This window comes from Zootoca vivipara, chromosome 4 (genome assembly GCF_965207765.1).
Source record: "Zootoca vivipara chromosome 4, rZooViv2.hap1.1, whole genome shotgun sequence".
Taxonomy (NCBI): Eukaryota; Metazoa; Chordata; class Lepidosauria; order Squamata; family Lacertidae; genus Zootoca; species Zootoca vivipara.
In genome coordinates, this window is record NC_142587.1 from 92,666,410 (window position 1) to 92,809,565 (window position 143,156).

The following is a 143,156-nucleotide window of genomic DNA, read 5'->3' on the forward strand; positions in this document are numbered from 1 at the left end:
TCTGGAAGAAGTATTCACCAAACGAAAGGGAACTAGTTTAACATTCACACATTGAGCTCTTTGACATGCATCAATGATGCTCCATTTTTAGCCAACAATTCCCACAGAACAGACCCATATCATAGAATCATAGACTTGGGAGACCAAGAGTCATCTATTTTCTGCAATGCAAGAATATCTTTGGGGCTTGATGGTTAAAGATGCAATTCTGCTAATGCAAAACGAGGATAACCCTTATCGTTAATTTGTCCTTATCCTTTTAGCTACTGCCCTGTTGTGATATCTGTTTTCTACTAGGCTTTTATAATGCTTTGTAAATAAACTTTTTAGCCGTCTGGAATGTTTGTTGTAGAACAAACAGGCAGGATACTAGCATAATAGTATATGTGACAGATTAAAATGGGAACGTTGAACCCTCGCTATCTTAGGACTGTGCAACCACAACCACTTGCAAACTGGCACAATGGAGCTGCATGCTATTGCTCTGAAAATCCAACACAATCTAATCAATTGTAGTTATGATTTGTTACAGGGATTCTACTTCACCCTTCAATTAAGATCCCAGAGATCTTGTCAAGAAGGAGACCATTCTTTTTAAACCTGCAGTCCTATACCCACTTACCTGCAAGTACGCCCCACTGAACTTAGTGGAGTCAAGATGTACAGAGTTGCACTGTTAAGGTATATCTTGAGTAGACCACAAAATGCTTGGAAACAAGGGACACCTGCACTGGGAAGTTGTTGGGGTTTTTTGGGGGGGGGGGTTCCCAAAGTTAAAACTATAATAACTCTGCTGTCTTTCATCAACTTTATCAGGGAATTTGGCTAGATTAGGAACAGAGAAAGCTGCCTTACCTTTAACTGCAATATTAGTCTTTCTAGCTCAGTATTGTCTACATCAGGCATCCCCAAACTGCGGCCCTCCAGATGTTTTGGCCTACAACTCCCATGATCCCTAGCTAACAGGACCAGTGGTTGGGGAAGATGGGAATTGTAGTCCAAAACATCTGGAGGGGCAAAGTTTGGGGATGCCTGGTCTACACTGAGTGGCAGTACATCCCCCCGGGGACTCTCTGCATGTAAGTAAGTGCTCTACTACTTCGCTGTAATATTTACAGCCGCAAGCTGGACAGATTCTCAGTACTACATGCCACTAGGACCAGCTCTCCTAGTTTCATGAAAAGCAGGATTTCCAGGCAGTGTGATGGTTTTGAAAGCGGGAGGGTTTGTAGGCTGCATTAGGGGAGAGGGAGAGGGAAAAAAACACCTGGCCATTCCCTAAACTCAGTGAAACTCTAGTGCACCCACCCCAAACAAAGCCACTCAACTCAACAGTAAAATCCCATTAAATTCAAGGGCTGCAAGCTCAATCCTAGCCTGCTGCTAGCCAGTGCAGACAATACTGAGCTCCAGGTGAAACTCGGAAAATTAGAATATCGTCGAAAAGTGCACTTATTTCAGCAATGCAACTTAAAAGGTGAAACCAATACAGTATATGAGATAGACGCAAGACATGCAAAGATATGCCAAAGCCTTTATTTGATATAATTGTAATTATTTGTTGTTAGGTGGGTTGATTATAAATGGAATGCAATTAATGAAATGTAATAGTGATGTTTATTTTTGTGTATTGTAACCATTTGTTTTATTACTGTGGAATTTCCAAAAGAAAGCATTTGTAAAAATTAAAATTAAAATAAAAAAGTAATTAAGTTGCATTACTGAAATAAATGCACTTTTCGATGATATTCTAATTTTCCTAGTTTCACATGTAGATGGACCTTTCTATCCATGCCCAGGTAAGTAGCAGGCGCCACTAATCACAATGGGATTTCCTGGCTCAGGGTTTGCGCTCTGCACTGGTGCTGCAGCAACGGATTGTTTCGGTGTTTAAACTGCCATTAGGGGAACCCGGCCCGAGAGAGGCGCCCGGGAACCGAACGCGGGGTTCCCGGAGACGCCCGCAACGAGCGCTCTAACCTCTGCGCCACCCGCGGAACACTGCGGTCTGGGGACACCTATGAAGGGGCGGGGTAAGCGCAGCCGCGCTTCCGTCGGGGGTTCCCACGGCAACACGCCGCCCCCGGCCACCCAGCGCGCGCCCCCGCCCGTCACTTATCACGGAGGGGAAGGGAGAGGGAAAGAGAATCGCCAAACGCATCCGAGGACTTTTGACCTCCTCGCGCCCACCGTCGCTTCTCTCTTCCCCCCCCTCAGGTTGAAAAGCTCTCCTCAACCGTTCCGGTTCGCTTTAACCCCCCCTCCCAATCGCTCCCCCACCCTCCCCTTCCCTCCCACCGCACCGCCACTTTAAACCCGGCTTCCTTAGGGCCGCTCCTCCTCTCCGCAGGACGCCCGTCGAGAACCGCACTGCCGCCACCGCCGTCATCAACGCCGCCAATATGGCCGCTCTGAGAGAGCGAGCGGGCTCGGCTCCCGAAGCCTTAAGGCCCTCCCTCAGCTCCTTTCTCCTTTCCGAGGCCGCGCCGCGCGCGGCTTCACGGGAGTTGTAGTGCCGCGGACCACCAGACGCGCCTGTAGTGCCCCGGGGCGGAACCGCGCCCCGGGACTACGTTTCCCAGGGACCCAAGGGACGCCTGACCGGAGGGGCCAATGGGAAGTCTCTGTCTTCCCTTTTCCCCGCCCCCCGCCTCCGCCCCCTCCCGAGCCACAGAAGGATGATGTAATTGCAAAGCGGCTGAAGGGCGGGGCGGTCCTTCTGCGCTGCAATTCATTGTGCCAGACCCAGATCGGTGTGCAGCCTCCTCCTCCCTCCTCTCCTCCCCCTGCTATTGCTGCTTCCAGCAACCAGGGCAGCAGCAGCAGCAGCAGCAGCAGTGACTGAATCCCAAGCAAAAGGGGGCGGGAGTGGGTGGCTTGGTTGGTTGGGGAGGAAGCGGCGCACACACACGACCTTCTACAGTTTGCATCCCAAGGGAACTGCTTCGCAAGCTTTGCCCCGCTCATGTCTAATTAAGTGACTTGGTTTCCAACCTGGCCTCTTGGCTTATGTTCTTTGTAAAGGGCAGGGAGCAGCCGTCCCCAACCAGGTGAGTTGCGCGATGCTTTATTATTTTATTTAAAGCATTATTCCCTCTTCTTCATATATATCAGCTTGCTAGTCTGTCTAAAATCGGAAACGTGTTGTGGATGTATGCATTGGCGGCGGCGTGGGGGGGGGCACGCTTTGTCTCCTGGTTCTCTCCCCTCCCTGCTGTTTGGATGCAACATCGCCCAAAGCAAAGTGATAATGATAATGAGCCGCCTCCTAACTCTGAAGATTATTGATGAGCCCCAGCAACAAAGCCTTGGAGTTGTCTGCAAACCCGGTGTTTCCCCATCTTCCTCCTCCTGTCTTTTTTTTCTTTTTGGGAAAGGAAAGGTTACATGTGCAGAATCCCTACAGAGACGGGCTTGCTTGCTGAATGCTTATAAGACTGTGTTTCTCTGCCTGCCTCTCTCCTCTTTCTTCCCATTTCCAGATGTTGGGGTGTGAGTGTCTGGGACAGTTGAAGCACCTAATTGTGGCATTGACTGAACATAGCCGGGTGTGTTCGTGTTTTGGGGGGCTGCGGTGGAGAGTCTTTGGCACGTTGAACAATTACTGGGTGCGAAAGAGATGATTTAATGCAAGCTTCGAAGACTTGAGTCAGCTCCTTACCCACCACTCTTTCTGCCTCCTTTTTTTGCAAGATCAGTAGAGGATATAAATGTGTGTTTGTGTGTGTGTGGTTAAATGTCAGAAATGTTTACTATGGGAAATGACTCTCGTCTTTTTTTAAAAAAATAAATAGATGTCATAAACAGTAGTCATAGGGGTAGGCGAGTGGTGTTTAAAATAGAGATAAAATAATAGCCCTCCAGGAACCTCACGCCCTGGGTACATTTACTCAGAAGTAAGCTCCAAAGAGTTTGGTGGGGCTTAGGCTGCAGTCCTAAGCACCCTTGGACTTAGTGGAATTTACTTCTGAGCAAAGTACATAGGATCACACTGTAATTTCCTATAGGGGGGGTGCACTCCTACTCTCACTTGGAAGTTTATCCTGTTGAATAAAATGGGACTTGCTTCCACCATGCGTATTTGAAAAGATTGGTCTGTAAGACATGCTTTTGCATGCATGTATGGTAAGGCTGAGATCCTAAGCGTGCTTACTAGGAAGGAAGTTTCATTCAGCTTGGTGGGACTTGTTTCTGAGGAAGTCTGCGTCCTATCCTGCTACATAGCCAATGTACAGTATGTTGCAATGAGTATTCCCACCTCCCTCCAAAAAATCCCACTCCATTCCCCACTCCTGTTTTTCCTTTTCTTTCTGATGGTTGCTAACAGGCTTGGAATCTCTCTCTCTGTGTGTTTTCAACTCTGTAAAAACTTTGGCCACATACTAACGAAAAATTCCAAATGACCATATGCAAGCCATAAATTGTCAGGGAAGCGGCTGTACTGGTCCAGTTTTATTCTCTTGGCAACCAGAATCAGTCACTCACTGTTCTTAATGCTGCCAAGATGCTCAGAGAGATGGAAGGCCCTGGGAATGTTGGGATAAATGCCTGATTGGTGAGGAGAAAAGCAAACATTGACACAGCAAGGACTTGGGCTGTTCTGCTCTTTCTCCTGGGATGACTGGCGTCTTAAAATAGTCTGAAAGATTCTTATTGGTCCTCTTCATTTTTTTCAGGAACCATCCTCAGTTTTTCAAAGGTGGGTCTTTGTAGCCTGAGCCTCTGAATGTCAACTTGGAAGTAAGCATCACTGAGTTCAGCAAGTTTGCATAACTTGCAGCTGTGTTTCAGATGCTTGGGCACCCTGATGAATAAGGTGCAGTCTTGTCAAAAGCCAAACAGTTGCAATACTTGCGTTTCTGATAAGGCTGAATTTTAGATGAAGGGTCATCATTGCTCTCTCCCCCACCCCCATATATTAATTGTGCGGACTGTGTGAGAATCTGCAAAACTAAATGTGACAGCTCTTTCTCTTCTTGTGGATTGAGAATCCAATGTGTGGGGAGGAGATTAGAAGAGGCAAGTCACCTTCCCCCACCCCCACCCCCAACATGAAGTTTTGTGTGGGTAAGGGAGAATGAGTTAGGTCTGCTCAGCCCAGCAGCTTAGCATATGACAAATCAGTGTCTTAGTCTCAGCCCCAATTCATTATAGGGATTGTGAGGGTCTATTATTCTAACTTGCAAGAACTCCTGACTGTATATTCTGTGCTACCACTGGCAGAAATATGCTGCGTTGCAGGCGGATAAATGCTCCATGCACTGGGAAGGAGCTTAAAAAACATTGCGTTCCCTGCACACAGTGTTGTTCCTTAGGGAAGGGCTTTTCTACAGCCTGCATGCAGGGAGAGTAGCAACTCTATCAGCCCCATCAACTGTTGTTCCAGTGCAATCCGAAGGGGTTTACAGTATTTCCAAATAAACTGCTTCGGATTGAGCCATCAGTGCATTTGAGATGTGCTGGCTGCAATGGGTTTATGCAGAACTGGCTCCAGTTTCCAGGGAGTTCTTGGCATAGTGCCCTCTGGTGGAACGCCTCATGTGTTCTCCCTCACCTGGAGTGCTTCTGTTATGTACATACTCGGAGTCGAGAGTGAATTTCAGCTTCCCTGGCAGGGGTGGGCAGCCATGGCAATTTGGGCTGCTGCTTTTGAATTCCCCCCAATGCTCCTGATGCAGCATCACTCCTGGGCAGTGTGGGAAATTAAAACGGCAGCTCCCCACATCCAGCTGCCCAGCTGGGATCAAAGGCATCCTGCTGGGGTGCTGGGGCCCTAGGAGCTGCCCAGTATGCCACATCTTGATACTGGCTCTGGAGCCCTTATCCTAACTTGAGCTCTCGCTACTTATTTGAGAGCAATCCTTTGGTTTATTTGGGATTATATGTTGCCAGAGTTTATGTTTCTTATGCAAACATATACTCTGGTGGCATAAAATCCCAAATAAACCAAAGGATTGCTACCAGATAAGGATAGCTCAGCATGAGACTTTTAATATCAGGGTTGTGGGTTTGAGCCTTACATTGGGTGAAAGATTCCTGCAGTGCAGGGGGTTGGACTAGATGACCCCCAGGGTCCCTTCCAATTCTGCAGTACTGTGGTTCTGTGGTTTAAGGGTATTCTGGACTGTGGTTGGAAGCAAGCTCGTTGACAAGCAGCAGGACTTTCTGTTCAGTGCCCCACCCCAATAGCTACTAGGTTTACAATGCTTTTGGGGAGGGTGTTATGGGATTTGGCTAAAGAGTCAGGCAGTGGGGCTTGTAGCTTTTATTAAGAGACCCCTCCCCCCATCGCCTATAATTAATGCAATTGATGAAAGCACTATGTGGAAGAACAGTGGGATCCCAAGTTAAATTCCACTGGTTTCAGCAGCTTGTCCAAGTAAAAGCATACAGAGGAGAAAAACTGGTGTGTGTGTGTGTGTGTGTGTGTGTGTGTGTGAGAGAGAGAGAGAGAGAGAGAGAGAGAGAGAGAGAGAGAGAGATCTGTCTTAAGTGGTTTGTGGATTATTGGCCTGGCGTCATTGTGTTGGTTCCTGTATAGAGTTCTTTCCCTGGAAGGGAACGGCTCGAATTGAATCCATATGGCCGCCTAGCTGCCTCTCCTCCGCCGCTACTGCATAGATTTGTTCCTGCGCTTCCCTTGTGTAACTGACACTGTTTTGTCCTCTGGCAAACTTTCATTGGAATCGCATTGCCCTGCGTGACATGAGTTCGGGATGAACAATGAACCCCCCTGTTCCTTGAGATCAACGCGTTTGTAAACACTGGCACAATGGCCACAAAAGCCGATATTGCAGCACATCCTATTTGATATCATTTTCTTTAATCTTGCGAGTGCAATTCCCTTCCCGAGGGATCGACATTCCTCAGCTCAACCGCCTTGCATTTATATTTTATCTGATCTCTTTTCCTTCCTTTCTTATTGTTGTCAAAGGAGAGCAACAATGCAGCGACAGCCCAGGTCCCTTCTGCTTGCCATAGATTTCTTTATTTCTTTTGTGCCTGGAATTGCTTCTTTTATTTTACCCTCCCCCACCCCTTTTTCTTGGCAAGTTGGGGGTAAAGAAATATGCAGTTTCCTGCGCTGGCTATAAAAGCAGAGGTTTTTCTAGGAGCCTTGGCCCAGAAGGACGAGCTTTGAAAGTTCAGCCTGATAAGTTTGTCTTGGGGGGCTTCCTTGGTGAACTAGTGATATGTGAGCTATGAGAAAACTATGCAAGGACTTTAGGAAAAAGGGCGTGTTGGAGTCTCCAATCCAAACATAGCACTTTTGGAGCATATGTTGTTCATATAGTTGTTAAAGTCATTTGTGTTACTGTGGGCTTGTTCATTGTTGTTGCTGTTTTTATTATTTTTTAAATGCCTTACTAACCATTGTTCCTAAGGTTTGGGATGGGTGGGTAACAATGCCATTATCCAAAATAAAAATTATAAAACAACAACAACTCTTTATAGTTTCAGTTCTGTGCACACTTAATTGGGGCAAATCACTTTTGGCCCCACCAAGTTCAATGTGATTTACCCCAAGTATAAGCATGCAAACTTAATTTTAATAATGGCGTGGTCACCCACCCACTGTGGCACTTTCCTAAGCTTTGCAGTCTAGTCCAATGCCTGTTTGTTCCAAACAGCCATCGGACTGGACTGCAAAGTTAAGGAAAGTGCTGTGTTGCTGTAGGTAGTGCTTTATTCCAAGTGGAAAATCCACCCACTTAGATTCTGTAGAAAAGAAGAGCCTGTGCAGAAATAAGCTTTTGCAAGTGCAGCTGCCGTGGAGATACTTCTGGATGCTCATTTGGGCCCCATTGAATGGCACTTTGGAGTGTAGATGTGCTTCTCCATCTGGGCCTGCTGTTTATTGCAAGCTCATAGCGCTTGGTCAGAGACATGGGATTGCTGGTGAGCTCCTTTATCTTAGGGCCATCTCAGTGATTTCAACTGGACAGCAGATTTGCAGAATGGGACCCTTTCCAAGCTGCTTCAGAAGTCAGTTGAGCTGACCCACTGGGATTCAAACTAGCATGCCCACCCTGACATCTCACGGACCAGACTCAGATAGTCTGATTCAGTTATTTGTGGATCGGCCTATTAGTCTTTTATTTCCTACCACTAAATAATTAGCATGGCAGTAATTCTTCTTTTTGGAGAGCCTTTAAAGCATTTGAGCAAAATGCAAAATATGTTATGAAGGACCGTGTGTGTGTGTGTGTGTGTGTGTGTGTGTGTGTGTGAGGGAGAGAGCCTTTGCATTTCCTAAAGCTAGAGAGAGCTATAACTACAGACCCTCCAAGTGTCCCTATTTTCCCGACAGTCCCGGATTTACAGAAGCTGTCTCAGTTTCTGGTTTGATTCCAAAAGGTCCCGCTTTTCCTTAGAACGTTCCTATTTTCATCAAAGAAATGTTGGAGAGTATGGTGTTAGACTAAGCTAAGGAGATAAGTAATTGTACATACAACCTTTAGAAGACATCTATATACAGTAGGAAAGTTTTTTTTTTAATGTTTAGTGCTTTATTTTGTTTTTATACGTGCTGGAAACTGCCCAGATTGGCTGGGGCAACCCAGTCAGATGGACGGGGTATGAATATTATTATTATTATGAAACAGGATGGCCCTATGTTCATCAAAGAAATGTTGGAGGGTGTGTAACTATAGCCAGCAAAAAATACATGCAAATCTTAGAGGAAGTACTGTATGTTTATAGTTTGCGTTTAAAAGATATCCCAGACACTGAGTTGCCTAGGCATCTAAACTTGTTATTTTTCTTCTTCCCTGCACAGCACTAGCATATTGATTTTTGGTCTTAAGACTGGGGAATAAAAGTGTGTTGTTGTTGTTGTTGTTGTTGTTTTAAAAAAATCTGTTCTTACCATCTTATGTGCAAAATAAGATGGCTAGCCCTGATTAAAAAGCAGCCAGGAGATCCAGGACTGAATTCACTTTCAGTGAAACTAGAATGTTTGTGACATAGAAGCTGTTTGGCCAGCCAGGTCTAGACCGGGGAGGCCCTTTTCCATACAGCTGCCTGCTGGATTGGTGAAACATAGGTAGCGATCAGACCATTAGTCCATCTAGATTGGTCCATCTAGATTAGTATTGTCTACAAACAGCCGGGTTATCTATTCTTAAATCCAAATATTCCAGCAGATTTGTAATGTTTCTAATGTTACTCTGAATCTGTCTGCCGGGGAGAAAGCCTGCTTGATCACTGTGGATAATCTTCTGGAGGATTTTTTTTTTTTTGTTCTTTCGGCTAAAATATACACGTATAATTTATAATCATTGTTCAAGAGCGATATAGGCCTAAAATTAGTTACTGCTTTCTGGTCTATTTCTTGTTTTGGGATCAGCGTAATAAAGCTTTCTTTCCATGACTCAGGCATTACACCTTCTTTGAAAATATTATTCATAATATTTTTAAGAGGTTTGGACAGGACATCCTCTAATTTTTTATAGTAAACTAGCTGGCCCTGCCACGCGTTGCTATGGCTCATCCGTGTGATTCCCCCCACCCTGTGCCGATCCATGATGTATCCCGCCCCCTCTTCCCCCCCCACCCACCGGCTTATCCCAGTGATTCCCCCCACCTTGTCCCGACCCATGACGTATCAAGCCCCCTCTTCCCGCCACCCCCCCGGCTCATCCCTGTGACTGGTCCCACTGTGTCCTGACCTATCCCGTCCCCTCCTGTTGAGTGCTGTTGAGAGGGAAGGTTTTATAGGTGCAGTACCAGTGTATCCGCCACTAGAGGGCACTGTTTTGCAACCTGGTTCTTTTCCCAGCATGCATTTTCGTCTGAGTGGTGTGTTTTGAAACACAGGGTTTTGGGGTTTTTACCTGGCACAAGTCTTAGTAAACTTTTCTATAGCCTTCGGACATTCGCATATGATGTTGTGTCAAAATTTCACCTCAATCGGCCAAGCGGTTTTGTTAAACATTGGAGATGAAGGAACCTACCCAGTTTACATTTTTATATATAGATAGCCGGGAGGCCGTCCGGTCCTGGTGTCTTTTCTGGCTTAGCTTCTTTAATTGCTTTTTGGATTTAAAAAGCTGTAATGGGTGCATTCAAGATTTCTCTTTGTTCATTAGAGAGTTTTAGTAAATTATTTTGATCTAAATATTCTTTTACTTCTTCAGTTGTTTCTCTTCCCTCTTTGTAGAGTTCTCTATAAAATTCTGCAAATCTGTTTTCGATTTCCTTGGGGTTACTTATTATTTTATCATCAATTTTAATTTTATTGATTATCCCAGGCATCCCCAAACTGCGGCACTCCAGATGTTTTGGCCTACAACTCCCATGATCCCTAACTAACAGGACCAGTGGTTGGGGAAGATGGGAATTGTAGTCCAAAACATCTGGAGGGCCGAAGTTTGGGGATGCCTGGATTATCCTTTAACACTCTTTTTTCTTTAACTGCCACGCCCCTGGCTTGTTAGCAGACTCGAAAGTTTCTAAGGCTTGCTTCATAATCTGAGATGATTGTTGGGTGGGATGGAAGCTGTATGTTGATCTATATCATAGAATCATAGAGTTGGGACAGATCTAGTCCAGCCCCCTGCAATGCAGGAATATGCAGTTGTCCCATACAGGGATTGAACTTGCAACCTTGGCATTATCAGCATCATGCTCTTACCAACTGATCTATTCAGGCTGATATAACCCCCAGCATGTGAAGCCAGAGATTCTAGCCCTGTAGGTTTCTGTACCTGACTAACACATCAACTACTCACACTGCAAGCAAATTAACAGACAAGCAGTTTGGAAATAAATGTGGGAATTAGCAGCACCCTGGAGGATTCGGCGGTGGCCTTTTCTTGATGAATAAGGAGTCTTCTTTGTTGTGCTGCCTCCTTTTAGTGCAATGATTTAAATGGTGAAACGATCCCTTTGCAGTAACTGTACCTTGTTGACAATCCTATGTAATTTTAACTGAAACGGGTTGCCGACTGCCTGTTTTGTTCAAGTGGCGTAACGGGAAAGTTAAGCTATATGTAAGGTCTAATTTTGTCACTCACTGCCAGCACTGGGTTGTAGGCTGCAGCAGCAGGAACTAACACGAGCACCTGCTGGATTTTGGGGGTAAGGGGGGCTGGCATAGGAGCTGTTGGCCTGAGGTTCATGCAGAACATTCATGGTTTGGGGTCTAAGCTGCAGTGTCCTGAAGTGAGCAGGAGGCAGCTGCATGGAAATGGTCAGCCAGACAGGCATGGCTTAAAATAGGCCATTGGCGCAGGCAACCCTGCAGCCGTGACCTGGGAGTATTTATGGCTCAGCTAGGTTAGGGAAGGCCGTAGGCTGTCTGGTGAGGACCTGAGCAGGATAGTTCCACTTAATAAGAGGAAGGGAAAGACTTGAGGGCATCCTGAGCAAGTTTGCAGATGACACCAAATTGGGAGGGGTGGCTAATACCCCAGAGGACAGGATCACACTTCAAAATGACCTTAACAGATTAGACAACTGGGCCAAAGCAAACAAGATGAATTTTAACAAGGAGAAATGTAAGGTACTACACTTGGGCAAAAAAAATGAAAGGCACAAATACAGGATGGGTGACACCTGGCTTGAGAGCAGTACATGTGAAAAGGATCTAGGAGTCTTGGTAGACCACAAACTTGACATGAGTCAGCAGTGTGATGCAGCAGCTAAAAAAGCCAATGCAATTCTGGGCTGCATCAATAGGAGTATAGCATCTAGATCAAGGGAAGTAATAGTACCACTGTATTCTGCTCTGGTCAGACCTCACCTGGAGTACTGTGTCCAGTTCTGGGCACCACAGTTCAAGAAGGATACTGACAAGCTGGAACGTGTCCAGAAGAGGGCAACCAAAATGGTCAAAGGCCTGGAAACGATGCCTTATGAGGAACGGCTTAGGGAGCTGGGTATGTTTAGCCTGGAGAAGAGAAGGTTAAGGGGTGATATGATAGCCATGTTCAAATATATCAAAGGATGTCATATAGAGGAGGGAGAAAGGTTGTTTTCTGCTGCTCCAGAGAAGCGGACACAGAGCAATGGATTCAAACTGCAAGAAAGAAGATTCCACCTAAACATTAGAAAGAACTTCCTGACAGTAAGAGCTGTTCGGCAGTGGAATTTGCTACCAAGGAGTGTGGTGGAGTCTCCTTCTTTGGAGGTCTTTAAGCAGAGGCTTGACAGGCATATGTCAAGAATGCTTTGATGGTGTTTCCTGCTTGGCAGGGGGTTGGACTGGATGGCCCTTGTGGTCTCTTCCAACTCTACGATTCTATGATTCTAAGCAGTGTACAGTGGTACCTCGGGTTACAGACGCCTCAAGTTACAGACCCTTCAGGTTACAGACTCCACTAACCCAGAAATAGTACCTTGGGTTAAGAACTTTGCTTCAGGATGAGAACAGAAATCATGCAGCAGTGGGAGGCCCCATTAGCTAAGGTGGTATCTCAGGTTAAGAACAGTTTCAGGTTAAGAACGGACCTCCAGAATGAATTAAGGTTACCAGTGTACATATAAACTGTAGAAATAGCATAAAATCATTAAAAACGCCAGGAGAATATTGGCCAATTTTCCGAAAAATTGGAAATGCAGAGGTACAGAATCCAGGGGATCAGGGAAGTCCGAGCACAGTCCTGTTTTCAAGAGGAGATAAGTAGTCTTCAAGAACTTGCTGTAAGGAATGCCAAAATGCAGTCTATACACAACCTGTTTCAAATCCTATTGCTAGTTGTAAGGGTCGTATTGATCTCCAGGCTCGAGTAGTTTAAAGTGTGTGCAATCTGTCCTTGATATACCCGCCTAAACATTTCACCCTCCAGAGGTTGTCGAGCATGGCCGATGGCTTGGGATGATGGGAGTCCAGCAACATCTGGAGGACCAAAGCTTCCCCACACATGTCCTAAAAGGACCTGGGGCTTTAGAGGTCAGCACCAGCTTTGGCTGCCAGTTTGTTTCTGAAGATGGCAATCTGAAGATTGCTTCTACGCGGCAGACACCGTTTGAGCTGATTGCACTTGGTGAACTGTGTTTAAAGGCACTTCCAAGTGAAGCACCATAATTGGATGTAGCAAGTTTGTGAGTCACTGATGGAATTTGCCTCAGATGGGAGAGAAATGGTGTGTGTGTGTGAGGAAGTGGGTGATGTGTATGGTGGGGTATTGGTTGGGCAAAGGCGTAGGTGGGGCCAGCGAGCGGAGCCCTTAGTGTGGGGCATGCGTGTAAAATCTTGGTGCAGTGGTTAACCACTGCTTCTTTCAAGGGGCCTTTAAATATGATGCACTTTTATGATTAGTTGTGTTCAGTGCTTTAGGATATCATCTGAAGCAGAGAACAAAGGACAAAATACTTGCAGATCGCCATATTTTTTGCATTAGCTTAGGAAAGGGTGGCCTGAGTTCATTTTCCCCCTCTCATCCTTCTCAACTGTTCATGAAATTTCATCCTGAAGTAAATAAGCTGTTCAGTTAGTGGCGCAACTGCGTTGACACGAACTGAACACTTTAGTTTTATTTGTAGCAACGCTTCCAGTTCTAATAGCTGATCTTTTTGCCTTAACACTTTCTTTAGACATAATTTCTCCCTAACAAGCTTGGGGTTATTAACCAACTGAGCTATCCCTGGTCATTCAAAACAGGAAGAGTCTTTCTGGTAGTTCTCCCATCCTGTGGGTTAGGGGTAGGGAACCTGCAACCCATGGGCAATAATGGAGCAACCCATGGAGCAACAATGCAAAAATGCCTCATCGTCTATGCGGAATCATTTTAGGTATTTGGAGGTAGCGATCTCGCATCTCCTTAATCTTCTCTTCTCCATGCTAAATACACTATTTCAGCTGTGTTTTGTAGGTCTTGGTTGGCAGATCCCTTACCATTCTGGTATCCCTCCTTTGAACACACTCCAGTTTGTCAATCTCCTTCTTAAAATGTGGCACCTAGAACTAGACACAGTACCCAGAGTGTCTCAGGAACTGTAGTTTGTGAAATGGCCTGTGGCGTGCTGTTTGGTGTCCTAGGGCTCACTGACGCCAGTGTTTGAAATTAGCCAGTGTTTGAAATTAGCCATGCGCCAGGTGCATTTTGCACCCTGGCTATCGCCCACTTGCAGCCAAGTGAAGATGCCCGGGCACCAGGGTGGTGCCTGACATCTCCACCATCTGGAGATGCATGCCTGGGGATCACTGGATCTTGACTGGTTTCACAGACTAACACCACATCCTGTAGAATTCTATCAGTTATATTTTACCTGCACAATCGGAATGAATTTCAGGAACCAGAAAGCTTTTTCTGTACATTCTGAGCAGGAGCGGTCACCATTAAGAAAAAGAGGCTGGAATAGGCCAATATATATGTGGACTGTCCCTGTATCAAGTGCCATTTCTTTTTAAAGTTCCCTAAGTTCTTAACCTGGCTCATGGTTGTCATCTGAACTAGCCAACTGTTTTTAATTGAAGCAAAATAGAAAAAAATTCCTTCAGTAGCACCTTAAAGACCAACTAAGTTTTTATTTTGGTATGAGCTTTCGTGTGCATGCACAGTTCAGAAATGTGCATGCACACAAAAGCTCATACCAAAATAAAAAAACTTAGTTGGTCTTTAAGGTGCTACTGAAGGAATTTTTTTCTATTTTGCTTCGACTCAGACCAACACGGCTACCTACCTGTAACTGTTTTTAATTGGTAATTACAGTCGGTCCATCACTGCAGTTAAGTCTGCAACAAGGAAATGCATGTATTGGGTCCTCCTGATGGCATTTGAGATTGAATCCTTTTTCCTCTCCTTCCGCCATGCTGTTCCTGTGGCCTCCCTGCTGCTTCTTCTTTTTAAATAATCTTTTAAAAGAACCCAAACTTTTTGTGCTGCTTGCAGTCAGCAATTGCGACCATGCTTCAGCAGAGCAAATCTGTTGAGTAAGGCTGTGCCGTTTATACATGGTTACCCCCGCTGTGCTTTTTCAAACAGAACAGGTGAGGGAGGTCACACTTTTAACAGTTGTGGTTCCTTGTCATGAATTGCTTGAGTGCCCTGTGAAACCTTTTTTTTTTGACAGCAGAACCAGGAGGCTTATGTGGTCGGCCTAACTGCACCTCTGTTACATACAGCAGAGCTGCAGCTGGGCACTTTTATCAAGTGGAAGACCTGCTTTTGTTTACTTTTTGTTTTTGGCACATCCACTATCTGTCAGTGAAAACTGGCTCCAAGTTATGGTACATGAGCTTGCCTATTACTTACAGGCCAGGAAATAGCAGACATGCCCCCAGGGAGCCGTCTCGCACCCATCAGACCCAATCCATTTCCTAATGAACCAGCCATCTGATAAGTGTCCATCTAAATGGATGTCATTAAGAAACTTCCCTCTCCTGATGGAACCATTTGCCTTGAATCATTAACAACTCTTACCATCCCCATTGGCTGGGTCCAGATCAGCTGGTGATGTGGAAACCCCAGTTAAGAAGCAAAGGAAGCCAGATTGACCCAAAAGAAAAATGACACCCACCCACCCATATTATTGCAATACTTTTCTTTGATCAGCTGAATTGTCACAAAATTATGTGCAAGCTTTTGAGTTCTCCAGAACTCTTCGTCAGGCTAGGCCAGTGGTTCCCAACAGGTGGTCCAGGGACCCCCAGGGGTCCGCAAGCTATGCCAGAGGGGTCCGCAAGATGCTATTAGAATAATATATATATTAAATATATTTCGTATGATAACAGATTTTTTGTTTTGGCCGCTTCCTGCATGAGCAGAGTCTAGCGCAAAACTAGAATTAGATACAGGCAGTAGTTCTGCTGTATGCCGTTAGGTGGCGCTTTACAAACACTACTGTTTTGCAAAGAGGCAGCGCGCGCATTCTACTAACGCTCACCTCCCCAAGATGCTTTGCGCGCGTCGGCTTCATTTGTGCGCTACTGCGCAGGTACCCTGTCTTCTCCATTCCCCTCCCTCCTCCATGGCGCGTGCTGCCTCTTTGCAAAACAGTAGTGTTTGTAAACAAAGCGTTGTTTTTCGCAGAAGCTACAGTTCGCGTAGTTAAAAATGGACCGTTGGTTAAAAAGTGGTTCATCTCATTAAGAACTGAAAATTAAAAGTAACTGTATACTGATGGAGTACTCTGTTGTAACTGTAAAAAACGTATGCATATAAAAAATAAAAAGACTCTTAATTTGGCTCTCACTTTTTAATTTTAGGATTAGGAATTAATGGGGGTCCTTGTCACAATAGCGGCTCGATGAGGGGTCCTCGAGAAAATTTTGTTGGGAACCCCTGGGCTAGGCAGTAAACAAAAGGGGAAAGGCAAGGGAAGAGAAGTTTGTTAGTGCTTGTATGCCTATCATATTTACGCGATGGCACAAGTGACTACCTGCCAGACTAGCTGGTATGTACTGTATCATATTTGCATGGCGCAATAGATATCTATCCTCTCCCCTCTTTTCTTGTTGAAGAGTTCTGGAGAACTCAAAAGCTTGTGCATGATTTAGTGACCTTTTAATTAGCCAAACAACAGTATTGCGCTGATATACCGGTAAATGCTTAAACCCCAGTTAGTAATGCCTGAGGGCAGAGTCAGAAATCGGTTAGCCTAAGAAGATGTTGTCCACCATGATCCAGGTTTAAATAAGTGCATGATGATATAAAGATTTTTAATATAAAAAAAATCTAGTCACTTCTATAGAGCGTGTACAGCTACAATCAATGCAGAGCCAGTATAGAGCTAGATGGACCAGCGGTTTGAGACAGCTTTGTATTCTCAAAATCCGAAGACGTCTGGCTACAATTAGCTGGCAGGCTAAGTTTAGGGTGCTGGTTTTGGCATATAAAGCCCTATGTTTGGGACCAGGATACCTGAAAAACCATCTTGTACATCCCATTGATCACTGCACCCTGCAGGTGAGGGCTTCCTTCAGGTATGCCATCTTACCAAGAGGACCTTTAGTGTTGTGATACCCTCCCTTTGAAATTCTGCTCCCCTTGAATATTAGCCAGGTGCCGTCTCTGTTGCCTTCCTCTTTACCACAAGCCTTTTTGGCCGAGATCTATCCCAGTCTGCAGCTGCCTTGGAATTGTTTTTGGAAGTTTTATTTAAACGGTCTTTAATAATTGAATTTATACCGTGCCCTTCCCCCCAGAGGAGTCCAGGGCAGCGTTTGTGTGTTTGCCTTCCTGGACCCCTTTTTGGGAGGGAAGGTGGGATATAAAATACAGTGAGTAAGTTAAGTACAGTAGGTAGTTTCGCCAGGCAACCGGTGTGTGTGTGTGTGTGTGTGTGTGTGTGTGTGTGTGTGTGTGTGTGTGTCAGAAATAATTGGGATTCCACATGTGTCTCATCCTGCTGGGGAGACTCAGCCAGATGGGTGGGGTACAAATAATAAATTATTATCATTATTATTATTTCTTCTCTCCCCCTAAATCCATCCTGCCAATGGAAATTGACAGCTCTCAGTTTTGATGCGCGAAGCAGCCATCTGGGAAAGGCCGGGCGTGCGCAGGGCTGCCTGGTTCTGGCGGGGGCCGGAGAAGCAGCTCTCCGGCCGGATCTTTGATTCTCTGTTCTCCGGGGTTGCAATTTAGCTGCTGCAGGAGCCGTCACGTGGTCCCAGCTCCGTGGAATGTATCGGTGGGCCGGTCTCCTGCCCCTTGAGCGGCAGGCGAAAGATGGGGAGCGGAGAGTAATTGTGTTTGCAGCACAAAGAGGGAAATCAAGAAATGGGCCGAGGAGCAGAGAGGACGTGGGAGAAAAGCTAACTAACAGCAAGCTGCACCCAGCTCCAGGGCTTTGTTTTGTGGGGTGGGGGTGGCGGGCTGTATTTATTTAAGAAATTTATATGCTACTCATTGTTCAAGAGGCCGCAAAAGGCAGTTTGCAGCATGGTGATCTAGTAAAACATGAGCTGCTTTGGGAGGAGAGGCAGGATATAAATTCAGTTAATAATGGGAATGATAAACACTGCACGCGTTCATAGGGTTGCGTTAAACGTAAATTCAACTCAAAAGTAGACCCGCTGAAATAAAAGGATGTGAGTTAGTCCTGCGGATTCATTTCGACAGCTATCCTGTGAGTGGAGCTGACGTTGGAGACCGCTCTCCATAGCTCAAATACAACCCAAACGTTTAAAACACTTTTCATAAATACAGTTTGTAACAATGTGCAACACATAATAAGCACTTTTGGCAAGAGGTTGGGAAACGTTTGCCCCCTGATTTTCTACTGTCAAGATTGTTACTAGTATATTTATATCCTGCTTTTTCCCCAGACGGAGGGGGCTTTAGCTGGGGCGGGGCAGGTTCTGTGGGACGTGTCTTTTATTTGTATAGATATAGGTTCTTAGGTTTTATTTTTTGTCTTTATTGCAGTTGGCATTAGTGTTGACAGTTGTGTTTGCAAAGTCACTTTAGGTCACTTTATTGTGAGCGGTACCTCCGAAGGGGAGGCCAACAAATTCTAAAAAGAAATATTCTCCCTCATGTGCTGCGTACCTTGGGAAGCGTAACTCTGGTTTCTAGTAGAAGGGATAGGATCTTGCAGCCTGGTGTGGGGGTTTATTTTTATTTTATCTTTTTTTTTAAAAAAAAGAAAAATTGGTTTTCCATTCACATGCTTCCAGCACTGTGGGTTTCTTGTCAGCCTCTTCTGATTATTCAGCAATATTGTCCCATTACGGCTTTGAAACCTCATTTCAGCACAATCTTTTCAGCCTCGGGGTTTTCACATGCCATGAAAGCACAAGACAGTTTATTACATGTTTCTCTGCATCTGGGGAAGGTGCCCCCCCCCTCCAACGCCTTTTCTTTCCAGGACAGGCTGTAGCTATTGAATTTCAAGCAGTCCTGCATGAAGTCAAACTGATCCAGGAGGAAGAAGAGAAGTGTGTGTGTGTGTGTGAGTGACTATTTAGGAAGGAAAGGTTTTAGAGCCTTGAGGATCACCCTTCAGCATGAAGCCAGATTTTATTCGTTTATTGATGTCTTATCCCTCTCTGCCAGGCATTTATGGGGTGTTAGTGGAGGGGCAGTACATTGGCTCCCAGTACGTTTCCGAGCACAGTTCAAAGTGTTGGTGCTGACCTTTAAAGCCCTAAACGGCCTCGGTCCAGTATACCTAAAGGAGCGTCTCCACCCCCATCGTTCTGCCCGGACACTGAGGTCCAGCACCGAGGGCCTTCTGGCGGTTCCCTCATTGCGAGAAGCCAAGTTGCAGGGAACTAGGCAGAGGGCCTTCTCGGTGGTGGCGCCTGCCCTGTGGAACGCCCTCCCATCAGATGTCAAAGAGAAAAACAGCTACCAGATTTTTAGAAGACATCTGAAGGCAGCCCTGTTTAGGGAGGCTTTTAATGTTTAAGAAATTAGTGTATTTTAATGTTTCTGTTGGAAGCCGCCCAGAGTGGCTGGGGAAACCCGGCCAGATGGGTGGGGTATAAATAATAAATTATTATTATTATTATTAGGGACACATCGTGCTCCTTCTGCGGTAGTTTGCTAGGTGCCCGCTCTGCACACAGCTCTCTCTTGTGGCTCCTGGAAGCTGTCAGCATGTGACAGCGGCCGTACCCCAGGAACAGCTTCTAAAAAAGGTAAAGGACCCCTGAGCGTAAGGTCCAGTCGCGAACGACTCTGGGGTTGCGCCGCTCATCTTGCTTTACTGGCCGAGGGAGCCGACGTTTGTCCACAGTTTTTCCGGGTCATGTGGCCAGCATGTCTAAGCCACTTCTGGTGAAACCAGAGCAGCGCACGGAAATGCCGTTTACCTTCCTGCCGGAGTGGTACCTGTTTATCTACTTGCACTTTGACGTGCTTTCAAACTGCTAGGTTGGCAGGAGCTGGGACCAAGCAACGGGAGCTCACCCTGTCGCGGGGATTCGAACCGCCGACCTTCTGATTGGCAAGCCCTAGGCTCAACGGTTTAGACCACAGCTAAACCAGGTGTGGGTAGCCGAAGGGTCTCAAAGCCTCAGTGAGTTAGGGGCTTCCCTTGCTTGTGAAGACAGGCTCCGGTGGATTGAGCAGATGAGATCAGTAGTGGGTCCAGTTGGTCAATAAGACAGTTTCTGCACATGCTGTAGAAGGAAGTGGGGGGGGGCAGATGCAGCTCGTCCACCTGGCAAGGGAGCCCATCTAAGAGAAGGGAAACTCTGACCTCCGCTGCCTTGCACCGCATTTGTGGGGTAGAAGTAAAGGCCAAAGGGGTAGAAGTAAAGGCCAAAGAGTAAACCCTACACAAATGCGGTGCAGTCCCTAAGATGGTTGGATGGTGTCTTGTACGCCTCCTTCCAGCAACTCCTGCAGCCAAGCTGGTGGCAAACGTCTTGCTCTGCTTTCCTTTGGACCAAGGTCGAGAGGGAGGTCTTGTCGTCTGGGCAGCCCAGGACCTGCCTAGACTTGCACCATACACACTGCCCAGGCTTGTGCAGCACGGAGGTCACTTCGATGCTGCTAATACAGTACAGCATTCACCCCCAGGCATACTCTGTTGTCTCTTGAGACAGATACCAAGAGTCCCTCTCTGCCTCCTCTCAGGGCAGTGCTCCTGGGTCTCTTGAGGTCTAGCTCCAGGTTTGCAGAACCCCCTTGCTAAAGTGTCCGCTAGTGGGCTGCTTGACCTTTGCCTCACCTGGCAGCAGCAGGCCTCTGTTTAAATTTCCCATTGTGCCCTAAGCTCAGCTGATTTCAAACCGTGTGCCGTTGTGAAGTCAGGCCATTGACAGGTTGGTTGGCAGCCCTGCCTGCCTCTCAGATTTTGCCAGCTGAGGTGATGGGCGTGAGGAGGGGGAAGGTAAGCATCTGGCCAGCAGGCAGGATTCAAATTCCCACAATGCCCCAGAGCAACGCTATGCCCGTGGCATTGTGGGAAATCAAAATGGCCGTGTGCTGCTGCTGCTGCCATCGGTTAAGCTGAAGGCAGGCATCGGTGCCAGTGCACCCTACAGGTTGCAGGAGGGTGCAAGGGACTGATATCAAGCACAGCTGGTTGGCTGGAGTGCTGCACAGGAGCGCTGCAACATTTTGTTGTAGGCCCTACTTGTCACTACAGCTGTCGGGAACAGTGACCAGCAGCTTGGCTGAAAACAAAATGCTGGTTTAGGTGGACTGTGTATCTGAACCAGCAAAGCAGGCTCTCTCACCCAGATCCTTAAACCCACAAAACCATTTTTTCCCCCATAACCGAAGAGAGATTGTGGTATGTATCTCCAAGGCGGTGCCTGTTTTTTTTTCTTTCTTTTTATCAGAAGGACTGCTTCCAAGTCCCTTAAAACTTATGGTCTGTAGCAGAACTGGGAATAGACGTTGATGCCAGCCTTGATTTCCGCTTCCTAGAGCAGCGTGTGAGCCATGAAATACTGCACGTTCCCTGTGTGCCAGAATGCAGTTGCATCAACACCTGTGCCTTTAATAGAGCTCTGCGGAGAAAAATTCCCCACGGGGGTTGTCCTGCTTGAGAAGGCTTGCTTGCTCTGCGCTGGGCAGAGGCATAAATTAAGCTCCGCCATGCATCCTAATTAAAGGGCCCAAGTCGGCTCCTTTTGAAGCCAGCGACATTATCAGACCAAGGACACCCTGCTAACACCTGCCACCCCCACCCCCCCAATTGCTGCCTATAAAATGCAACTCTCACCTACAGGATTGGTAATGTGCTGGGTTTTGTCATCAATGTTCTCATTCTTTCTTCCTCGTTTTTGTATCTGTTTACATTGCAAGTCTGCATGAAGGAAGTTCGGCTTTAAAATGAAAATACTGTACAGCCATTTATTTCAATTCAAAGGAAGTGACCACAAATCCCTTCCTTCACTCATTCACCCCAGGCAAGCCTCACTCCCTTCTCATTTGTCTGCTGTCTGGGGATAAAACTGACCTTCCTCGCAGGGCTGTTGTGAAAGATTGATGGGCGCGTTAAAAAGTAGGTAGTGGGGTTATCTAGGGGGCGTGGGGGGCACACATGCAATCATCACTTCTAACATCCCTGCCCTGCATGCAAACTCCCAACCTTCTTGGCCCGAAAGGGTCTTCTAAGAATGTTCATCTGAGTGCACTTAGAAGCCCCTTTCTGACCTTCGTGATTCCATATGCCGATATCTTCTGTGAGAGTAATGTGTGCCTGACTCCACTGCTGTCTTCACACATTCATTTTGAGCATGTATGTGCATGTAGAGGGCTTTGCTTTTCTGCATATCTGCTCCCAATTAAGCCTCCTTTCCAGCTCTTGGCTGGGAGGTCCTGTTGAGCAAGAATGCCTGGAGGGAAATTCTAAGCACTTTGGGCTGGATGCACTTATAAGCCTCTCCGTACCCGAGCACCCCTGTCATGCTGGGTTCCCGATGGTGGGGAACGTCCAGACTTTTCTGCTCAATCTGGGGAGGTTGGTAGTGCAGGGGGCAGGCTGGCATGTGTGTGGGGACATGTGGGGTAGAGCTGATGTGTGGGGTCCTACAACACATGATTTGGCATACCACCATAGCTCTGTTCCTGAGCAGAGCCTTGCCACAGTACCACCTGTTATCTTGAAGCCGATGCTGGAGAACATGGATTCGGCATTTAAGTTGAAACATGACTGCATTTGCTCGCACGCTTCCATAGCTACTCTTGCCTCTCCCGTTCCTCTCTGCTCTTTGTTGTTTTCCCCTAAGTGCTGATTGTAAACTCCTTGAGGGCAGACAGCTTTTTGTATGCACGCAAAACTTTGCCAACAACCCAGAATGCTTTGCACATTGACTGCGAGTGAGATTTGTATGTCAGTAGTTCTTGTCCACAAAGATGCAGATGTTTTCCTGCTTTGGCCTTGCTCGCTAACAAGGAACATCTGCACAGCTTGTGGCCCACCAAGCGAGACAAGGCCACCACCCACAAATGGTGACCCAGAGGCTGTTTTTCCTGCCTGCTTTGGATTTCCAAAATCAGGATTGCAGAGGAGGAGGTGTCTTCGGAAAATAATGTAATTGGTTACCACTTGTGACATCTCTTTGTGTGCTTATGTGGAAGCAAGTCCATTGAGATCATTGCGTCTTCCTTCCAGGTATAGCACTGCAGGCTTGATCATGGTTTTTTGGCTGGTGGGTGGTGACCCATAACAGGGTCCAGCAGCCCCCAACCCAAGGTGGGTCAGGCCACTAGCGCCAGGACCATTTTCATTCTCGCTTTCTTCAAATTGTTCCAAGGAGGAGGGTGGTAGCAGAAGGAAAGGGACGCAGAGGATGAGTTAAAAAGGTCTGGGAGTGGATTGGAAGAGATGGGAGAAAGACAAACATACAGCTTAAAATTTTAAATGGGTCCCTTTTTGAACGTTAGGGGTAAAGATGAGGTCTTTGCCTGAAAAGGTTGAAGATGGCTATTCCTGCATTCCTCCGTCTTTTACAGTGCAATCTTTGGTTTACTTTTCAGTAAGTCTTTCATCTCTCTCTCCTTTGAGAGCTAAAGACAGCCGCAGAGCCAGACTACATTTAGGATCCAAGTCAGGAGATATGGCGACTATAGAGAGAGAAGCTATCTAAATGTTTTAAGTTAATGGCTAGACCTTGTAATGGGTGGTTGCAGACATCTCATCTCTGATGTCCTTGGCTTTGAGAGAACACATCTAGGCAGCATCTGTATCTGCTTGGCTGCCTTCTTGCCTCTGGCAAGGCTCCTGAGCTCAGGTAGAACAGCATCTACATTTTGAGAAAGGGACTATATTGCTCTTTGAGGAGGTGAGGGGGGAGGACAGCTAGATGATGAACAAATAGTAAGAGAGAAGAGCCACAGAGTCCTTGCAGGTTTGGAATCTGCAAATGCTAGGATGGTTGGCTGTGCAAGCTGGCTGGGACTTGTATGTTGGGGGCGTTATGTTGGGAGGGAGGTGCCCAAACTCAAAGCCTGACAGTGAAGCTCACAAGGTGACTTTGGACTGTCCCAGTCTTACCTCCCAGGATTGCTGTGAGGATAAAATGGCAGGGGGTGGGGCAGATGGAAAGGACATAAACTCTTGGGTATAAATCATGCAAACTGGGCAACTTTGCATCATTTCTCTTATTTTTGCATAAATTATGCTTTAATTTTTAACTAGTTTACATGATTTATTCTGCATAACTTTGAACGCTCCTTCCCCTGCCTGTTGGAAAACGCCACCAGTTACTTTAGACATCTTTGAAGATGCAGCTTCTCCATGGGTTTCCCTGATAATTAAGCTGTGCCCTGTCTTTTTATATAACAATGCTTTATTGCATTTTTGTATTTTTTCCTACTGTCTCCATAGTTTGCACAGATGGTTTATATATATCTCCAAGGCTGTGGCTATGGGTGAAGCAAGACCCTCTTGGGGTGCTAATGCTGTGAACCTCTCCATTGTAAGCTCAGGTTGTATATATGTGTAAATAAACCATTTATCGTAAAGACACCGCAGTCTCTGCTGTCCCTTATTCTGAAGGAAATCCGAACCCTGGGTAAAAGCACCTGGAACCCCTGGAACTTTGCACCGCTTGAAGATTGGGGTGGCATGCAGTAATATAAATCTCAAAGGCCACAATAAAGATAAAGTGTATTCAGCTGAAAGCCGCATAGTGAAGAAACCAGAATTCCACAACTTTGGGGCTACCACAGAGAATGCCCTCTCTTGGGCGACATGCCCGCAAGCATCTGCCAATGTTAACATCTAAGAGGGTCCATAGGGAAGGAGATGCTTTTTTCAGATACTTGGGGGGTCTTAGTTGCTTAAGGCTTTAAACACTAATGTGAACATACTGAATTGGACTCGGGAACAAGCTGGGTTTCGCCGCTGCTGTTTCAAAACCGGGGTTATGCGAATTCTAAACAGAACCCCAGCCAGGAATCTGGCTGCTCCATTTTGGACCAGTTGAAGTTTCTCATTCTTAGGCTTCTCCCGATACAAACTCAGCCCGGCCATCCCTTCCAACAGACGACAGTCCTCTCTAAAGTTGGACATGTGGCCTCTCCTTGGCCCATGCCCAACTCTAACCACTGCACTGTGTTGGCTCTGTAAATAATCACTACCGTATGGGAGGAGATGTGGGTCAGTGGTGACCGTGTACTCCCCCCCCTCCTTTCCCGGACATGTGTAGTTGGCCTTTAGCCTTGTGTTGGAACCAGGCCTGAGCTGATGATGCTCAGAAGCCAAGTTTGAGGCTTGCAGTTTTCATTTTTCTGGCTGTTCAGACCGTGGAAGTGCCTCATGTCACAGTATTTTTTATTTTACTTTAAGAAATCAGTACACTCTTGGCTTCTCTTTCTGTGTGAAAAGGGCAAGATGGTTTTAGCCTTCACCTGGCTCTCTCTTCCCCTCTGTGCTGAGGCTTAAATTGTCCTTCTGGGATTTAAAAGATGTTTCCTCCTGTGGTTTTCTGCTGCTTCAGGAAATGGCTCCCCTGAGGCGTCTGTGGGTTGTCTCAAGCCACCCAGAGGAGGGGGTCTGGCAACACTTCTCTCCTTTCAAGAAGTGAGTAGCAACTTTGCAAGTGATGCTTGTGAAGATGCAGGTGAGAATCAGGAATCCTTGAGACTTGCAGCATCATTTTGCAGTCCAGATGTTATCTGTCATTCAGTCTTCGCATCAGCAAAACAATACTTTATTAGCATAACTTGGGGTGTTTCAGAGCATTCACAGTGCTTCATCCTAGAGGTGTGGAGAAGATTTGGAGGGGTCCCAAATAAAGAACGGAAGCAGACAATCTTTGGACGCAGATTCAGCGCTTGTCCAGGGCAAAGCACCGTCTCTCCACAGAGCTTTGAACTGAAACGGAGACCTCCAAAGCGCTTGGGACGCTTGGAAATTCAGGTGCTGAAGAAAACCACACGCAGAACCTGTCTGCAAAACCCGGAACATTTCTCCCCAAGCTTGCTTCACAGGCAACTCCCCATTTATGTGCATCCAATTGACGCACAACCCATGCGTGAGTGCATCACGTCGAACCCAGATGTGAATTTAAAAATGGTAGAAACAGCCCTAAAAGAGCCCAGAAAGGGGGGGGGTATCAAAAAATCATGTGTGTGTTGGGGAGAACCCTGTGTGCTGAGCTGAGCTCTTTGGAGTAAGTGTAGGGAGAGATGTAATAAATGTTAAAGCCTGGCTAGTGTGCAGCCATAAAAACAACAACAACACAATTCTGCAAGAGACATGCTCCCTCAACAAAAAGAGCCACATGCCCATAGTGCTGCCAGCTCCCTTCCCTCTCTCTCTCACACACATAGTGAGTTAGCATTGCGGGCTCTATTACATCTGAGAACTTTATTTTCTACACTTCCCCCTCTTCTCCCTTTTCTGCAGCCAGCCACCTCAGAGCGCATAATGGGGAACACTCTGATGCTGGCTTTTCTCCACAAGCAGCATGCATGCTCTGGCTGACCGACAGGCTGGCTGCTCCCTCTGACTCCTCCTCTTTGCGTTCCTGTTCCTGGGCAGATATTCTGCACGCCGGCATGTAGCCTGGTGAGGGGACTGAGCCCAGGTTCCTTCCTTCCCTGTACACGCCTGGGGTGCAAAGAGAGAGAGGGGAGGCATTCAGTTCCTTTGTCTAGACAACATCCTGGAGTAAGTCTGCCCAAACCGGGGAAATGTTTTGAGACGTGCTTTTTCTGACACCCTTGAGCCTTGGAGCTGCGGTGGTGGTTTGGAAGAGGCATGGAGCAGGACTGCTCTGTTGTGTCCCGTTAGCAGCTGTTCATAGCCAAGTGTCCGGCCTCCTGACAGCAGTAGCATTCCAGGTGAACGCTAGAAGAGATGGGGTTAGTCACTGCAGAGATCTCTGCAGCATAAGATCCCAGGGTGTGGTCTAAAGGGAGAGGAGCCGAACACCTTGCAGATGCTAAGAAGGTCCGGGTTGGGTCAGTGCCTGGATGGGGGACTGCATGGGAGAAACATGTATGTTGCCCTTGGGTTCTTTGCTGGGAGAAAACACGGGTTGCAAATGCAAGAAAACGTACGCAATCACAAATATAGAGTGATGCTTACACTTTTCTGCAAGCACAGAATTTGACAGAGAGAGAGAGAGAGCGGGCACAAGTTCCTGGTCCTTACGACTGAAAACAAACTACTAATGAAAATCGAATGCTGAATCTGAACCACAACAATCAACAGGTGGGATTCTAGTGCTCTGCATGGCCAAACAGGTAGCAATGGCAGAATAATGGATTTCTGGAACCACACATAATTTGGCTCTTATTGCAGAATTTTATGGCCTGGTGGTAGGGTTTATATTTATACAGCTTGAATTCATCTAGTCCCTGAACTTACTCAGACGTTGCTTTGTGGGGGAGAAGAAATCTAAACCTGGCGGAGCCTTGGTCTTTCTTGCACTCCCACCCCCCTTTTCTGAAGCAGTCCTTTGTCTGTTTTTATAGTATTCCCAAAAGCCAGTCTTTTCATCAGTATGCTTTGTAGCAATTGTGCACCTGGGTCAAAGGGTCTGTTGGTTTTCTGTTTGCCCTGGACCTTTGGCAATCTTCTCCAAGGGAGCTGATTGTTCTGGCCAGCTGTGAGCGTTTGTAACAACCCTGACACCACATTCCAGAGGCCAGAAATGCATCTGCAGCAGCCAGAAAGATTTCCAAGAAATATTTAGACTTTGCAGATGGGTGTTTCCATCTTACTCTCCCCTTCCCTTTCAGAATGTGTTTTGGCTTCTCTTTGCCTTCTGCTTCCAATAAAACCAGCTTAGTCCTCCCCACCCCCCCTAGTATTTTTCCTCTGGGTGTCCTTTCCCCCTGTGTCTGCACAGACAGGGACAAAGGATCAACCTTATCTGTGTGGCCCTGACACATGCGATTGCTGAAGAGAAGTCAGTCACGCACATTCAAGGGCAAGGGTGGGGAAAAGCGCAGAGAGGCTCACAGGGGCAGCTGATGTAAAGTGTTGCCTGCATGCAATTCCTGTTCACCTTTGGCTACCAGGCTAGTGCTTAAGTGCAAGGCAGATTCACAGAGGATAAGGCATGGATGGCTGTGCTCTGCCCGTGCGGTTGCTTCTGAATGCCAGTTGCTGGAAACCACAGGAGAGGAGAGGGTATCTGGTTGGCCACCATGAGAACAGGATGCTGAAGTGGGTGGGCCATTGGCCTGATCCAGCAGGCTCCTTTTACCTTCTTAAGGCTTCAGCAAGCTACAATGATCTCTAATGTGATGCCTTGCAAATCCAGCTTTAGGCTTCAAAGGGTTGGGATTTTGCTGTACCCCAAGGACTTCTCCACCCTTGCTAATTTAATCTTGTTTACTGCAGTTGATTAACTCACGCATAGCGCTGCTGCTAGCAGTATGCTTCTATAAGCTTTTCCTCGCATGTGATTGAATCTTCTTCACCTATAGTTGATGGACTCACGAATGTTACCTGTGTTTATTTTTTGAAATCCCAGACCACGCTAAATTAGATACAGTACTGGTAATTTCCCAAGTGCGCAAGACCCTATTGTTTTTATTTGTTAAAGCGGACTGGAAGTGGAGTCAGGAAAGAGCAGTGAGGTCTTTTTGGTTTGTGGATAGCCCCAAATTATGTTGGCTTCTGGTTGAGGCCGTTATGAGTGCAATACCAATAAAATCAAGCAAGTAGACATAATAAAACAGAACATTCAAGATAATGGGCAGAGTGGATAGGATAGGATAGGATAGGATAGGATAGGATAGGATAGAATAGAATAGAATAGAATAGAATAATAATTTATTGGCCCAGTACTAATACACAGTACTTGGAATTTTGTTTCGGCTACAATTGCAATATAAAAGTACTTTATACAAAGTGTGCAGAGCACTATTTCAAGATCACCAGCGGAGTGATTTCAGAACAGGTTGAGGTGGTTGTTGGTGCCTCTGGCGCCGACTGAATGGCACTAGTTGATAGTTGATAATGCTTGACTTTCGAACCTGCTATAAAACTGATTCAGGTCGTTTGCCAATTTTTTGACTCTCTGGAGCAGAAGAAGATGTTCTCTTATATGAAGTGAACAGAGAGATTTCTTTTACAATATTAGAGCCCAGGGTCATTCAGTGCCGCTGAACATTGGCGGGAGTTCGGGATAGACAAACGAGGAGGTGATCTTCACGCAGCCCATATGGAATTTGCTACCACAAGGTATGCATGAACATCTCTGGGCTGCTTTGAACAGGGATTTAAGACATATTTGTGGAGGATAAGGTTAGCTCCAAGGAGCTCTAGGTGGTGTATGTGGTTCTCACAACAACCCTGCAAGGTAGTTTAGGCTGAGAGACAGTGGATGCCCCAAGGTCACCCAGGGAGCTTCATGGTTGAGTAGGGATTCGAACCCTGATCTCCCAGGTCATAGCCAAACACTCTAACTATGATACCGTGCTGACTCTGTGCAGTATACTACTTCCAGAATCGGAGGCACCATGCCTCTGAGTACCAGATGCTGGAGAAGAATTGTGAGAGGGGGCTCTTGCGCCACTTCCTTGCACCACCTTCCTGGAAGCATCTGGTTGGAGGCTGCGGTGGGAAGCAGACTAGATAGACCTTCAGTCTGAGCCACCAGGGCTCTTCTTACCGCTTTAAACACTGAATTAACTTCCTGTGTTTAGCAGAGGGAAACCGAAGGCCTTCTTCCAAAACCACCCCGTGGCTTCGGTGCAATTATGGACAAAAAGTTGAACGGCATCCAGGAGCTGCCGTCTGAGGTTTTATACCTCGAGCTGCCCAAGGGTCACTGAGCACTGAGGGTGACGCAAGGCTGCATCTGTAATGAAGGATAGAAACAGCAACAGGCGAGAAGCGAGTTGGCTGAAGCCAAAGTCCAGTTGCAGTCATGTTCGTATGACGAGGTTGAGATGACAAAGTTGGCTCCAAACCACGTGCTTTCCACATCCACCCCAGGGTTCGAAATTAGCAGGGCGCCAGGTGCATTTCACACCCAAAGATTCTCCATTTGCGAGCACCTCAAAAAGTCTGGGTGCCATTTTTTGCGCCAGGCTGACACTCAAGGATTACTGAAACGTATGTGCTTTAAAGCCTCAAAGTGTAGGTTAAGGAGTTTAACAATAGAGAGAAGAGTGTTTTGAAAACTGAAGCATGGTACCAATATTTTTTTGTTGTAAACACATTAAACAAGTACAGTATTAACAATTTCTGTAAAAAATGTGATATTAACAATGTGTCACTTATGTGAATTGCGTATTAGTATGTGAATAAATGTGCGATCACTTGTTACTGTTTTGATTTTTAAAAATTGTGTTATTATCTTCCTTAGCGGGTTCTTCAGACTGCTATTCTGAATAATGCTTTTTGTAGGCTAGGGGGAACTGGGGAGAAGTTTATGAAACTAAAGGGTTGGTGGCCCAAAGGAGTTTGGGAACTGTTGCTCTGAATGCTGTATGTTGTTGTTGTTTAGTCGTGTCCGAATCTTCGTGACCCCATGGACCATAGCACGCCAGGCACTTCTGTCTTGCACTGCCTCCCGCAGTTTGGTCAAACTCATGTTCGTAGCTTCGAGAACACTGTCCAACCATCTTGTCCTCTGTCGTCCCCTTCTCCTAGTGCCCTCCATCTTTCCCAACATCAGGGTCTTTTCCAAGGATTTTTCTCTTCTCATGAGATGGCCAAAGTATTGGAGCCTCAGCTTCACGATCTGTCCTTCCAGTGAGCACTCAGGGCTGATTTCCTTCAGAATGGATAGGTTTGATCTTCTTGCAGTCCATGGGACTCTCAAGAGTCTCCTCCAGCACCATAATTCAAAAGCATCAATTCTTTGGCGATCAGCCTTCTTTATGGTCCAGCTCTCACTTCCATACATCACTACTGGGAAAACCATAGCTTTAACTATATGGACCTTTGTAGGCAAGGTGATGTCTCTGCTTTTTAAGATGCTGTCTAGGTTTGTAATTCCTTTTCTCCCAAGAAGCAGGCGTCTTTTAATTTCGTGACTGCTGTCACCATCTGCAGTGATCAAGGAGCCCAAGAAAGTAAAATCTCTCACTGCCTCCATTTCTTCCCCTTCTATGTGCCAGGAGGTGATGGGACCAGTGGCCATGATCTTGGTTTTTTTGATGTTGAGCTTCAGACCATATTTTGCGTTCTCCTCTTTCACCCTCATTAAAAGGTTCTTTAATTCCTCCTCGCTTTCTGCCATCAAGGTTGTGTCATCTGCATATCTGAGGTTGTTGATATTTCTTCCGGCAATCTTAATTCCAGTTTGGGATTCATCTAGTCCAGCCTTTCGCATGATGAATTCTGCATATAAGTTAAATAAGCAGGGAGACAATATACAACCTTGTCGTACTCCTTTCCCAATTTTGAACCAATCAGTTGTTCCATATCCAGTTCTAACTGTAGCTTCTTGTCCCACATAGAGATTTCTCAGGAGACAGATGAGGTGATCAGGCACTCCCATTTCTTTAAGAACCTGCCATAGTTTGCTGTGGTCGACACAGTCAAAGGCTTTTGCATAGTCAATGAAGCAGAAGTAGACGTTTTTCTGGAACTCTCTAGCTTTCTCCATAATCCAGCGCATGTTTGCTATTTGGTCTCTGGTTCCTCTGCCCCTTCGAAATCCAGCTTGCACTTCTGGGATTTCTCGGTCCACATACTGCCTAAGCCTGCCTTGTAGAATTTTAAGCATAACCTTGCTAGCGTGTGAAATGAGTGCAATTGTGCGGTAGTTGGAGCATTCTTTGGCACTGCCCTTCTTTGGAATTGGGATGTAGACTGATCAGTCAGTCTGAATGCTGCATAAGGGAACTATATTATTATTTATTAAATTTGCGTACTATCCTTCATCCACAGATCTCAGGGCAATTCAAAATATAAAATTAGAACAACAACAAACCAACAATCCCTGTTCCCACAACACATTTAAAAGGGCATTGAATGTCATTTAGTCAAGGCCTGGTTGAAGAGGAATGTTTTCACCTGGAGCCTAAAGGTGTATAATGAAGGCCGCAGACAAACCTCCCTGGGGAGCCACCACAGAAAAGGCCCCGTCCTCGTGTTGCCACCCTCTGGCCCTCATGTGGAGGAAACACACAAATAAGGGTCTCCGAAGATGATAACAGAGTCTGCGTCTGTTTATATGGGGAGAGGCAATCCTTGAGGTATTGCAGTCCTGAGCCCTTTAAGGCTTTATAGGTCAAAACCAGCACTTTGAATTGGGCCCGGAAGCTAACTGGCAGCCAGTGCAGTCGGGCCAAGATTGGTGTGATATGCTCAAACCCTTTTGGTTGCCAAATTCAGGTGCAGTCCTACGTACAAGACGTTGCAGTAATCTAACCTAGAGGAGGGACAACAGTAGTTCCTGGGTTCATGTGCTGCCATGACTTCTGTGTGCTGGCGAGAAACTGCCAATACTGCAGTGACCTTTGCCTTGAATACCTGGAGGATCAAAGTCCGTCAATCATGAAATAAGTCACTGGGTCTTCTAACGTCTCTCCTTTATGTATTTTGCTTCTGATTCTGTATCGCCGGTGGATTCCAGGGAGCTTAACTGGAAACCTGGTGCTCCTTTAACCAGCGGGAGTTAAAGCCCTTTGGAGAAGACCGACTGCAACGCAAGCCCTTTGGGGATTTCTTTTTTTTTTTTAATTCTTTGTTTTCCTTTCCCTTGCAGCTGTGTAAATGAGTATGGAAGATTATGACTTTCTCTTCAAAATAGTTTTAATTGGGAACGCTGGCGTGGGGAAGACCTGCTTAGTGCGGCGGTTTACTCAGGTAAGGTGGCATTTCAGTGATGTTGATGCTTCGGGCATTCGAGAAGGACAGGGCAGATGTGTACGCAGCACATTCATATATGTGTTAGTGCGCAGGTGGAAGGAGCTAGGACCCAGGGGAGCCTCGGCCATCTTCTCCTGGTACGAGGCAGGACTGTACCATTATATAGTAAGGGAGGGCACCAGCCGAAGCAGGAGTGGCTTGCCTGTGACCTTCCAGGTGTTCCCATATTCTTGTATCAGGGTGGCCAGTATGGCGATCTCCATATGTTTTTGGACTCCAACTCCCATCATCCCTGGCCTCTGGTCAGGGATGATGGGAGTTGGAGTCCAACAGCATTTGAAGGGCCGCAGGCTCTCCATCTTTGAACGGCAGGCTCTGCTGCTGCTAGGTTTTGGGGCAGGGTGAACCTCGTGGGTGAAGACAGGCCAGGGAAATCCTGTTGGACCATGCACATCATTTGAGGATTGCAGCATCAAACAGGAACTTGGAGGTTTTTAAACAGAGGATCCACTGGAGATTCTTTAGCTGTGGTTCCTGCATCACTGGGGGGTTGGACTGGATGACCCAGGTGCAGGGGAGCGTGCTGTTGTACTGCAGACTTCCCATAGGCACCTGGTCAGCCCCTGGATACAGACCTAGATGGGCTCTTGTTATATTTCTATGAGTAGGTGATGCCCACTTTGGTGGAAAATGGGCTTCCCCCTTCCCTTTCTGTGCAACAACAACAACTTATTATATATACCCCACCCATCTGGCTGGGTTTCCCCAGCCACTCTGGACGGCTTCCAACAAAATATTAAAATACAATAGTGTGTCAAACATTAAAAGCTTCCCTAAACAGACATTGAAAGGGTCAACGGCGACGTTGCATTTGCCTGGTAGAAAGGAAGTTGTTGCCGAGTGATTGCGTAACGCACGGAATGTTTCTTGGCAGTTCTGCATCTTAAGCAGTCAGCACTTCTTCCCCGTGGAGACCTTTCAAAGAATGTGCCTGGAAATATTCTCTTTTCTATGGGCAGCCTGCCATGGGGGCTGGAGCAAAGTTGACCCCCACCCCCGGGGAAGTGGGGGGGGGTGGAATCAAAACACCAGCTTATCCACTCCACAGCCCATCCCTGTAGGTGTTCTGAGGGATGGATGTGTCCAACAAAACAAGAGGAACAAGTTGTGGCGTAGAGCTAACAAAAGAGGCAGCTGGTGCTTGCTCGCTCGCTTGCTTGCTCTGTTCCAACAGCGGCGACTTAAAATTCTGCTGGGAGCACTGCAGACTGACCGAACCCGCTGTGATCCGGTGGTTTCTGGGAGACATCTCCAGGTGATTTGTGTTCCTTTGCAAGGAACATAAATCTCGCTTGCTGTGCACAGGGGAGGACGGGGACAAAACCACCCAAACATCTCTTCTGTATAAAAAGTTGGGGGGGGGTGAGAGAGAACCTGCACATATTTAACTTAATGAGAAAAACTTGGGCTTTTTCAGCTACCTCTGATAGCCTCCAGACAATTTTTTTTTTTTTACTCCGGTGGGCTGGTCCTCCATGTCAAATGGGATTTGCACAACTTGGGCCTCCATCTTCTGAAAAACCGGCTGCAGAACAGTAGCTTGTGGTGGGGGTTCGTGAAGTGGTTTCTCCGAGCTGGTCGAGGGAGAACAGTGTATGAGAAATCCAAATTAAAGTGTGCAGCTCAGGAGAGTATCGTCCAAGCGCTTTACGAAGGGAGGACAATGTCCCCGAGGGACTCTGGAGACCATCTGTGCACAGAGCTGCAGATGTCAACTCCTTGGCCACATTCCCCAGCTACTGAATGTTGCCTCCTTGCCTGCAAAAAACTAGAATTGGACCTGTTGGTGGTGCCTGGAATTTGCTCATTGATTGCCATTATGCTGCAGGCCTGTTGCCTTGAGCAAAATCCTACTGATGCAGGAAATCTGAAAATTTCCCTCCAGCCTTCTGTAAAGAAGAGAGTCAGAAGAGGCATGTAATGACACAGAGCCTCAAGTCAGAACATTGATCGGTGTTCACAAGATTCTTCCACGTGGACAGTGGCAGTGTGAAATGTCCAACATTCCTTATGCTGAAAATGTTTTATGAACAATGTTTGTTTTCCCTTCTCAAGGGTCTTTTTCCACCAGGGCAAGGAGCCACAATCGGCGTTGACTTTATGATTAAGACAGTGGAGATAAATGGTGAAAAAATAAAGGTAAGGGTTTGTTTGATTTTTTTTCCTGACTCCACCTTGAGTTGATTTGTGTGTTAGATGACATAAGGAAAACACTTTTCTCTGTTAAACTATATGACCACTCAGGGAAATACCTGGGATCGGAACTCTCATATTGGCGCCATGTTGTGTGATGTATGAAAACTCTGCATCCTATGAGTTGCCCCTTCATATGTGACTTCATCGTGGCAGCAGTGGGGATCCCCATAGAAGTATCTCATTTCCCCGGTCTTTCACTCTGCCTCTGCCCCCCTACCCCCCCATATGAACCAAAGATCAGGTTTCCCAATCAATTGGGAGAAAGCAACTAAGAAAGAGATTGTAGAGGAAAGTGGCTGGGAGGCTAGGGGTTAAGCACCTCACTCTCCCACCTGTGGCTTCTCTCTTCTGAAAACCCCTCCTGGCGCTTGCTTTGCATGTTGGAGGTGAACATTGGCGACCCAGAGTCTAACAAATGGCCTCTACTACTGGGCTTAGCTGGCAACCGATAAGTATGTTGTTGTTGTTTAGTCGTTTAGTCGTGTCCGACTCTTCGTGACCCCATGGACCATAGCACGCCAGGCACTCCTGTCTTGCACTGCCTCCCGCAGTTTGGTCAAACTCATGTTCGTAGCTTCGAGAACACTGTCCAACCATCTTGTCCTCTGACTTCCCCTTCTCCTAGTGCCCTCAATCTTTCCCAACATCAGGGTCTTTTCCAAGGATTCTTCTCTTCTCATGAGGTGGCCAAAGTATTGGAGCCTCAGCTTCACGATCTGTCCTTCCAGGGAGCACTCAGGGCTGATTTCCTTAAGAATGGATAGGTTTGATCTTCTTGCAGTCCATGGGACTCTCAAGAGTCTCCTCCAGCACCAGAATTCAAAAGCATCAATTCTTCGGCGATCAGCCTTCTTTATGGTCCAGCTCTCACTTCACTTCACCTATAAGTATACTGGCTGCTTTGGAAGGGGTATTGCGAATGGTTGCTATAGCATGGCAAGTGCAGATTGCCTAAGGGCCCCGCAGACACCCTTTCTATTATGCATTCACGATTATTTGTGCCTATTATGCTATTAGGTTGGTTATACATGCTCCCGCTTTCAACATTATTTGCACCTGCAGAGGTTTTCCGGAAGGACATCCTGCTTTGCTTCAGATTGGTGCATGTCCCTTAACTTCCTGCTGAAATATCTTATATTCTAGGGTTGCCATATTTAAAACAGTGTAACTATGGACAGAAAAGTCGTTGAGCTTTTTGGGCAAAATTGCTTAATGGGCTGCCATACGTCTAAGATTTTCCCGATTTCCATAGATGTATAGAAAATTTTCTGGGGAAGCATTGTAGAGCAACTAATAAAGCAGAGTGGTGTGTGGACTGTGCAGTATAAATCCAGGACTAATGCAATATTTGATTCAATGCCATGTTGCAGAATACACGGGGGGGGCACCAGTCTGGAGGGACCCCAAGTTGTTGTAGGGCAAGGGTAGGGAACCTTTTATGGTGGGCAGCCCATTCCTTATCCCACCCCCGGAAGGGCTGCCCACCTGCCCAGTCACCTTCCCCCATCACTTTGTATGCATATATCCACATGAGGCTGTTTCCAAGGAGAATCACCGGGGATGCCATGCATACATACATAATTTTATTTGTATGTTGCTTTTCCATAGTTGAAACCATGCTGAAGGTGGCTTTAAAAGAATTACAAACATAACAAAAGTAGTAATAAACAATAAATAAAGTATCAAAAACACACAACCAAAATTTTCACATAAAATTCAGAAGATCTAAAATAAAGATACAAAAATTATTATTAACAGCAACAGCTCCCCTCTCAACAACCCTCCTGACCCCCCAAAATACCCAAGCCCAAGAGTCATCTCAGCTTCATGCCTCCTCTTGTAAATCTCAAAATGTAGAAAGGGTTGTCTCTGTTCTGTGTCATAAAGTAGACCAGGCACGATAGAAGTTTATATCAGCACGAATCATGGAAGGAGCTAAGAGAGAGCGATCCATCCCTTCCGTTTCTCCTAATAATATTCGGGGTGAAGCCGTGGGCCTCTTGACATGTAATACAACCTTGTTTTAAACAGATCCAGCAAGGCACTTTTCGACATTCTTAAAACAGGGTTGAGTTTATTGGGTGGCATACGGAAGAAATATTGCCTACGCTGAGACATTCTCAGGAAGGTAATTAGGGTCATTGAGACATTATAAATGAGGATTTTGTACTAATGCAGTCACTTTCTCTTTCCCACCCACCCACCTCAATCATTTTTCCTCTCCTGTCCTGGAAAAAAAAAAGCTGCAGATCTGGGACACGGCAGGACAAGAGCGATTTCGGTCCATTACTCAAAGTTACTATCGCAGTGCCAATGCATTAATACTGACCTATGACATCACCTGTGAAGAGTCCTTCCGATGCCTCCCAGAGTGGCTGCGGGAGATAGAGCAGTACGCCAGCAATAAGGTCATCACCGTCCTAGTGGGTAAGAGGCATTGATGCAAAGGGAGCCTTAATAGCAAATCCATGGGTGGCAGAGTTGGGGGGGGGGAGTCGGAGCACAGGGCCATTGGAAGCATTTGCAGAAGGGAGGTATGTGTGGCCTGCCGCCTTTGAACACAGCTATGCACTGCGCTATGTTTAATGCCAGCGATTTTTAGCAAGGATATGGAGGCCCAAGGTCTCAAACGGCTCCCGGAGCAATTTTATAGAGCTGTTGATTGCCTTTGGCAGATATTATTGTAGTAGTAAAGAGGCTGTATGCAGACAGAGCTGGTCACTTCCAAGGAGAGCAGGGAAGGGAAGGAGAAAGAGAGTCTAGGCTTCCAGGCTTCACCTCTCTTACGAGTTTTGTATGTCTTGTTGGCAAGCCCACAAATTGCAGCGTTTTCTTAACCAAACAGCCTGCTCCCCATGCCCATTTTTTTGGACGCAAGTCCCTCATTTAAGGGGACTCCCTCCCCAGTCTCAGGATTGCAGCTGAGCTGCATTTCATCTTTTATCAATCAATTGGAAATACCGCACGAGACCACGCCTTCCGTCTCCAGTGTTCAGAGGTGACTGACGTTGCTTACGCAGGCAAAACACCAGTATCTGTGCACAGGAAGGAAGCATCTGCAGGCTCGGGGAAACCCCAAGATTTGCCCGTACCACCCCCCCCCCCAAAAAAAACCACACCATCCTTTAGGGAAACAGTGCAAAAGGGGAAGGGAGAAACAGCTTCCCCAAAAACATAGCTGAATGAGAAATGTATTAGCTCAGTGGCCATGGAATGCTTTTCTTTGTGAGGACTGGGGGAGCAAATGGGGAGGGAGAATCAAATGGAGTCTTCAGAACTGGAGTATCCTGCACAGCAATATTTTGTTGCAGCCTCCATTTGTAGCTCAGAAACCCCTGGTTGCATCTACCTGCTCTTTCGGCACTGAAATGTTATTCTGATCACCCAGAAAAGTAATGTGGTTCTCTCTCTCACACACACCATTCCCAGGAGGGCTCACTGGCTTGACAATTCCCCATCCTCGGCCGCATCTTCTCCATTTGAAAAGGAACCTCTTCCAGTCGTTTAAGGGTGTTGGGACAGGGGTACAAAATAGGCATCAGGGATTGTATATAAATATATTGACCACTTTTTAAATATATATATAAAACTACAACAGGCTTTCTTTCCTGTTTGAAATAATTGGACTTGATGACAGAAGGCAGATGCTTTAGTTGAGATTCCTGCATTGCAGGGGATTGGGCTAACTGACCCTCAGGGTCCCTTCCAACTCTACAGTTCCACCATTCCAAGATGAGCTAGTTATCAACTTTTTGGGAGGTTTAGTTAGGGCAGCTGGCCAGCTGCAATGGCTGCTTCTCATTGGCTTTGTGCCTGCAGCCTAACAGTATGAAACACATTTACCCCTTGAATACGGACAAGGGACAGGGAGAGAAAATGGGAGGCGTGCAGAGCTGCTGCCCACCCCCTTTAGGTTGCGGTAGTGCCCATACCTGGGAAGGTGGGGTGTGGATGACAAATCTGGAAGTGGGAGATATTTAATTCTGGTTTTGTGCCCCTCCTCCCTGCTGAGTTTTACAAAGGCAACGCTGAGAGGGGTCAGCAAACTTTTTCAGCAGGGGGTCCGGTCCACTATCCCTCAGACCTTGTGGGGGGCCGAACTATATTTTTTTTTTGGGGGGGAAATGAACGCATTCCTATGCCCCACAAATAACCCAGAGATGCATTTTAAATAAAAGCACATTCTACTCATGTAAAGGCATGTTTCTTCCCAGACCATCTGCGGGCCGGATTTAGAAGGTGATTGGGCCAGATCCGGCCCCCAGGACTTAGTTTGCCCACCCATGGCTGAGACTAAGGAGGAAGCCAGCAGCCCGGGCTGGTTTATAAGGCAGGCAAGGTGGGGAGAAGCTGAGGGTTGGTGGGTCAGTGGCCCATTCATCCTAATGGACCAAACTCCACTGCTCTGTAGGGTGGGGTTTTGTTTTTAGTTTTCATTGGTTTCTGCTACCTGCAGCCAAGCTAATCTCCTCCGTTTGCTTTGTTTACGCAGGGAACAAGATTGATTTAGCGGATAAAAGAGAAGTCTCCCAACAAAGAGCAGAGGAATTTTCCGAAGCCCAAGACATGTACTATCTGGAGACTTCGGCTAAAGAATCGGATAACGTGGAAAAACTCTTTCTCGACTTGGCTTGCCGGCTGATCGGCGAAGCGCGGCAAAACACGCTTGTGAACAATGTGGAATCCCCATTGCCCGGGGAAGGGAAAAGTATCAGCTATTTGACTTGCTGCAATTTCAACTGATAACCAGTCGAGCCTCCGAGGGTTATGACTCTTCCTTCTCGCGAAGGCCTGTCTTGACAAAGGCCGCTCCTGCCACCTCAACTCAATCTGACTGGCGGATGTCATCAGGTTCACAACCTTGAAGCATGGCAGGCTGGCCACTTCGCCTGCGGGGTCAGCGTAGCAGAAATATAACCTGGTTTAATTTTTTAAAGATATATACACACACAAACACATAAATATATATATAAATGTGAATTCCCCTGTAATCTGGAGGTGGTGAGGATTCACAAGGGTGCTCTAGGTATCCGATGGCAAGCGGAAGCCAGGTCTTCATTTCACTTCCAGGAAGCAACTAGGAAAACTTCCTTGGAATTGCCGAGTAATGCAAGATCTCTCTTGCACCATTCCCCCCCCCCCCCCGGACCTTTTAATAAGTGTAATGCACATTAGCCATCATGCAGCTGTCATGACCTGCCAGCTAAGCAATGACCTGTGTATATAGATTATAGATTATGGCCCAAATCATTTGGTTTTTAGGGCACAGCTCTTGAAAACATGTTTCTTTTTTGGGGGGGTGGGAAATAAGTGTTAATGCCTCTCATGTCCATACACTTTCATCGACATGGAAGTTAAAAATAGAAATGCCAATATTTTGAAACCAACAAGAGTGGAGATTGGCTCTCTCACTTCTTTGGGTACTAATAGTTTTGCTAACTTTCCCCCCAGGCGAAATTTTAGATGTGATCCCATTACTGCACGCTCCGTTTTTTACAGAAGCCAGGAACTGTTCACTAGGAAGCACCAATTGGGGAAAAAACATTTTTGCTGGTAGAAACAAATATACCATGGGCCTCATTTTGCCTGGATGCCGTTTCTGTGGGTTGAAAGAGTTTGTTTTAGCTTATTAAAGAGGAGTATTGAAAATCCTCTGCGAACTTGACCTTAACAAATAAGTGTTCTGAAGTTTGCAATTAAAATCAGCGTTCTTGCACCATCCTGGCATATAGTGGAGCTTTCTGTTCCCACTTTCCCTCTTACGGAAGTGAGCCGATAAAGGCGTTTTGAATATAGTCAATTATTTCAGGAGTTAGCAGAAATAGCTCCAGGAATGGCTCATTGGGATGCTGGGTAACTTGGGAAATTGGACAGCAATATAGAGTTGTCTGTTTAAAGGCATATTACAACACTTAAGGATTCTGAGATTTTTTTGCCGGGGGGGGGGGCTGGCCAAATGTATCCATGTGTCCACTTTAAGCACAGATGCCACATGTGGTGTGCACTGCTAAATGTAAAAAAGAGTGAGGAAGACCTTACCAAAGGAGTAAAACCCCAGGATCAGTCCTAATAATAGCTATCCAAAACAGCAGTACAGTCTGCAAAAGGATCGATACTGAGCGTGCTTTTAATTAAAGCAGAAGCAGCCGCCGCCACCACGGTACTGGACTCAAATCCATTTGTGGAAATGTATTTCTCATCGGGAAGTGAGCGCACAATTTCATAGGGTTTTTATATGCTTTAGGAATAAAAAAGTGGCAGCGCATGTTCTGATCTTTACCGAGGCTGCGACCATCTTGCAAAGCTGTAGCTCCCGAGAAGCGAATTCAAATTGCAATGTGAAAAAGACTTCCTTTATAATGTAGTCGCTTGCAGGCTCACGATTGTAGTTCATCTAATTTGTCCGCTGCACTCTCCTGGGCTCAACTGTATGTGTGCGTGTGTATCTGTATGTGAAACCGTTGGCTTGGGCATTTCCCCTCAGTCCCAAACCACGAAAGTTGGAAGCAGTGTGAAATGTGTCCTGCCCTCGTCTCCATTGTTACTGCACCTCTTGTGCCATGCTCAAAGAACGCACCAGATTCTGCAAATTGGATGCTGGAAGAAGAATCACAGGGGCAGAGATGGCCAGCTTTCCCCCCTCAGATCTTGGTGTTGACTCGCTTACCCTGCAAGGAAGGGCGAACTGTCTGGTTCATGATGGACCTGCAATGGATTGTAATTTTAGTATTAATTCGCTGGTTATTCTGTATTTAGTATTAATTAGTTCAATTATGTGCAGAAGAAGAATGGCCGCTGTTTGCTGGGGACTGGACAGGTGCATATCCCCTGGTGAAAGGGGAACATGTGAAAGGCATGGATACATGATGCGCTTTGCGTATTAACCCTTTGTTTAAAGAGGGCTTGCTTTTACTCGAGGTGCTTCTAGGAGGCTGTGCCCGATCACCAACAAGGCGATCTCTTCTGCATTGAAAAAGAAGCTGCTAAAGTTTTAGCCTTTTTTTGAGAATAAAGTCGACATTTTAAAAAAGTGTGTGTCTTTCCTCTGCCCCCTACAAGGTTTTATCAAAATAAATGGAGTGGACTGCAGTTTACTGATAAATCACTGGTAAAAGGTTCATTCTGTGGTATCTCCTGTGAAAAAGAGCAGGTAGCAAGTGATGGAAAAGACCTGTGTTGAGATCCTGGATGGCTGCTGCCAGCCAGAAACTAGATGGAGTCTGACTTGGTGTAAGGCAATTTCCTATTTTCCTTTATCACTACAGCAGAAACACACAAGAGATGAGATTTTAAATGAATGTTACAGGGTCAAACTACATGTGGCAAGATCAAATATATCCCTAGGGGTTTTTTATTTTTATGTGGAGAGTTGCATAATACAGACAAAGGGAGTTGCCATGAAATGAAGAATGCATAGGGTGGTATTCAACTCAGAGTAGACCTATTTATATTAACGAACATGACCAGACTGGAAAGACAAGTTGCTGAATTGGAAATCATTACCAAGCTTAAAACCATGGAAGCACCTGGGATGAATAGAGACATCGGATTCTTATCTCATTATGCATGATCAAGCTTTCTTTAGCACCTCAGCCCTTGCTCCCCCCCCCAGGACTAATTGCAGCCATCAGCAGCCATTAACAGCCATCTACAGGTTTACCACTCCCATCACCCATTCCCACCCACCCCCACCACCCTCTGTATATATATATAGGGTCTGACACTTCTGTTTCTAGTGTATCTGAAGAAGTGTGCATGCGCACGAAAGCTCATACCAAAATATAAACTTAGTTGGTCTTTAAGGTGCTACTGAAGGATTTTTTTTATTTTGCTTCGACTCAGACCAACACGGCTACCTACCTGTAACTAGAACATGACCAAGTTAAACTGGACTGGGTAAAACTTTAGTTTGGCCCTTAACTCAGCTTTCTAAACTTTTCATGTCTGTGACGCACTTTTTAAAAGTAAATGTATCCCTGACCATTAGGTCCAGTCGCAAACGACTCTGGGGTTGTGGCGCTCATCTCGCTCTATAGGCTGAGGGAGCCAACGTTTGTCCGCAGACAGCTTCCGGGTCATGTGACCAGCATGACAGCCGCTTCTGGTGAACCAGAGCAGCGCATGGAAACACCGTTTACCTTCCTGCTGGAGCAGTACCTATTTATCTACTTGCACTTTGACATGCTTTCAAATTGCTAGGTTGGCAGGTGCAGGGACCAAACAACGGGAGCTCACCCCGTCGCGGGGATTCAAACGGCTGACCTTCTGATCAGCAAACCCTAGGCTCTATGGTTTAGACCACAGCGCCACCTGCGTCCCGAGACACTTTTTAGACATGCATTATTTCATGTCGCAGTAATTCAGTTTTACTACCATGAGGTTAAACTAACCCCTTTCCAGCCCTGGGAGGATCGTGGAGATTGCTCGTACAACAGACCTACACACTAATGTGTCACGACACACTGCTAGGACACACCGTTAATTCTTCCTCTACTGCCCCTCTTGAGCTGTACACATGCAGAACTCCTGGTAAAAAGTATTTGCAAATGGTCAGAGTAGTTGCAGGAATACTAAAAAAGCTTTCTGGACACATTTGGATACCCAAAAGATGTGCTTTTGGAACGCCACAAGGCAAACTGGAAGCAAGTAGCGCATTGTGTCAAGGCATCCATTTTTAACCATATGCATTGGATGGATCAATCAGCGGTGTATTGTTCCATATTCCTGGGTTTTTGTAAGAGTTGCATTCCAGATGTTGCTTTCATTTCCCACAGCTGCACACCAAGGCCCAAAAAACTCCTTTCTGGTAGAGCAGAGCAGCCGCAATTATTTCCATTTTAGTAGTTTCCCCTCGATTGTTCAAAGCAGCTTTTCTCTCCCCCCTCCCCCAATTTTGTACTGAAAATCCTGTACAAGTTAGTGGCGTGCTACAGAAACCTGTGCATACTGTAAATGGTCATCCTGAAACCATTGTATACTATAAATGGGCATCCTAGATTTCATCACCAATAAACAATCTGTATATTCATGACTGTAGGTACACAAAACCCAGCAGTGCTTTTCCTCCTAATGCACATAGGAAGCAGTGCTGATGAGAGATACAGCTCAGTTCACAAGGATTTTGCGAACCCTCTTCCTTTGGACAGAAATGAAGGGAATGCCTCTGCCTTCTCTCAAACCAGGTTGAAAAATCTGGGCCTCCAGGTCTTGTTGGACTATCAACTCCCATCAGCCCCCAAAAGCATAGCCAGAGATGGAGAATGTATCCCGAGAACATCAGGAAGTGGCACAGGTTCCCTACCACTCATTTACACGATCAGGCTGCATAGAGAAAAAACGTGGAATTGATTTCACGTGTCTGTTCAGATGTACATCTGAGTTCAATGGCACAGGACCTATTTCCATGTAAGTGGGTGCAGAAGGGCAGCCTTATTCACCAGTCCTCTAGAACAGATACACTTCCAAACAGGGCAAAGCCTATCTTCTGCCATATTCGCTGCAAACAGCATTTAGAGCATGAGATTCTTAATCTCGTGATCGTGGGTTCGAGCCTCACATTGGGCAAAAGATTGGGGTTGGACTAGATGACCCTATGGACCCTTCCAGCCCTACAATTCTATGATTCTATCATGGGGGTATAAATAAAGGTTCTGGTGGAATAGCCACTGAAGGTGGGCCCCAGAGTGAACACAGCTTAGCATAAGCTTGCCTGTAAGCACTGGAGGGGCTACCCAAATCACCTCTCGTGTGCCACATGGGCCTTATGGCTCTGTACCCTTATGCTGCCCTCTATATTACACATCAGTAGAACAGTCACCAGTTCAAAGCTATTGATAAAAAAATACCCAGAGACATTTTATTTTGTCTTCTAGCAAATAGTCACTTAATGCTCAGTCCAATAGACATTCCTCTTGGCACTTTTAAACAATGATTCATAACAGTGTTTTCCCCCTTCAAAATAGCCCTTTCCCATTGCACAATCACTTCAGAAAACTACTTACAATTGAGAACATGTCAAAAGGCACAACGCTGACCAAAAAGGATGTTTTGGAAGGAAACTTACGTACAAGCAGATGAATTTGACAAAGTGGCCTCCAAGCAGGAGAGCTGGCAGTTTTATTACATGAACAGTTCAGAAGACCAATCTGCAGTGTTATGCACGCTACCAGGCGTGGAAGAAGGGCCTGGCTCGTTGACGTCTGCAGAAGCAGAGGAGCTGGGGGATTCATTCATGAGCTGTCTGAGATGAACACCATCTTCAGGAACAGGTCCATCCTCAAATCTAGTCTCTGTCGCCTGTTGCCTTTTATGAATGAATTCCACCTTCCTTAAGCTAACATTAGACTTTGAAATCACAAACCTTACTTTGTTTTCAGAAAGAGGAGACTCCTCTGCAACTTGGCAACTGGCATCGCTCCTCAAAGTTTTTTCATTCTGGAAAGCAAGTGGATGCATCCATTTTTTATCTGACGGAGGAATCCATTCCTCATCATCGTTTTCAGACAGCCCCTGGGCTGGACTTCCTTTGATAGATAGCTGCTGAGGACCAGATGCATTGATGCTAACAGAATTTGCATCGCTCGACCTTCTAGATTGTGGGAACTTGCTGACAAGCTGTTTCGCTACATAATTTTTCAAGGAAGGCCTGGGTCTTTTGCATCTGGCATTGATCCAAGACAATTTATTCCGTGGCAATTTGGCAAGAATGGATTCTCTCCCTCTAGGGAGGCTTACTTGTCGACAAGGTCTGGAAAGGGGAGTCGACTGGGAATCAGGTACAAAGCCTGGAGTACCTGCAAGGCTGTGCTCAAACTCAGATATGGAACCAGCAACTGGGGTGCTTGTTTTCCGAGGAGGCGTAGTGAACATTTTATGTAAGGACAGTCCATGCCAAGAAGTATTCCAGCTAGCATCTTGCTCACTCAGCATGGCTTCAGATCTTATACACTTCTTGTTCAGTGTGCCCTCCTGCGGAGAGAAAGCCTGTGACAAGTTGAACATTCGTACAGTGGCTTCTGCCTGTCTGGCACTAGCATCAAAGAGATCAGCTGAAGCATTGTAACTACCCTCAGGGCAATCGGAACCGCTAACCTCAGCCTCTCTAAAATGATAATTTTGCACTTCTAAGGGCAACTCTCTCTCTTTTTCACAAACTTTGTCTGTTTTTTCACAAGTTGCCGGGGTGAAACCCTGTTCCTGGGTGTTTGTGAGATCAGCCATTTGGTTTAGCTGATCGCCAACACTTCCTTTATTTTCCCATTTGTCTAAATTACCATCACCTTTACAGTTTAAGTGGGTAGTCTTCCTGGTTTGTAAACAAGGGCTTTTGAGACAGTTGCTGGTAGATGAGCAGGAATTGAGACTCTTACAACTACTGACATCTTGGCCAACTCCTTCCTTGGATGACAGGCAGCTTCCCTTTGAATGAGAACGTTTAATTCCAGTTAGGGTGGACCAAGGTGAAATATCTGGGTGCTGGTTGGACCAACACCCCAAATTTTCCTTTTCTTCAGTGGGTGAAGAGGTATAAGAGGCTTCTTTGTCATATCTGTTGCTTCTGAAGCATGGAAGATTCAGCTGGTGGCAAGGGAAATTATCTTTTTTGCTCATTTCCATCTTCCCAGCTAGCTTCTTCAGTTTCTCACCTGACTCTTCGGTAATGAAATTGGCACTGCAAATGCCCGGTTTGGGAGACGACTGCTTAAAGGGTCCATGGAATTCATCAGCACCCTGACTGGGGAAATGCTCCAAAACATCAGCTTTTGTTGGCAACACCACGGCTTTGTCGTTTTCAATTTTGGCAATGAATTCATTGAAACTTTCAGATGATGGCAGCTCATCCCAAAGCCATGTGGCTTCTTGAGAGTTTCCACCTGCTCTAACGCAACTGGAAGATGGAGCAAGGGGGGAAAGAGATCCATCGTATGCCTGGGGTGGGAATGAGGTCCATGATGTTTCATGTCCATTGCTCCACTGGGTGCTAATTTTTCTCAGAGGAGAGTCTCTCTCCTCTAATTCTAATGGGCTCAGCAATGATCTGCAGTCTTTTCTTCTTAATGAGGAATAGCCTTCTGCTTCACTCTTTTCAGTGACATCGTGCAAATGACATTTCTTATCTTTCCGTTCTTTTTTCGTATTCACAGTCAGGTTACGGTCCTGGGGCTTGAAAACTGACAGGCTATGCAAAGAAACTGAACTATCATCCAAGTTTGGCTCATCCTGTGCAGCCTTGCTTGTACTTAGAGCTACAAGATCAGCGCTTGTTCCTGAAGAAACACAGGAGGAAGTCAGTCCAAATGATTGAGGCCAGAGACTTGAAAGAATATTTATGCAACTTGATGGAACTGCACCCAAGGTGTCAGAGCCATGCAGGCCACTGAGTTCTCTGCTTGGTTGATCAACTGCTGCAAAGCGGTCAAGAGGCCAGAAGCCCCCATGGCTATGCTTGGAGTAAGAACATTGCAGCTCCTTGAGGTACTGTATAACAGTGCAGCCCACAAGACCAGAGTTTGGTACAACCATCTGACAGGCAGTGAGAGCTCTGGAGTTCTTGTCAATTCGGCAGGCATTTTGCATGGAGCCGGTGCCATCCTGCTTACCAGAATCCTGCAAGATAATAGAAGGTGCTCTATCAGCTAGCATACTTTACAAGAAGGTGCTTCTATTTCATAGCTCAAAACCTTAAGAGGTTTACCTGGACCAATCACTTTCATGAAGCTGATTACTTTAGATCAGGAACCTATGGGCCTCTAGATGTTGTTGGATTACAACTCCCATCAGCCCCAGCCAATATTTCCAATAGCCAAGGATGATGAGGGTTGTAGTCCAGCAGAAATGCACCAAGACAAAATGCTTCAGTTCTGAAGCAAACATTCCCAATTTCATCATCACCTATGGCAGTTGTACACCTGGGTTCTGCATATGCATGTCTATCAGCAAGGTACACCTGGGTTTTCTTTAAAGTTATGTTATTGGGAAACAACATTATAGTTTTATTTGGTATCCACACGTCAATAAGGAGGATATTTATTGTTTTAGACAGACTGCACTGGAAACTGAGTTGCAGGACTGTGACTGAATAAGGATTTGGGCTAGATCTGTGGGGTTGCAATCACAGTCAAGAAGAGGTGAAACCTATTAGGATTTCAGGTAAGGAGGACAAAGAGGAAGGCCCGAAAGCTACTCTTGCATATTAGCAAGCAGAGTTGAGGAAACTGTCAGGAACAGCAGAAGGGGTGTCTAAACTGAGACAAGACCACAATCTGTGCAGAAAGACACTGCTGTTCTCCCTTGAGAACCTACAGCTACTCTTTGATATTGGACCTTTGCTTCTTATGACAGACAAGGTTCTCATTAACTTCAATTTCTATCACAAATTTTGCCCAGATTGTTGCACCCATGGGGCCATGGGAAACAATCCCTTGCTCCAAAACTCCAGATACACAAGATTGAAATTTCAAGTTCCTTCAACTCCATACTTTAAGTTACCTAGTAAGCATCTGCTAAGTACTCAAGGGCCAAGAGGTAGTTTATACAGAAACACTTTCTCCACCTAACTACAACCAGTGGAGGGTTCTTTTCAACCACAAAATAGCAGGAGAGGCTAGCTGGCTGGATTCACGTGCTGTCTTGTGCCCAATATTAGGGGGACCTGGCTTGTGGCATGTGTCTGACATCATGTGTGTGATGTCATGTGCACAATAATGTTGCGGAGCACAGTGCGGAGTGGCTTCCTCTCTTGTGCTCAGGAGGAGTCAGCCACGAAAGCACTCTGCACTAGGCCTCAGCTGCCCCTTAACATGGAGGGGGCCTGGCCCCATCAGGAGATTTTGAGGGGGCTGAAGAAGATACCTCTGTCCTTAGGACTTGGTGTGCCTGCTGTAAGGGGATTCCATGTTTTGAACCCAAATGCTTCAGTTTACAAGGCAGGACTCTTTCTCCTGTCTATAGTACAAGGAGGGTCAATCCAAACCACAAACTGATGAGGGCACTAAAGCAAGCCCAGCACCAAATCTCTTCCAACGACAACAAGTGTAAGGGGCAAATTCAGTTCAAAATGACTCATCCCTGATATTAAAAAGTCTCTGCATATAGGAAACTAGCATGTTAGGAAAACAATTATGTAGACCCACCCACCCCAGTCACATGAGCACACATCTGCACCCTCAGGTGGTGTACCCCAGACACAGATTTACTTCGGCGAGAAGGACGCCTTGGTTTTTGCTCTTCCTAGAATCTAACAGTCACAAAATAGATATTCTGAGGAAGAGACCCTTCCTCATAAGCAGCTTTATTCTCATCAATACTGCTCATTACAATTCCTCACATGTAAGGCATCTGGAGGCAGATGCCCAAACTCAGAGGATATCTGTGCAAATTGACAGTAATCTCTCTCTCTCTCTCTCTGATCACAAACAGTCTACCTATTTCCAACTCTAGGTTGTTAAACAGAGAGATTGAAAATGAAAAAATAAAAAAAAATCAGCAAGCCTAAAGTAGGATTATTGTTGCAGTGATTTGATTTTGTACCTCTCCTGGGAGCTGTGCCCTTGATTGAAGGGGGAGCGGGAAAATATCTGAACACGCTTCAAGGAGCTGTTGATAGTACGTATTTACTTTTAGCAGTTGGAACTGGATGGTCTCATAGCCATCACTTGGGAAAGTCAGAACGCTGGAGGCATATATATTATTTGTTCGCACCTTATGGATCGAGAAATTCAAGCCTCATTTTTGGTAACTGCCTCTATGTTCCTGCTTGGAGGCAAAGTGATCTGTACACAAATTCCCATTCCTCTTCTAATTTTGAAATACAGCCATACTGATTTCCTGGTGCAGATGTTAATGTTTTACTGTAGGAAATACTAATCTCATGTTTGGTGCCTTAATTAAAATACCAATTGTGAAGTAACTAGCGCAGAACAAAAAAAATGTTCTCCAATTCTTCACCCCATTCACATGTAGACATTTTTTGGGGTGTGTGTGTGGATTTGGGTGACGAGTGATTTTTTCTGGGCAGGGGATGGGGTAGGGCTTGCCATTGATATAATGAAGAAGCAAGTTATTTCTCTTTCTACATTTCAAACAATTCAGCTTCTTGGGGCAGCTATTCCACACCCTCTAGAATGCCCCAGATGCTAAAAATGTTCCAAGACATCTGGGGGGTGGGGGTGAACTATAGAAATAAGGCAGTCATGCACAAAATTTGGCAGCTTTCACCCCCCAAATGATTCTCATCTCCCCCAAGAATGAGTTGTGCATTCTTTGAGCAAAACATGCTGGCGGGGTGGGGGTGAATTACCTTAACTCCAAAGACAAATTTCTTCCCAAGGAAGCATGTTTCAACTGCTTGAAATAACACACCCGGAACTGCATCCCTGTCTGGTTCTCTTGCTTCTTGTTTCAGTTCTTCAATGTACCTTGAATAAAAGTGTTACAAAAAATTACTGACAGGATACTGCTTGGCTTCTGAGACCTATAAAGAATTTAAGGTCCAAGTGTCAAAATAATATTGCTGTGTTACACGTTACAGGAGAATTTAGCAAAATGCACTTCCATTCAAATAGCCAGGACATCACTAACTGTACTATGGGGTGCAACCTTACCTGGGAGTAAGCCTTAATGAACACACCCAGGATTGTTTGTGCACATGTATTATCAGGTTGAAAATGTGACGTGGAAATTTCTGCCTGTGTATCAGAAAAGGACAGCATCCATTGTATTCAAATTTTAATGCCTCCCTCAATCATTGTACAATAGAAGATGCTGAACTCAGGTTTTTCAGGCCTGCCGTGAAAAAGGAAACCCATTCCCTCCTTTCTTCCATCTCCTTTGTATGAATCAGGTTTCTTGGGACAATGGGACAGTCTCCCAGGTTTATCAAAGATCTTTACCTGGGGCCTTTGAGAGCTGTTCTCAGTTACAGCAGATACTTGTAAATACTGGACAAGATGAACCAAAAGCCTGAATACACTGAAACCTGAAAAAGGCTTGAAAATTATGAATTAGGGAGCTGTTGTTGTTGGCATCCGTCTGTCTCGGGAGACGATGGAGGATTGTGCCTCTGGGGGATGAACTCAAGCTTTTGGAAGGTTGCAGCGCCTGCTGTGCTGTAGAGACCAATGTGGGAGAGATGTGTTTTGTTGCAGCTGGGGCAGATGAGTACCAAAGTCCACATAGGAATTTGAGCAACTCAGTCAACTCAGATAATTCTTTGGTTATCATTTATTTCACTTGCACCCTGCTCTTCCCCAAAAGAGCTCAGAGGAGCTTTAAATGGCTCCCAGGTAGCTAAAAAGGCTGGCTTAGTATCAGAAATACTGTAGAAGTCAGTCATATGATGAGACTGCTATCTGGGCCTAGTTAGCAGCAATCAGGGCTCCTGAGAATCTTTACTTTGCTTCTTTTTTAAAAAAATACAGTTTTTGGCCCCACCACTGTTTCAAACCTTGGTCCAAATCAGCATTCTCTTATAAAGCATAAAAGTTTGAGAACACAAAAGCATTTTCTCATGGCCTCTGACTGTTATCAGAGCCTTTCATTTTTGTCCATTAGTGGCTCATCTCCTTCTGCAAATCCTGCAAGACAGTTTAACTCAAGTATGCTACATTATGCTGTACCTGCTTCGCTCCAACTTACCTCGGTGTAACACACTGGTACACATGCACTGCAGAGCTTGAATTCTCTGGACAAAGACTGATTATTGCCATTTTTTAAAATGCAGGGCATGCTCCCTTTTTCTTAGAAACTGAAATCAGGGTTAGGTGGCAAGATGTAGTCATTGTTTGCTCTTCTTTCATCTTACAGATGGATGTTTATATACACAAACATCAATTTTAAAAATGTTTTTAGGAAAGCTGAGAGGGGATTTGACTCCAGATTTGTCCAGGGATCCACCCCACTAGAATATGCTAGGTTTGCTGAATGTCCACAAATTTCATAGCTGCATAGATTTAATTGCCCCTATTAATAAATACCAGCTTGGTATCCAAGCAGCAAAATGCACTGCAACTGTTTTTAGAGACATAATTACATCACATGCAGTCTGGGACGTACTGGGGGGGGGGGAGTGGGACACACTCATTTTCAGCAGAGAAATGATGTTGCATTCCTTACCTCTGCAGTCCTTTTGCTGTCACTCCAAAAAAAGTATCCAAACAGCTTCCAAATACTGTCACCTCAAATACATCACGAGTGTCAGCTACCTCTAGTGAGAGTCGATACCTGTAGTTCGCTTCCCTAGGGTCACCTGAGCAGCCACACTTCAGGCAACTGTACCTGTTAAAAGACAAGATGAAAAGCAACTGGAAGCTGACAAATATTGCAGGTGCATACCAGCTTCCCAACCTAAGTCTTTAATCACCTGTCATCTTAATAATCTAACAGCACAATCCTTTGCATATTTGCTTGGAAGCAAGTTCCACTGAGTTCCATTAGATTTACTCCCTAGTAAGTGTACTTGGGATTGTTGCCTTAGGAAAAATAATAATAAAAATGGCAAAAGCGACCTGCTTTCACAGGTTCTGAGCGGAGGAAACCTGGATTCAAACCTCAGCTCAAATTCGAACTCACAGAAGTGGTTAGGAAAAGGCAGTCCCCATCTGCAACAGACAAATTAATTTCATAAGTGAGAAGCGGTGGGAAACAATCCTGTATGGGAGACTCACTCTGTGAGTTGCAGTTATATACTCTGTGTGCACTCTTTGTCATTTGGTATGTTCTAAAAAACGAGAGCTGACCCTTTAGAAGCCAGAGCTATGCCCTGCTTCAGATCAAGCCCTAAAGGGGGAATTAAACCTGGCAATGCACCACAATGAAAGGTGGGCTACTCGGTGAACAATTGAAGATGAGAATTAATCTATTTTGTGTTAGAAGAATTACAGATTACTGGAAACGACGTTGGCATACTTTAGAGTGTAAATGTTAACAGATTTATTAAAAGCAGAAGCTTTTCTGGACTAGGCTTCACTTATCACATACCGCTGAACCATGCAGCTCCCCCGTGTGGCAAATCGATCAACTGCAGTTCCAAATACTCAGTTTTTCACCTGGCATTTGCCTTCTGCTGCCCCATGTGACAAACTTCCAAGTCTGAGGATCGAATGAAGCCCCGCTATCTGGCCTTTAGGACTTTCTCTAGTCTACTGTCTCAAGGCCACACTCCTCCACTGACCCTGCTCCATGACCTTGGATGCTATGCCTGTCTGGAAGGTGTCCTTGAACTGTGACAAGTCCTCTTACTTGCCTGCTTGAAGGTTGTGCGTGTGGCCATTTAAAGGAAAATCTCTGGCTTTTGTATGGCTGGAATGTAGCCTACCGTACAAAGGTCTAAATCCCATCCCATTGCTCCAGCCACTTTTGCCTCCACTGGTATGCTGCATTTGGAAGCTTGCCCAGCAAGAGATTGTAGCCCCCCGGCTGAGAATGCCCATCCACCTTTAGAGAATGCCCACAAACTGCCATTTACTTTATATGGCCAGATAAGTTTATCTCAGTTAAATCAGTGTCTCAAAATGATTAACTATCACTACATGGTGTTAGCCTCATAGCGCATAATGGCTGATGAAAGTCTTGTACGTACTTCTATAGTGCCATGGCCTAGTCTCCACTATAGCAAAGCAAGCCTCAGTCGCATGACAAGCAGACTGAGACCTCCGGGTATAGGAGTAAATTCAATCAATCAATAATAAAAGTTCATGTGAATTTTGTATGCAAATTACCCATTGCCACATAGCTCCAAATGTTATGTAAGTGGGGAAGCAATGTCGTTTCACACTGACCCCAGGCCTAGAGAATTCATTGCACACTTTTTGAACTGTGACTCCCCAGGTGTTATTAGACTACAACTCCCATAATCTGTGATCACTAGCTATGCTGGCTGGATTTTATGGGAGTTGAAGCCCAACATTCGGAGGGCCACAGCTGTGCTAGACGGTAGTTCAAATTTATCAGTGCTCTGGAGTGGACTTACCTCTTCAAATCTAGGAGTAGCCTGGAAAAGCAGTTTTGACATGAAGGATACACAAAGTTGGAGTTCTGGACAGAAATTACAGAAGCAGCCAGGAGATGTCTGCCATTCATGTGCTCCCAGGGTTAGCTACCAAGAGACAACATAGTTTATTGTTAGTCATACCAAGTCTGCTCACATTCCTACAGTGTGAATGTTTCTAAACCTAAACATGCACCACTCAATGTGATTTGTAGTATAGCAGCCACCAATTCTGACTCTGTTATTTTAACTGACAAAAAACTTTATTGTTTGCACTTTACCCTGGCCTTTGACACTTGATACACACATATATGTACATATATTAGGACCCAATTCTCTTGAATATAATTTATTTCAAATTGATTTTAATATTGTATTATTTTTATTGTTGTAATCCACCCTAGGATCTCACGGTGGAAGGCTGGTAGGAAATAAAATAAAAAATAAAAACTACTTAGACTGTTAAGAGTCCTTGATATGTAGTAATTCAGGTTGTAGATTTGTAGTTACATATACAAATCATCCTATAGTGTGGCCCATGGAGTGCAACAGGTAATTAGCTCCACTGCCAAAGCCAGGGGTTGGCAACTTCCAGCTCATAGGCCTAATTAGGTCCAGCACTGGTTCAAATTTGGCCCCTCACCTGACATAAGATGTGAGGTGAGGTGCGAAACAGGTAAGGACATGGCTACAAAGGGGTAATCAAAGTAAGCTCTATATTGTTCCTTTGCAAACAAGAGCTTGCTGACATCAATGGCCGGCTGATCAACACTGACAGCAAACATGGATGGGACTGGCTACACTAGAGCCATCGAAGCTCTCTAGTGAACTGTGGCAGCTCATTCACCAATAACATGGATTTACTCGTCTACAGGACTGGCTAATGCCTTAGTAGTGACTCATTTGCTAGAGTAGAATGCAAGATCAGCACCTGCAGTGCAGAAATGCAAAAGAAAAGCAGTTTTGGTTAGAAAGGGCCTCTGTACAGCAATAACCTAAGGAAGATGTAACAGTTAGCCTTAATATCTACTTTCTGACTACTTTCATTGCTCTTCAGGGTAACCTAAATTTTCAGCAATTGTGCTGTACATTTACATTTACCAGGAAAGTTTTCCCCACTCTGTTTTGTTAATCTCATCTCTCTTCCTCACTCTTGCTTCTATATATTTTGTATTCCCTGCCTTCTTTTCCTTTTTCCTGTTTTTTTTAAAAGTCTTAAGTCACTACTTCATGCATCCTGATGGACATTGTTGGCATCCTTCTGTATCGAGGGACAATGGAATGTGCTTCTGGGGGTGAAGTCAAACCGTTGTGTTAGCAGCACTGAAGTGACCTCTCCAGGCACAAGCCTGGCCAGTGTGTATGCAGGTCCTGGGCTGCTGTGACAAATTGAAGCACTTTTAAAATGTTTATTCCTGCCCGGCTGGCAAAGAGTTAACCCACCTCCAGCCTGACTGACATAGAACTCTGATGGGGGCGGGACTGTGCCCGGTTTGAAAGGAGGGAGTGTCGGTTTGGTGAGTTAGGAGGGAGAGGGAGGAAGGTGTGGTGTGATGTTATGTGGTGGCTTGTATGAAGACAGTTAAGAGGCTAGGAAAACTTAAAGTTAAATGTTTGACTGAGTTTATTTTGTACAACTGGAACAAAGCTAATTAATAAATGACACGTTAAAGAATCACTTATGTTTTTAACACAATAAAACTTCATCTCTGTTTTTGCCAACAAGAGGTCCGTCTGTATTTTTCCAGCGAGGTACCAGGACTCACAGCCGTGGTGACTCAAGAGAGGGCCAAACTCACCTCAGGCAGGGAGGTGGTGGTTTGTGTCCTGAAGTTACACGGAGGAGGCTTAGAAGGGTAACCTGAGGTGCCAAGAAGTTGCCAGAGTGCCTAGGGCAAACTTCTACAGTGGGGGAATCCAACTGAGGGAGACCCTTTACTGGAGGCAAAGGGGTTATTCCGTGGGACAGCCTAGAGTTTCTTAAGGTACCAGGTCACGCAAGCTGGAAGGCTCTCCTTACTAAGAAACCCATCAGTAAAAGGGGTTTATCTTTGAGGCGGCAGGAGCAGAGGGTGGGTGTTTTCCCCTCTGGATTCCTGTGTCGCAGTGATAGTAGGAGAGAGTGGGACACGGGTCGTCACAGCTGCCCAGACAAGACCCCCCCCTCTTGGCCTTGCTGATATGGTCCAAAGGAAAGTAGAGCAATACATTTGGCATCAGCTTGGCTGCAGGAATTGCTGGAAGGAGACGTACAAGATGCCATCCATCTTAGGGACTCCACTCTGGATTTGTGTAGAGTTTACTCCTTGGCTTTTTCTTCTGAAGATATCCCAAAAGGCAGGTTTAGGATCAGAGGAGGAGGAGGAGGTTTAGGACCAGAGATTTAATGCTATGATAAAAGTGTTAGTTCTTACAATGGTACAAGAATCTTCCTTGGTTTTGTCATGTTGGTTTCTGCATTTACATGTTCCCAAAACAAATCTTGGTGAAGTATGAAGTTTTCAGCTGCTGGAGCTGTAGACAGATTTCAGCCCTCTAGTTTTGAAGCAGACTTACATCACAAGGATTTCCTCCTCAAAACATTCCACGGAAGTACGTATAGAACTCCAGCTTTTGCAGAATTCAGCGGCCAGGTTACTCACCGGAGCGAGACTGTTTGAGCATATTATACCGATCCTGGTCCAACTGTATTGGCTACCAATTAGTTTCCTAGCCCAATTCAAAGTGCTGGCTTTGACCTATAAAGTCTTAAACGGCTCAGGACCACAATACCTCAAGGACCACCTCTTCCCATATGAACCTACCCGGTCCTCCTCGAGAGGTCCGGAGGGTGGTAACATGAGAACGGGGGCCTTCTCTGTAGTGGCTCCCTGTCCATGGAATGCTCTCCCTAAGGAAGTTCGCCTGGCACCTTCATTATATACCTTTAGACACAGGGCAAAAACATTCCTTTTTAACCAGGCTTTGGTTGAGCTTATTGACATCCAACACCCTTTAAGAATGTGGCTTTTGTTATTGGGTTACTGCTTTTGGTTTGATTTTATATGTTGTGGTCTTGTTGTGAACCGCCCTGAGACCTCCGGTTATAGGGTGGTGTATAGGTTGAATAAATAATAAAATAATAAAAATAACAACATATGGACATGAGAAGAACCCTGCAAGTGGATCAATGGCAGTGTTCTCCCTTCACTGTCAGAGACTGTAAGCTTCTGAATACCAGTTGCTGGAAACCACAGAGGTAAAGAGTGCCGTTGCGTTTAGAAATCTGGATACTGCACTGCATGGGCCTTTAGGCTGATTCAGGAGGTTCTTTTTATGTTCTTACCAGGCCAAATTTCCATCAAGCCCAGCATCCTGTTCTCACAGTGGTGAAACTGGTCCACAAGCAGGACATTAGCGCAACATTCTTCCCACTTCTGTTCCCCAGAAACTGGTCTTCAAAGATATATTGTGCTGCCATCGTGGCTAGTAGCCTTATTCTCCTTAAATGTATTCATTTATTTTATTTAGAAAAATGTACAGACTGCTTAATAATAATAATAAACCACCTAAGTATACAAAATTAAATAAAACAATTATCAAGGATTTGCAGATAGACTGAACTAATATATATGGCTAAATTATTTGTCTCGGCAGGCTGGCTGGAAGCTTTTTCTTTTTCCCCCCAACCCTATTTCTAACTGGCGCCCTGGGGATTATACAGTACTAGCATTCTAGCACCTGGTTCGTTATGAAAGGCAACATATCAATACTAGAGGAAACACAATAAAAATGAGGATTGCAACTCAAGCACTTAAACCCTGGACTGCACAGCAGCAAAGATTAACAAAGGACTAATACCACTTTAGCTCGGGTAAAGAGCAAAATTAAACTTGATTTTAATGTTGCAAGAATAAAGCTAATGAGAGTCATGGGCGCAAGCAGCTGCTAAGATGTAGCTTGCAGGTGCAGCAACTTAAATCTAGTACTTCTGGAGCAATCATATTTCTGCCTAATTTACCTCAGGGTATTAATACACCTTATTGCTTGTGACTGCACAACCAGCTGTGTTTGAGTAATTCTGGATTAATTAACACTCAATAAACTGGTAGGGTGACTTGTAAGAAATATGTGGATTGGGAGATGTTATGAGGGAAGTGCACACAAGAACAGCAGAGAAGCAAAATGTTAGGTAAGAAATTACACTTTTCTTTTTTTCCTGACATGGCTTCTACGTTTTTATAAACCACTCAATACTATGTGTTTTAAAGAGACAGTATGGTGGAGTGGGGGGACCCAGGTGGCGCTGTAGTTAAACCACTGAGCCTAGGGCTTGCTGATCAGAAGGTCGGCGGTTCGAATCCCTGTGACGGGGTGAGCTCCCGTTGCTTGGTCCCAGCTCCTGCCAACCTAGAGGTTCAAAAGCATGTCAAAATGCAAGTAGATAAATAGGAACCGCTACAGCGGGAAGGTAAACGGCGTTTCCATGTGCTGCTCTGGTTTGCCAGAAGCAGCTTTGTCATGCTGGCCACATGACCTGGAAGCTATACGCCGGCTCCCTCGGCCAATAATGCGAGATGAGCGTGCAACCCCAGAGTCGGTCACGACTGGACCTAATGGTCAGGGGTCCCTTTACCTTTTTTATGGTGGAGTGGACAGAATAGTGCACAACTTGGAATCCTTATTCAGTCATAAAGCTCTCTGGGCATTTTTTGACAAGTTGCTATCCCTCAACTTATGGGAAGGGGGAAGAGATGATGTATGCCAGTCATTCTGAGCTCCTTGGAAGGAAGGTGCGATATAAATATAAAAATAAGCTTTGCAACAACCATCAAGTCAGTGTGGGATAAAAAAGCATTCATACTAAACAGACATTTTGGCCCCTAAGCTACAAAATCCATTTCAAAATAAAAATACAGTAATATGTTGATTGTTGTATACATTCCAATAAACCTTAGTTTGTCAGAGGTTCCCTGAAAGAAAGCTTGTACACTTCCCCTGCAGTGTACAACCACAAGATGGTGTTGTGTATGCTTTAATGAGCATGTAGTGAAGTCCAACAGGCAGAGGGAATAGTGAGCATGTAGTGAGGTCCAACAGGCAGATTTGGATGCACTGGTGGATTGCTACATGATTTTCAGCTGAGGTACAATGGTTTCAAATTTGCAGTTATTTCACAGCAGCAGCAACAAAAATGTTGCCATCCCCACTTTATCATACCCTCCAACATTTCTCTGACAAAAATCGAGATGTCCTACCGTACCCGCCAACACTTCTCTGATTAAAAATAGGGACATTCTAAGGAATAGAGGGACATTCTGGGATCAAATCAGAAACTGGGATGGTTTCTGTAAATCTGGAACTGTCCCTGGAAAATACAGACACTTGGAGGATCTGCCTTAAGCTATTGGAATCCTTGGTCTGTAGTAATGCAGGTGCCAATTGTAGTTATACTGTACTGCAAATTTCCTAGTGTATAAAACCCATGAGGGAGGAAACTAGCTCAATGCCAAGCCATTATTTTGTACCTGGGTTTGGTTGGAAGGACTTTAAGGCATGCCTTAAAACATGTCACAGAATCCTTTGCAATGAGCCAGGGGATCCATAGCAGAATGTGCACATTAGAATGTCTTTTGCCAGAGGAGTCAATCTGGAAAAGGGTGCCTGGAGGACAACACATTAAAGAAAGGGGAAAGTTCTGTGCTTTATACGTTTTTAACTAGTACAACTTAATCTTTGCCCTTTTAAATAGCAAGCAAGTACCGGTGATTGTAAAATTGTTTTGATGCACAGTAAGCCCACAGCCTACACACATTTAACTTGTGTACATTCTGCTTTGCCTGCTTGACAATTAAAAAAAAATTTTAGGGGTGAAAAAAGGGCAGGCACCCAGGAAAAAATCCCAACGGCCATGATGCCTGGAATGTAACCTCACATATATTGCAGGCTTACTGTATTTAGCTACTGGTTTTGTTACTTTACATTTTACATATTTTGAAAAATAATAATAATGAATGCCATCATGGGAGAATGACAGAATACAAATACATTAAAGAAACAAAATGAAACCATATGGCTAAAGGAAGAGCAAAGCCCCTTTTCTTTTTTTACATGGTACGGTGACCATTTGTATCTTACATGAGCCAGGAAGAGCAAACAAGGACTCCTGCCATTCCCAGCCTCTTGGTGGACCATTGGAGAGTTCTCCTTGAGTAGAGTATATACTCTTTCTTTGTATGCCATTTGTGTGGTGTGATAATGTATTTTCCTCTTCATTCACAATAATCTGAAAGCTCTTATGGGTGAATAATGCAATGGCAGTCAAGATTTTTGCAACAGTCCTCCTTTCCTTCATGTTGCAAAATGAAATAAAAACTTTTAAAAAGAAATAAATAGAATAAAATGGTAAAGCGGGGGGTTGGGAGCTGCCTAGTGACAAGGGTGGGTGGCAACAAGAGTGGTGGCTCCCCCATTGTGGAATGCTCTCCACAGACACTTGCCCAGCGCCTTCATTAAATGTCTTTAGGTACCAGGCAAAAGCATTCCTCTTTACCCATGCCTATAGCTATTAAATAATCTATGGCTTGTGAAAGTGTAGGGGAGAGGACTGTTATTATGATGACTATTTTATTATCTGTCTATGCTTTTTATGTTTTTATCATTGATGTTCTGCAAAAAAAAATAATGTTGTATACCACCCTGGGGTCTTTTGATAAAGGGTGGTATATAAATTGAATTAATAGTACTATAGTAATAATGGCAGTAGCAGTCCAACCACTGGCACTGGTTTTGATCTCTAAAGCCTTAAACAGCTCAGGACCACAATACTGTACCTCAAGGATCGCCTCTCTCCATATGAACTGACCTGGAGCCTAAAATCATCCTGTGGGGCCCTTCTTTGCATGCCTCCTCCACCTGAGGTCCGGAGGGAGGCATCATGAGAACAGGGTCTTTTCTGCAGTGGCTCCCTATTTGGGAAATGCTCTCTCCAGAGAGGTTCACCTGGCGGCTTCGTATATTTAGGAGGAAACATTCCTCTTCTCTCAGGCATTTGGCTGATTAAACCAGGGTTTCCCAAACTTGGGTCTCCAGCTGTTTTTTTGGACTACAACTCCCACCATCCCTAGCTAGCAGGATCAGAGGTCGGGGATGATGGGAAGTGTAGTCCCCAAACAGGAAGAGACCCAATTTTGGGAAACTGGATTAAGCAAACTACTGTATGGATTTTTAAACTGTTTTTGTCTGTTATTACGGTATATATGTCTAGGTTTTTATATTGTAAACCGCCCTGTGAACCTCAGATTAAGGGCGGCATAGAAATTTAATAATATTTTTCGGGGGTGGGTGTTGGGAGGGGAGGGAGACCCACGAGACCCACCCGTGTTTCACCAAAAATTTCGAACGGAGTACTAAGGAGCCGGGGGGGACGGGACCAAGAAAGATTACAAAGAGGGGGAAAAGATACATTGGTTAGAAATATGGGACGAGAAACGAAGAGGAAGCGCCGCACTCACCACAGACTTCCAAGCTCCCTCACGCCCCCTACCACACATCCTACTCACGCTCCAGAGGAAGTGACGACACCAGAGTCGCGCACCAATCAGAGGGGGGGGAGAGAGCCCAGCGCCAGACCCGAGCCACCGCCGGCAATGCCAAGAAGGTCTGTTTTTCCCGCCTCGGCCGAAGGCAGCCAATCTCCGCTCAAGCCCCGCCCGGCCTCCCTTCCCGACCGCTCCCACCGACCAATCGACGCGCTTTCTCTGCTTCCAACGGTCAGGCCTGCGCGCTCGAGCTAGCCAATCGCGGAAAGCCTCGGCAGCCGACCTCCCGCCCTTCAATGAGGGGGGGCCCCTCCGCCAGCCAATCGCCTTGGGGAAGGGCGGGGTTTAGAGCGAGCTGGGACCGGCCTCCCGCCCCTCCCTCCCTCACCGCTCAACGGATTTGGTTTTGGTTCCCCTCCCGGCTATGGGTGGAGCCAGGAGCACCCTCGCGCCCGGCTCCCTCCCTTTCCCCGGCCCCGCCCTCACGATGCTCAGCTATAAAAAGGGAGGTGTGCGTTTGCGGCTGAGGTAGTCTTATCATGAGGCTTCCACTGTTGTTGTTTGTGGCTGTGTGCCTCTTCTCGGGGGGCGTCGTCGTCGTCGTCTCCGGACCAACTTCTCTCCACACGGCGTCCCGCCCCGACTCCGGCCTCCGCTATGACTCCCGCACTTACCGCACCTGCTATGTCACCCAGAAGGTAAGGCGGGGAATAAGAAGCTGATAGGCATATATCTAAAAGTAGTCATTGGCAAAGGTATTCTCGCTTCAGGTGGGGCAAAGATCCCTATCCCGCAGTGCAACGGAGCCACGTTTCAAAAGAATAAAAAGTTTCCCCCCAATTTGGACAGTGACAGGAAATCAGGACAAAAGTTTACATGCATATATTTAAAAGCAACAATAATACTAGTACTGTAATAATTTTCTTATTGATATTCATTAATAATAATTAATAACATTGATAGTTTGCCATTCGTAATAAATGAATCAATATTATTAAATCAATGACAATAGTTTCTGAATAAATTAATAAATTTCAATATTTTTATTTTAATCAATAAATCAATAGTATTAAATTTATTATTAAACTATTAAATTTATTATTGATAATTTATTAGTATTAATAGGAATTTACAATATAACTGCAGTTCAGGTGGGTCGGTGTTCCCTGTCTCCCTAGTGCAGGCATCCCCAAACTTCGGTCCTCCAGATGTTTTGGACCACAATTCCCATCAGCCCTGACCACTGGTCCTGTTAGCTAGGTATCATGGGAGTTGTAGGCCAAAACATCTGGAGGGCCACAGTTTGGGGATGCCTGCCCTAGTGTAACGGAGCCACATTTAAAAATAAGCCTTTTAAAAAAAATCAGTTTGAAAAGTGACAGGCATTGAAAAGTGTGGGGCAAATAAGTGAGCCATGGAAAAACATAAATCAGGATGGAGATGGGTTGAATACTCAGTATTGTCTAACTGCCCCATAAACAAATTGGAATATATGCTCAGCAAATATGGAAGACTCAGTAAAAATGGGATATAATCTAACCTCTGCAACAATTTTTGTGCAAGGAGGTCAGGATGAGTGTGACTGGAGGGGCCCAGTGTCAACTTAAGTATTCTTACATACTTAAAAAGTACTTGCCTTTTTACCGGTAAGAAGACTCCCAGAGTGACTCTCAAGCTCACAGTCCTAAAAAAAGAGAGATGTGTAAGAGGAAAAAGAGATTTGGAGGGAGGAGGAAAAATGCATACATACTTCTTCACATTAGTGTTTCAGTTGGAAGGTGCTTAATAAATGTCATTTCTGGCAGGGAGTGAAACAAGCTTCTTGCAGCTGGTTTTCTTTGGGTGGCCAATGGATCCACGTCGGCTTCACCCTTGTCCATAATGTTCTTCCAGGAAAGCAGGTGGTGTAATCTCCCAGTGGTGCTTGGTCCCTGTTTGAATGACAGTGTGTGCTTTTTCACAGCTATGTAGCCCCAGGCTGCTCCTTTCGTACATTAAACTTAGATGAACTCATTGTTATTCTGTTTTTCAGCAGTGACTAGACAACTAGGGCACGAAAGCAAAAGCCAGCAACTGGGTTTCAACTAACTACTGTATGGTGTTTCTATTTAAGCTAGGAGGTGTCTTCAGTTAGCCCAGCTAATCTTCCTTGACACAATTGCCACCCTCTGCTAATGGAACCTTATGCCCTTCTGCTCTTGTACAAACTCTGGTCTCTCCCTTCTACTTAGTCAGTTGTCTTTGTAAGTATATAAGAAGGAGCTCTGCTGGATCACACCACAGGCTTACCTGATCCGGCATTCTGTTTTCACTGTGTTCAGCTTGATACACATGGCGTATTGTAAGCACAATAGCACTCACTCTCCTTGATTTTCCCAGCAACTGGTGTTTAGAGACAGAACCATTGTGCCTTTTAAAACTTTTTGGTATAAGTTCGTCTAATTTTAATCTATCCTGTCAATATTAGTTTGCAGGTTTCTTGGGCTTTTCCTATTAACTAATACCCTCTGGTTTAGCTCTTATATACACTTGCCTGAGAGTAAGCCCAGTTGAACATGTTGCATGCTTACATAGAAGAAAGTCCCAGAGAATTGTGCTGTAAACTGTTAGTTGATTCATAGGAGGGGGAGATTAAAAATTCAGTGCCAAAACCACTAAAATTTCATGAGCTTCATCAATAGTAGCCTTGTAAAGATTGATGAGATTATAATGTATGTGAAGTACTTTTGAACATAAAACCTGGCTATTGGCTGTGACTATTAAGTGAACTTTGGGTGCCAGGTAAAAGCTGTTCTTTTCTGCCAGGTCTTTGGTATTTAATTATCTGTGGGTGAGAAGTGCCTTTTTAGAAATAGGAATGTGTTTTTAGCTTGTACTCTCTTTTAGTTCTGTGGTCGTGGTTTTAATGTGCATGCTATTTTTTGTAAGTCACTTTCAGATGCATTTTGTAAAACAAAACTAGTAAGTTCATGGAAAAAATGAAGTTGAAGGGAATGACAGGTGGGTTAACCTGCTCATTTGTCAAAAATTTCCTGTAGAATGGGATGAGATGCTGCCCCAGAAAGATTGAGCTCCCTGTGCATCACTTCAACATTGTTTTTTTTTGGGGGGGTGTCACTTTTTCTCTCTTCCCCATGTGTCTGGTCTTGGGCAGGTGGGTGTGGCTTGGGGAAAATGTTCTCATGAGCTGAATGAGGAGGGCTGGTGGGCCACATTTGGCCTGTGGGGCAGAGGTTCCCTTCCCCTGGCTAAAACTCAATAATTTATGTCGGGAGATCATGGAGAATCTGTTTCATGTTTATATTCATGAAAATCACATGCCACTGGAAAATGAGGACGTGATTTGGAGAAGTCATGAGGACAGCACATAACTTGAAACTTGGTATTTAAATGCATTCTGCTTGCCTCGAGGAAATCAGTGTAGTGACCTCTCCCAGTGTGGTGTAGTGGTTAAGAGCGGCAGACTCGTAATCTGGGGAACCGGGTTCGCGTCTCCGCTCCTCCACATGCAGCTGCTGGGTGACCTTGGGCTAGTCACACTTCTTTGAAGTCTCTTAGCTCCACTCACTTAACAGAGTGGTTGTTGTGGGGGAGGAAGGGAAAGGAAAATGTTAGCCGCTTTGAGACTCCTTCGGGTAGTGATAAAGTGGGATATCAAATCCAAACTCCTTCTCTTCTTCCCATGACTGATAATTAAGGTGTGTTTCTTGTCAGTATGGAAGTCTGAGGTTAACTAGTCTGAGGTGCTGAGATTGGAGTGATCAAACTGATCAGAGGGTCAGGACAAAGCTTGAGTTACAACTTGTACTTTTGTCTTAGAATGAAGCAGCACAAAGGCCCAAGCTATTGTAGCTGTGCCACAGGGGAGGCAGTTGCATGGCAGAATACCAGATGATCACCTGACTGAAGAGAGTTAATGTGTAAATCACATATAGATATGCCAAGGTTGAGAGCCAGTGTGGCATAATGCTTAGAGTGTTGGACTTTGACCTGGGAGACCAGTGATCTTGGGCTAGTCACCATCTCTCAGCCTAACCTACCTCACAGGGTTGTTGTGAATATTAAATGGAGAGGAGGGGAACCATGTACACCACTTTGAGCTCCTTGGCAGAAAAGGTGGTATAGAAATGTAACAAATAAATAAATAAGGCTGCACATGTAGGCTTGGAACAGACACACTCAGATGGTGTATGCATATACAGTATTGGGAACCTCTGATTGTATTATGACATAACTATATTGGCCTTGCAAATGAACACTGAAGGTATGTGTAGACTCCTAACTCCAAAATCCATTTGTGTGCAATTCCTCTTCCTCATAGCTCCGAGAAGGGCTTGCATTGTAGCTGGAACTTATGGTGGCTGCCTGTTATGCACTAAGAGAATGTGACCAGCTTGTGTGCAGTGGGTGGGATAGACGAGTTTGCTGTCTTGAGACAGTTGCTCCTTACTTCAAAAGTGCAGGAAGTTGGTGTGGCTCTTCCATTAACAACATCTGAAGCAGACAGTGATCCTGGGTTGGTCTACCTTTTAGAGCTGCTATTTATTAGTAGATTGCGACCTGCAAACATTTTTTCCTTTGTTTTTTAAGGGGTGTTCTGGGGTGGGGGTGGGGGATGGATTTTGCATTTTAACAGTTCAGATTATCCTTGCCTGACAATTTGCACTTGGCCAACATTTTCTCCCCTAGAGGTCCAGTAACATGCCCTCCTTTGTGTCCGGTTGCTTAGGAGAAAGCTTTACTATTTTAATAAGGCTAAAAGCAAGTTACAGGTTTTACGTAGAAGGGACAACTGTTTGGATCATGTGGAATTAGCCTTATAATAATAAATTTATTATTTGTACTCTGCCGATTTGACTGGGTGCCCCAGCCACTCTGGGTGGCTTCCAACAGATATAAAAACATAATAAAACCCTAACCCTTCTTGTAATATAGCCCAACAAACTAAGAAAGCCTTTCAAGTAGAAGCATGGATCTTTGCGTTTCTGTAGGTGTAGTAATGCCTTGTCCCTGGGTGGCTCAGTAAAAATAACTCTAGGGCGGAAGGAAAGATGTTGCAAGCCAAACTGCTTATTGATTTAATAGGTGTCTTGGACTGCCTGCAGAAGGGAGGGAAGCACATGCAGTTTCGCTTGCTATCAATTTGTTTTGATAGATGTGTAATTAGTGTTTTTCCTGGTTTCATACATGAAAGTAATTATGCACAGGTGCAAATGCAGTCTTCCATTCTCCCAGGCAGTTAAAACATGGCGCAGATCACATTCATCAGAATGTTGTAGACTCAACTGTTCAGTGCAATGTCTTAAAAACCACACCCATGAACCATGAAGAACCTTGAAATTTCATTGTGGATTTTTCAAAAGAAGAATAGTACAGTACAGTAATGGCAAGCATGCTGCCGCATTAGAGTGTTGCCAGCTTTCCCTTGCAATGTTTGGCTGCAAAAGTTTCTAAGGTACTGCTCTTAATCCTTGAGTCCTTGGATGTTATTGGACCACAACTCCCAAAATCCCCTGCTACCTTAGCCAAGCTTGAAGAATACTGTTCTAGGGCATGCATAAATGGCTAGGTCTGAATGGAGTAGATCCTGGAGTATTACTTTTTAAAATTTCTGTATTGTATTTCACAACTCTCCTCTTACTTTTCAGAGTCAATGCCTCCATCATACACCAGTTGAAAGAGGTGTCCGATTCTCTCTATCTTGTTCTTAAAATAAGTGATTGTCTCTTAGAGGTTGCTAGCCAGCATTGCTCATTTGAGTCCTTTTTGGCAGATGTTTACATAGTGAGGATGCAGTGAGGGGTAAAAGAAACTGTGAGTGAAACAATAGGCCTTTGAACAATAGTCCTCGGAAATAGTGGAAGTAGTTTCTTGTGTTTTCTCAGTGAAACTTTATTTTTATGCACTTAATCTATAGGTCAGACTGCAGACATGACTCTTTAAGGATGTCTGTAAATGAAGAGTTTCCTTTTCATAATTTCCAGCTTTTTCCTTTACTGCAGTGCTTAATGCAGTAACAAAGGCTTAGATATGTGCACTCCCCCACTTCATCAACCCCCCCCCCAATGCTCACACAAAAAGCTTGGCATGGCAGGATCCCTTATACCCAGTGGAGGAAAACCTGTGGCTCCTCAGATGTAGGTGATCCTTGACCATTGGCCATGCTGACTGGGACTGATGGGCGTTGTAGTCCGAAACATCTGGAAGGTCACAGCTTTCCCATCATCTTTCTCTTTGTCAGACGTTTCTGAGTTCTTGCTAGTTGTCAACTGTACTATGATACTTGCACCTCACTTTTCTCCCTCTAAACCAGGCTTCTTCAACCTCGGCCCTCCAGATGTTTTTTGGCCTACAACTCCCATGCTCCCTAGCTAGCAGGGCCAGTGGTCACAGGGATGATGGGAATTGTAGTCTCAAAACATCTGGAAGGCCGAAGTTGAGGAAGTGTGCTCTAAACAATTGGTTAACATAAGATCACCCCAACTTTATTCTTGCAGCTGAGTAAGTGACATACACAAGCATACCCAATGAGCTACATGGATGGACATGCGTTCAAACTCCCCATTCTTCCATGTCCAATATCTTATTTTTATTAGAATGGTGTTCTCTTTCCTTTTCCATTCCAAAGCACTTTGAAGGTGGTTACAGCATCAATATGCCTGTTGTCTTTGTCCATGGAGTTTGACAAAGACATTGTCAAACAAAGATATTGCCGACAAAGGTCCGTATATTGCCGACAAAGGTCCATATAGTTAAAGCTATGGTTTTCCCAGTAGTGATGTATGGAAGTGAGAGCTGGACCATAAAGAAGGCTGATCGCCGAAGAATTGATGCTTTTGAATTATGGTGCTGGAGGAGACTCTTGAGAGTCCCATGGACTGCTAGAAGATCAAACCTATCCATTCTGAAGGAAATCAGCCCTGAGTGCTCCCTGGAAGGACAGATCGTGAAGCTGAGGCTCCAATACTTTGGCCACCTCATGAGAAGAGAAGAATCCTTGGAAAAGACCCTGATGTTGGGAAAGATTGAGGGCACTAGGAGAAGGGGACGACAGAGGACAAGATGGTTGGACAGTGTTCTCGAAGCTACAAACATGAGTTTGACCAAACTGCGGGAGGCAGTGCAAGACAGGAGTGCCTGGCGTGCTATGGTCCATGGGGTCACGAAGAGTCAGACACGACTAAACGACTAAACAACAACAACAGCATCAATAAAGCAATACAGTAAACATCCAAAATTACACATGACTACGTAGCAAACCATTTAATTATCTAAGCTAGAGGCCCAGATAAATAAATTTGTCTATTGGTTGATGAAGCACTATCAAAGAAAGTTCAATTGCGTTAGGGCGTTCTCAGATCCAGGTGCCTTTCCTGCATATCCATCAGCTGCACTTCTGCTAGTGGTGAGATAGAGCAAACTGTGCTCTTTTCATTTCCCTCCCATCTGAGTAGACAAGTAGAATCCTGCAGCTGAAGATAATGTATTCCCTAGTTAAGAACCCATGAAGCTGGTGCATCAGCAGACAATTGCAGGATCATAATTTTTTTTTATTATAACCAAATTTTCATTACTTCTAATGATCCTCAGCATCACTGGCAAGCAAGATGATAACAATATATTTCTAGTGGGAGGTTGACACCCCCCCTTGCAAAAACATATTTTCCCTGGTATTTCCCTGTGGCTTGATCTACTCAGCTGACTTGTGAATTTGTAACTGCCCTGTGAGTCCTCTTCGATTGCTTTTCTTTCAAGCATTTCATGGTGTCCCATTTTGGCTTGCCTAGGATAGACCTGTGGAGAAAGGAGCTGTCTTCTTACCCCTGGGTTTTACCTACATAGCCTTCATAATCTTAGTATAAGTGCCTCACAGGGCAAAGAATGCAAGCCTTCATTTAAAATAACTGTAGCTTCAAGCAAGCTATACTGTGTAAGATTACAAGTCTTGGGCAATCACTCTACGTTGCTTTCTAGTTGAGGTTCGGTCATAATTGCTTTTCCAAAAGCCACAAGGGCTAGAATCTGTTAACTTTTGAGGAGCCATGCAAACTTTTGAGGGATCAAGATTGTGAAATACAGTCGTACCTTGGTTATCGAATGCTTTGGTACTTGGACGTTTTGGCTCCCGAAGCCGCAAAGCCGGCAGCTTCTGATTGAGTACAAGAAGCTCCTGCAGCCAATTGGAAGTCATGCCTTGGTTTTCGAACTGTTTCGGCAGTCGAACGGACTCCCAGAATGGATTAAGTTTGACAATCGAGGTAAACTCGACTGTAAACTCTGTAGGGCAAAAGCATGTTTCTGGGCACTCAACACATAAGTGTGTCACTAATGTGACTGACAAGCTAGTGCTTTGAAAACACATGTCCTTTAAGTGCATCTCTTAAAAGAGCAAAGGTTGACTGGAACTTCCTGCTGAATGTATGCTTGGAAGCAAGCCCATGCTGGTTATTTTATAACTTGTGGAATGGCCCCCCCCCCAATAGTGAAGAAGTCACAATATGGGCAAGTTAACCAGTGGTATTTTATTTTTATTCTTTTTAATTTTTTGGGAAAAAAAGTTTATTGAAGTTTTCACAATACAATAAAAGAAACAAACTAATCTACAGGAAATATAGAAAAGAAACAAAAGAAAGAAGGAACAGATAAAGAAACTACAAGATCCTCCCTCATCATTGTATCTTAACTTTCATCTACAGAGGAAGGTGTGCCCTCCCAGCTCTCACCTGGGCTCATTCCACTCTTAAGCAATACTATTTTAGTAAAATAAAAAAAATCCTTCAGTAGCACCTTAAAGACCAACTAAGTTTTAATTTTGGTATGAGCTTTCGTGTGCATGCACACTTCTTCAGATATACTATTTTAGTAAGTAAAGGGCCAAAACAGCAAGTAGCATTTTAGGATAATTAATATGGTAAGAGCAGCAATGGAGGGAGAGCTTTACTGTTCTTTCCTCTACTGTAGTTCCGAGGGAGGCCCTCCTCTGAAGCTGGAATGGGGAGGAAATCCTGCCACCCATTGGTGCCAATACAGGGGTGCATTGTTAAGAAGGTATTGCTTAGTCAATGTGATATGACAGCCTTCTCTTGGAATGTCAGGTGCTAAATAAGGATAGGATAATAAGGATAGATAATCCTACATTATATAAGCCAGACAGAAACAATCCTAATTTGGTATATGGATATGAAAGCTGACTGAAGTGATTCCAGTAAGGAGTTCATCTCATGTTGAATTAGGGTCAAAGTAGACATGATTAGGGCTCTAATTCAACATGAGCTGAATTCCTTACTGGAATCACTTCAGTCAGCTTTCATATCCATATACCAAATTAGGATTGTTTCTGTCTGGCTTATATAATGTAGGATTATCTATCCTTATTATCCTATCCTTATTTAGCACCTGACATTCCAAGAGAAGGCTGTCATATCACATTGACTAAGCAATACCTTCTTAACAAGTATCATGGTTGCTTAAATGTGTGGAGCCCTAAAACTCATTAGAATGGAAAGGTGTGACTGGTAGTTTTGTATGGTATGATGGCATTCCACCACACCCAAGCATGGAACTCCCGAAGACACCCATTTTCAGTTTGGTTGGAACTGCCCTATGAATCTGACTCTAGAAGAGCTGCCCTTGTAGATATATCCTACTAGATAATAGCTTCCTTGGATGGCAGAGCTAAAAACAACATTAAAGGATAGTAAACTTTTTGAATGTACATTATCAAATGTTGAAACCAAACTGCACAAAAGCAAAATTTAGCCAGTGTTTGAAACTCCCATTGTCCCAGGCACATTTTGTGACGGAATTTCATTAGCGTGAGCAGAGCTCAGAAACAGCTCACATTAGTGAAATTCCCTGTTGCAAAATACGCCTAGAACAATGGGATTTTTGAACGCGGATTGTGTGTACCAGTCTGTCACAGGAAGCGGTGTAGGAGTTCAGGCACCCATTTTGAGGAGAGGAAGGCAAACATATCGTCTCTGAAGAAATTAATGACGTGGGGTCGCATCTTTTGACACTGCTGTGTAAAGAAGCTGTAACCTGAATAAAGTGAAAGCTTGTTGTTTGTAGAACATCGGTGTGATTGGTATGGAAGTGTACATTGTGTTCCTCTGTGAGAATATCTACTTGGACTTCTTGTTCAGAACAACAGTATGTATTTACTAGCAAGCTCCTGGCCTATTGTTTATCTTTGAATGCACCCCTGTATTTTTCTATGAAAAATTATGCTTGCGTTAGGTTTGGGGGGGGGGCCTCCCACTTTGGATGAAATGAGTGCCTCTATAGACTCAGGCAGGCTTGAACATGTTTTGTGTTGTTTAGTCGTTTAGTCGTGTCCGACTCTTCGTGACCCCATGGACCATAGCACGCCAGGCACTCCTGTCTTGCACTGCCTCCCGCAGTTTGGTCAGATTCATGTTCGTAGCTTCGAGAACACTGTCCAACCATCTCGTCCTCTGTCGTCCCCTTCTCCTAGTGCCCTCAATCTTTCCCAACATCAGGGTCTTTTCCAAGGATTCTTCTCTTCTCATGAGGTGGCCAAAGTATTGGAGCCTCAGCTTCACGATCTGTCCTTCCAGGGAGCACTCAGGGCTGATTTCCTGAAGAATGGATAGGTTTGATCTTCTTGCAGTCCATGGGACTCTCAAGAGTCTCCTCCAGCACCATAATTCAAAAGCATCAATTCTTCGGCGATCAGCCTTCTTTATGGTCCAGCTCTCACTTCCATACATCACTACTGGGAAAACCATAGCTTTAACTATACGGACCTTTGTCGGCAAGGTGATGTCTCTGCTTTTTAAGATGCTGTCTAGGTTTGTCATTGCTTTTCTCCCAAGAAGCAGGCGTCTTTTAATTTCGTGACTGCTGTCACCATCTGCAGTGATCAAGGAGCCCAAGAAGGTGAAATCTCTCACTGCCTCCATTTCTTCCCCTTCTATTTGCCAGGAGGTGATGGGACCAGTGGCCATGATCTTGGTTTTTTTGATGTTGAGCTTCAGACCATATTTTGCGCTCTCCTCTTTCACCCTCATTAAAAGGTTCTTTAATTCCTCCTCGCTTTCTGCCATCAAGGTTGTGTCATCTGCATATCTGAGGTTGTTTATATTTCTTCCGGCAATCTTAATTCCGGCTTGGGATTCATCTAGTCCAGCCTTTCGCATGATGAATTCTGCATATAAGTTAAATAAGCAGGGAGACAATATACAACCTTGTCGTACTCCTTTCCCAATTTTGAACCACTCAGTTGTTCCATATCCAGTTCTGACTGTAGCTTCTTGTCCCACATAGAGATTTCTCAGGAGACAGATGAGGTGATCAGGCACTCCCATTTCTTTAAGAACTTGCCATAGTTTGCTGTGGTCGACACAGTCAAAGGCTTTTGCATAGTCAATGAAGCAGAAGTAGACGTTTTTCTGGAACTCTCTAGCTTTCTCCATAATCCAGCGCATGTTTGCTATTTGGTCTCTGGTTCCTCTGCCTTTTCGAAATCCAGCTTGCACTTCTGGGAGTTCTCGGTCCACATACTGCTTAAGCCTGCCTTGTAGAATTTTAAGCATAACCTTGCTAGCGTGTGAAATGAGCGCAATTGTGCGGTAGTTGGAGCATTCTTTGGCACTGCCCTTCTTTGGAATTGGGATGTAGACTGATCTTCTCCAATCCTCTGGCCATTGCTGAGTTTTCCAAACTTGCTGGCATATTGGGTGTAGCACCTTAACAGTATCATCTTTTAAAATTTTAAATAGTTCAGCTGGAATATCATCACTTCCACTGGCCTTGTTATTAGCAGTGCTTTCTAAGGCCCATTTGACTTCACTCTCCAAGATGTCTGGCTCAAGGTCAGCAACCACACTATCTGGGGTGTACGAGACCTCCATATCTTTCTGGTATAATTCCTCTGTGTATTCTTGCCACCTCTTCTTGATGTCTTCTGCTTCTGTTAGGTCCTTACCACTTTTGTCCTTGATTATGGTAATCTTTGTACGAAATGTTCCTTTCATGTCTCCAATTTTCTTGAACAGATCTCTGGTTTTCCCCATTCTATTGTTTTCCTCTATTTCTTTGCATTGCTCATTTAAGAAGACCCTCTTGTCTCTCCTTGCTGTTTTTTGGAAATCTGCATTCAGTTTCCTGTATCTTTCCCTATCTCCCTTGCATTTTGCTTGCCTCCTCTCCTCCGCTATTTGTAAGGCCTCGTTGGACAGCCATTTTGCTTTCTTGCATTTCCTTTTCCTTGGGATGGTTTTCGTTGCTGCCTCCTGTATAATGTTACGAGCCTCCATCCATAGTTCTTCAGGCACTCTGTCCACCAAATCTAAATCCTTAAACCTGTTCCTCACTTCCACTGTGTATTCATAAGGGATTTGATTCAGATTGTATCTTACTGGCCCAGTGGTTTTTCCTACTTTCTTCAGTTTAAGCTGGAATTTTGCTATAAGAAGCTGATGATCTGAGTTACAGTCAGCTCCAGGTCTTGTTTTTGCTGACTGTATAGAGCTTCTCCATCTTTGGCTGCAGAGAATATAATCAATCTGATTTCGATGCTGCCCATTTGGTGATATCCATGTGTAGAGTCGTCTCTTGTGTTGTTGGAAGAGAGTGTTTGTGATGACCAGCTTGTTCTCTTGACAGAACTCTATTAGCCTTTGCCCTGCTTCATTTTGAACTCCAAGGCCAAACTTGCCAGTTGTTCCTTTTATCTCTTGATTCCCTACTTTAGCATTCCAATCCCCTGTAATGAGAAGAACATCCTTCTTTGGTGTCATTTCTAGAAGGTGTTGTAGGTCTTCATGGAATTGGTCAATTTCACTTTCTTCAGCTCCGGTAGTTGGTGCATAAACTTGGATTACTGTGATGTTAAAAGGTCTGCCTTGGATTCGTATCGAGATCATTCTGTCATTTTTGAGATTGCATCCCATTACAGCTTTTGCCACTCTTTTGTTGACTATGAGGGCCACTCCATTTCTACTACGGGATTCTTGCCCACAGTAGTAGATATGATAGTCACCCGAACTGAATTCGCCCATTCCCTTCCATTTTAGTTCACTGATGCCCAGGATGTCGATATTTATTCTTGTCATCTCATTTTTGACCACATCCAGCTTACCTCCACTCATGGTTCTTACATTCCAGGTTCCTATGCAATATTTTTCTTTACAGCATCGGACTTTCCTTTCGCTTCCAGGCATATCCGCAACTGAGCGTCCTTTCGGCTTTGGCCCAGCCGCTTCATCAGCTCTGAATCTACTTGTACTTGTCCTCCGCTCTTCCTCAGTAGCATGAGGAAGATGAGCCGACCTGAGGGGCTCATCTTCCAGCGTCATAACTTTTATATGCCTGTTGTCTTTGTCCATGGAGTTTTCTTGGCAGGGATACTGGAGTGGCTTGCCAGTTCCTTCTCCAGGTGGATCACGTTTAGTCAAAACTCTCCACTATGACCTGTCCATCTTGGGTGGCCCTGCATGGCATAGCTCATAGCTTCTCTGAGTTATTCAAGCCCCTTCGCCACGACAAGGCATTGATCCATGAAGGGGTGAACATGTTTACAGCAACCTAATATAGGTCTTTGTATCTGGTCTTAGGTTATAATAGCCTTTAAAGTCAAGATCTTGATGCCAGTGCTACAAGCAATATGTACCAGGACTGTGCAATAATTGACCTTTGAAGTATCAAGTGATGTGCTTCATGAAATATTGGACCATATACAGTGGAACCTCAGTTGTTGGAACACTTCAGAAGCCAAACAATTCGGAACCCAAATGCTGACAACCCGGAAGTGAATGCTTCCATTTTTGAACACACCTCGGAAGCCAAACAGCTTCCAAGGCACATTTCTCCATTTTTAAAAAGGAATTTGTCTATCGGCAATTGCGCTTTGGTCGTTGAACATTTTGGAAGTCAAACGGTCTTCTGGAACGGATTACGTTTGACAACCGAGGTTCCACTGTAGTAGAAAAAACCAGGCAAGGGTACGGATGTGTAGGGATGTCTGCACTTGTAATTAAAATACAAGTGATCCCAAGCAAACGGAAAACAGTATCAAACTCTCATTGAAAAACATCCTTCGTTAATCAAAATTTTAGGATGGAAAGAGTTGGTATATCATAAGAGTTGTTTAAAAATAGTCATGTATTGTGAACAAATCACTGGGGGATTTCTTTGACAATAGGAGTCTTTATTATTGTCCTGTAGGGTCGAAGAAGTTCCTATTGGACTTCCCTCTTCCCACTGCCATCTGGGTATCTTTATCAGTGGATTGTGTGCCAAGAGCTCTGCATGACTTCATCAAAGCATTGGGACTGACAAAGCAGCAAAATTATACCATAAAACTAGCAAAAGTAATTTTCCTGTCTTCTAATTCACTCTTTTCTCTCGCATCACCTTTTCTCACTAAAATTAAATTATGTAGGGAAGTGACATCAGTGGCAGACTCCTATAAAAGAAAAAGAAAGCTGTTTCAGTTTTGCTTAATTATTTTGGGGAAGTGACATATTCTCAAGCCTTATCAGGGCACAAAGAGTTTCGTGAAGGTCACTCAGCTGTTAACGAGTCTTGCATCTTCTTCACCTGGCACAAGATCTCAGTTCAGCTGAAGCCTTGCCAAGCCTTTTGTTCATCATTCAGCAAGGGGTCACAGACATGGAATTTTCTGCCCTTGAAGCTTATAGCAGGCATAGGCAAACTCAGCCCTCCAGATGTTTTGGGACTACAACTCCCATGATCCTTAGCTAACAGGACCAGTGGTCAGGGGTGATGGGAATTGTGGAGGGATGAGTTTGCCTATGCCTGGCTTATAGCATCCAAGCCTGCTTAAACCATGAGCCAGAGTCTTAATGACCAAAGTCTGCTTCTGTTCCACAGTTTCTGGCATGATCACTTTAGTCATGCACACAGATTCACTCCCTTAAATGAGCTGAGTAACATACTCTGAGTGGCGGTAGCTGTCCAGGATTTGGGGCAAAGGTTTTCTCATCCCTTGCTACCGGATACATTCAATTCTTGTGTTGAGTGTCTGGAGCACACGCTTGCTGATGAAAATAAATCAAGCCATAAAATCTAATTACTCAGCTATCTCTATAAAAGTGCTCACATTTTATGGCCAGTTTTAAGGTTATATATATTCTGGGAATAAGTTTCAAGCAAATGTTAAGCGTGCAGTGTGTATTAAAGGGAAGTTATGATTAGGAAGATGCAGAGGGAAGCAAGAGTCATTTTGCATTTTGAATGCAATATAAACAGCATGATGCAATATCTCCTTTAAAAAAAACATAAATTGAAGATAATCTTTTGAAAAGCAGAAGTAGAGCAAGATTTCCAAAGGTGAAGAGGCTTACCAAAGGCTTACCAGTTTTAGACAAGGATTATCAGAAGATTGAATCATAGAATTGTAGAGTTGGAAGGGACCCTGAGGGTCATCTAATCCTGAGGGGGCTGATTGAGGCAGAGGCTTGACAAATCATGGTTTACAAAATGGGAAGGGCCCTGAAGAATCTATATTCCTCACCCCATGCTACCTATCCTTCGGACCAGATTTCCCCCCCCCCTTACCCCAGTAGCTGTGACTTCACATAAATCTGAAATTGATGGGTTGGCAAACCAGGTTTTGTCCTAAAATATGACAAATATGGTTTAAGCCAGGATTGGAGTAGAAAATCCCTTTGGAGGATGGAGGGCACACAGTCTCAAGGCTTGCTTCCACCTTTCAAATTATGGATTGTAGGGAGCTGTTGCCATATCTTCATCCAGCACTGGGTGTCAGAGACGCAGTTGAAATGGCATCTCTCAGACAGCTGAGAATATGTGGTGCCATCATGAAGCATCTCCGTTTATCGCAATAAAACATGGTGATTGACTTTGCATCAGGGCCTGGCAACATTTTTTATGGCCAGTGGGCACACTTGGCATTTTGGTATATTGCTGTGGGTGCCAGTCACAAAACAACTGCTGAGGGGCATGACATAATACATGCATACCTTGAATTAAAACAATTAACAATTAAATCTTTGGAAACACTGATTCCCCACAACATTATAGATTCTTTTTACATTGTGCTTTGAAGCCTCTTGCTGACTCCTTTCTCTGTCAGCTTTAACTATGAAGGTTGGTTCTGCCACGTGGTTATTCTGCATTCCTTAGTCACTGAAACAAGGGTGGACTGACTCCAAGTTCCTTCTTTATTGCACTGCTAGGGAGGGGTAGTAAGTTGTTCCTTATCTTATTTAGGGGAGGTAGGGGCTTTCCTGTCTGTAGGTGGTTCTTCTATAGTAGAGAGGGGTGGTTGTATGTGTTTGTAGTTTATGTAGATACCTGAACACTGATCTTTTCCCTTCCTTCAGGGATAGGAAGCAAGTCTGGCCCATGTGTTGAGCACCCTCTTCATTGCATGCCTGGGCTGGGGAGTTCCTGCAGTTCTTTAAGTAAACCACTGTCCTCACCTGGGTGTGTGAGCTAAGATTTGGAGTAGTAGCTTGGATAATCCTCTGCATGAGTTTCATGTTCCTCCTCGTGATGCCCAGTACATCACCAATAAAGCAGAAGTTCTCCTGGGGCGAGGGGAATGCCTGTACAAAATAAGATTCCGAATAAAAACTTTTGGAACAACCACCAGAATGGAATAAGTCCTCCATTCAATTAGTCGTCATCTTTGTCTCTTCCATCCTTCCTTCCTGCCCCCCACTTCTGCTTTTTGAAACTTCCTGCTTTTTTACTTTAATGTGACTACAGTGACAAAGGTGTTGATCTTTCTTAAGTATCTGGGCCAGGAACTAAAGATGCTTTGTGAAACTGCTTCCAGGCTGGCTTCCTTTTTTGTATGTGTTTTCACAATTTCATCTGTAGGCCTTTCATTAACAGATAAAGTTGCATCTATATGTATTGCATTTTATGTAGGTAACTTAGCTTAGGACCAATGAGTGAAAGACAGTGAACAAGCTTTCTTGGTAGATCCACATTTGACGAGTCTTGTGTATTAGGACCTTTGGACCTTTGTAATAGTACGTCTTGACCGACTTGCCCTGTAACTCTCGCTCACGTATGTTTTCCCCCAAAGTATTGTTAGGGGTTTGTGGGTGCCCTGACCCCCTCTAGGTTCCTGGGAGCTAGGGTTCGATCAGTGCTTTGAGAATTAAGATGAGCTGACAGACATTTGATTCAGCAGTGTAAAAATGCTGAATCAACTCTAAACGTGCTTCCTAGGGAGTAGACCTAGTAAACACAGTGGGACTTCTGAATTAATATGCCTAGGATTGCTATGTTTAGCCTTGCCACTGTACCTACTCCTGCCCTTCTTGATGTTGCAAAACTTTGATTACATATTTTAAAAAAATACTGTAATACTTCGTTTAAAACTGAGATTTAAGAAGGCTTGGCTTGTTGACGGGCTTGTAAGCTGCAGGAGGATATCCTGTGACTTCCCTGAATCTTTTTACAAGGACACTAATATAGACAGGATGTGCCCTGTTGCGCTCTACTACCATGTCTTATTTGGGACTAGTGTGAATTCTTAAAGCCTTTCTCCATGGTCAGAAAACTTTACTACAGTACAATAGTTACATTTTATCCATAGAGTGATATTCCTTTATGCTCGGATCCAGCACCAGCACTTAAATTGCAGAGTGTGAGAGTAATATCCTATTTTGCTCTGGCTTTTGAAAAAAGCAAGGGATGAAAGTTCCAACATTAGCTTTGCTCCACAGGGGGATAACATGGCCACCAAGGGAATGAAATTAATAGATGAACAAAATGGAGTGTTGGGATTCCTTAAAGACTGTCTTATCTCCAGCATACCCAACCTATCACCGCAATCTGCAGGGGAAGACAGCCTGCAGATATCATATTGTGAAGGCCTCTCCTTCCTTGGAGGTTTATACGGTAAGCAGAGGTTGGATGGCCATCTATCATGGATGCTTTAGCTGAGATTACTGCATTGCAGGGGTTGGACTAGATGACCCTTGGGGTCCCTTCCAGCCCTACAATTCTATGATTCTATAGTGCAAATAGATTCCATTCACACAATGAACGTGTTTGTTGACAGGGAGAAAACTGTGGCCACTCTGTTGAGCAGGGCTCTGGACTCCTGCCTCAGAAGTCCTGCCATTGCAGCACCACTGCTATTCTGCACAGTAAGCCCGCAATTACACACAGTTAACTTGTGTGTATTCAGCTTTACATGCCTGGCAAATAAATAAATAGGCGGAAAGGGGGTGGGCATCCACGAAAAAAGACTGCCATTGAACCCAATGTGTTTTAACTATACAGGATTTTGGCTTTAGGTGTAACCACTGCGTTAAGGGGCCGGCTTACTGTATTGAATAACTTCTCTGAGTATCTAGTACAGTTTAGTTTTGCTCATGTGAACATAGCCTAGAACTAAAAACAGTAGGATGCTCAAAGGTGAGCCACTTCTTCAGCACTGTTACTGTTCGTAGCCTTTCTTGAAACATAGATGGGCTCCCACCTGAGTAGTCCAAATGCACAAAGCTTCAGATCGGGTCTTTTGCTTTAACTGGAAGAAGGTTTTAGTTTATGCAACAGCTCCACCTACTGTCTTTCTCCCATCCCAGTCTTCTTTGCTGAGTATGTTTACTTGAGTCTGTTTCTACTGTGATAGGTTCTGCATGTCTGAATAGCACATGAGCCAGTTGGTGTAGTGGTTACAGTGTCAGACTAGGACCAGGGAGGCCAGGATTCAAATCCAAACTCAGCCATGAAGTTCACTGGGTAACCTAGGGGCCAGTCACACTCTGCCTAACCTACCTCACAGGGTTATTTTTGGGATAAAATGAGAATGAGAGCTATGTATGCCACCTTGAGCTCCTTGTGGGGGAAAGGTGGGATATGAAATGTAATAAATAAATTGCTTGTGAATCTCATTACTCGAAGAGTTGCAGATAGAATGGTCTAAAATTAGGAAATTCCCTATTGATGAGTTTTACCTGCTTTCCATATCATGAGCTCCCTTCTGTCTGTTGCTGCAGATTGACCACTTTGGTTTTTCCGAAGATGGCACATTCAAGCAACGCTACCTCATTGCAGACCAGCACTGGAAGAGAAATATTGGGTCGATGCTCTTCTATACTGGCAATGAAGGCGATATCACCTGGTTTGCCAATAATACGGTAAGGGAGATTCTGGGACTCTAGGTAGGAACTCTCTTGCCATTTATTATCTGTACAGCTCTTAGAAGACCATTGGCGTTCTGATTTCCTACATATATTTTGGGATTGGAGTGTAATAATGGAAATGACTGGATAATCCCAGGAGCCAAAAATATCACATTTGTATCATTTAAAGAACTTTGTTCTAGATGACTTGGAAGTGGTGACAAATCTTGCTGCTGCAAAAACGTATAAAGCAAAAAACTGGAAGAAGAATACTGCTCCATCAGTTTCAGAATGGTGGAACAGAATATGTCTAACAGAACAATCCTAACTATAGGAAGCTGACCAAGTTGCTTGAAATATGCCAGGGTAAATTTTGCTTATATCACCCTTTTTGCAAGCATATGCTCACACTGGTTGCCAGGTCATGTGACTGATCTGAATAGAGTTAGTTTCCAATTAAAGGCACCCTGCCCAGTTCTGCTCACCCCCCTGGAATGTCCATTTTTTTTCAGGGCTTATGCCAACATAATATCCACTGTTCTTAGCTCAGGCAGAGCTAACACTGGCTGATCTGGGACAAGGGAGCTAGGCTGGTATATTTCCAGCTGAGCTGGGATGTGGTACTTTTGCCGGCATAGTCTTGGTGTGCTGGGAGTTAACTAATTGAGCCAGAAATCCACCAGATCCAAACTTGCTTGTCCTGATTGCTCTTGAGTTTTCTTTGCTCCCTAAATTAACATATTAAGGTAAAGGTAAAGGGACCCCTGACCATTAGGTCCAGTCGTGACCGACTCTGGGGTTGTGGCGCTCATCTCGCATTATTGGCCAAGGGAGCCGGCGTACAGCTTCCAGGTCATGTGGCCAGCATGACAAAGCCGCTTCTGGCGAACCAGAGCAGCACACAGAAACACTGTTTACCTTCCCGCTGTAAGTATTTATCTACTTGCACTTTGAGGTGCTTTTGAACTGCTAGGTTGGCAGGAGCTGGGACCGAGCAACAGGAGCTCACCCCGTCGCGGGGATTCGAACCACCGACCTTCTGATCGGCAAGCCCTGGGCTCAGTGGTTTAACTCACAGCACCACCCGTGTCCTACAAATTAACATATTACAGAAAAGTAATCATTAATATGAACTTTATTTGAGACTAACAACCTACTACCTGGTATTTCTCATGAATTCTAAGAACATGCCCCCCCCCCAAAAAAAACCCAGTGCTTAAATTCAGGACAGTTTTTCAAAGACTCAGTTTTCATGTTGATTCAAAAAGGCATCTAAGTGTATCCACAAAATGTATTTGAAAGTTGTTTGTTCACTATGCATTTGGAAATCTCTTAAGATATTGTAAGGGGAAGGGCTTATAGAGAACAGCCCCCTCTCATCAGAAGCAGCCCATCTCCAAGCAGTCAGGAAAGCGAAGGGACGGATGAGGAAAGTCAGGAGACGGAAAGGAAGTGGCAGACCTCTGGCAACATCCAGGAGCTCCTGCTCCACAGGCAGGAAGAGAGGGAGAGGGAAAGAGAGGAGAGGACGCAGGCAGAACATAGACCCTTCCCCCCGACTCTGGAATTGAGGAGGAGGAGAAAGGGGAGGAGATTCGCTGTCCCGAGGCTTTTATGCTGGTCTGAATCGCGTAAAGGGGCAGTGCCTGATTCTGATACGGAATGAGAAGACATGAAACCGACAGCTCACTACACTGTAAATAATGTGCACTAATAAAGACTTTTGAAAGACAAGTATGTGGAAGGTCGTTACTCAAGAGTACTGTAGTCGCAATAATCCCTGACAGATATGATACCCAAATGGATAAAATTTGGGTATCATATCTTAAGAGATTTCCAAATGCATAGTGAACAAACAACTTTACAAAATATATAGTAGATGAATTGGAGTGATAAATTTCAGAATATACAACCTTACAACTCTTTTGCTTTATATTAATTATATATGCATAGGATGTTCTCTAACTTAAAGTTATAGTTAAATGGTTTAGTGGTTGGCAGTTTGTAAATCGACAACATTGAATGTCCTTGGTTTTTCTCTTTACTTCCTTCCAGGGTCTTATGTGGAACATAGCGGAAGAGCTTGATGCCATATTGGTATTTGCAGAACACCGATACTATGGAGAGTCTCTGCCCTTTGGAAACAAATCATTCAGTGTAAGTAGCCCCTTGCATTCAGGTTAGTCATTGGTTCAACAGAGACTTTAGAATTTTAGAGGACAACTAGAATGGGAGATACGGGTGCAGTAATAGAAAAAACATAAGCAATTTATATGCAAATAGAAAGCTATGGAGCAATTGCAAAATGGAAATTTGAGGTATAGGGATGAGTTGTTTCAGCAAGGGTAGCCATTTAAATACAGCTAAAACTCGGTGTCTTCCCTCATAGTCCTGCTACATTGGAGGTGACACAGTCTTGCCATGTGGCATTTACAAGGGTTCCTTTGGTAAAAGTAGACAGGGTTTCACCCACTGTCATAGCTTTACCCAACTATGGCATAATCCCTCCCACAACACACGATTTCAGGGTGCAGTTGTATCACATGGTTATATAGGTGGAGCTTGTGCTGCCCAAAGTGGTTGGGAACATCCCAGACACAGTCCTGTTCCTTTGCAGTAGAAACCATGTGAGCTGCTGTGCAGCGAGTGGTCAAGTGTGTGGATTCTTCTGTACCTTTTTGCTGAACTCCCACATCATTGTTTCCGGTGCTCTTTCCATTGAGCCATGTGAGAAATGAATAGCATTTTCACCTCCCATTGGGGTAGCAAAGACTAAGAGTCAATTTTCTGTTGTTACGTAAATGCAAATGTAATGGAATCTTGTTTCAGGATGCCAAGCATCTGAATTACCTGTCTTCAGAGCAAGCTCTGGCTGATTTTGCAGTGCTCATTCAACACCTGAAGCATACTATCCCTGGGACCCAGGACACTCCTGTCATTGCCATAGGGGGATCTTACGGAGGGATGCTTGCTGCATGGTTTCGAATGAAATATCCTCATATAGTAATTGGGTGAGTGCAGTACCAAAAGAGTATCAGAAAATGATCTTGTCTGATAGGAAATTCTGCATATTTCAGAGAACCAGCTATCACTAATTGGATTTAAATATCCAATATTCAAATACACACACACACAGCGCGCACACAGAGAGAGAGAGCAGATTTGTGTGTGTGTGTGTCTGTAGATGTGTTCATCTCATAGGTAAGGGGTGTGTGTGTGTGTGTGTGTGTGTGTGTGTGTGTATGCTTCGCCGCTGGACTCCTCATCACTTATAAGGCACCGTGGCTGCTTTTGAGAAGGCAGGGCAAAACTGAATTAACAAAAGCTGCAACCTCCCGCCTTTTTCCCACCTGGAAATTCACCACACATTTATCTAATATCTTTATTTTTAACTCTATCCTGCAACTTAAGACACATTTTAATTTTGTCTCGTGACCTTTCTTCACTACCCTTTCTCCTATTTTAAAAACAGTGCTGTTGTCACTGTCAATTCCTCACTTTTAAGATTGGCACAAGCAAGTCTTGGGTTGCAACCCCCATGCTAAAGAACTGCAAAGCAACAGCTCTGCGAGGAAGGCTATTAATTGGAGGGGGAAAGCTTACGGAAAAACAGGCCAGGACTAATGGCTTTGGGGGATGATTCCAGTTGGCTCACTGCTAGGTTTGTATCCGTGGCAAAAGCTCTTGTTGCCACAAGTGCTCAGTTAGATCTCCATATTCATTGATCTTCTCTCTTTTTTTTCCTTGGCTCACAGAGCTCTTGCAGCTTCAGCCCCCATCTGGCAGTTCGATAACCTGGTTCCCTGTGGCAACTTTTATCGTATCGTAACCGAAGATTTCAAAAAGAGTGGGAACTGTTGCTCAGAAAGTATCAGGAACTCCTGGGCAGCCATTGACCGTCTTGCTTCCACAGGTAGGCAGCTCATAAAAAGACTCGCCTAGAGGCTTCTCTAGGCCTCCGATCTCTGCTGTGATGTGCTCCTAGCAGTTCTATAAAGCCTGCCTGCCTTGGGGGTGGGGCTGCCCCGGTGGGGCAACAACAAAGGGGGTCATCCCTTTGGAGACAGCGCTTTGGTGGTGGAATGAGGGGATGGACCAGCCTCCTGGTTGTAAGATTAATGGTTTTAAGGGATTTTAATCATTAAGTGTGTTTTTTATTAGTTTGGAGAAATTAGTACTGTTTTATGTTTTATGTATTTTGTGGTTTTTTTTAATATTGCAACTTCAGGTTGGGAACCACCCTGAGACCTATGGGTGTGGGGTGGTATACAGATTTAATAAACAACATCCAGGCTACCACTTCATTCACTCTCCAGAGATTGCACTTTCCTTTATTCCCTTCCTTCGCACATACCTCACACATTATAATGACCAGGTACTTTCTCCCCAGCTTGGCTTTAAGAAGCACAAATGCTGGGGGTGGTGGGAGTTGTCATCCGTAGCCTATTGGGGCACAGGCAGTATCCAGTAGTAGATGCTCATGATGCTGCCCAAATACATTTCACACACATATTTTTTGCCTGTGTAATCCCTGTTGGAAGTGGCCATAGGATCTCTCTCAAGGCTCTCCTGAGATGTTAAGAGCCTCCTTTCTGCACTCTTTGTACTGACATATCTAGGTGTTCAGAGGCTGCTCTATCTAGCACTCAGAGCTCACCTCACTAGCCCCTACTCAATGCCCTCCTTCAGCTCTTCTGTCTGGGTGAAATGTACCCTTGAACCTGGGTAATGCCTCTTGCTTCCCTGAAGAGGGTTGTGTTGTGTGACTTTTGCATGGCTTGAATGTAACCTCCTGGAAAAAGAGTTGCATTTGTTCCCCTGCCCACTTTTTGTCTCTGGCCGTACCCACCAATATTAGTGCAGCGCCCAGGAAGTTGGCAGTGAGGAAATTTGCCCCTTGAGCGAAAAAAAGATTTCCCACTCAGTATAGAAGTTCAGTTGTCAACATCTCCAGTTTTTTTTTTTTTTTTAGACTCCTGGATAGGAGGACTTGGAAAAGACCCCAAGAAGAGGCACTGCCCAGAGAGGAGAAAAAACTGAACTAGAGAGAGCAATGGTCTGACTTGGCATAAGGCAGCTTAATATGTGTTAACTTGAATCTCTGTATTTTCTCCTTTCTAGAGGAAGGCTTGCATTGGCTTTCGTCTACATTTCGCCTGTGCAGCCCGCTGAAAACTGTGGTAGATGCTGCTGTTTTCAAAGGATGGCTAAGTGAGACTTGGGTTAATTTGGCAATGGTTGACTACCCATATAAGGCTGACTTCTTGCAACCTCTCCCTGCCTGGCCTATTAAGGTAACTGAACAAAGGCATCTTTTCATTTATTCCCCATCCCCTCTTTTAGTCAACACTTTTTAAAGACTCTAGGAGGTTGAACATGAATAAATAGCAATGACACAGGATGCCCAAGGATTCCATAATAAGAGAATTCTAAGCATAATTTGGTCAATCGCACAACCTCCAGATGATTTTCCTTTGAGGAGGTTGTAGTTCAATAATAACTGAACATTAAATTAAATTTTTATTCTGCCTCTTGGCTCCACAGTGGTGCTCCCAAGGTAGCAAATAATTTCAGTTAAAAACATCAGTGTACAAAAGCAGCCAGCACATTAGGCACCACAGCCACAGACATAAATTGTGCCTTTCAGCATTGTGAGTTGTTTCTAAACAATTGCTTTTAATTGATGCCTGAAGATAGAGGAGATGCATACTTTTTAATTAAGGGGATTAGCAGAATTTCTAGTGCCAAGATGTGATGTAACCTAAGCAGGGAGAGGGGAGCAGCCCTGCCCAAACACACACACACACCGCAGAAGACCAAAAGGAGTGAGCTACAAGCTAGTAGTTGAAAGTAGTAGCTTTATTGTAGGGGACGTGTATTCTTAAGTGAGCTGTGTTTCCTATGCTAGGATATGGCACATAGAGGCAAAAGGCTTCCAGAAGGACCTACAGTCATAGTTTAGGTACCACTACCGAGAAGGCCCTGCCCTTTGTACCTGCCAAGTCTACCTCCAGTGGAGCAGTGACACAATAACCTCCCCTAAAGATCCAAGTGCATGAACACATTTTTATGGGAAGAGGTGACTCTTCAGGTACTGTACCTAAAAGTCCAGGGAGGACACAGATTGGTGGGAAGATGCTGCATTGCTCACAGCCCAGAGATTCTTCAAGACCAGTCTAGGACTTTGGGACTGTTTAACGGCCTTTTGTGGGGGGGGGGGAGGAGAGAGAGGTGAGGGAAGATACCAGTACGTGGAAATCCAGGTTTGGTAAAACTTTGAAACCAAATTTGTTTTGTTCATTACTGCTTGCTTTAGAGGGTTTTTTTTAATGGCTAGAAACCATTTAGGGAGGGGGTGGCTTTCCTTGAGAGCCTTTTGACAAGGCACTTCAGTTCCCCAACACCTAAAACCAAGAGATTTCCTTCTCTTTTGTTGCAAAACATTTTTTTAAAAGAGAAAAATGTATGCAGCCTCTCTGGGTGGCATAAGCTGTTCCAGTTTCCTCCCTTCCTTTCTTTTCAAACGGTGGACTTCAGTGACAAAACTAATGTGATTATCCTGAGTGAGATTTAGAGGTGTATTGAGAGCTTATGGGAAAGAATCCATTCGAACAGTTGAATATATCTGCTTAATCCTCCTCTGTAATGGGGCCCATGGTCCCCTGGGGAAGTGCAGGCTTTCCCTCTTTCCCCCAATCCTACCCCCTTTCACCGCTGCCCTTCATAAAAGGTTGCCGCCTCTTAAAGCCGCTCTTTAACTTCCGTATGGCACATCTGTGCTAGTAAAGGAGTTTTCAGGAATCCTTGGTCTTCCAGCCGAGAAGCTGCTCAGTAGGCTGGAAAAGGCTACAAGGCGTCTTAATAAGTGATTAACTCCCCACCCCCCTTCACTCTTCGCTCAGTGAACCAGCTCCTGCCAAGAACTGAATACCGAAGCTGTTGGAACTCTCCCCTCCCCCTCCCCCACCCGCACCTTACTAAGGCACCAGATCATCAATGTCTCAAAGTAATGTAAAACAGATTGTTACCTCATCCTCAGCCTGTTTGCAGTAGCATCCACAATTGCACTGCAAAGGAGCCATCTTAAACTAAAGATCCCTCCTCTTCAGAGAGGGGGGAATTTGCGGGTGGGACCCGCTCTACGCTGCGAGCAGGAGGGCGTGGCGTGTCCGGCTCCCTGCTCCACCTTTACCTGCCGCGCTCAGGGCTGGCCAATAGGGCCAGCTGAGGGCGGGGCTACCGGTTTTTAAAAGAGCGCGGCAGACTCCAGATCGCCCCTTTTCGCTCCTGCACCTCATCGGATCTCCCGCCCACCCCCCTTTAGGTTTCCCCTTAGGGTGTTCGCTTTGACCTTGCTATGGTTGGTCGCCTTGGTTGCCCAAGGGGCCTAGTAGGAGTTTTTTATCCAATTGGCTAATTGGCACCGGCCTCTTGGTTTTTTCGCCTACCTCGTAGCAATTCGTCACAACTTCTTCGGTATTTGGCGGTAGGCATTGGAATATGGAGTTGTCTGGTGTGTTCGAGGACTGGTTGTGGCCACCATCCAACCCTCCTCTTATAGGGGTATCCCCTTAAGGGATCCGGCGGTCGTGGATCCCGTCCTACGCCCTGCTGGTGGCTAGGGCCATGGCACGACCCCCAGTGGCACTAGGGGGAGCTTTCAGTTGTATTTGCATCAACAGGCTCCTCCCTTGGGGTGTTAACCTGATATGACCCCCCCGCCGAGCGGGGTGGAGTCACGCTTGCAAGCGAGTCCAATGCCTAAGCCAATACCTCTCACTTGCTTTAACCAATAAAGTTGTGTCCTTATTCTACCCATTAACTCTAATACCATGTGTCACTGTGTCTTTATTTATCGCGGGGGGCAGGTCCTCGAACCGCAAATGAATCTTCTTGGAGAGACCAAACAGCTCAGCAGGAGCTGCACCTAAGAACATAAGAGGCTGCTTGATCTGGTCTGGGACCCTGCCCTCAAAGTGGCTAACCACACACCTATGGGAAGCTTGCAAGCAGGATCTGAGCATAACTGTTCTCTCCCCATTTAGAATTCCCAGTAACCTGTATTCAGTAAGGTACTGCCTTCAACAGTAGATGATTTCCCTCTGTGAAAATCATTTGGGGGTTAGTAAGCTTAAACTCTCAAAAGTTCTTTAAAGCAAGGGTGGCTAACCTGTGACACTCCAGATGTTGCTGGACTTTCAACTCCCATCAGCCCTGGCCCAAGGGATAATGGGAAATGAAGTCCAGCAACATTTTGAGGACCACAGGTTCCTCACCCCTGTTTTTATTAAAGGATAATGAAGGAAATCCTCTTGCTGCAGATCTGTGGTGATGATTTTGTTTATTGGTAGAATAACAAATGTTTTGGCTATGCCAAGATTCAAAGTTTAGAGGTTGCTTATCTGCTGTCACTAACCAGAGCCGACAAACTGAGTCTACAGAAAACGCAGCATCTCCTGTCTGCAGGTTTAGTCTATTGCTGATTTATTTGTGCTCTCTCTCTCTCTTTAAAAAGCTCTTCTTCTTTTCTGTCTTTAGGCAGTTTGTAGCTACTTGAGGAATCCCAAACTACCAGACAAATTGCTGCTGCAAAACATCTTGCAGGCAGTAGACGTCTACTATAACTACACAGGACGTGCTTCATGCCTTAATTTAACTCAGACTGCCACAAAAAGCCTTGGGATTAAGGGCTGGTATTACCAGGTATGTATGCAGCATCATTTGCTCTGTGAAACTGTGGCACAAAGTGGGGCTCTTTACTGGAGACCCATATGTGAATGCAGAATGTCCTATGTTTGATTTCCGACAGCTACAATAAAAAATAAAAAGGATCAGGAGGTCACAGGTAATAGGAAAGACTGTGAGATAAGGTTACAGGCACAACTGGTCTAACCTGGTATGAAACACAATAAAGACCCAGTTATAGATCCATCTCAACGTTTAAGTCCTTTTACAATATGTTCCATTTAATCCTGAGTCATTGGGGAAGGTTTTTCTACTCATTTGTGATATAATTCATCCCATTTAAATGTCTAAATTGTAATATCTTTTAAGTAAACATCAATTCTTTTTGCATTTCCTCTAACCATTCTGCTTTATCTTGTCATATGTGATTAAATTCCAGCTCGGTTTCACTGTCCCGAGTATCCTTAGCTATCGTCTCCATTTTCACATTTGAGAGTTCAATTAACCATTGTGCTTCTATACAAATGGGCACCTAGTCTGAACATACGTTCTACGGATTTAATGTTCTTCCTAACTGAATGTTCAAATGTGGAAAAGGAAGACGGATGAAAACTACTCAGGATTCTGAAACCAAGCTGGAATTCGATAGTATATCACAAGATAAAGCACAATGGTTAGAGGAAATGCAAAACATTTTGGATGTTTCTTAAAGGATTTAAAAGCTGTTAAAATTAAGAAATATCAACATGATTACAGGATTACAGAAATGAGAAAGTAAACCTTTGGTTGAGTTCCTTTTAAAAGAACCATGTAGTTTCCATTCAGATCCTTAGAGTAGCAATAGTTACTGGGAGACCTCAAATGGGGAGGAATATAACAGATCGAGAATGCTTTTTGAGTCATCGCCCCAAATTAAGACAGTTGAGGTGGTTCAACATACTCCCCAGTATTCCTGAAGGAGACTGGTCTAGTAGGCAAAATATCCTTTGAACTGAACATTGATGAGAACTCTGTTCTGAATAAAGGTTTGCCATTTGTGCCCACTCCTAAACACAAATTTTTCACACACCATGATTGATATTTATGCATTGTTCTGCCTTAGGAAATTAAAAGACACTTCCATTAAGACTCAAAAGTGGGGATGGCTAGTCTTAAAATTAAATTACAATATATTCCAGTTACTCAACGTTCTAATAGTCACACTTTTTTATATAAAAAAGATAGAGTTAAGAGACTTCTGAAAAGGGTTTTGTTATTGCACTTTGAAAGATTAGCAGTTGAACAATTGGGTAATGCTATTGCTTTAAAACCTGATGATGATGGTGGAGTTGTAGTACTTTTGAATAAGGAGCACTACCTTAATGAAAATTTCTCATCTAAAAAATTCTTATCAGCTGGACATGCACGAGAGGAATTATTTGGACACAATCCCCAAACAAGATTGTTTAAAAAAACCTTTCCTAAGGCTCAGGACTGATTGGGACATTTTTGAAAAAGACCTAATGGTCAAAATGGATCTATAACCAGTTGTTCCACAAAAATAATATTGTTCATTGTCCTTTTCCATAGGTTTTTTTTTAGTACATTAAAAGTATATTTTCATATTTCTGGGTCTTTTTGCTGATTGCGTTTCATACATACATGTATACCTGAAGGAGCGTCTCCACCTCCATCATTCAGCCCAGAAACTGAGATCCAGCGCCGAGGGCCTTCTGGCGGTTCCCTCATTGCGAGAAGCGAGGTTACAGGGAACCAGACAGAGGGCCTTCTCAGTAGTGGCACCTGCCCTGTGGAACGCCCTTCCAACAGATGTCAAGGAAATAAGCAGCTATCCCATTTTTAAAAGACATCTGAAGGCAGCCCTATTTAGGGAAGTTTTTAATATTTAATGCTGTTTTGTTTTAGTATTCGATTGGAAGCCGCCCAGTGTGGCTGGGGAGACTCAGCTGGATGGGTGGGGTGGGGTACAAATAATAAATTATTATTATATTATTATTATACATAGAGACCATGACTGCATATTGTACTATGTCCTTGATGTGGTATAAGGTAGCTTCTTCCTATGTCCCTAAATAATATAAATAATAATATAATATAACAAAATTTAACTAGACCGAATAAAGCCAACAATGTATGCACAGCTTTTAAAAACGCAGCTATGACCAGTAAAACTTGATTGCATGGTGGTAATTTTACAGCCTTGTGCCGTCATGAACAATAAGGAGTTACATGCAGATGAGTGACAGAATTGATGAAGGAGAGAAGGTGCAATCCATCTTTTCTCTATATCTAGCGTAGAAATGGGAGGGGCAATGTTTTCCACCCCTCCTCTGCCAGCCCAAGTAGTCTAGTGAAAAACAAATCCTAATCTGGTAGCTTTTTGGGTGGTGGATATATTTACAGTGCCAATAAAGTACAGAACATGGTTGGGAAACTAGCACAGCCTTTGGTCCTAGCCTGTGGCCTTCCCTACCCAAGCGTGGCAATTAGGATAAAGAAGGGGCTCTTACTTCAGGGGCAGGCGGCAGGTCTGGGGGGGGGACTAAGCACATTTTTGCTTTGCCCCCACCCATCTCTGGCATGCATTTCCCAGAAGATTCTCCATGGAGAAATGCAGCTTTTGGGTGGAAAGGGGTTTTTCAACCATGATGTGATGCTCTCAGTCTGCCTAGTGCTTAACAGAGCACAGGAGGCCAGGCAGGTCCCTGCTCTGAAGAGTGTGCCATCTGAGCTACTGGAGGAAGCAGGGGTAAAACAAGAGACACAATATGGAAGTTGTTTTAGTTATACACAACTGAGGCTTAGTGAAAAGCCGCCAAGTTGCAACAGAATGTCTAGACGTTGAGGTCAAACTGGTTGAACTGGACCTTCTGTAGCCTTGTGATGTCCAGGGAAGACAACAGTGAAGTTGGGCAACTTGGAAGAAAAAAGTTTAAAATACCACCCTGGGGGCAGGGGTGGGTGAGAGTGCCCGTTCCAGATATACTCTGAGCCTCAGGAGTTTAGAACAATGAAGCAATAAAAGCTGAACAGTCACACTTTTATATTGTCCTCATGCTATGGTGAACTTGTACCGTAGAAAACTCGATTGTTTTAGAAGTGCTGCCTTATTTATACAGCAATCTTGATGTACCTGCCTGTTGCTTTACAGAGGATCATAAGTTGGTCCCCCCACCCCTTAAAAAGGTGGTCTACTTCTCTAAACTAATTGTTTTTCTCTTCACCCTTCTGCTCTAGGCTTGCACTGAAATGGTGATGCCCATGTGTTCAGATGGCGTCAACGACATGTTTGAGCCCGAAAAGTGGGACTTGAAAACCTACTCGGATGACTGCTTCAAAACCTGGGGGGTGAGACCTCGTCCTGACTGGATCCCCACTCTCTATGGGGGGAAGAACATCAGTGCTCACAGCAATATCATCTTCAGGTGAGGTGTTGGTTCGTCTGTCAATCATAAGTGTTGGACATGGCTGGAATGTGAGTTTTGTCACTAGCTGATGGCATTTGGTGCTGTTCTGGAGCAGCATAGAATTCCTCCTGTGACTGTATTGTGACTCTCTGTCCGTCAACAGAGAGTGTTGCTTCTCTTGTCTACATTTTCCATTTTATGCAAGGTAGTAGTACTTGAATAGTCAGCAAATGATGGAAAACTGATGCCACGCCAGCAGAGGGGATGATAACATAATTGCATATTGGAATTGCATGAGTAAGAGATTTATGTGGTCAGCCTTGCACTCACTTTGCATAGCTTGCTAAACGTTGTTGTTGTTGTTGTTGTTTAGTCGTTTAGTCGTGTCCGACTCTTCGTGACCCCATGGACCAGAGCACGCCAGGCACTCCTGTCTTGCACTGCCTCCCGCAGTTTGGTCAAACTCATGTTCGTAGCTTCGAGAACACTGTCCAACCATCTTGTCCTCTGTCGTCCCCTTCTCCTAGTGCCCTCAATCTTTCCCAACATCAGGGTCTTTTCCAAGGATTCTTCTCTTCTCATGAGGTGGCCAAAGTATTGGAGCCTCAGCTTCACGATCTGTCCTTCCAGGGAGCACTCAGGGCTGATTTCCTTAAGAATGGATAGGTTTGATCTTCTTGCAGTCCATGGGACTCTCAAGAGTCTCCTCCAGCACCATAATTCAAAAGCATCAATTCTTCGGCGATCAGCCTTCTTTATGGTCCAACTCTCACTTCCATACATCACTACTGGGAAAACCATAGCTTTAACTATACGGACCTTTGTCGGCAAGGTGATGTCTCTGCTTTTTAAGATGCTGTCTAGGTTTGTCATTGCTTTTCTCCCAAGAAGCAGGCGTCTTTTAATTTCGTGACTGCTGTCACCATCTGCAGTGATCAAGGAGCCCAAGAAAGTAAAATCTCTCACTGCCTCCATTTCTTCCCCTTCTATTTGCCAGGAGGTGATGGGACCAGTGGCCATGATCTTGGTTTTTTTGATGTTGAGCTTCAGACCATATTTTGCGCTCTCCTCTTTCACCCTCATTAAAAGGTTCTTTAATTCCTCCTCGCTTTCTGCCATCAAGGTTGTGTCATCTGCATATCTGAGGTTGTTGATATTTCTTCCAGCAATCTTAATTCCGGCTTGGGATTCATCTAGTCCAGCCTTTCGCATGATGAATTCTGCATATAAGTTAAATAAGCAGGGAGACAATATACAACCTTGTCGTACTCCTTTCCCAATTTTGAACCACTCAGTTGTTCCATATCCAGTTCTAACTGTAGCTTCTTGTCCCACATAGAGATTTCTCAGGAGACAGATGAGGTGATCAGGCACTCCCATTTCTTTAAGAACTTGCCATAGTTTGCTGTGGTCGACACAGTCAAAGGCTTTTGCATAGTCAATGAAGCAGAAGTAGACGTTTTTCTGGAACTCTCTAGCTTTCTCCATAATCCAGCGCATGTTTGCTATTTGGTCTCTGGTTCCTCTGCCCTTTCGAAATCCAGCTTGCACTTCTGGGAGTTCTCGGTCCACATACTGCCTAAGCCTGCCTTGTAGAATTTTAAGCATAACCTTGCTAGCGTGTGAAATGAGCGCAATTGTGCGGTAGTTGGAGCATTCTTTGGCACTGCCCTTCTTTGGAATTGGGATGTAGACTGATCTTCTCCAATCCTCTGGCCATTGCTGAGTTTTCCAAACTTGCTGGCATATTGGGTGTAGCACCTTAACAGCATCATCTTTTAAAATTTTAAACAGTTCAGCTGGAATATCATCACTTCCACTGGCCTTGTTATTAGCAATGCTTTCTAAGGCCCATTTGACTTCACTCTCCAAGATGTCTGGCTCAAGGTCAGCAACCACACTACCTGAGGTGTACGAGACCTCCATATCTTTCTGGTATAATTCCTCTGTGTATTCTTGCCACCTCTTCTTGATGTCTTCTGCTTCTGTTAGGTCCTTACCACTTTTGTCCTTGATTATGGTAATCTTTGTACGAAATGTTCCTTTCATATCTCCAATTTTCTTGAACAGATCTCTGGTTTTCCCCATTCTATTGTTTTCCTCTATTTCTTTGCATTGCTCATTTAAGAAGACCCTCTTGTCTCTCCTTGCTGTTTTTTGGAAATCTGCATTCAGTTTCCTGTATCTTTCCCTATCTCCCTTGCATTTTGCTTGCCTCCTCTCCTCCGCTATTTGTAAGGCCTCGTTGGACAGCCATTTTGCTTTCTTGCATTTCCTTTTCCTTGGGATGGTTTTCATTGCTGCCTCCTGTATAATGTTACGAGCCTCCATCCATAGTTCTTCAGGCACTCTGTCCACCAAATCTAAATCCTTAAACCTGTTCCTCACTTCCACTGTGTATTCATAAGGGATTTGATTCAGATTGTATCTTACTGGCCCAGTGGTTTTTCCTACTTTCTTCAGTTTAAGCTGGAATTTTGCTATAAGAAGCTGATGATCTGAGTTACAGTCAGCTCCAGGTCTTGTTTTTGCTGACTGTATAGAGCTTCTCCATCTTTGGCTGCAGAGAATATAATCAATCTGATTTCGATGCTGTCCATTTGGTGATATCCATGTGTAGAGTCGTCTCTTGTGTTGTTGGAATAGAGTGTTTGTGATGACCAGCTTGTTCTCTTGACAGAACTCTATTAGCCTTTGCCCTGCTTCATTTTGAACTCCAAGGCCAAACTTGCCAGTTGTTCCTTTTATCTCTTGATTCCCTACTTTAGCATTCCAGTCCCCTGTAATGAGAAGAACATCCTTCTTTGGTGTCATTTCTAGAAGGTGTTGTAGGTCTTCATAGAATTGGTCAATTTCACTTTCTTCAGCACCGGTAGTTGGTGCATAAACTTGGATTACTGTGATGTTAAAAGGTCTGCCTTGGATTCGTATCGAGATCATTCTGTCATTTTTGAGATTGCATCCCATTACAGCTTTTGCCACTCTTTTGTTGACTATGAGGGCCACTCCATTTCTACTACGGGATTCTTGCCCACAGTAGTAGATATGATAGTCACCCGAACTGAATTCGCCCATTCCCTTCCATTTTAGTTCACTGATGCCCAGGATGTCGATATTTATTCTTGTCATCTCATTTTTGACCACATCCAGCTTACCTCCACTCATGGTTCTTACATTCCAGGTTCCTATGCAATATTTTTCTTTACAGCATCGGACTTTTCTTTCGCTTCCAGGCATATCCGCAACTGAGCGTCCTTTCGGCTTTGGCCCAGCCGCTTCATCAGCTCTGAATCTACTTGTACTTGTCCTCCGCTCTTCCTCAGTAGCATGTTGGACGCCTTCCGACCTGAGGGGCTCATCTTCCAGCGTCATAACTTTTATATGCCTGTTGTCTTTGTCCATGGAGTTTTCTTGGCAGGGATACTGGAGTGGCTTGCCAGTTCCTTCTCCAGGTGGATCACGTTTAGTCAAAACTCTCCACTATGACCTGTCCATCTTGGGTGGCCCTGCATGGCATAGCTCATAGCTTCTCTGAGTTATTCAAGCCCCTTCGCCACGACAAGGCATTGATCCATGAAGGGGTTGCTAAACGTAGGAATGACTTTTGTGGGAACAGGTGTCTTAGACGTGCATGCACAGAAGTAAATAGCAGGAGTCAGCTTGAATTTTTGCTGGAATCTTACATTCATGGCCCACTTTTCAGCCAAGATTACTTTCCACAAAAGAGAGTCACACACATGACCTTCAGGGCCCCTGACAATTGCTTTACAGTTGACACTCTGATCCAGTTTCCAGGGTGATAATACAAAACGAGCCTTTCCATTGACCTGCAGAGATTGCTGGGATGGGATGCAAACCTTTTGTTAATTGGGATGTTCCTAACATGCAGGTGTTCATTTCTCCCCCTCCCCTTTTTCCCTTCCAGCAATGGTGGGCTCGACCCCTGGTCTGGGGGCGGAGTAACACGGAATATCACAGACACTCTAGTTGCCATAGTGATCCCAGAAGGTGCTCATCACTTGGACCTGCGCTCCAACAGCCCTTATGATCCGGAATCCGTGCTGCAAGCCCGTCTTTTGGAAGTTCACTACATGAGACTCTGGTTGCAGAACTATCGTCGTAATGGTTCGAAGTAACTGAAAGAGCTGGTTTTTGTGGTTTCCACTTTCTCCTGTCAACGCCGAGGGAGGACCTGCTGGCTTGATGGCTGACTTCACACAAGTGTTTTCCCCCTCGTTGTTTCATGCCTACTTTCCTCTTTCTCTCCTAACCAAAGCATCTTATTTGTATAGCAGATATCTGGCTGTACAAAGGATCTTTTGAGGTGGCAAACCTAAACCTTGCAGTGTGTGGCTCCAGACTGGTGGCTCTTCCTTGATGTTCTTCTGGCACTTCACAATTTTGCCACAGTTCAAATGGCATTGCCGGCGTTTAGGGCCCTGCCCACTCCACCATGTCTTATGGAAGAAAGCTGCTTAGAGGAATTTCCCACTGCTCCTGGTTGAGCACTGGAACCCGAATTTGGGAGTGTAGGGTATCTTTGTGGGGGGTTGGGGGAAAAGGCTTTCCTTTCTTGCTCCACAAGCATCCCTCATGTGGGGGAAGCTGGCACTTAAGTAACTTATAATATCCACTGGGTTTAAAGCTGTATTGTGTAAATTCACAGGTGACAAATCAGTGGCTATAAGGCATTATGGCTCAAACTTCTTGATCATGGAATTTCTATCTGAATTCCTGTTGCTGGGAATCACAAGAATGGCGGAAGGTTGTTGCTGGGCATGACAGCAGCTCACTGGCCGTGGTTAGAAAACAGGATGCTGAACTAGATGGATCCTTGGCCTGATGCAGCAATGCACTTGTGTTAAGCTACACAGTTTATGACATAGGTGTAAATTTTTTCGGGGGGCGCTGTTGGGCTCAAGGTCCTCCCCCCGCCCCAAATTCCCCCAGCAGATAGTGCCAGGCATATTGAATGGCTCACCTGATAGACTCAGTTACAATCAATTGCCATGATTCTTTGGGGCTTTGTTCCTATTTGCCAGTAATTTTGTTTGTGTGTTTGTTTGCTAAGAATTTATACCCTGCCTTAAACAGGGTGGCTTAGACTGGCTTCACCTTTTCATTGGAGCATGAACTGCAAGGCCTCAGTTGGGCCCAACAGATTGCAAAGCTGTTAAGAAAAAAAAAAGGCCAGATAAGCTAAGAGCGTCCATAATATTAAACAAAAATAAAACCTTCAACATATTTTACGGGGACAATAACTGTTCTGTTGCAGTTGAGCGTGAGTGTGTGTCTTAGTCACCATGAAAAACAACAGGAAAGAGTCTGTGGGATGTGAATGACTGTTTTTATTATGGTATCAGTTTTTATAGGCTAAAGCTTGTTTGGGTGTGCGTGTGTGTGTGTTACTGAGTTTTAAATCATAGCAAATTTTACAACAAACAAAACTAAAAACAATCATGGTTACTTATTTTAGTCTAACGGGAGTCATATGCCATCTTGAGGTTGTTTTGAAGTTAAGATCTTGTGTTCCTGAGCTTAATGACCCTGTAATTGGATAGGTAAGAAGTTGAGTCGACTGTCTATCCACCCATCTATCTATCCATATGAGGAAGTAGGTGCTGGCCTATGAAAGCTTATGCCCTTTTAAAATAATTGCATGAAAAAATTCCTTCAGTAGCACCTTAAAGACCAACTAAGTTTTTATTTTGGTATGAGCTTTCGTGTGCATGCACACTTCTTCAGATACAGTGAAATAGGAGTCCCCAGGCACTTAAGTAGAGAAGGGGTGGGGATGGGGAGGGGAGGGGGGATCACTCAGAATGGTGGTGGAAGTGGGTGATTGACTGACTGATAGCTGTTGATGACTGCAAATGGTTTTGCATGAAAAAGCAAGGGTTGAGATGGCTGAAGATCGCTTATCATGTATAATGAGATAAGAATCCGATATCTCTGTTCAAACCAGGTCCCTCCATGGTTTTGAGCTCCCCACCCCCTCCCCACCCCTTCTCTACATAAGTGCCTGGGGACTCCTATTTCACTGTATCTGAAGAAGTGTGCATGCACACGAAAGCTCATACCAAAATAAAAACTTAGTTGGTCTTTAAGGTGCTACTGAAGGAATTTTTTCATTTTACTTCGACCCAGACCAACACGGCTACATACCTGTAACCAAAATAATTGCAGTTAGTCCATGGTATCAGGGGTGAAAAACCCAGTCTGTGGCACTTTGAAGACTAACACAACTACTCTCCTATTTCTTTACCGGTATATGCCATTTAGACCAAAAGAAACAATGCCAAACTGTTTAAAAGAGTAGGTACCGTATGAGAGAGGCTTTTTGTATGCTAATGTGAACCTGCCGGCTTGAGCCAATATGACAAAGCCTTATCCCTGATCTTAAACTGGCAGATGTTTTAAATTAATGGATATTCTGGGGTCTAGAGTGCTTGCAACACTGATGTTTTTCTTTGAATTGCGTTCCATTCACCATTCTCACCAATTTGCCATGGGTAGATTTGTTATTAGAAGCATAACGCCCATTCTGATGCTCCCACTATGGACAAGCACACCTGCAACATTCTTCAGTGGAGACCTGAATGTGGTGGCATGGGGGGGGGCAAATCTACTACTTATTCCTTAAAATAAAAAACCATCAATTTTTGTATTGGTTTTCAGTGTAGCAAGTAACAATAAAAAAATAAGGAAAAAATAATTATGGAATAAATAATAAAGAGAAGTTGTTACCTATACACAGAGAGGGTTCTAAACACATGCATATGCACAAAACATTAAAAAGGATATAGGGAATCTAGGTACAATGAGAAAAGAAAATATATTGGCCCACACAACAGAAGGAGGTACAGCAGCTTAGGTTTGAGATAAACAGTAGGTTTGAGATAAACATGCATTTATCCTATGCATACATTCTGGTTGCATAGGATAAATAAAAAAGGGCCAACACATAATTCATATTTGTTGGATATTATCACTTTTCTGCCAAGCCTCCTTCATTGAGTGAGTCTCTGGTTACACCAAATTCCAGACTTCACTGCACCATCCTCCCAGAGGTAATGTGAAATTATGTTTCCAGTGGTGAGCTTTTTCCATCTTGGCAGCTGCAGAAGGGATCGAACCAAGTTTGGGTGGCTGCTGCGAGACCTGGACAAGATGGGCCTGATACACCAGGCTCTTCCCATTTATTTTATCATTAGAAGGGTATTGTAAATAAATGAATGAATGGAGGAAGCTCTTGCCAACAGCGCTAGTTTGTGCAGATCCAGAAATGTGACCCCCTAGAAACTTGTTATTCGAGGTGTTAACTGAAGAGGGTGCCATTGTTTTTCAGATGCCATCCCATCTTCTGCATAACCGTCTCCCTCTGGTTTCTGTTGCTTCCTCTCTGCCACCCCAGCAGCCCCCAGTTTCCATTTGCAAAGGGGGAAAAATATTTTAGTTCCATCTCCTGGCTGTGAAAAAAAAATAAAGGGCTGTCCTGAAACATTGAGCTGCAGGATGGCAAATCCCTTCCGTTTGTCTTGTTTCCCTAATCTATGCAACCCCTTTGGGTGGTGGGTAAGCAGTTTAGGTATTTGCCATAGAAGGGGAGTTGATGTGCCCTCCTTTCTTAACGACAAAACTAATGTGATTATCTAAGTGAATGTGAGAGTGGGGTATTGAAGGCGTAAAGGAAATCTGTTAGAATAGCTGAATGTATCGGCTTAATCCTTTTCTCTAATGTGCTGGACAATGCTATTGGGAGGCGGTCGCTCTTTCTATACAGGAGCAAATGCTTAGTCTGGAGAGGTTATGAGTAGCTGGCAGCTTTTTAAAATACTTTTTCTAATGCCTCTCTTTTTTTAAAAGAAAAAGAAAGAAAAACACAACCACCAAAGCTGCTGAAAGTAGCTAAGGAGCACTGTTAAAAGCATTAAAAAAAAACCTCACAAAAGCTAAATAGTGGAACTTGGAGCAAGATGAGGATTTGTTTTGCCTGCAGCTGCCCAAAATGTTTTGGAACTAGATAAAATTCATCATTATTATATTTCCGCTTTTCACTCACGCGAGTCACAAGGCAGCTTACATACCATAAATAATAACATAGTAGAACACCACAACATAACATTAACAAATCATCAGTAAAACAGCCATCTTCAAAACACCAGTAACAAAACAACTTTAAAAATAGGCTAAACAGCACAAATACGAGAAAAGTCATATTGCAAAATTCACAAAGCATTACAGCTCTCATAACCCACAAAGCAATATTAGCAACATTAGCAAACTAACGACCGAAAACAAACTAAGCATTGCTGAATTTTCTTTCGTCGTAGAAACATCCTTACCAGCCAATTCAATGCATAATACTGAATGGGCAAGAGGGTTTGTCTTCAAGAACGTGTCATGTATGGCAGCAGCAAATTACCTAAAATATTCTGAGTGCTGTACATACCTGCATATATCAAAGCCCAGATGTTTTAGGGCCATTTTCCCCATAGTTCCATAAATTCATCTGCTGTGCCCCCTGCCAAAAGCAGTATTCGGAGTAGTTGTCTGCAAGACCCACTAAGGGAGATAATAACACAATAACATCCAAAGTGGGAACAATTAGTTGCATGTTTACTCAAAATCCAGTTAAAACCATTTAGCTGAATTAATGCGACAAAACTGCTGAACTTGATCCAGTGGTACCAGTTTTTCAAAGCCATTTGTGCCCCCAGTGTCCCCTGCTTGCTGCATTTCCCTCTAAGCACCCCAAGGTAATCCCACCCACCCCCAGGGGGCAGTACCACCCACTTCAGGATCCACCGATTTATGCCATCATCATTCTTTGGCGATCACTCATATCCAAGTAAGATTGTCTTCCATAAACACGGTTTTAACAATGGGTCCGTAAGTGACTGTGGAGGCCAATTCTGGATCCACACGTCCTTCCACAGTGGGGACATTGGTTTCCGGGTGGGAGTTGATCACGGTGTGGATTTGCCAAGCGTGCCTTCCTCTTAGCACGTTTCTCCCTTGCATCCTGTGTTCGAGCGTCTTCAAAGTCCATGACACCTTTGGTAAAGGCTGTTCTCCAACTGGAGCGCTCGCAGGCCAGTGTTTCTCCGTTGTCAGTGTGGTGAGGGCAGCCAATGGGTCTCAAACCCTCTGTGAGTTAGGAACTTCCCTGCATGTGAAGACAGGCTCCGGTGTATTGGGCAGACGCGACCAAGGGTGGGTTCATTGGTCAAGGCAGTTTCTGCACCTGCTGTAGAGAGAAGTGAGGGGCAGATGGGGCTTGTGAACCTGGGAAGGTAGCCCATCTAGAAGGAAAACACTGGTCCCAAACCTCTGTTGCCTTGTGGGATATCTTCTAGAGAAGAAAAGGCCAGGGAGTAAACCCTACACAAATCCAGATTGATGTCCCTAAAATGGTTAGATTTTGTCTTGTACGCCTCCTTCCAGCAACAACTGCAGCCAAGCTGGTGCCAAATGTCTTGCTCTGCTTTCTGTTGGACCCCCCTCAGTGAGGCTTGTGCCCAAGCTTGTGTCCTGGGGAGGTCATTTTGGTTTGATGTCACCCCCAGAGGCACACTCCATTGTCTCTCGAGGCAGACGGATGCCAACAGCAGCCACATTTATTTTATTTTTGTTCAAATATATTTATTGATTTTATAAAACTGAGGGGAAAAAACATATAAAATACAAAAAATCACATAAAACACAAAATACAAAAAGAACAACAACCATATTTATCATTCATGTATCCTAACATTGTTGACTTCCTCAAGTCCCTCCTTTCTGCTTTTCATTGTATATCATCCTTAGTAATTTCTATATCATATTTCAATCTTATTTTTACCTTAACTAACAAAAATTCACCTCATATTAATTCTTTAACAACATCAAATTCTTATCTTACCCTTATATCTAAATCTTAATATACTACAATACCTCTACAAACCCTCCTCTACAACCTCCCTGTACTTCCAAATCTTATCTTAAACCTTTCCAATATTACAATTATTTCTTAAATAAACTTTAAATTTATTCCAATCTTCTTCTACTGACTCTTCCCTCTGGTCACGGAGTCTCCCGGTCAGTTCGGCCAGTTCCATAAATTCAATCATCTTCATCTGCCATTCATCCACTGTATGGTAGGTAGATCTTCACTCTTCTAATTCTTAGCTAATAAAATCCTTGCTGCTGTTGTGGCATACAGAAAAAACGAATCTTTTTTTTGGTAGTTCCTGTCTAACTATCCCAAGTAAAAAAGCTTCTGGTTTCTTGATAAAGGTGTTTGTCAACACTCATTTCATTATAAATCTTTTCCCAGAAGCTCTTAACTTGGGGGCAAGTCCACCACATATGGTAAAAGGTTCCTTCTACACTCTTACATTTCCAACATTTGCTGAATTGGAACTCATTACCAAGCTTAAAACCATGGAGCAACCTGGGATGAACAAAGACATTGGATTCTTATCTCATGCATGATCAAGCTTTCTTTAGTGCCTCAGCCCTTGCTCCCCCCCCCCGCAGGACCAATTGCAGTCATCAGCAGTCGTTAACAGCCATCTACAGGTTTACCACTCCCATGAGCCCATCCCCCCATCCCCCCACACCTTCTGTATATACGTAAGGGTCTGACTCTTCTGTTTCAAGTGTATCTGAAGAAGTGTGCATGCACACGAAAGCTCATACCAAAATAAAAACTTAGTTGGTCTTTAAGGTGCTACTGAAGGATTTTTTTTTTATTTTGCTTCGACTCAGACCAACACGGCTACCTACCTGTAACTATTTCCAACATTTGTTATCATTCTTATGATAGATCTTTGCTAATTTTACCGGTGTAAGGTACCATCTATACATCATTTTTATCATATTTTCTCTTAAAGCATTACACGCAGTAAACTTTATATTCTTCCTCCACAACCAGCAGCCACATTTATTAAAGGAGAAATCCCTGCCTGCATGTTCAGATTCTCAGGCATGACACAAAAGGAAAATCAAACAGGAAAGGGAAAGGAAAGTGAGTCTTCATCTACAGATGGATGGTGCCATATTGGTTGGCTGGCCCCTGTCCATGGGAAGCAGGGGCTGCAGTTCTCATTCTAGATATCCTAGACTCTTCCTCCCTGCAGCTCTGCAATTGCGGGTACATGGCAGTTTGAGCAGAGTATTCAGAATTTACTCCCTATTGCAGAGAGAGGGCTCTTAAGTGGTAGGAGACGGCCTTGTCTCAAGGACTCCCAGTGATTTCCTGTCTGCGGCAAGACTGGAACACAAGCCTGGAACATTTTAGCCAATAGCTGCAGCCCAGTCGTTGGGCAACCTTTTCTGGAATGAGGGCCATTCCCTCGGCCAAATGTCCTGACAGGACTCTTCTGCATTCACACACATCTCTCAATCTGCCACCCAAGAAAGTAAGATGAATATTCACAATGCAAGGATGCATTACAGCCAGGTGGAGCCGGCCTGCCCATGAGGCAGAATGAGGTGGCTGCCTTAGGTGGCACTCTCTAAGGGGCATCGCCTGCGTTCTGCTGCCCAACTTTGCCACTGGTCTCCCCAGCCTCTGGGGCAGAGAGGAACTGGCAGCAAAGCTCTGCGGAACGCCTCCCCTTCCACCAAGTTGGCATGAGGGGAGGTCTTCCACCCCCCAACTTTGCTGCTGGGCAGGGGGCAGGGAGATTCCCCACCCTGGCAGTGTGGCAAGGCTTTGCTCCAGCTTTTCCTGAAGGGAGGAGCCACTGCAAAGCCATGTTGTCAGGCGGGGAAGGGGTTCCAGAAAGTATGCTTCTCCCTGTCCGGCGCAGTGGTGAGGTCAGGTAAGCAACATGCTATGTCACCTCAGGCAGCAAAAGTTCTTGGGCCAGCACAATGGTCCAATTCTGAAGATACCCAGAATTCCCAGCTCTGCAGCTATCGAGGGCTACTAGCCATAATAGCTTTGTTCTGCCACCACAGTTGCAGGCAGCAATGCTTCTGAATGCCAATTAATAGAATCAGAGAATCAGAGTTGGAAGAGACCACAAGGGCCATCCAGTCCAACCCCCTGCCAAGCAGGAAACACCATCAAAGCATTCTTGACAGATGGCTGTCAAGCCTCCGCTTAAAGACCTCCAAAGAAGGAGACTCCACCACACTCCTTGGTAGCAAATTCCACTGCCAAACAGCTCTTACTGTCAGGAAGTTCTTCCTAATGTTTAGGTGGAATCTTCTTTCTTGTAGTTTGAATCCATTGCTCCGTGTCCACTTCTCTGGAGCAGCAGAAAACAATCTTTCTCCCTCCTCCATATGACATCCTTTCATATATTTGAACATGGCTATCATATCACCCCTTAACCTTCTCTTCTCCAGGCTAAACATACCCAGCTCCCTAAGCAGTTCCTCATAAGGAATCACTTCCAGGCCTTTCATAGAATAGAATCATAGAGTTGGAAGAGACCACGAGGGCCATCCAGTCCAACCCCCTGCCAAGCAGGAAACACCATCAAAGCATTCTTGACATATGGCTGTCAAGCCTCTGCTTAAAGACCTCCAAAGAAGGAGACTCCACCACACTCCTTGGTAGCAAATTCCACTGCCAAACAGCTCTTACTGTCAGGAAGTTCTTCCTAATGTTTAGGTGGAATCTTCTTTCTTGAAGTTTGAATCCATTGCTCCGTGCCCGCTTCTCTGGAGCAGCAGAAAACAATCCTTCTCCTTCCTCCATATGACATCTGCCCATATGACCTCCTTTGACCATTTTGGTTGCCCTCTTCTGGACACGTTCCAGCTTGTCAGTATCCTTCTTGAACTGTGGTGCCCAGAACTGGACACAGTACTCCAGGTGAGGTCTGACCAGAGCAGAATACAGTGGTACTATTACTTCCCTAGATCTAGATGTTATACTCCTATTGATGCAGCCCAGAATTGCATTGGCTTTTTTAGCTGCTGCATCACACTGTTGACTCATGTCAAGTTTGTGGTCTACCAAGACTCCTAGATCCTTTTCACATGTACTGCTCTCAAGCCAGGTGTCACCCATCCTGTATTTGTGCCTTTCAATTTTTTTTTTTGCCCAAGTGTAGTACTTTACATTTCTCCCTGTTAAAATTCATCTTGTTTGCTTTGGCCCAGTTGTCTAATCTGTTAAGGCCATTTTGAAGTGTGATCCTGTCCTCTGGGGTATTAGCCACCCCTCCCAATTTGGTGTCGTCTGCAAACTTGCTCAGGATGCCCACAAGCCCATCATCCAAGTCAATGATAAAGATGTTGAATAATACTGCGCCCAAGACAGTACCCTGTGGCACCCCACTAGTCACTACTCTCCAGGATGAGAAGGAGCCATTGATGAGCACCCTTTGGGTTCGGGTGCTCATCAATTGCTGGAAGCCACAGAAGGGGAAAGCCCCCTTGTGCTTGAATCCTGCTTTCTTGCTTCCCACAGGCACCTGGTCGGCCGCCGTGAGAATGGGATACTGGCCTAGATGGCTTCTCTTGCGTTCTAATGCAGACACACCTCTTCCAAAAATGAACGGGCATGACTGGACTCCTTCGCCTTTGAGTCGGGCAAAACCATTTTCACGAGAAGCGGCAGCTCTCGGTCTCATGCCCTCCCTTTAATTTCCTGAGCTCCATGCTTGAGGCTTTTGTAGCAACAATGGCACAAGACCTTTGTGAGACACTGTTTCCAAGGTCTCTTCCCAAAGTGACAGGACCTGCCACCTCTTCATGTCGAGAAGAGGCCAATAAGCGGGAAGGCAGCAGGAGGGAAACGCAATAACCGCAGGCCCTTGAGTTATAGTGGTAACCTGCCGAAATCCCAGGTCGCGGAGTAATTTACAGAGGCGGCCCGATGTCATCTGAGAACAATTCCCAAAGCCTAGGCCCCAAACGTCTACGGACTCCTGCTGCTCATATTATTAATACTATCAACAAACAGCAGGGCGTTTATACTGCAGAGAAAAGAAACTCGACTCAGGCAACTGAGCTAAAGGATCACCAGTGGTCCGGATTCAGTGGGAGTCTTGAATTAGGGTTTAATAAGGGCGTGATGGGAAAATAGAGGTTTTTCTAACATTTTCTCCAATAGGGCTTTTTTGTGTGAGCTGCATCAATGTTTGTTTGTTTGCTTGCTTGCTTGCTTGCTTGCTTGCTTGCTTGCAGGGTGGGGGGCTGACTATGGAGGAACAGGTGCTCAGCAGTGGGGGGATTATAGGCAGGGGCGCAGAAGGGGCAAAGTACATTTCTAGGTGGGTGAGTTGCTTCTCACATGTGAAGATCTCTGAAAGAAAAATAACAGTAAACATTAATGAGGGGAGTCCAGCAAATGGGGGGGCAAGCTTCTTGTTCTTAGTGGGGGTTGACTGTCCATCCTGCCCCCGCCCATGTGCTCCAGACTGGTCTCTTAGCATTCCAAAAAGTCTCAGGTCACTTGGCTTAGATTTGCAGAGGGGTGTCACATTTTGGCCTGGTGCATGCAGGAAAGAAGTTGTGAAACTAATGAAATCTCTCCCCTCCCCTGCAAAAAAATGAGCCAGTGTCTAAATCTGATGGCCCCTTTTGAGCTGAAGGCCAAAATAGGCCCCCTCTTCTCATTGGCCCTGGTCTTGTCCATGTATCATCTCAGCGATCTCCTCAATACCCACCTGTGGAGTTGAGATGAGGTGGGAGCAAAGAGTTTCCTGGCACCCCAGAATCATTTTAAATTAATAACCAGCAAGAAATGTAAACCTTTTCTGCTTTTTTTTTTTTTTACACTTACCACACACAGCATGGGAATAAGCCGTCATGGCAATGTAACCGGGTCACTTGAAATAGAAAGGTGAAACCAAGTCCCTCTTGGATGAGATGGTCTTTTTAAAAACAAAAACAAAACAAGCCAATCTCTTCTCTGTTTCTTTCTCTGATGTCCCCTCCTTCCTTGCACTTTTTCTGCTTTTGTGCCATTTTCTAATCCTTGGAATTTCTGTAGTTTTACCTCTCTTTCCCCAACTACCAGGACACTTCTTTCTTGTGGTGGGCCCTGCTGAGATCTGGTACTTCCTTGTAGTTATTTTCTGCAAATGCTACTGCACATGACAAGTATTGAAGAATCCCCACTCCCAAATGGCAAATGCAAAATATGAAAACTTTGGATATGCCACCAACTGTGCAAGAGCTAAAGACCTAGCATTAATTAAAAACTCACTCTGTAAAGTTATGGTATAATAGTATACATCAGTGTTTCTCAACCTTTTTTGGGCCACGGCACACTTGTTCCGTGAAAAAAATCACGAGGCACACCACCATTAAAAAAGTTAAAAAATTTAACTCTGTGCCGCCCTATATTATAATTATGACTGTTCTCACTTGCCAAATATTGCTTTCTGGTGGGTAAGTGTTGCTTATTGGCGGCCGCCAGGCACGTGACAATGCAAATCGCCCTTCTCGTCGCCGCATGTCGCGGCACACCAGCCAGCGTCTCGCGGCACACTAGTGTGCCACGGAACAGTGGTTGAGAAACGCTGGTATACATGTCCGCTCAGAAGTCAGTCTCTTTGCTGCAGACTCGGACTGCAGTTTAGACTTTGCTTTTAGGGTTGGCATTAGAGAAAAGCCAGGGCTCTTGTGCCATTAGCAGCTGGGTTGCAAGCAGAAATCCAGCAGGTCAAGCCTTTATTCTTACAGAAATACCATTACAGGAAACGCTTCGCCTGTTGACTGTCTGCCAGGCATTATATCAAGTGTGATAAGGGACTATCGCTTTATTTTGGGGGGCTCTCTGCTTGCAAAAGAGGACACAGATTTGCATGTGACAAGAAGCACATGCAAATTTTATGCATCCTCTTTTGCCAGTGGGTTGGAGGGCGCTATTCACTGGGCCCCAAAAAGCCTATTGGCGCCCCTGGGGAAAGGCAGGATTAAAACAAATATTAACAATGCTGCATCTGGTGTCTCTCTCTCTCTCCCCCCCCCCCAGCACAAAAGAAATGAAAGGATAACTGGGAGCTTATCTTTTCCCTTTGCCTTCAGCTCCCAGCCAGATCGGCAGCAATGGAGCAACTGGGACTTGGCAAATGCTTCTGGGCTCCTCTCCCCCATCACCAGGATAAATGTCCCAGTCATCTAAATGTTTTGACACTTCTCCTACTGCTCCCCGCACTCCACAACCAGTGCTTTAACTGTGGCCCGAGTTATCTTCTAGAGCCACGTTTCCCCAGAAACCGGCGCTTTTGTTGTGTATCCTTCCAGCCCCTATCTCCGCTTCTCCTTTTTGCAGTGATCACAGCAGAAAGCTGGCAAATTGGCTTGGAAGAAAGAAAAAGCTCTCCGTTGCCATGCCTGCCTCTTGTTCTGCTTTAATTTTCCCTTGCCTTCTTCAAAATAGGGGCAAGGCTTAAATCCTGCTGACAGTCACCTGATCCAAAAAGCATGTTTAGTCAAAAGCAAGTCCTGCTGATTTCGGTTGGGCTTACTTCTAAGTAAGGAGTAAAATAAAAAAATTCCTTCAGTAGCACCTTAAAGACCAACTAAGTTTTTATTTTGGTATGAGCTTTCGTGTGCATGCACACTTCTTCAGATACAGTTTTTTTTTGTTTTTTTTTACTTCGATCCAGACCAACACGGCTACCTACCTGTAACCAGTTCTAAGTAAGGAGACTGCATGCACACACTTACCTGGGAGTACGAATGGGCAGTTTCTCATTTTTCCTATAGTTCACAACATTCCCACATCAAGTTGTTGTTGTGATTGTGGTTGTGGTTGTGGTGGTTGTTATCCTCACTGAAATTCTTAGTGCAAATTTCTTGTAATTTTGGTATGTGATTTTGCCCAATAGATACAGGTTGGGTTTTTTTTGGGGGGGGGGGAAAGCAATTTCCCTGTAATGAATTTTGTATGTCAATTTCACAAACATATGCGTTTCTCTGCATGCTTTATCCTAGAATGTGCATTTTTGTGCACGTTTCTTGGTTGGAGAACTACATTGCAATATTTGGAAATGTGAAAATTTCTAAGAAAGGATGTGTTTAGGTTTGCACATTGTTTTGTAAACTATAGCTCGCGTAGGTTTACCTTTCAATGTGGACAGAATTTAATTTCTCACCCCACCCAGCCCTACTAGGGACTAAGCCGCACTGAATGCAGTAGTACTTGTTCCTGAGTAGTCACACATTTAGATACACTGTACACTCCACAATTTTGTATCGTAGAGCACTCATTGTGCAATCATGACAGCACAACTTGGCCTTCCCCACAAGCCATCCACAGACAGTATTTTTCTCAGTTTGATCATCTTGCAGATAATAAGATAATCCAAAATCAAATTAGTGCCTAACTGCTAGATATTAAAGAGATTTTTTTAAGGAGTTAGTTTTCATTTTATGGCGCATTTGTGCCAAACTTAAAGACAACTGGGGGTGGGAGGGGTTGGGTAGGGTAAAGAGATAAATAAAGACCATATCCTGTAATGAATCCTATTCTGCAGTATCATCAAATCCATTGTGAGGATACATTTAAAATGCTGTTAGCAGAAATACAGATTTAATTTTATTTGGGTAATTATCATTTCCAGACACTCAGCAAAACCATCCAATCAGAATAATGTCATGTCATGCAAACCATAATCAAGTTCAATTAAATATGGCTGCTTACTTAGTAAAAAAACAAATTTTCATCATCATAACCCAAGATTTTGGCCTGGATCTCGCTGAGATAATCGAAACCCTGATTCTGGACCCTTCTACACCAGAGCGGTTAGGGTTGTTTCTTGCAAAAATAAATGCATTCCCTGCATGTAGAGAATAAGCATGTCAAAAGGAAAGGCTTTCTAGCTTAGCCTTTTCCCTGAGATGCTTTCTTCTTATATGCATGGGAGATTCTTTTGTATGGAGAGTGCTGGATTTACGTATAAGCTAAACAAGTTATAGCTTCGGGCCCCACTCTGTTGGGGGGGGGGCACAAAAAAAGTAAAGGGAAAAAAAACTCGGATGTACATTTCCAAAATATAAGATTTTTAAAAATACAATAAAGCCTACATACAGCAACAGTGTTTTGTGTTGTGTAGGCTCCTATGATGTAGGTAATGAGCCCCGCCTGCTAGGCTGCTCCCTAAAATATCACTGGTTTGCTCATTTCTGTATACAGGGTGCCTACATTCTGCATGGAGTGGTTGCATGGCAAATGGCTTGAGATACCTAGTAGGTCCATAAATGACCATATAGCATATATTCAACACAAAAAAAGCGACGGTTTGTTGTTGACAAAGGGCAGCTGGACATGTAAAGGGCGCCATTACCTTCAGTTGCTTAGGGCCGCATCAAACCTAAATCTGGCCCTGTGTAAGGAGGCACATTCCATCAGGTGAACCCACAGTCACCGGAAGAACACAAGATCCCTGCTGGATCAGACCAAAGGCTCACCTCGTCTAGCATCCTCTTCTCACGGTGGCCAGACAGATGCCCACAAGCAGGACCTAAGCCCAAGAACACTGTGGCTAGCAGCCATTGATTATACGATTGACTATCGCAGGCATGTCCAACAGGTAGATTGTGATCTACCGGTAGATCACTGGACATCTGTGGTAGATCACCGGTAGATCAGTGGTTCCCCCAAAGAAGCTAAAAAACTTTGACTGCCCTGAAAAAAGCTCAACATCTTTGCCCTGCACCCCTAAAATGACCTGAACCACAAAAAACAGGGCTTTCCTTCCTGTTCAACATCGCTTTCTTCCCTAAAGAAGCTCAACTTTTATGTGAACCCCCCAAAACAGGGCTTTCCTTCTTAAAAAAAAGCTCAACAACTTTGACCTGAACCCCAAAAAGATCACTGCCAGTTTTTAACTTTGTGAGTAGATCACTGTCTCTTGGAAGTTGGCCACCCCTGGACTATCGCATCAAGTGATATAGTCCAAATAGGTAGGTATACCACCTCAGTGGGACCAAGTCTCTCTCTCTCTCTCTTTTTTTTTTTTTAAAGAAAACTATAGAATGATGCTGACAAAACGGAATGGGGCAGAGGAAGGCAACCACATCTACTGCATGCTTATTAGACCACTCCCAGAAAACTGATCAGGTTTTCCTGCCCTGACTCTGTTGTGGGCTTCCTCTACTCACCCGTCCCACGGGTCCGAGACAGTCTCCTTCCTTCAGCCGGCTACGTTCCTTGTCACTCCGCTCATCCGCCGTGCGGCTGTGATCGCGGCGACTTGCTTTCGGTTTCCCAGCCAAAAGCGGCTGGTGCGCGCTGAAACGTCAAGCAGCGGCTCCGCAGCCCCCAACCGGAGCGGGGAGGTCAGACCTGGCTTTGTGAGGGTCCAAATGTCCTGTAGGATCCTGGACGAGCCCCCAGAAGTGTAGGACCTAAAGTCCCACCTGGGAATGGGGAGCAATGGAGCCAACACAAAGAGGCAAAACGTCAGGCAGGATACAACAAGGTTTATTTGTTTAGCATATGCCAAGCAAAGGTGCAGCGCAATAAGCTTGCAATCTGCACACCCACTGGTGGATGCACAATACTTTTATACAGTCACAAACAGGCAACACCTGATTTCCCCGAAAACACCTGATTTCCTGGAAAACGAAACATAGCTTACATAGGAATTCGAAACTTAACTACAAAAAGCACATTGTTGTTGTTTAGTCGTGTCCGACTCTTCGTGACTCCATGGACCATAGCATGCCAGGCACTCCTGTCTTCCACTGCCTCCCGCAGTTTGGTCAAACTCATGTTCGTAGCTTCGAGAACACTGTCCAACCATCTCGTCCTCTGTCGTCCCCTTCTCCTAGTGCCCTCAATCTTTCCCAACATCAGGGTCTTTTCCAGGGAGTCTTCTCTTCTCATGAGGTGGCCAGAGTATTGGAGCCTCAGCTTCACGATCTGTCCTTCCAGTGAGCACTCAGGGCTGATTTCCTTCAGAATGGATAGGTTTGATCTTCTTGCAGTCCATGGGACTCTCAAGAGTCTCCTCCAGCACCATAATTCAAAAGCATCAATTCTTCGGCGATCAGCCTTCTTTATGGTCCAGCTCTCACTTTCATACATCACTACTGGGAAAACAAAAAGCACATAAATTCCAGAAATCCAAACTGCCATACTCCCTTCTCCCTTCTTATCTGGTCCTGTGAGCCTAGCTTGTACTCCCCTCCTTCCTTTTTATCTGGGGACTGAATGTCTAACTGTCTTCCCTCTTTGTTCTCAAGTAGAAGTTACAGCAACAGTTAAAATGCTTAGATACATACATAGGTGAAATAACTGCAGGAACTTGAAATACCCATGTCAAATAATAATAATAATAATAATAATAATAATAATAATAATAATTTATTTATTTATACCCTGCCCATCTGGCTGGGTTTCCCCAGCCACTCTGGGTGGCTTACAACAGAAAAATGAAATAAAACAATTAAAGATTAAAAGCCTCCCTAAACAGGGCTGCCTTCAGATGTCTTCTAAAAATCTGGTAGCTGTTTTTCTCTTTGACATCTGATGGGAGGGCGTTCCACAGGACAGGCGCCACCACCGAGAAGGCCCTCTGCCTGGTTCCCTGCAACTTGGCTTCTCGCAACGAGGGAACCGTCAGAAGGCCCTCGGTATTGGACCTCAGTGTTCGGGCAGAACGATGGGGGTGGAGACACTCCTTCAGGTATATGGTAAATGGCACAGACTGTTTGATACATTATAAAAGAATACTGTAATTGAATTGTGCTTTGTAAGACAGATGTATGATATGAATAAAGCTTCAGTGTGGCATCCTGGAGGTGTCTGTTTGAACAAACAATAAACAATGAGATTATTGAGCTTCTAATACAAGACTATATAATAGCAAGGCTTTCATCTGCACAAAGATGGAAAGACTTATACTTAAATTATTGGACAGGAAATCATTATATTGTACAGAATTCTTGAATAATAACCGCTCTCTGTCATGGTCCTTCAAGATGACCAAGGGTCTAGAAAACAAGGCTGAGGGAATTGGGTATGTTTTGCCTGGAGAAGATTTGAGAGGTGATATGAAAGCCGCCACCACCTCCTTCCTCCTCTTCTTCTTCTTCTTCTTCTTCTTCTTCTTCTTCTTCGATTTTAAAATAAACTTTATTTAAATTTGGATTAAAATACATTCGTCACACACTTAAGAAAACACAAGCATACCAAACAAACACTAACATTCAAATAATAATATACAAAATCATATAACAAAATAATAATAAAATAAGCTGATCATATAAATAGTCTTCTTGTAAGTAATTCTAAGCAAAACCACAATTATTTTCAAAAAATGCATAAACAATACAAAAAGGAAAAAAGAAGAAAAGAAAAAAAAGAGGAAAGGAAAAAGAAAGGAAAGAAAAGAAAAGCATAGAGAATATACATTCATACCATCATTCATAACAAGAAATCCAATATCAATATCTTATTAATTAATCAGTAATCCCAGTCCTATAACTATATTCCTTCCACCAAAGACTTCCACTTTTTTCTCCCTCAGATTTCTTTAGATATTGTTCTCTCATACTGCATTCCCAGTTCTATACAATTAATTATACATCTCCAATAGTTACCCGATGAGGTAAAACTCATATGCTATCCATATTACAAAATAAAATATCCTAAAATAATATTATAAATCACCATTTTCCGTTGTCGTCATATATCTTAATTCATTGTGGCTCGATACGAAGTATCAGAAATAAACCCAAGACTTTACCATGGGGCATTGTCCTGTCATGTACTCCCTGATTTTTCCCCAGTTATGAAAGCCACCTTCAAATATCTGAAGGGCTACCACGTGGAAGGTGGAGCAAGCTTGTTTTCTCCTGCTCTGGAGGGCAGGACCCGAATCAATGGATTCAAGTTACAGGAAAGGAGATTCCAACTACCGTAAACATCAGGGAAAACTTTCTGATGGTAAGAGCTGTTCAACAGTGGAACGGACTCCCTCAGAAGGTGGAGGACTCTCCTTCCTTGGAGGTCTTTAAGCAGATGTTGGATGGTTATGTGTCCGGGGTTCTATAGCTGTGATTCCTACATGGCAGAGAGTTGGACAAGGTGACCCTGGGAGTCCCTTCCAACTCTACAATTCTCTGATTCCCTGCTTTGGTTTGTAGTTATCTTTATATAGATATCCATCGATTATTAAAATTAAGGTGGCCGTTTCAGCCATTGGAAGTATTTACCAAAATAAAGGTGGCCATTTCGGACGAGGGGAAGTGTGGGAGAGCGAAGCTTCAGGCGCGTTCCCAGCTCTGTGGCTTAGAAATAATTCGTTGGCAATGTGTTTTGGCCCTCCAGCCTTCCAGGAAAGGGAATAGGAGCAACCGCCATGCCCCCATTTTCACTGTTGGCAGGATCGAGAGATAAGAGCTGCACAGAACTACACGCACACATGATTCTGACACTGTTACTCGTGCGATGGTCTCAGAGCTGAAACGCTGCAACAACACCGATGTTCCCTTTTGTGTCTAGGCACAGATGCTGTGGGTGAGATTTCCTGAATTCTGCTGAAAAATAAAGCCAGTTTTATCAGCATTTCCCAAGTGCCCAATAGACATGCAAATGTGTTGTTAACGTCAGTTCTGCCCCCCTTTATTAGCTGCCCTGCATTAACTAGCTGGTCTTTTCTCAGTCGTCTTTCCCCCCCCTCCCCGTTTCCTTTAAGCGCTCTATGTTTGATGTGAGATTTTCTCCTTCGCTCTTTCTCGGTTCCCATACTTTCGTTCCTCGTTCTCCCCCTCCCCTCCCTTTTTTTTGGTCAATGCATTTGTTTAAAGTTGTTTGTTTATTAACCCTTCCAAAGGTCTCCCGTGCCTTCAGTATGGTGGGAGCTTGGGGGGGGGGGGAGAGACCACAGTTATTGGCGACAGTGGAGACCAAATCAGGTTCTTTTAAAAGAAAAAGAAAGAGACATTCAACAAATAGTGATTGAGCGCACAGCCCAATCAACAAAATACAAGCTGACAAGCCGAAAAGAGCCTCCTTCTGCAATGAAAGAACCCCATCAATATGCTTTTGTTTCTTAAAAGAGACTACAGGAGAGCCTGTGTGGTGCAGTGGTTAGAGTGTTGGGCTCAGACCCGGGGGATACCAGGGTTCGAATCCCTACTTGGCCATGAAGCTCACGGGGTGTGATCTTGGGCCGTTCACTACCTCTGAGCCTAACCCAGTGTTTCTCAACCTTTTTTGGGCCACGGCACACTTGTTCCGTGAAAAAAATCACGAGGCACACCACAATTTAAAAAGTTTAAAAATTTAACTCTGTGCCGCCCTATATTATAATTATGACTGTAAGAAACACTTGCCAAATATTGCTTTCCGGCGGGTTAGTGGTTTGTATTGGCGGCCGCCAGGCTTGTTTGCACTGAGCTTTGGGAAAGAGGAGGAGAAATATTGCTTTCCGGTGGGTCAGCGTTTATTTATTGGTGGCCTCCAGGCACGTGACAATGCAAATCGCCCTTCTCGTCGCCGCACGTCGCGGCACACCAGCCAGCGTCTCGCGGCACACAAGTGTGCCGCGGAACAGCGGTTGAGAAATGCTGGCCTAACCTACCTCACATGGTGGTTGTGGGGATTGAATGAGGAGAGGGAAGAACCATGTTGGCAGAGTAGCAAAACTGCAGTTAGGAAGTCAAAACATGTGCAATACTTTCCTTGAAGTTAAAACAATGTCCAAACTCTTATTAAAATATTCGAAAGCTAAAGAAGTCTATATGCAAAGTATTTGCATTCACATTCCTTATCCAAGCATGGGCTTGTCTTTTTTCTTAGTTGAAGATTACAGCCTCTTCCTTAAACGTTCAAGCAAACTGTGTCTTTCACTCTTTCCTGTATTTGCATCATAGGTGCCAACTCCCAGATTGAAATATCCAGGATTGGTGCGGCGCGACACCGGAAGTCGCGCTGCGGCCATTTTGGAACTGGGCAGAGTGGCACCGGAAGTCGCTTCTACACATGCTCTGCCCATTTCCAGAATGGCCGCAGTGCCAGAAATCGCTTCTGTGCATGTCCAGAGACTCCAGACATGCGCAGAAGGAGCCTCCCCGGGCCGCTAAGAATCCGGGGGTTTTGCGGTTTTTTTAAAAAATCCGGGCTACCAGCGGGAAATGGCTGGAAAACGGGGGTTTCCCGGGGAATACGGGAGACTTGGCAGCTATGATTTGCATTCAGCCTTTTGCACATGAGCAAGGCCATGCAGCTGCTTCTGAGAAGTTTCCACTTTCTCCTTCCAGTAGACTTCTCCTTCATGCTTCTTTAGAAGAACATCAACTTCTGTACTTCTTTCTGTCACATACGTTGACACAGGAACATTAGCAATCCTCTCCTCTATTATGTTGAGAGAGAGAGAGGGAGAGTTATCTAACATGATCGCTTCTTCAGTGTTCATGGAGATGCAGCCATTACAGTCAAGTCACTTGCGCACAAAACAAAATGGAGAATGTAATAAGATACTTCCCATGTGGCCAAAGTTAACCAATCACACGAGAGTTACTGGGGAACATTCCAGAATTAAATACACAGCAATGCATTTAAGCACCCCCAAATTCAGTAAATTAAATCACTATACTTAACAAACTGTGCAAGACACCTTGAGTTCCTGGAAGAAAAATGTAATAAATACCCAAACATAATATTTATTTATCAGGGAGCCCCATTTATGAAGTGGCACACAGAAAGTCAATATGGTGCCCTCCACCTGTTGCTGGGACTACAAGTCCCATCTTGGCCACGATGGCTGGGATGATGGGAGTTGTAGTCCGCAACGTCTGGAAGGCACCACGTCATCTAAAATCCTTAGTTGCCAACTGCTCTCTGGTGAGCCACTTTGAATGGAAAGTGAAAGTCCAAGCTCCTCCTCTCCCCCACGAAAGTGGAAAATATGTAAATTCAATTGCTCGCGATTCCCGCCTTTCGTTCTCTGCCTTCCAAAGGCACTGGCTGCTAAAGCACCTCACTTCAGAGGGGGAAACAGTAAGCTTTTTGCTGCATGCATCCTCTATAAATCCAGAACTTAAGTAGTTAATTGCCCTACTGTGGAGAGGATTTTTTTAAAAAACTATCCCAGTTCTCATTGAACAAGATGTCCTTTTATTTTTTGGCTTTGGATGTGGGCCTGACTGCTCTTCTAAACAAAGAGAGAACCAACAAACCAACCAAAAGTGTTTTTTTTTTAAAACCAGCCATGTCTGTCTTTGAAGTTCTCTCTGTGTTGTTTGGAAAACTTTGGGATGGGTGGGGTTTTTTGGGTGGGTGGGTGGGTAAAAAACAGAGCAGCGGGGAAAGAACAGGAATTAAGGGGAACTCGCTTTCCCAAAGAGCAGGAGACATTAATTAAATATCCTATTCATTTCTTTGGCACAGAGTCGTCAAATTAAATATCCCATTCACTTCTTTGGCACATGATCATCAATCAGATTTCTTATTAGCATTCTGATGACCTGTCTGACCTTGCTACTGTCTGCATGACAGAACCCAAAATAAGACCACACAGTGGAGAGGCGAGGATTATTCAACAGTGTCTCTTGCATGGGGAAGGAGCTGGAATGAGTTGTAGAGAGTCAACGGATGAAGTTGGCACTGTTTCTATTTTAGGATGGATTCAGCAACATCAGGGAGTTTCACCGCGGAGGGTCTGGCAGCGAATTTTAAGGGCACAGGAAATCTTAAGGTTTTGAATTAAATTAAGCACAAAACCTCAGTAACGGCACAGTGATCTCTGCACCTAAAAAGGAGCGTTGCTTCCCTAAGATCCCCCTCTGTAAATTTTGACGCCAAATGCTTATCAGATATTCTCCGCATAGTCAAGTATTTGCAAGCATTCACTGAGCATTTTTGATAATCTGCATTTGCACCTGGTGAGGATTTTTTCCCCCAACAGTTGACAGCGCCTGATAGACGACATCTAATAGTATTTAACTTTAGACTGTATAGGGCAGCTGACCTTGGCATTTGAGAATTTTGGAGACATGTCCTATTGAATGCCTGCCAAAATCCTAGACGTGCCCACAGTTCTAAAGCACTGCATATCTCAAATGCTGCCATAAAGATTTCACTCCCAACTTGCATGGATAAGTGCCCCCTCTCCCTGCACTCTGAAATGGTACAGTCCAGACATAGGTTTGTTGTCTCATTGAGAACTGGGTCATATGCCTGGTGATCATACCCGCTGTCATCCGTGTGTTTTGATGCACACAAGAAAGGGTCTTGGTACCTATATCAATGTATACGCGGGGGGAGGGGGAGCTTGGGCCTGTCAGAATTCTGACCATTACCATGTTGGCAGGGCTTACACTGCCTCAACGTCACTTGAGTATGGAGTCTGCTTCTGTTTTTATCATTTTCTCTGATTTCCCCAATCTTAAACTCAGTACTTCACATATCCACGTCATTCTGTGATTTGTTTGGGGCGGGGGGAGTTATAGTGAAAATTCATCAGCATTTGAGTGTGAATTTCTCATACCATACACACAGTCGTATGCAATCTTGCTTCATATACACATTTTTGAAGAGCGTTGCTTCCTAATACAGTGGTACCTCGGTTTATGAACTTGATCCGTTCCTGAAGTCCGTTCTTAAACTGAGGCATACTTTCCATAATGAGGCCTCCCACCGCCAGTGCCCTTCCACCGTTCGTAGACCTGGGTAAAGTTCACAAACACTACTTCCGGTTTTGTGGAGTTTGTAAACCGAATACAGTGGTACCCCACAAGACGAATGCCTCGCGCAACGAAAAACTTGCAAGACGAAAGCGGGGTTTTTTGCTGTGGCAAACTGCGCTTCGCAAGACAAAATTATCGCAAGGCGAAGCGACTCACGGAACAAATTAATTTCGTCTTGTAGTTTGTAAACAGGACTGTTCATAAACTACTTACGAATAACTCTACTTACGAATGTTTCTACTTACGAATGGAGCTACTTACGAATGGAGCTCCGTCCGCCATCTTGGATGCGGTTTAGATAGGATTTTTTCTACTTACGAATTTCTAGATAGGGTTGCTTCTACTTACGAATTTTTTCTCCCAATGCATTCCTATGGGATTTGACTTACAATTTTTTTCGACTTACAAATGTGCGTTCGGAACACATTAAATTCGTAAATAGAGGTACCACTGTATAATAATTTTCTGTACATTGTTTTTCAGCAATATGTGTATTTCAAAATACACCTATGCCACACTGAGCTTTTTTTTGCTGAAGAACTGCAATGCAAAATTCAGAGATGTACAAATTTTGAAAGATGGATGTGTTTCGGTTTGTGTACAGTGGAACCTCGGTTTATGAACACCTCGGTTTATGAATTTTCGGTTTATGAATGCTGCGGACCCATCTGGAACGGATTAATTCACTTTCCATTACTTTCAATGGGAAAGTTCGCTTCAGTTTATGAATGCTTCAGTTTAAGTACTCCACGGACCGTCTGGGACAAATTAATTCACTCTCCATTACTTTCAATGGGAAAGTTCGCTTCAGTTTATGAACGCTTCAGTTTATGAACAGACTTCCGGAACCAATTGTGTTCATAAACCGAGGTACCACTGTATTGCCTTGGAAAGTGTGGGTGCAGTCGACGCTTACCCCTTTATGAGTGGGTGCCTGTAGTGGCACCTTGCGCTCAGCCGCCATTCCCAGGCAGTGAGAACGGAGTGCACATGGCCATTAGGGTGTGACAGCGCAATAGCACTTCCCCCCCTGGCACCGTTGGGCCTGCCTTCACCTGAATACAGTGCCCCAACCTCACAGAACACCAATGACACGAATTTCTATAAATTACCCTCAGATTATCTAGTGGGAGACTTGTGTGAGGGAAAATTAATGATGTGGAGTCTCTGGCAGGATTTGATCAAATAAGCAAGAAATACTTTATTAAACAAAGGAAGTTTATGACACAAAATGGGTAAAACATAGGATACTTCAGATTGTAATGTTATCTTACTTCAGTTCTTTCTCCGTTGTTGCCACTTCATACTTTGGTTCTTAAACAAGGTGGCACTTCCTGTCAGTTACACACCCCTTAGACAACCCTACTCCTGAGGTACTCCAAGTAACAGACCCAATGGATCTCTACACCCTTCTTAACTGGTTTCGGAGTCTTCTCTTTTTGTAGAAGAATCTCTCCCCTCCTGGCTGGAATGAGACCTAAGTAGACTGTATCCTCACAGCTTCTACCTCTCCTGGCTAAGCCTCAGCCTCCCAGTTAATTCCTGGCCTATTACTCTTACAGGACACCACACACTGTCCTTCACACTAAGCTCAGAGACTCCTTTCTCTAGCTTGTGATATATTTGCAAAGTGGATGTTTCTACGCAGAACCAACTCTCTCTCCTCTCACTCCCTATCTCCCAACCTCCAAAACTGTCTCCCCAAAACCTCTCCTTTTCAACTCCCCCTCTCGGAACTCCGGCCAATCATAAACTGCTGTTTGTTAATCATTTGCTGGCAGGAAAAAAGAAGAAGAAAACACTTGTTGACCCAACCTGCCCAGCAAAAACAAACTTTTCCGTCATAGGGCAATTCCCCCAGGCCGCTTGGGTAGCTGGCTTAATTTCCCACCAGCCGCTGCATCCCAAATTGGCCAATCAGTGGCCTCTCCTGGGGGTATGCCTTGCAGGCTGAGAGGGCATTGGCTGAAAGCATGCCCTCGTAGCCGGTGTGGCATAAAACTGGTAGTGCCTAGTATCTTGAAGCCCGTTAAATTAACGGGTGCTAGAACAGTGAGTTCGATAAGCGTGCTGGGCCCCCGAGGCCAGAAGGAGCGCCCAGGAGCAGCAGCAGGCGGCGGTGAGGAGCGCGACGATCCCGCCCGGAGAACCCATCGCAGGAGTGGCACAGCCTCGGGAGGCTGCCCAAAGTGCCCTGCAGGGGGCTCTGGCCACATTGGAGGGCAGCCGGTGCTGTCCTCTTGCCCCCGGCAGGGAACATCCAGCCCCGCCGGCACTTGCCCTGGCGCATCCGCCCTCCTCCTCCTCTCCAGCGCTCCGCTCTCCCCGGCAAAGGCAGCAGATACACCAGCAGGCGGCTGGCTGGGAAGCGCGCAGAGTGCAGGAGGGAAGTCCGCCTAATTGGCAGACGCATTGCTGCTGCTGCATCCAACACCACCTTCGCCGCTGCACAGCCCAGCCTTGCCTGGCTCCGGGGAGGTGGTGGTGGCGATGCCCCCCGTGGCCGAGCGCAGAGAGGGAGGAAAGGCCGTGGCCCCGCCGCTCCTCTCACGAGCAAGGGAGGGTTGTGAGGAGGAGGTGGAGGTGGAGGCGGACTAAGATGGCGGCATCGGGCTCCGGGGCCGCAGCCACAGCTGTGGGAGCCGGACCGGGCTCCTCAAGGGTGCCCTTCCTCTCCACATTCGCCTCCACCGGCCTCCACCCTCGCTTCCCAGATGTGCCCTGCAGTGAGGCGGTGTCCGGCCAGGAGCGGCGGTTGGAGGAGGCAGAGGGGGGGGAGAGAGAGCGCGTGTGCAGTCTCTTCGTCCAGTCCATGGGGCACATGCGCAGTAGCGCAAACCCAGGGACACAGGGAATACTGGACGCAGAGACACTTGCATAGTATTATATAGGATGGTCTCGTTAGATAGTAAAATCCGTGTTAAATTGCTGTTTTAGGGGTTGTTTTTATAAGTCTGGAACGGATTAATCCATTTTGCATTACTTTCTATGGGAAAGTGCGCCTTGGTTTTGGAACGGACTTCCGGAACAGATTAAGTTTGAGAACCAAGGCAACACTGTACCTTGATTCAGAGGACAAGAATTTGCTGCTCCACCTTGAGGCAGCAAAATGTCTTGGGACAGTCGGGTGGTTTGGCCATTCTGGAATATCCATGAACTGTCTTTCATAGAGCTGGGGTCTGTTAAAAAATAAATAAATCTAATTTGATATTGGACTCCCTCATGCTGGACCGCCAACATGTTTTGGGGGGAGTCCCTGACATATTGCCTGCTTCAGAATATAGCAAGGACCTTGTACTGCTAACATTCCTAGAGTGAAATAAAAAATAAAAAATCCTTCCAGTAGCACCTTAGAGACCAACTAAGTTTGTCATAGGTATGAGCTTTCGTGTGCATGCATACACTGAAGATATATCTGAAGAAGTGCGCATGCACACGAAAGCTCATACCTATGACAAACTTAGTTGGTCTCTAAGGTGCTACTGGAAGGATTTTTTATTTTTATTTTGACTGCGTCAGACCAACACGGCTACCTACCTGTAACTATTCCTAGAGTGAACCAACTTCTGCGGACGGTGGCTGGAGAACTTCTGCAAACCAGTGAAGAGCACAACACGAGCAGTTGCAACTTCCCATTTTCCTGCACTTGCTTCCTATTTTATTGTGAGAAGGAGAAGTTGCAGATATTGCCCCCTCCTCCACCACCTTGGAAGAACTTTCAGGCAGGGGGTGGAGAAACATGTGACTATCACATGTGATCCATCACCCCCTGTTTGGAAAGTGGAAGCCATATGCATTATATACAGGTAGGATACCCTTCACTGTATTATTTCCTGTTCGCATTGCTGCTCTTTAGGAGCAAAATTGGTCAGGAAAGGAGGCAGGGCACATTCTGATGCAAATAAAGCCTGGCTGGGACAGTTATTGGGGGTGGGGGGAGAGAATAGTGAAAATGATAGCCGTGATCTAATTATCTGCAGACCCAAATAGCCAATAATAAAGGCTGCCCTCCAACCACAAAACACAGACAAACAAAAAGGAACATAGCAACAGTATAAAACGTACACACTCACAAATTCTTCCCATGCACAAAGGGTCATTTTATGAGCATTTTTCTTGTTCTCAGTTCAGGGAGTGGAAAGAAAGGAGGGAAGAAAAGATTGGAGCTCTCTGTTTCAGTCTCACTAACAGCTTTCCACCAAAACCCCTAATGGCGATCTCTAGCTTTTCTGATTTACAAGACTTCTGCAGTCCATAGGCCAGTTCTTGCAGAAACTGGTTGGGGGGGGGGAAGAGAACTGTCTGAAAGCTCATCCAGAGTTTCTTTATCACAAATCACATGTGGCTTGACAGTTTCACTCAACAAAAGTGCTTGGCTGCTGATGGGGAGCTTGGGATGAGCAAATTGGTCAATTCCAGTTCCTTGTTTTTCCAGTCTTTAAATTTAAGTTTTCTCCGTTTCCACATCAGTTTGTTATATGTAATGGATGATATTCTATCCCCTCCCAACCCACAATCCGCATTGTGTTTACTTTGTATTGAATAACATATTTTGTATCGTGTAGAATGACATAACAATAACTTAATTAAGTCTGTAAAGTTCCTCTGCAGTGGACAGTCAGATAAATAATGTAGGTTTTTGGAAGCAGCACCACAGCAGAACAGAAACAGCTCTGCGTGTGATGAATGCAGGTTAGAATGGAAATCAATGCCTTCTTACATCTCTTAACACCTTTCACTCCTCACCCAACTCTCAGACCCATCCATGCTCCTTTCAGAGTTGGAGAAATTGCAATCTGCAGGGGACCCAGGTGGCGCTGTGGGTTACACCACAGAGTCTAGGGCAGGCATCCCCAAACTTCGGCCCTCCAGATGTTTTGGACTACAATTCCTATCTTCCCCAACCACTGGTCCTGTTAGCTAGGGATCATGGGAGTTGTAGGCCAAAACATCTGGAGGGCCGCAGTTTGGGGATGCCTGGTCTAGGGCTTGCTGATCAGAAGTCGGCAGTTCGAATCCCTGCAACGGGGTGAGCTCCCGTTGCTCGGTCCCAGCTCCTGCCCACCTAGCAGTTCGAAAGCACATCAAAGTGCAAGTAGATAAATAGGGACCACTCCGGCGGGAAGGTAAACGGCATTTCTGTGCGCTGCTCTGGTTCGCCATAAGCAGCTTTGTCATGCTGGCCACATGACCCGGAAGCTGTCTGCGGACAAACGCCGGCTCCCTCGGCCTATAGAGCGAGATGAGCGCCGCAACCCCAGAGTCGGACACGACTGGACCTGATGGTCAGGGGGCCCTTTACCTTTACCTTTAAGGTACATATATACCTATGTGGTGGTCATGCCCTGGTGTATCACAGTTTTAGAACATGGTATTTGCAGAAAAGCCAAGCATCAAACTGTACCGTATATGCTGCACCAGCACTCTCTTTCAATAATTCTGGAGGAACAAAATAACAATGCAATATCTAAGGAACTTTAACCTTTTGTGCTGACAGCTGCTTGCTGGGTAATTAAATAAAGACTGGAAAACTGCAGGACTTTTGACATTGATCCTTTTTGTTTGGCAAGCTGCAGCAAACAGCCATGTCAGACAAATGGACTTAGCAACTTAAATTCACTAAAGGCAAAGCTAAAATATTTTATTTTTTTATGGAGCGTAGAGTTTATTTCATATATAGAATGGCTGGGGAACCCCAGCCAGTTGGGCGGGGTATAAATAATAAAATAAAACAGTATTATATCAATCAAGGACATATGCAGATACATTTATCAAAGCATTTCCTCAGATGATGGGAAAGAGCCTAAGTACAAAATGTAATATTGTAATGAAGTGTGCATATAATTGTTGTTGTTGTTGTTTAGTCGTTTAGTTGTGTCCGACTCTTCGTGACCCCATGGACTATAGCACGCCAGGCACTCCTGTCTTCCACTGCCTCCCGCAGTTTGGTCAAACTCACGTTCGTAGCTTCGAGAACAGTGTCCAACCATCTCGTCCTCTGTCGTCCCCTTCATGGATCAATGCCTTGTCATGGCGAAGGGGCTTCGATAACTCAGAGAAGCTATGAGCTATGCCGTGCAGGGCCACCCAAGATGGACAGGTCATAGTGGAGAGTTTTGACTAAACGTGATCCACCTGGAGAAGGAACTGGCAAGCCACTTCAGTATCCCTGCCAAGAAAACTCCATGGACAAAGACAACAGGCATATAAAAGTGCATATAATTATTATTAATTATTTCAGAAAATCTCCAAGTTGCCCATGTATCTTATATGCACAGTTACGTATATGTAAAGGGGAAGGGGTGGGGGATCTTAAACGCTCCACCTTCTGCTAGTGATTACACACTAAAACTTTTTATTTAGCTTTTTTTTTTGCTGTGGTTTTGCCTACATAAATGCACCTGAGATTGGTATTAATAGATGGATGATGGTTGTATTAGGGGTTTGGACTCTTGGTGTCCCTTCCGACTCAACACTTCTGTGATTCTATAGCTCTGTTAATGTGCACCACACTTTGCAAAGCACAAAATTAGGGCTGGGGCAATGATGTTTTGCCCAACTTGGAAGACTATTACTTTCCCTCCCGCTGTTCTCCCCCCACCCCCGTTTTTTCCATATCGTTCTGCACATCTGGAGGTTCTTAAGCAGAAGCTGGATGGTCCTCTGTTAGGGATTCTTTAGCTGCGATTCCTACATTGCAGAGGGTTGGACTAGATGACCCTTGGTCCTTCAGTCCAACTTTAAATCCGACAACAGTACCTTTTAAAAAAACGCTGATTCTTTGACTGTCGTTCCCCTCCAACTGGAGATTTGAACACTGGATCTCACCACTCCCCAACAGCCTTTAACTGCTGCACCGCACTGCCCATTTGCCTGGTCTGCGATGTGAGACACCACAACACCACAGACTCTCCAAAGCATTGTGTTTTGCCAGCTTCTTCGAAGGGGCCTCCCGCAAGCTGGGTTGCGAGCATGGCAAGTTCTTGCAAAGTCCAGACTTCCTGTCCGGTTTTTGCAAAGCCCGCACAGACCCTCCCTCCCCTTTTAGGTCACCGAGCGCAAAGCACAGTTTATTTCCTTTTAATTTAACAGCTCTCGCAGCTTTTCCAGTTAAATCAACTGTTCATTATTGAGAGCCCCCCCCTCCCTCCTCCCCTCGGAGGGTTTCTGGAGGCCTGTGTGGTGCAGTTTAATGAAGCTTTGGCACAAAGCTCTCTTTCAGGGAAGGCGAAGAATAGACCGGCCTATTTAGGTCCTGCAAGGCTGTATGTCAAAGCCTCCCCATAATACTTGTCAGGGAAGGGCAGAAATTCCCACTGCTGGAAGAATGCGCCAGGAGTCGACTTGCCGGATTGACGAGCAGATTAAGACGCAAGCAGGAAATGAGAATGTGTGTTTGGAACACCTGTTTGGCCTCTCTCATTTTCCCATCGCTGGAGGGGGGAAGGGGAGAAAACCCACGTCACTTTCATTATTATTTTCTAAAAAAGCCAAAACTCCAATCTATTTGCCTTTTCCTTGCTGCATGGCAAGGTCCCTTTCCTTCCACCCTGATAACCACAGCAAACCAGAAAGCCAGGGTGGTTCACCGATAGCAAAAAAGATATGGATGATCCAGTCCACAGCGAAGCGCTTTTTTTTCAGAGGGAGAGGGTTTGTTTTGTTTTACAAAATTAATAATACAGATTATTAATATGCAACCATATAATGATATAATGCGACACACCATGGGAGAGGTTTTGAAATTATTGGTATATTATTAAATGATAATAAAATTGTTATTAGAGGTTGCCGTTGAAATATGAAGCGGTATATAAGGACCCACCATATTTCTGTGATGGTTTGAATAAACCGTTTTAAAAGATGTGTTTCGATAATTGCAACCCACCCTGGGACCTTAGGATGAAGGGTGGGTAATTAATAATAATAATAATAATAATAATAATAATAATAATAATAATAATAAAATAAAAATAAACTAATTAATGCATTTATTTAGGTTGTAGTAGTGCTGGTATAGTTAAAGCTATGGTTTTCCCAGTAGTGATGTATGGAAGTGAGAGCTGGACCATAAAGAAGGCTGATCGCCGAATAATTGATGCTTTTGAATTATGGTGCTGGAGGAGACTCTTGAGAGTCCCATGGACTGCAAGAAGATCAAACCTATCCATTCTTAAGGAAATCAGCCCTGAGTGCTCACTGGAAGGACAGATCGTGAAGCTGAGGCTCCCATACTTTGGCCACCTCATGAGAAGAGGAGAATCCTTGGAAAAGACCCTGATGTTGGGAAAGATTGAGGGCACTAGGAGAAGGGGACGACAGAGGACGAGATGGTTAGACAGTGTTCTCGAAGCTACGAACATGAGTTTGACCAAACTGTGGGAGGCAGTGCAAGACAGGAGTGCCTGGCGTTCTATGGTCCATGGGGTCACGAAGAGTCGGACATGACTAAACGATTAAACAACAACAACAAAAGTGCTGGTGTTGCAAAGTTTATATAGAGCACCTTTCTGAACAATGCTCTCCTGGGAGTTTGAAGCCCAAAACATCCTATGGAGAGAAAATTATTTACAGACCCCTTTTCCTGCACGTACTGCAAAGCAATGGTGTACAATGTAACACAGGCTTGTGGGTTTTCAGACTTGGGGCTGAATGAAGCACTTTGATCCTATCTGTCTGGCCCTCTGGTGTCTCCCCAGGCCACGACAACCCTTACCTGCCCTGCTCCTCGTATTCCTTGCGTGCTTCTTCTGCCTGGCTGGAAAGCGCCCTTGAAATCTGGTAATGTCTTTTACTTTCCAGGATGGTGGATGGAGGGGTTTGCATGTGCAAACCTCTGACTTTTGTGTGGCTGGAATGTAGCCTATTGTTCAAGGTCAGATTCGTTGCTCTGCCCACATGCTTCTAGCTTCACCCACCGCCCGGGTTATGCCTACCCGAACTGTGCCTTGAATGGGAACGCAGGCTGGAAAAGTCAAGTAAGAAAAGACATGATGGAGTCTTAGAAAATTATATATGGTATAGAGAAAGTTGATAAAATTCCAGACCACCCAATAAAGCTGAATGTTGTATGATTCAGGACTAAAGAAGTACTGCCTCATACAGCGCCTAGCGGACTTATGCAATTCGCTCCCACCCATGGGTGTAGCCAAGTTAATAAATAAAATACTTAATTTACGGACCGATCATGTCACAGATAGCTTGGTTCTGACCCCTAACATAAATCCTGACGACGCCCATGCTCTCACCACCAAGGGATTTAGGGTGGTATGGGTGCTGAGATGAGGGCTCACAACATTGAGAAGATCCATAACTAAGAAGATCCATTTGGGATCCATTAGCAATGGCTACCAACTTGGATGGCTTCATAGAATCATAGAATTATGAAGGCACTGTTTTGGGGGGACAGGGGGTGGGCAGGTGTGGAGGACTCCCTAGTCCGGAATAGGACAACTGTGCCCCTGAAGAACCAGGTGTGCAGCCTGGGAGTTATTTTGGACTCACAGCTGTTGTTGAAGGCACAGATTAATTCTGTGTCCAGGGCAGCTGTCTACCAGCTTCATCTGGTACACAGGTTGAGGCTCTACCTGCCTGCAGACTGTCTCACCAGAGTGGTGCATTCTCTTGTTATCTCTCGCTTGGACTACTGCAATGTGCCCTATGTGGGGCTACCTTTGAAGGTCACCTAGAAACTACAACTGGAACTACAACTAATCCAGAATGCAGCAGCTAGACTGGTGCGGATGCTGAGACCATGTAACACGGGTCCTGAGAGACTTACATTGGCTCCCAATATGTTTCTGAGCACAATTCAAAGTGTTGGTGCTGACCTTTAAAGCCCTAAATGGCCTCGGCCCAGTATACCTCAAGGAGCATCTCCACCCACCCCTATCATTCATCCCGGACACTGAGGTCCAGCGTCTAGGGCAGGTGTCCCCAGATTACGGCCCGCGGGCCAGATGTGGCCCAATTGGCCTCCCAATCCGGCCCGCGACGACCCCTGCCGCCGTCTGCTCTTACGGCGCACAGCGCGGCGGCGCACTTCCAAATCGGAAAAAAGCGCCGAAAATCGTTTGTGCGCATGCGTATGGGCCTCTCCCGACCCAGAAGAGGTCATTTCCGGTGCACTTCCGGGTCGGGGGGCATACGCATGCACACAAACTATTTTCTGCGATTTTTTCGACCTGGAAGCGTGCCACCGCGCCAGTAAGTGTGTGTGCGCATGCGCACGGGTGCGCACTCCCCTGTCCTCCGGCCCAAAGCTGGGTAACTCTGGGGACCCCTGGTCTAGGGCCTTCTGGCGGTTCCCTCCCTGCGAGAAGCGAGGTTACTTTTAGAAGACATCTGAAGGCAGTCCTGTTTAGGGAAGGTTTTAAAGTTGGATGTTTTATCGTGTTTTTAATATTCTGTTGGGAGTCGCCCAGAGTGGGATCTTTTGCCCACCAACTGAGCCATCCCAGGTCCAAGAAGGAGAAGGCAATCAATGGCTACAAGCCATGAAGACTGTGTTCTACCTCCACCACCATCTTGGAATTGCAGTTGCTGGGAATCACAAGCGGGGAGAAATTTGCACTCGGTTCCTGCTAGTTCTGCTTCACATTGGGTTTTATCTGGCTGCACACGGTGAGAGCAGGATGCTAAGACCAAACTGCTGGGATCAGGCCAATCATGGCCCATGTAGTCTGGCATCCTGTTCTCAAAGTGGTCAACAGGACAGATGCAGCCTGTGGCAAACCAGCCAGCAGCATTTCAGCACAATTTGCCTCTCCCGTCCTGCGGTTTCCAACAGTCGGAATTCTGCTGAACTTAGACGTGCCACCAGACTGATTAAGCAGCCTGGTTCTTCTTGCGAAACGAGGGTTTATTTATTTCAAAGGCAGGCCCAATAAAGGGTTAAACCCCCCCCATCTGAAAAGGGTGGTGGTCCCTCCTCCCCACGACGCATCACCAGCCTCTTCCTCCTCCTCCTCCTCTGGGAGCCAAATGTAAAAGCGCGATGGGGCGGGGAGGAGGGAGGATGCCGTCGGAGAGCCGTCGGAGCGAGGCCAAGAGCTGATGTCCAGCCTCTTCCCAGTTTGCATCGGTGACCCAGGCAACGAGATCGAGCCAAGGAGGCTGCTTTGCGCGCGGTTGCGGCTGGACAAAAAGGCTCGGGAGAGGACCGAGAGGGAGCGAGAAAATGCCACCGCGCTGCGCCGGCTGCTGGTCTCGACGGCCGTTTCCTCCTCCCGGGTACAGAAAGTAGCCACGAGGGGCTGCCGGACAAGCAGTGTTTGCTTTTCAACTCCTGCGTTTTTTTTATTTTGGGAAGAAAAAGTTTTTTGCCCTCTTTAAGGAGCTAAGCACTCGACGGCGATGGCGGTGCAAGCGGCGGCGGTTCACCCGCACCACCATTTCATCCCGTTTTGCTTTCCCGGCGCCGCGGGGCTGGGGGATTTCGTCGACCTGGAAAAGAGCTACGAGGACGGGGGCACCCTCTTGCTAGGAGGCGGAGGAGCAGGAGTAGCAGGAGGGGGCGACCCCGGGGATTTCAAAGAAGCCACCCGCGACCTCTTGAGCTTCATCGACTCGGCTTGCAGCAACATCAAACTAGCCTTGGACAAGCCGGTGAAATCCAAGCGCAAAGTCAACCACCGGAAATATTTGCAGAAGCAGATCAAGCGCTGCACCGGCATGATAGGGGGAGCCCAGACGGCTGCTGCAACGCCTGGGAGCCAGGAGGCGTCTAATAATAACAACAACAACAATAACAACAGTAATAATTTGAGCTCCCAGCAGCAGCCACATCCTGCTAACAAGAGGACTCCGGCTGGGACGGCGCATGGAGCGGCGTCGGCGTCCGCCTCGCCCCCCGGCGGCGCCGTGGCGCACTGCAAAGCGCCCCAGAAGCGCGAAGCCAGCGCGCTGCAGAGCAAGAGCCTGGCGGCGCTCTTCGGCTCCGTGCGCCCATCGGGCTTCGATCGCGCCGTCGGGGCTGCTGCGGGCGGCGGCGCGCCGTCGGGAGAGAAGGAAGGCGTCCCGGGTCCCTCTGCCTCCATCGGCGGGAAGAAAGTGCCTCTCCGGAACCGCAACCTGCCCCTTTCCTTCTTCACCGAGCCGGCCGCGGCTAGCTCCGTCCCGAAAGACACAGCGGGCCCCGTCCCGTCGGAGGAGCTCTTCGACCTGCTGGCCGTCCCCGACTACGGCGCCCTGCTCCCTCCCGCCGAGCCGGAGCAGCCGGTCTTCCCTAGCAGCCGCCTGCAGCCGCCGGATCTGGGCTTGGAGGCGCCTCTCTACGAGCCCCTGCACCCGCTGCCCCACTTGCTCTTCTCCGACGCCCCCCTGCGGCCTCTCGCCGCCCTCTACGCCGCCCCTTCGGACCCGGCAGCGGCGCCCGAGAGCAGCGGTGCCGCGGCCGGGGCGCACGTCTCGGCCGCGGCCTTTGCTCCCTTCTTCCCTGAGTGCGCGCTCCCTCCTGCGCCACCGGCCATGCCCTACGATTTCGCCCCGGGGTATAGTAGGGGTGTGCCTGCTTATTCCAGCCTTTAGAGGAGGGAGGTTGAGCTGTGAAAGAAAAGGGGGTTGGAAGGTTGTGGGGGTTGGCAAAATTTCGGAGGCACTGGCGCTTTTTTTGGGGGGGGGGAGTTTAATGGATCCCATAGAAAATGCCTCGAATAAGAGGCGTCTATTAGGGGCAGGAATGGCTCTGGATAACTTCCACTGCCTGCTTAATAGCCCCTGCGCAGATCATCTACACCCTAGCAGTAAAGACATCAGGAGAGCGCTGTAGCAGGATCAGGCCAGGGGGGCCCATCCAGTCCAACATTTTGTAGATGCCACCCAGATACCACAACTAAGTGCAGTGATCCCCACCCAGCAGCTGGCATTTTGGAACACCAGATATCTTTAACCCTTCCTTTCCCTTCCACGATTCTGATGAAAACCATCGCTGCCAGGGATTCTTTCACTGTGATTCCTGCATTGCATGGGGTTGGGCTAGATGCCCCCTGGGGTCCCTTCCAACATTACCATGATATGATTCTATGCTATAAGACTTGGAGTGGGGGAGGAAAAAAAATCCCCCCTAAGGCTAATTGGGGTGGGCAGGATTTTTTAAATCAGAAAAACAGGATGGGAAGGGTTAAACTCCCCCCACCGCCCTGCATGTTGTGGTTCCAATGAACCTCCCCCGTGCCCCTATGGTTAAATAAAACAAATCCCTGACATGCCTTTTAGCAATGTTAAGTTTGGCTCTCGTTAAATTGGCATAGCAACCAATTTCTTTGTCCAAGGAGCCCCTGTGAGAGCGGACTTCTGGCGAGGGATCCTAGCAAGGATTTGAAACTACAGTTCCCAGGATCCTTTGGGCGGGACGCCATTAGGGTTGCCATATGTCTGGAACTCCCCAGACATAGTCAGAATACGCTAGTGTATGGGCGGAAAAGTTCAACAACTTTGCCCCCCCCCCCAAAAAAAAGCTCAAAAACTTTTGTGTCCTGATCTTCACCCTAGAAACCATGGATGTTCATTGAGCACAGAAGCCCGTCTTGCCATAACTCTAAACGGCCTCTCACACTTCCAAATGCCGCTGAGCCAAACTGCTTAGCACTGTTTAGCCCTGGTGGCTGTTTGCTGCCTCTTGGAGGCAGGATGCTGCTGTATATAAGGTAGTTTTGGGGATCACAAATGGGGTAGAGTGCCTTCCTTTTGGGCATCTGGTTTGAGAGCAGGTTGCTGGACTAGATGATAGGGCCTTGGTCTGATCCAACAGGGCTCTCCTCATATGGTGGTTATTTTTTGACACAAGCGCTTCTGGTTCATGGGTTGTTGATAAGAGGCAGGTGCATGCCAGCATTTAATAATGTTAGAGGTTGTTTGGTGTGTTAACATACATATCTTGCTTGTTGCCAAATGGGATCAGTTCTTAACTATCTCCTGATTGTCTTTGGTCATCCTGCACATAAAAAGGGTCTTGGGTTGGTTTTTTTGGGTGAGATTCTGAAATGAAAATGCCAATGGTTCTTGCTTCCCCCATTTATGCCTCTTGGTTTTAGCTCGTGTGAAATCCTGATTCCCAGCGTCCTGCATGTTTTAAAAGCTCCCTGCAAGCAGAGAGGAAGGCCTGCTGGCCAAAGGCTAAAACAGAACCTGCAACTCACTTGAAAACCCGCTCAAGAGTTTAAAGCTGTGGTTCTCTGCTCGCTTACCTGGGAGTAAGCCTTGATGAACTCTGGGACTTACTTCTGCATAAACCTATGTAGGATCGGGGTGGTGCCCGGAGCTCAGTGGCAGAACACCTGCTTTGCATGCACAATGTCCCAGGTTCAATCCGCAGCATCTCCAGGCACCACAGGGAGAGACCTCTGTCTCAAATGCTGGAGAGCTGCTGCCAGTCAGTGTAGACAATATTGAGCTAGGTGGACCAATGGTCTGACTCTATAAAGCAGCCTCTGGTGTCCAGCACATCTGATTTATAACATTCTTAGGTTCCCGGTGCTATTCAGGAATCTGCAGAATACCTCCCCTCCCGAGCTGACTTGATTTCTACTTACAGTACTTCCTCTGAATATTTGGAGTGAGGGTGATGGGGGAGAAACCCAGGTTGCTTCACACAGGCACACCTGCCACATGGGTCTGCATGAGAAAGGTGTCGAAGTGGCGCACCACTTTTGCTGCATATTTGCAGTGCAATTTGGAAGCCCACTGTAGGGCCTGGCCGGCACTTCCATGTGGCACACACATTTGTAGTGTCTTCCCTGGATGGGTGCTATAAATGGTAAGGGGAGATGCAGGTCTGTAGACGTGTGGAGGACGCTTTGCTGGAAGCTTTGACCAGCTGCAAATTCCCTGGCGCATGGCCCGCATACCTGCCAAGTTGCTGTCAGAGAAATAAGGGACCGGCCGGAAATAGCAGACCGGAAGTAGCGCTGTCGCCATTTTGGAACTGGGCGGAGCATGCTCAGAAGTGATTTTTGATGCTGCTTCGCCCAGTTCCGAAATGGCCGCCGCGCCAGAAGTCGCACTGCAGCCATTTTGGAACTGGGCAAAGCAGCATCAAAAGTCGCTTCTGAGCATGCTCCGCCCAGTTCCAAAGTGGCCGCCGCGCCAGAATAAACCGGAAAAAATCCGTTTTTTCAGCTAGGAAAAACGGGGATTTCCCGGGGAAAACGGGAGACTTGGCAGCTATGATGGCCCGGTGTGTTTACAGATGCATGTCTCTCCACACTCAACTGGTTCATTGGGAGACAACATGGCGTACTCACGGGGAAACCCATTTGCCGTGTGAAGGAGGGCTATAAAATGCCACTCCTCTGGTCGCCTGTGGTCAGTTGAGGATTCCCTTCAGGCGACCAGGTTACGAAAGCTGCTTCTTTCCTGTTTACGGTTGCGACTAATGTAGGTATGAGTGATTGGATGGGAAAGTAAGCATGTGGGAGACCTGTTTCTGAATCTCCTGAGATATTTGATTTTCCTTTCAAGCTGGGGGGGGGGTTAATTCTACATGTTACTGAGCTACAAGTCCCATGACTCTTGGCTGTTCTGGCAGGGGCTGTTGGGAACTGTAGTTCAGCAACGCATGGAGAGGGACCATTACCCATCCCTGGTTTAACCTAACTACTCCTGGATTTTCTTTTCCATGGGGCCAACACTAACTGGGTCTGTGTGAGTTGATTTTAGGTTTTGGGGGAATGACGCAGGGGAAAGAATTGTAAACTCTTCCCACAAAACCGAAGCCCCTCTCATCTCTTATCTTTTACACCTTAGATTCAGGCTGCACAGGACCTAGAACAGGCACCCCCAAACTGCGGCCCTCCAGATGTTTTGGACTACAACTCCCATGATCCCTCGCTAACAAGACCATTGATCGGGGAAGATGGGAATTGTAGTCCAAAACATCTGGAGGGCTGAAGTTTGAGGATGCCTGACCTAGAACAAAGCTGTAGAATTCTGGACTGGACCAATTCAGAGTGCCTGGCTGCAGGTGTGTGAAAAGTCTTAAGTACTTTTGAAAGTTTCCCATGTGAAACAAAACCACAATAAGCACTCTCTGCGTAGAGCAGACCAATACCTAAGAGCGAGGTTTAGATTCTTCCTTACCCTGATGTGCTGGTTTTTATTTCATTTGGGTGCTGTTCTCCTTTCCCCCACAATGGTGTGTTTTAAAAAGCGAAGGTTCCCGCCTCCCACTCACCCCCCCCCCAGGGCCAGCTGAAGTGGTACATTCCAGGATTTTACTACCTTATTCTGTCCTTTGAAGTGTAGATTGGTTGTTATTGCTGTTGTAAGGTGTGTGCACCAGGCCGTTTTTCATGCAGGTGGAATGTGCACGATAAGCTTTCCTCCTCTAGCCTGTAAGAAAACGGTTCATGTCTGAAGCAGCCATAATTCAGGGCCGGGACATTGTCATTTTGAGGCAGACTCGTATCCTGCCAGCTCCAGTTCCCTTGAACTATTCGGGTTCCTAGTGACACCGCAAGCCCCTCTACCCACACCAGGTCCTTTTAGGGACGCCGTCTGCTAGGAACTTCTGTCATTGTGCTCCATTGAAATGCATGGGGCGGAAGTACTTTTATGAAATGTCTGTTTCAGTGAGCACTTCCATGTTGGATCATAGCTGCCAAGTCTCCCGTATTCCCCGGGAAACCCCCGTTTTCCCAGCTGTTCACAGCCGAAAAAACCCGGATTTTTTTGTTTTCCCCCAGTTTATTCTGGCGCGGCGGCCATTTTGGAACAGGGCAGAGTAGCATCAAAAGTAGCTTCTGAGCATGCTCCGCCCAGTTCCAAAATGGCGGCAGCACTACTTCCGGTCTGCTACTTCCGGTCCAGTCCCTTATTTCTCAGGCCGGAACTTGGCAGCTATGTGTTGGATTGTGCCAGCGTGATTTGCCTGGTGCCATGGAACTTGGCAAATGGAACCGGCCTTCACTGAAAAGATGACCAATATGCCCAGTGGCTGTTGTTATTATTTTTTCTGGCACAACGCTTGCCCCGCAAAAGAGAAATAAACGTACTCTTGTCGCATTGAGAGACTTGAGAATTATCTGGTCAGGGAGGATGTCCAAGGAGTAGAATTAATTGCCAACCGATGGATTGGCACACCGATGAATGAAATAGTGTTAATATGGGTCCGAGGTGCTCATAGTAGTGGTGTGGTGAATGGAATACACTGGGGAAAGGACGGAGTTTAGTCCATCAGCCATTCTGGAAACCGATCTTGCGGTATTCCGTTCTGCCTGCCCGTGGCGGCCAGCAACTTTTTAAAAGAGAAATTTGCAAAGTCAAGGAGCGAATACGCTTGCGGGGCCCGCCCCGTGCCTAGGAGTGTGTGGTGAGTTGGCAAAAGTGCCATCGGAGGAGAATGGGGCGTTGGTCAAAAGGGCGGGACATGTGGCAAGCGGGCATTAAAGGGGACCTTGGGACGTGTCACACTTTGTGGATGACCCCTCCCTTGAAGTGTCAGGCGTTGAGCGCTTCTGGTGAAGCAATTAAGAGAACTCAGGAAACGCATCTAAACTAGGCGTGCACAATGAGTCCTATGCAACAGTGATTGTGCTGGAGAGAGAGAGAGAGAAAGATGTCCTTTCATTATAAGATGCCTCTCTCTGGAAGATCAGCAGGGAACCAGGAATGTCCACGTTGCCATTGTGGGATGTTGCCGTTCTTTTCTGCATCTCTTGAATGTCCATCTGGGTTGTACCATTTTGGGGTGCAGGTAGGGTTCGCATGATGCAATTCTCTTCCATCTGGGGATCCTCTTCCTGCTGGGAAGCTAAGGAAATAGCTAAGCTGAAATCCTTCTTCCTGCCATGCTATTTATCGGTATGGAGATGCTTTAATTAATTAATTAATTGAGAGCATTCAGTTACATGAGCATTCACCAACACCACCCCAGGCAATATGAAGTGGTACAGCCCAAACACAGCTTTTCCACTCTGGTTAGAATTAGGTCTCAAACACAGACCTACTTTACACATTCTGCAGTTCTATGATTCTATTACAGTGGTACCTTGGTTCTCAAACTTAATCCGTTTTGGAAGCCCGTTCCAAAACCAAAGCGTTCCAAAAACAAGGCGCGTTTTCCCATAGAAAGTAATGCGGAACGGATCAATCCGTTCCAGACTTTAAAAAACAACCCCCTAAAACAGCAGTTTTAACATGAATTTTACTATCTATCGAGACCATTGATCCATAAAATGAAAGCGGCAATCAATGTACTATACTACAAAATAAGTAAGACAGTATTGTAGATGATGAAAATAAAAAATTATTATTATTTTCCTACCTGCACTGATGACAGTCATTGTTTGGATGGGGGGCTTTTATCCATTTCCACAGTCACATAATCAGTTGATCAGTAGCTGAACTGGGTTCCACGCAGTCACAAAAACAAATCAATTGAAAAAGCCTCAACAACAGCAAATACGCAAAATAAGTAGCAAAAACAAAAGCGCCAAACTTAATCCATTCCGGAAGTCGAAAACTGTTCAAAAACTGGAACACTTCTGGGTTTTCAGCTTTTGAGAACCAAGGCGTTTTGAGAACCAAGGTACCACTGTGTCTCTTGCGGGATCCCTTCCAATGGTACTGGGTAAATGTTGCTTATGCTAGTTTTTTTTTTGGGGGGGGGATACAACCTTATCCAAGAGTGGCTAAATTATGACACTGACTTTACGCCTCCTTAATCCTGATGAAATTTATGTGCATTGTAAAACATATTTAATTTCATTTGGGCATTATTTTTTTACTGAATGTGAGAAGTCCCTGGTTCTATTTTTCCTTAGGGCGCAGTGTTTGTTCTAACTCTCTAGTCCAGTGATCAGTTGCTAGATGTGTCTGACGTTAGCCTGTTACGACGGGGGCTGTTCTTTCGACGGCAGCCATGACTAATTGTACGCGACTTTCCAGTTTTATAAGTAACTCTCTTTTCACCCCTGAATTTTGCCGGACCTTTCAATGCGAATCCTTTCCCTTCGCCCCGTGAATTTGTGAGTGCCGGCCAAGTTCTTCTAATTTAAAGGAACAACATCTACTCCAGGGGTCCCCAGACTTACCGAGCGGCGGGCCGGTGCCCGCCGCGCCGACCGCGCGGTGGGCCGGACTGCAGGGGAGTGCGCGCGCAGCGGGCCGGAGGGCGGGGGAGTGCGCGCCCGTGCGCATGCGCACACGCACACGGGCGGGAAAAAAATCGGCGAAAATCGCTTGTGCGCATGCGTATGGGCCTCCCCCGACCCGGAAGTGCACCAGAAATGACCTCTTCCGGGTCGGGAGAGGCCCGTACGCATGCGCACAAAGGATTTTCGGCGATTTTTTTGCCGATTTTTCAGATCGCCGCTGCGCCGCGCGCCGTGAGAGCGGGCGGCGGCAGCGGGCGGCGGGGGTCGTCGCGGGCCGGATTGGAAGGCCGATTGGGCCGCATCCGGCCCGGGGGCCGTAGTTTGGGGACCCCTGATCTACTCACACATATTGTTACTAAAACGTGGACCGTGAGCCTCAGGCAGGTTGCTCTCGAGTAGACCCTTTAGTGCACACTGCCCTAAACACGCTTCCTAGGGAGTGATATCTGCAGGGCTTAAGTACGACCAACTCCTGAGCATACCGGTTGAGGCTCGCCCTGTTAACAATGTATCGGAAGATACTGCAAACAGTAATACCAAGACAAGTGAATGGGTGGCTCCACAGCAAGACAAAGACAAGCTTGGACCATCTACGTCAATGGCAACGCGCATGGAAGTCGTCGGACTGCTTTCGCGGACTTTCCAAGGCAGCAAAAGCAAATGTCATTGTGTTATCTTGCGTACAATTTGACGATTAAGTTATGTTCATTAAAGTCTATGAGATGTCATAAAACTTATATGGTGCACAGTGCTTGAGAGATGGAAAGCTGTATTGAGAAATATGGTTTGAATTCTTCCTAGGGGTATTTTTGTTTGGATAAGAGAAAAACCCTCCTCATTCCCTCTTTCCAGACAATCCATAGTTGTATAAATCTCTTCTATGCTCTTGTTTTGTTTTTGTTTTACAGTCATACCTCAGTTTAAGTACGCCTCGGTTTGAGTATTTTCAGTTTAAGTACTCCGTAGACCTGTCTGGAACAGATTAATCCACTTTCCATTACTTTCAATGGGAAAGTTCGCTTCAGGTTAAGTACGCTTCAGTTTAAGTACTCCACGGACCGTCTGGAACGGATTAATCCACTTAAGTACAGACCTCCGGAACCAATTGTGTTTGTAAACCGAGGTACCACTGTAGTAATCTTTCTCTTCCACCTAGACTAAGAAGGCCCAAATCTTTCTAGGTTTCACAGCCTGGTTGTTGCCACTGAAAAAGTTCTGCTCTTGAGTGTGACAGAACCCAGGAGCAAGTTCTTAATCCATTTATTATTTAATAATTTATTTACCACCCTATGCCCAGCGGTCTCAGAAAAAAAAAATCAAAATATAAAACCACAAAATATGTACAGTCATACCTCGATATCCGAATGATTCGACTTCCGAAGGTTTTGACTTCTGAAGTAGACACCCCCGGAAGTATTTTTGCCGCGCACGGTCGGCGCATGCGCAGAAGTGGCGCTTCAACATCCGAAGACCTCGACTTACGAAGACGGCCGCAGAACGGATTGTCTTCGTATGTCGAGGTACCACTGTAATCAAATATATAATATTTACTCAGTGCCTCCAGGGTTCTAGATTGGGTAGTATGGAACTTGCGGCTCTGTAGATGATGTTGAATACCCCATCATTCCAGATAATTGATCATGCTGGCTGAGGTTGATGAGAGTTGAGAATCCAACATCTGGACAGCCATAGGTTCCCCATCCCTGTTCTAGATCCCTGTTCTAGATCATTTCCTGATTCAGCAGTGCCATCTAGTGGGGCTGAAAGGCTCTTTGATATTGAGGGTTTTATAGCAGGAGGGATGACCTCTGGGAGGAGTGCAGAGAGAAGAAACGCCATGTTGCATCTGCATCAGCACAACCGGACGCCTTCATCTTCCCCAGCTGCAACAAAACATGTCTCCTGTATCAGTCTCTACAGCAGCAGCAGGCGCTGTAACCTAACAGCTTGACTTCGCCCCCCCCCCCAAGGCACACTCCTCCGTTGTCTCCTGAGACAGGTGGATGCCAACACATTTTATGTGTCTGCCCAAATTCAGCAACAAAGATCCGAGGCCAAACAAAACAACAGATCTCTGGATCGCCCGTCTCAATTGTCCTCTCATTTGGTTAAAATGTGACTGTGTAATAAAGGTAAAGGGACCCCTGTCCATTAGGTCCAGTCACGGACGACTGGGGTTGCGGCGCTCACCTTGCGTTATTGGCAAGGGAGCCGGTATACAGCTTCCAAGTCATGTGGCCAGCATGACTAAGCCGCTTCTGGCAAACCAGAGCAGCACACAGAAACACTCTTTACGGTACTTTCCCGCTGCAGTGATACCTATTTATCTACTTGCACTTTTTGGGGTGCTTTCGAACTGCTAGGTTGGCAGGAGCTGGGACCGAGCGACGGGAGCTCACCCCGTGGCTGGGATTCGAACTGCCGACCTTCTAATCGGCAAGCCCTAGTTAACCCACAGCGCCACCCACGTCCCTTTACTATGTGTAATAAAGGTAAAGGGACCCCTGACCATTAGGTCCAGTCGTGACCGACTCTGGGGTTGCGCGCTCATCTCGTATTATTGGCCGAGGGAGCCGGCGTACAGCTTCCAGGTCATGTGGCCAGCATGACAAAGCCACTTCTGGCAAACCAGAGCAGCACATGGAAACGCCGTTTACCTTCCCGCTGTAGCGGTTCCTATTTATCTACTTGCATTTTGACGTGCTTTCGAACTGCTAGGTTGGCAGGAGCTGGGACCAAGCAACGGGAACTCACCCCGTCACAGGGATTCGAACCGCCGACCTTCTGATCAGCAAGCCCTAGGCTCAGTGGTTTAACCACAGCGCCACCTGGGTCCCTCACTATGTGTAATAGGTACCCTCTAAGAAGTGTATAAGAATCTTTGCAAATTTGTGTTTCTTTACTCGTCGTGAACCATGGATCACCGAGAGTCCCTTAAATTTAAGGATTAAATTCTTTCTCTGAATTCAACCCCGGTGTCATTATTACATTATTATGTGTAATAGGTACCCTCTAATTACAGCTTTGGGGGGGAAGGATTTTCATTGGCAAAATGGCCCTGGGGATAAGGGAGCTTTCAACTTCCTCTTTTTAATTTCTCCCTCCCCAACATAAGAGGATCCCTGACGGGTCAGAGCATCATCTGGTCCAGTATCCTGTTCTCACAGTGGCCAACCACATGCAGCCACGGGAAACAGAACCCGAGTACAACACTCTGCTCCCCTGTCATCCCCGGTGACTGGGATTTGGAGGCACAATACCTCTGCCAGTGGTTTCATTGCAACTGGTAGCCATCAGTAGCTCTCCACAAATCTGCAATCCTCTTTAAGCCATCCGAGTTGGTGGCTATCTGCGGGGGTGGGGGGTGGGTTTGCATAGTTCACATGCTGTGAAGCAGCAAGAACTGGTTTCATATGGGTTTGGCAAGCCAATACAGTGGAACCTCGGTTTATGAACACCTTGGTTTACGAATTTTCAGTTTACGAACACCGCAGACCCATCTGGAACGGATTAATCCACTTTCCATTACTTTCAATGGGAAAGTTCGCTTCAGTTTATGAACGCTTCAGTTTATGAACAGACTTCCGGAACCAATTGTGTTCATAAACCGAGGTACCACTGTATTCATGCTGCAGCACTCTGCACCAGCTTCCAAACCACTTTCACGTAAGGCTGGGTCTGCAATAGGAATCTGCCAGCAAAATCCGGGGCCTGCTTTTTCTTTCTAAGTGTCCCACTTTGGAATGAACTCACCTGGTGTAAAGGGGCTTCAAGGCAGCATTAGCCGTACCCAGATTACATCAGCACCCTGCTGCCAGGCCTGAAAATAATACCAGAGAGGCCCATCAGACTTCTAGTAGTTTAGGGAGGTTTTTTAAAAAAATGTTTTATTATGCTTCTAATTCTGTTGGGAGCCACCCAAAGTGGCTGGGGAAACACAGCCAGATGGGTGGGGTATAAATAATAAATTTCAAAGCTACCAACATGAGTCTGACCAAACTGCGGGAGGCAGTGCAAGACAGGAGTGCCTGGTGTGCTATGGTCCATGGGGTCACAAAGAGTCGGACAGGACTAAACGACTAAACATCATCATCATCATCATCATCATCATCATCATCATCATCATCATCCTTTTATGGCCTGGAGGCCCAGGGTGCAGGGGAGCATAGGATGTCACCCTACATTGGCAACATGTCCAGGGTACTTGTGTGTCACGGGAAAATCAGTCTCTATAGTTCCCATGTCCCCTGAATGCCATGACACTCAAGATCAGGGGTCTCCAAACTCACTGGGCTTCGGGCCAGTGCCTGCAGTGCCAATCACGCGGCGGGCCGGAGGGCAGGGAAGTGCACGGGAGTGCGCACCCATACCCGTGCGCACACACTATTTCCAGTGCACTTCCGGGTCGCAGGAGCACCGGAAATAGTTTGTGCGCATGTGCACGGGCCTCCTCCGACCCGGAAGTGCACCGGAAATGATGCTTGTGCATGTGTGCAAGCTATTTCCAGTGCTCCTCGGACCCGGATGTGGGCAGCCGCACCGTGCCGGTAAGAGGGCGCAGCGGGCGGCGAGGGTCGCCACGGGCTGGATAAATGGGCTGTATCCGGCCTGCGGGCTGTAGTCTGGGGATTCCTGCTCAAGATAGCATCCTCAGATGCTCAAGGCACTCAGCATGCGAATTTGGCCCTTTCTCCACTGTCCCATCCCCTTCAGGCCTCCTAAGGCAGGTCTCCTTCAAAACTGGGTCGCCAGATGTTGTTGGACTACAACTCTCATCACCCCTGACCATTGGCTCAGCTAGGGAGGGATGATGGGAGTTGTAGTCCTGTAACATCCATGGACCCACCCTGCTGCTTGGAACACCCAACACTTGACTCTTATTCTTGTCGCACGGCTTATCAGCTTCCTTTCCACGCACTCCATTG

The 143,156-nt window shown here is 45.4% G+C and overlaps 4 protein-coding genes across 7 annotated transcripts; 3 read left to right on the forward strand and 1 right to left on the reverse strand.

Moving 5' to 3' along the window:
• Positions 1-2,215: 2,215 nt before the first annotated feature.
• Positions 2,216-41,222, forward strand: RAB30 (RAB30, member RAS oncogene family). 3 transcript variants are annotated; one of them, XM_060273908.2, is made up of 6 exons: positions 2,884-3,050; positions 4,677-4,699; positions 32,483-32,583; positions 34,702-34,785; positions 37,086-37,269; positions 39,335-41,222. In XM_060273908.2, the coding sequence occupies exons 3-6, from the start codon at positions 32,491-32,493 to the stop codon at positions 39,583-39,585; spliced, it is 612 nt and encodes a 203-aa protein (XP_060129891.1). In that variant the 5' UTR covers positions 2,884-3,050; positions 4,677-4,699; positions 32,483-32,490; the 3' UTR covers positions 39,586-41,222. The 3 variants fall into 3 exon arrangements, with proteins under 3 accessions (XP_034971223.1, XP_060129891.1, XP_088524551.1); XM_035115332.3 differs by lacking the exon at positions 4,677-4,699 and having other exon boundaries at positions 2,216-3,050; XM_088668425.1 differs by lacking the exons at positions 2,884-3,050; positions 4,677-4,699 and adding an exon at positions 4,716-4,740.
• A 3,448-nt stretch (positions 41,223-44,670) lies between these two features.
• On the reverse strand, positions 44,671-61,443 carry DDIAS (DNA damage induced apoptosis suppressor). Of its 2 annotated transcripts, XM_088668424.1 has the most exons (6): positions 61,321-61,413; positions 59,335-59,470; positions 53,810-53,935; positions 51,955-52,116; positions 50,141-50,258; positions 44,671-47,448 (listed from the first exon to the last, which is right to left on the reverse strand). In XM_088668424.1, the coding sequence occupies exons 3-6, from the start codon at positions 53,917-53,919 to the stop codon at positions 44,962-44,964; spliced, it is 2,877 nt and encodes a 958-aa protein (XP_088524550.1). In that variant the 5' UTR covers positions 53,920-53,935; positions 59,335-59,470; positions 61,321-61,413; the 3' UTR covers positions 44,671-44,961. The 2 variants fall into 2 exon arrangements, with proteins under 2 accessions (XP_088524550.1, XP_034972419.2); XM_035116528.3 differs by lacking the exon at positions 59,335-59,470 and having other exon boundaries at positions 61,321-61,443.
• Positions 61,383-97,784, forward strand: PRCP (prolylcarboxypeptidase). The gene is made up of 9 exons (XM_035116077.3): positions 61,383-62,045; positions 80,322-80,462; positions 82,503-82,604; positions 83,277-83,458; positions 84,203-84,360; positions 85,569-85,741; positions 88,986-89,150; positions 92,370-92,557; positions 96,465-97,784. The coding sequence occupies exons 1-9, from the start codon at positions 61,887-61,889 to the stop codon at positions 96,673-96,675; spliced, it is 1,479 nt and encodes a 492-aa protein (XP_034971968.1). The 5' UTR covers positions 61,383-61,886; the 3' UTR covers positions 96,676-97,784.
• A 31,820-nt stretch (positions 97,785-129,604) lies between these two features.
• FAM181B (family with sequence similarity 181 member B) lies at positions 129,605-136,142 on the forward strand. Its single transcript, XM_088668422.1, has one exon. The coding sequence runs from the start codon at positions 130,493-130,495 to the stop codon at positions 131,663-131,665; it is 1,173 nt and encodes a 390-aa protein (XP_088524548.1). The 5' UTR covers positions 129,605-130,492; the 3' UTR covers positions 131,666-136,142.
• Positions 136,143-143,156: the final 7,014 nt, after the last annotated feature.

Bases quoted from the DNA above. Each gene is read 5' to 3' on its own strand.
- RAB30 (XM_035115332.3), top strand. From the start codon at position 32,491: ATGAGTATGGAAGATTATGACTTTCTCTTCAAAATAGTTTTAATTGGG. The intron at 34,786-37,085 runs GTAAGGGTTTGT...GAAAAAAAAAAG, and splicing joins TAAATGGTGAAAAAATAAAG to CTGCAGATCTGGGACACGGC. The intron at 37,270-39,334 runs GTAAGAGGCATT...TTGTTTACGCAG, and splicing joins GGTCATCACCGTCCTAGTGG to GGAACAAGATTGATTTAGCG.
- DDIAS (XM_035116528.3), bottom strand. From the start codon at position 53,919: ATGAATGGCAGACATCTCCTGGCTGCTTCTGTAATTTCTGTCCAGAAC. The intron at 52,117-53,809 runs GTAAGTCCACTC...GTCTTTTAACAG, and splicing joins CTACTCCTAGATTTGAAGAG to GTACAGTTGCCTGAAGTGTG. The intron at 47,449-50,140 runs GTAATTCACCCC...ATTATCTTGCAG, and splicing joins AATTTGTCTTTGGAGTTAAG to GATTCTGGTAAGCAGGATGG.
- PRCP (XM_035116077.3), top strand. From the start codon at position 61,887: ATGAGGCTTCCACTGTTGTTGTTTGTGGCTGTGTGCCTCTTCTCGGGG. The intron at 80,463-82,502 runs GTAAGGGAGATT...ACTTCCTTCCAG, and splicing joins CCTGGTTTGCCAATAATACG to GGTCTTATGTGGAACATAGC. The intron at 89,151-92,369 runs GTATGTATGCAG...CTTCTGCTCTAG, and splicing joins TTAAGGGCTGGTATTACCAG to GCTTGCACTGAAATGGTGAT.
- FAM181B (XM_088668422.1), top strand. From the start codon at position 130,493: ATGGCGGTGCAAGCGGCGGCGGTTCACCCGCACCACCATTTCATCCCG.